General features: G+C 40.2%; 2 protein-coding genes across 4 annotated transcripts; one reads left to right on the top strand and one right to left on the bottom strand.

Annotated features, from left to right (window-relative positions):
* The first annotated feature begins 18,477 nt into the window (after positions 1–18,477).
* Crebl2 (cAMP responsive element binding protein like 2) lies at positions 18,478–39,148 on the top strand. Its single transcript, XM_004845863.4, has 4 exons — positions 18,478–18,782; positions 32,031–32,228; positions 33,394–33,538; positions 36,113–39,148. The coding sequence occupies exons 1-4, from the start codon at positions 18,768–18,770 to the stop codon at positions 36,115–36,117; spliced, it is 363 nt and encodes a 120-aa protein (XP_004845920.1). The 5' UTR covers positions 18,478–18,767; the 3' UTR covers positions 36,118–39,148.
* Positions 39,149–51,572: 12,424 nt separating this feature from the next.
* Positions 51,573–94,691, bottom strand: Gpr19 (G protein-coupled receptor 19). Of its 3 annotated transcripts, none has more exons than XM_087214085.1 (3): positions 93,812–94,691; positions 93,446–93,497; positions 51,573–53,932 (listed from the first exon to the last, which is right to left on the bottom strand). In XM_087214085.1, exon 3 carries the CDS (start codon positions 53,908–53,910, stop codon positions 52,663–52,665), a length of 1,248 nt encoding a protein of 415 aa, XP_087070211.1. In that variant the 5' UTR covers positions 53,911–53,932; positions 93,446–93,497; positions 93,812–94,691; the 3' UTR covers positions 51,573–52,662. The 3 variants fall into 3 exon arrangements, with proteins under 3 accessions (XP_087070211.1, XP_012927889.1, XP_004845918.1); XM_013072435.3 differs by having other exon boundaries at positions 93,852–94,691; XM_004845861.3 differs by lacking the exons at positions 93,446–93,497; positions 93,812–94,691 and adding an exon at positions 80,408–81,307.
* Positions 94,692–110,367: the final 15,676 nt, after the last annotated feature.

Raw genomic sequence — 110,367 nt, 5'->3', positions numbered from 1 at the left:
CGGTAAAAAAAAAAAAAAAAAGCCATAGTATTTTTCATGCAAACCACTGCTCAGCTAGGTTTTCCCCATCCCATGTCTGTATAATAAATTTTTTGAAATTTTGTTCAGAAATTTACATTTTGGCTTTCATTTCGCAAGCTTTAATTCCAGATTTCAGTCTATAATTTGAATTTTTGTCTATCTTAATTTTACAGGTGTGTTTGAAGAAGTGGAAGATTATTTGTAAAGTGTGTACTTTACAGTATGTCCGGAATCTCATATTGGAGAGTTAAACTGTTCCAAACAAAATTCTGTGAGAGGAATTTAACTTAGAATTCCCTAACTTCATTTTTTAGGTCCTCAAGGAGGCTGGGTAATTTTCTCCCTTGCTTATATGATGAAGCTCTAAAAATGGGTCTTTCCTCTGAAGGGCAGAAGAATATTCCTATATCTTATCACTTACATGTAGCAGGACAGCTGGAAAAAATGTGGTAAGAGGCCACACTCTAAACTCCAGAGTCTAGAAAAAAATTTTTTGAGTCAGGGTCTCACTATGTCATTTAGGCTGGCCTTGAACTCACTGTGCAGCCCAGGCTGGCCTCGAATTCACAGTGGTTCTCCTGCCTCAGCTTCCCAAGTGCTAGGATTACAGGCATGCGCCACCAGGCCTGACTCTACAGGATTGATTTTTATGTCTATTTTGATATATAAGTTAATAGTTTACCTCCCATTATCCATAAAAACTGGAGAAGTCAGGAGTAGGAAAGAAAGAAAGGATTTTCTAGTATCTTTTATACTTAAAAGAATATCTGCTATTTGCAAAAGGAGAATATTGTAAGTACCCAGACCCTTAAAAATCATTCCTGATTTCTTCTTTTCCTTCACTTCCCGTATCTAATAATAAGAATGGCTAACATTTATCAAGCACTTACTACGTGCTACATATTGTGCTCAACACTTTATAAACCTGACTGATTTAATCATTGCAATTTTCATGATTTTAAAATGAAAAGACTGGAACCGTGTGTGTGGGGGGGTGCTGTGGAATCAAACCCAGGGTCTTGGGCATGCTAGGCAAATGCTCTACCACTGTTACACCCCCAGCTCCAGAGTGGCACATTTAAGAGGTTAAATTACTTGCTTGAACTGGACTAGTGGAGCCAGATTCTCATTCAAGCTTAGCCACTATTGATATTAGTCTAGGTCCTCTAGGAGAGCCCCTGGGCCATGATGCAGGTCTAATGATTCTGAATTATAGAAGGAAGAAAGGAAAGAAGAAAGGGAGGAAGGGAGGAAGGCAGGGAGGGAGGGAGGGGAAAAGGGAGGTTGGCTGGTTGCATGGCAGTCTTAGACTGAAGTGCAGTACTAAGAAAGTTCTGCAAGGCCAGTGGAACATCTTGGGGCTACAACTGCCCACCAGAACAGTTCCACATTGCCCAGGAATGGGCCTGGTCTAGTGTCCCTGCCGCACTCATTCCTAAAGCCGACTTCAAGAAACGTGACCGCAGCAGGAGGCAGGGGTGGACGTCAGGCACAGAGGTTGGGGTCACCAGTCTGCTGTGAACCCTTCTGAGCATCTCACAGTCATCACTGCCACTTCCTATCACACTGCCTGTCAGGCACACCACTGGTCTGGTCTTCAAGAGATGTCTCTACTTACTGCCCTTGTTCAAGCTTCTGTTATTGCTCACTCCCCTAGACAATCCACTAACATTTCCCTACTTCCAGTCTCAGCACCCTTAAAGTGGTTTCCTGCAGTGCTGCTAGAGTGAGCTTCCGAAACATTATAAATCCAACTGTGTGATAGCCTAGTTTAAGAGCTGGGTGGGAACATCTTTGCTACATGCTTGTGAGAGGTCTGAGGATCCACTAACATATAAATGACAAGAATCTCACCAGCTTTCATTAACTAAGCTAATTTCAAAATTGCCTCATATTCTTTTTGGTAAAGCTATCATTGTGAAATTTCTATGTGGGGCTAGGCCACATCCCATATGTCATCCATCAACTGAAAAACCCATCCAGGGAACCAAGCAAGGTGGCACACGCCTGCAATCCCAGTACTCTGGGAGGCTGAGGCAGGAGGATCACAAATTCAGTCCCAGTCTGGGCAGTTTAGCAATTTAGTGAGACTCTGTCTCAAAAACAAAACAGATACAAACAAATAAAACACCCTGTATTTTTGATCATGGCATACCAGAACCCCAGGACCCAACTCCCTACTTCTTTGACATTATCCCTGTCATTCTTTACCTCAAATTTAATACTCCAAAAATACAATGCTCAATTATTTGTAGCTTCTACTATGGTGCATCACATCTACTTATACTCTGCCCTCCATCTGGAATGCCATTTGTTCTTCTCTTCCTCTCCCTTTGTGCGTATTTGAATCTCACTTTAGATTTAGCTCAATTACCAGAAGTTTTCTATATGTGCCCCAACTCAAAGATCATTTAGTCTAATCACTAGCTCAATTCAGGAATCCTAAGACCTCAGGGAGAAGGTCAGCTAGGGATGAGCTCATGAGTTCCCAAGACAACAGGCAATATCTTTGGATTGTGCTCATGGTCAATCATAGCCACTTATTCTACCAGGAGTCTATCAGTTCCTCTTCCTCTATCCCTTAACTGTGAGCCATTCCTGAAATGGACAGCAGTCACTTGGAGTGAGTTAAAATAAGAGTATTCTCCCAAATCTTCAAGGTGAATGGAGAGTTAGAGTTAAGAGTCTGGCTGAGAAATCTTCTTGGCATGTCTTATAGACAAGATCTCTAGTTTTGAACATTTAGCTTTGAATCTTGGGTGAGCTGAGCTGGGGAAAATAAAGATGAGGGAGGGTGGGGCTTGCTAACAAGTCATTGGTCATTTCCTTCTGGTTGTAATTTCTGAACTTTCTGGCTTTTCATTTCTGAACCCCCTACCTGTGATTCAGATTTTCAAGAGGCCTTCAGAATGGGAGGCCTGTGGTGAGGGAAGATGTAGCTGATGATAAACCACGTAAGGATTAGAATTTGGCCAGAGTGACTGCAGTTACTAAGGTTCCAAATTTTTCCTTAGTTCTTTCTGATAAACTTTCCTTTTTACAGGCTGAAAAATTGCATCTAGAACTGTCCATAGATCGGAGATTCTGTAGAGGGAAAAGTAGTGAACAAAAACTTGCTGGGATTATGAGCAAGTTGGGATGAGAAGCATGATGAACATAAGCTTTATTTATCCACATCTAGCAAAGACATAGTTTTCCGGGTTTTCAATAGGTGCTGCCCGCTCTTATGCATTTTGGTTGAATTGATACCAGGACATTTTCAAGGAGTCTTCAGTCAAAAGTTCATTTTGGAGAAGTACAAGAAAGACTACTTGTAATATAAATGAGAAAAATAGATATAACTAAAAACCTCACGATTAGCAATGCTGTTTACACTGTAATATTGGAAATGAAAACAACAATAAAAATTGTACTGGCCATTTAGTAACCCTGTACAAACACAGCATACAATTAGATTTTTTATTAGAGCTTGAGTATACACCAACCAGAAATAAACAAGAGGACAGAATGATTAAAAGAAATTAGTTCTATTAGATTTTAAAATGTATTATAAAGCTACACTAAGTTAAAAAGTCATTTTAGTGCAAAAATAGGCAGATAAATGGAAAAAGATAGTCCATAAATGAACCTACATGCAAACAAAATTAGTTTAGAATAAAAGGAGGCTTCCAAATCAGGAGGTAAAAATTCAATAAATGGTATTAGGAAAAATCAATTTTTAAGAAAAAATAAAAGTAAATCTATATTTTTATCTCCACATCAAAAATAATTCCTAGGTAAACAAAGACATATGTGAAAATGAAATCATAAAAGTACTGGAATAAAATAATGAATTTTTGTATAATCTTGGCATGTAGACGGCTTTTCCTATGTATGAAACAAAACCTAATAGCCATAAAAAAGATTAATAAATATGACTATTTAAAAATGGAAACTTTTAAATAGAAAAATACAATAAACAAAGTCAAAAACAATCAACAGTCTAGGATGAAAGTGGACAACACCTATGATATACAAGATCTAATTCCTATAGTACAGATAGAGCTTTTAAAAATCTATGAAGACCAATCATTCATGCAGAAATAAACAAAGAACATGAATTGGTAGTTCACAGAAAAAAAAATAAATGTACTCACCACAAGCACAAAAAGAATACCCAACTCCACTGCTAACTCAATACATACAAATTAAAATACCAGAGAGACTATAGAACTAACAGAAAGTTTTATAAATCAACAGAGTACAGTTTTAGCACTTAAATTTCACATGAGGAGTTCTTCTACTCTTCTGAAACCCAGTCTAGCAAAATTAGAGGAAAAGTCCTAAGGATATTTGAGAGAAAAAGTCAACATTTTCAGACTAAATAGTTGAATCTACTAAAGATAACAAATAATGTCAACTCTCCAATATTTGCTGTGTTAAAACTGTTCTTTGTACTTATTTGTAGGGTAGTCGAATAAAACTAGGCAGCCAAATTTCAGTTCTATGTGCCTCCTAAATAAACAAAAAATAAGTATTTATTATAAATAAATACAAACTTTGCAGACAAAGTAGAAACTGCCCTGCATGTTGTTTTTGTAAAGAAATGACATTCTCCAACCGAGCACATGCCATTTAATTTTCTGTCAATCACACCACTGTATATAGCAGAAAGGCTGCAGGGGAGAAATGATTCTTGTGCACACTGAATTGCTTTGCATGGTCTCATTTGAGATGATTGGTGTAAGCGTCTTGACTTCTTTTATATTTAGAAACAAAGTGGAAACAACAAAATAATATATCAGTGAGGTATCATTCTTAACCTACCAAATTGGCCAGTGTTACAATTTGGGTCAGGAGTGTCCCCCAAAGTCTCCTCTGTGGAAGGCTTGGTCCTGGGCTGGTAACAACACTGCCAGCTGATGGTGGAAAGTTTAAGAGGTATGGCCTAATTAGAAGAGGTGGGTCACTGGGGGTGTGCTTCTAAGGGTATATTTTGTCCTTGGACCCTCTCTCTTTGTTTCCTGGCAACTGTGAGGCATGTAGCTTTCCTCTACCACATGTTTCTGCCATGGTGGACTGCCTCACTATAACCCAAAAGCCACTAGGCCAAGCAACCATTGACTGAAATCTCTGAAATCATAAACCAAAAGAAATCTTGCCCTCTTTCAGTTAATTTCATTGGGTATTTTATCACAGTGATGGAAATCTGATAACACAGCAAAGCTATAAATGCCTAAACACATTGTATTAGTGAGCTTTCTGTCATTGTGACAAAAATACCTGAAATAAGTTATAAGGAAGAAAAGTTTATTTTGGCTCATGATTTCAAAGGTTTCAGTCCATGGTTTCCAGACTCTGTTGCTTTTGACCTATGGTGGCACAATACATCATGGCTAGAGCACTTGGTAGAAGTGGCCTGTTAACCTCATGGTGCTGGGAAACAGAGAGGAAGGAGCTAGGGTCTCAATATTCCCTTCAAGGGCAGGCCTTCAAAACCTAGCTTCCTTCCACTAGGCCCTACCCCTTGGAGGTTCCACTGCCTCCCAACTGTGCTATGTGCTGGAGCCCAAGCCAAACAATAGTACACTTGCCTAGCATGTGAGGAAATTGCAAATACTGGTGGAAGACTATATACTTGTAATGCTTTTGGGAGAAAACTTAACAATATTTGTCAAAATTTCAAATGTGTTTGTATGCTTAATCTGGAGCCTCCTTTCCTAGGAATATGTCTTACAGATTCATACATGATCAGAAAGACGTATAATAAAAGTTGTGTATTTCTGCATTATTTAATAAAATAAAAAGTAAAGCAAGAAGTAAATTCTGAAAGACAAATAGCCAAGGAGATTGCTTTTTATACAATGGTATGGAATAATATTCAATATTATTTTAATTTTAAAAATGTAGAACTGTCTATATATATCATTTATTAAAAAATGGAAGAGCGGGCCGGAGATTTAGCTCAGTGGTGCCACCTCCTGCCTCGCAAGCACAAGGTCCCGAGTTCGATCTCAGGTACCAAAAAAAAAAAAAAAAGGAAGAGAAATATGCCTTGAGGTGTGCAGAAACATTTTAGAAGAATATTCAGTAGAATATTCAGTAGAGTTAACTAAGGAGTGTGTCTGGGAGATGGAAAAGAGTTTTTATTTTTTACCTTGTTGTTTTCTTTAGCGTTTGAAAATTTTTCCACGAGCATGTATTACTTTTGAAATTAAAAAAAAAATCTTTTCTCACTTTTGCAAGTGAAATAGATAAATTCCATCAATTAAGGAAAGTTTCTGTAGAAAACATGGAATTTTTTTCATCTTACCCTTATTAAAAATATTTATTCATCTCTCTTGAATAAGTGGTAAGTGTCTAAATAAACCCTCCACGTGCACACCCATCAGCTTTTGGTAGTGTATGCTAACATGCATGACCTGGAAAAATGAGGTGGACAGGGAATATTTAGTCTACCATCTATGTATCTACTATAGCTCTCATTTACCTTACAAAATGGACATAATTCAGCGAAGCTGAAAGTTAAAAACTTTAGAGTGAATTCCATGTCTTACTAACTTTTAAAAGTTAATGTCCTTTCCCAGAGATATTACAATAGATTGAATTCAAAGTTTAGATGAATTAGGGATGAAGAAAATTTCTAGAACATATCTTGGGGATTGTTGCTTAGCTATACTGCATATCAATGGGATAGTCCAACAGTTCTTTTTTCATTTGTTGCTTAGGTATGACAGAAAGATCCTGGAGAAGAAGCGAGTCCTAACATTGGGTCTGTGGACCCCCAGGACCACCAACATCTGACCAAGGGTGAGAGACTTATGTCAGAGTTTTTGTTGTCATCAGATAATAAAAATGTTGAATGTATACCAGGCCCTTACACTATAATATTTAGTTCTGTATGCCATACCATCATAGAGTATATATTATGAATGCAACATAATCTAGTGTAATAAAATATTCCCAAGTAAAATAAGAGGTATTGAGGAGTTACCAATTGCATGTGAAAGAGCCAAGTTCCTCCAGATTTAATTGTTACTCTCCTGCTTCAACCCTCATTGACTACCATGCACATTCAAGTTAAGTTGATTCTCCTAAGTTTAGCATTCAAAATACTTCATCTAGGCTGGGGGTGGTGGCACATCCCTGTAATTCCAGCACTCAGGAGGCTGAAGCAGGGGGATCACTGTGAGTTTGAGGCCAGCCTGGACTACACAGTGAGTTCAAGGCCAGCCGGAACTACATAGTGAGACCCTGTCTCAAAAAAACAAAACAAAAACTAAAACCAAAACAAACAAAAAAACCCAACTTCATCACCTCCATCTACTTCTTTGGGTTAGCTCTTGACATTGCTGTCATCTCTTGGGATGCCCAGGTTATAGCCAAACCTAATGGTTTGCAGTTCTCCACTATTATTTCACACCATTATGTCTTTGCCTGCTTCAAAAACTTGACAATGCCCTTGCCTGCTTAAAAAAACTGGTACTCATCCTTTGATAACAGGTTCAGAAGTCAGCCTTTCAAAAGATTTGCCCTAGCTCTTCTCTCTGTGTCTGAAGTGTATCTCTACTGTCACACTTAAGGCTATCCTGCAGGTCCTCATTACATATTCATTTAGGAGAACATGGTGAATGTAAATAAATCCCTACTAACAGAGACACTGTCTAGCATATAGCACAGTGCCTAGTGAGAAGGAGCTACTCAATACATTTCATAAGTGAATGGATAGATCATAGAATGAATCATGCTACAGCCAAAGGACTTCTCTGTAGTATGACTTTTCTTGATAAAGTGGTAAGTCTGTTAAAATGTACATCTCTCTGGGATTCCACTGCTGTCCCTACTTGTCCCAACGCAGCAGGGACCATCCATGGTATCACAGAGAGATGCCTGTACCAACACGCTGTGTTTCAACTGTCAGTCGGTGCAGTCTTGCATGGTGAAAGATTAACCTTAGAACTCACCAAAATACTGAGTACATATCATTTCAATCCTGATGTGTTCTTTTAAGCAGATGCTTGAGTTTTTCTTTCTCCACATAGCTAGCATCTCTCCAAACATGCTTAGATGGCAAACTGTTTTCTTTGGCAAATTGATTAATGGGGACAATTACTCATATGCCTGGTTGTATGACATTTCCAGTAACATTGTCATTTTGTTTATGGAGTCCTCAGTAAAAATACGCAGGAATTCGCCACCAGGGGAGGGACCACCTGTCTGCTAGAAATACTAAAAAGGAAAGGCCAAGAAGAATACTGAAAAGGACCCAAACCTGTCATCAGCCTCCCCCCACAACTTCCTCCAAACTTAGCAATAGCACTTGTGGAAACAGAGCAGCTTTGCTGGGTACCTTAGCACTTTAGCTGGCTGGGGATAGAGCTGCCCTGTAGGTACCTGGTCACACTGCCCAAGGAGGGCAGAGCCAAGCCGCTGGGGTGGCAGGGAGGAGGAGGTCTGGATTGAGGAATAAAACAAGGGAGGCACACATGAGAAAAGGCTGGGAAGCAGGGAGCAGCAGGAAACACAACTGTGTGGCTGGAAATGGGTAAAGGTAGCTAGCCCACAATTCTACGTGGGGGACTTCAGTGTGGGTGGGGAAGGACAAGGAGGACAGTGGCCATGAAAAGTGCTATGCCCTTGTTCTCCAGGCAACAAGCACTTGTTTGGGCCTCACCTGCAGCAGCAAGACAGAAGATCCATAAATCCATGCCTGCTGGAGAAGAGAAGCTACCTGAGGGAAAGACGTGAGAAGGCCTGAGGTTTTCCAAGACAAAGCAAAACAAACTGGGGGAAATCTTTAAGGGTTGGGGTGAAGATAACGCCCCCACAACCCGCTGTCTTGAAAATAACAAAACACAACAATGAAAAAAATTGCAGGGAAAGAGGGCAAGGGAGAAGCTGCACTGGACAGGGTAAGAAAGCCTGGCAGAAGAGACCAAGCCAAGTGCCAACCCTGCAGGAAAAGACCAACACCTCTTGCACAGTTCCTAATCATGCGTGCGTCAGCAAGCACAAGGCCATCTTGGACCCGAAACAAATGCCGTGTGAGGAGCTGATTTGAGGAAGGCCACATTCTGAGGGACTAAACAACTTTCTCTTCTAGTTTAGAAAAATGCCTAGAAACCAGAGCTCATGCGTAAAATGCACAATGATACTATATCCTCCTGGTAAAAAGAAGAAGGGGACTGTCACTACTTTTGTGTTTTGAATCTTATAATGGTGAGGGCAGCAGCGATGTCAGGAAAGGCTCTTAGAACTTTAAAATTCCTACACATTATTAAATGAATCCAAGAAGAGCTAAACTGTAAAAAGTCTCCATTCTGATAATACTACCTTATTAGGGAAACAAGGTGTCTAAAGAGCTAAAGAAAAAAATTAAAGGAACAAAGCCTTAGTATTGTGTGGGAAACAGCCACTTGCCTATGGCCCACTATGTCACACGCCCAGAAAGTTCCAGCAAAAGGGCTCAGAAAGCCTGGACCAGAAATGCAAATGGAACACTGTTTTGCTCAGATTAAAAAACCAAGCAAACAAAGAACACAACCAAGGTTCACCCACCCCACAGAAGAAGCTGCTGAAGCCACTCTGGTGACTCCCCCGAGAGAGAGAGGACTGGGTCAGAAGGATGAGAATCTACACAGGCTTGCTTACAAAATAAGGATAAAAGGGTGCCTTTTGAAACTTGTCTGAGATAAGATTAGAGTACAAACTTTTAAAGGGGTATTTCACATAGCAAACAAACAAACAAACGATTGGGCACATTTATGTATGACAGAGACAAAACTGGCTACTTAAGTGAAATTACGCTAGTTAACTTTGTGTGTGTGTGTGTGTGTGTGTATGTGTGAACCCGGGGCCTGCTCACTGAGCTATATTCCCAGGCCCTTTTATTATTTTTTACTTTTGAGATTAAGGTCTTGCTAGGTTGCCCAGGCTTCGCTTGAAATTGTGACCCTCCTGCCTCAGGCTCCCAGAGTGCTGGCATTAGAGCCATGTGACACCGTGTCCTGGTGCTGATTAACTTTTAGGAATCATGTGAGCCAGACCAACTATGACCTCTCACAAAGGACTATCTTTGGTGACAGAAACCGTGATTCCAACTGGCAATGTCTTTATTCCAAAGAGAAAATAGTCACACATTTTTGAGAACTATTAGGTGGTATTACTACTAATAATTTTATGATTTGTCACACAAAATATTAAGTGCTATGCTGTTCTGATAACATTGAATTAACCAAAGAAGACTAACATTAACCAATTCAGATTTAAACAAATATTTCTGAAAACAATTCTATACAAAAGCAGAAAGATTTAAAGATGTATCTCAGAATGGAAATCTTCAGACATAGACCAGAGATGCTTTTTAGAGCCTTTAAAATTAAAGGAACTAAAAATATGATTTAAAAAGATTCTTGAGGCTGAAGGTGTGGCTCAGTAAAGCCCATGCTTAGCATTCACACAGCCCTGGGTTCAGTCCCTATCAGAAGAAAAACAAAAATAACACAAGGAGGTAAATGAATCAAAAGAGTAAGTAAAAATATGTAACCATGTTCCCAAATAGAAAAATCAGAATGTCCAAAATATCACACAGCAATGCCAGAAAGAGTCGAAGGATTTATACCTAGCATTAGAGAGCACCTAACTAAAGGCAAGAGACACTGTTATGACTCAAACTTTTGTAAATATTGTTTGTGGCCCTTTGAAAGTATCTTTTTTTTTTTGGCACTGGGGATTGAACTCGGGACCTTGCACTTTCGAGGCAGGCAGCAGCACCATTGAGCTAAATCCCTGGCCCTCTTTGAGAGTATCTTTATGAACATAAGTATGTGTGATGGGATCCCAATAGTAAATTTTAGTTTCCATTTCTTCCCCGCAGGAATGGAGAAGATTGAAACAAAAAATTGGAACCCTTAAGGCTGCTTATAAAGTAAGAAATGGTTCTCTGCTGCTCTTATGAAATTTTCAGGTACCAAAGTACACTTTCTCCTGAATGGCCCAGGATTCCTGTCTTTCGGCCCTTCAAAATGTAAGATCTGAGAGAACAGCCCTATCAGATTTCTATTCAGCAAAGTATTCTGGGTTTATCCAAACTGATGAGGGAAGCAACCACCTCAGTAGTGAATTTTAATGGAAGAAGCTGCTTTTCTAAAACAAACTCTTCAAGCTACAGATGCACGTTGAGGTTTCTGACTGACTCTATAATGTGAAGCAGTAACTTCAAACCTCTTCAGATCTGATTGAGTAGAATAAAATATGCCAGGCCCATGGGTGTCTTTGGTTAGGCCCTCAGAGAACTGTGAATGAAGATACCTAACCACCTGTTCTTTCTTAAGCAATCTCCTATCCCCCTACCCTGGTCCCAGCGATTATCCAGGGTCTACTTGCTGATCGTCAAATGCTCAAAGATCCACCACTGCAATCCGATCTACAAAACTGTACAGTCCTCTTTTCTCCTCCACATAAGCCTCATATTAAAATGGGTAGTAGGCAAGACAAAAAAAAGAAGCACATTCATACTAAAGTGTAAATGACTAATATTGGTGCTTGGCCAGCTGTCTTGAACAAGAGCAGTTCAGTTTGAAGCCTCTACTTATTAGCTAAATAAATTTCCTATAATTTCCTCAAATATGGTCACACCTTATTTCTTCTCTACTGGGTAAAGTATATGTATGGGTTAGGAATAGCAGCACTATTTCAAGTAATAAAGGGTAGTTGGAACAGCTGTTGTTGAATTTGAGTAGCAGCGTTTAGTATGGTGGTGAAGAGGAAGAGGTGGGGAAAAGTTAGAACATAGAAGGTTTTAGTTCCTTGAGCTTCATTTTCTCTTCCTTATTTTTATGCTGACTGGGTCCGTTTTTTCTTCCCTGTCAACAGACTGTTTCATACTTCGTGGCTTTATTGACTTATTTTGCTGCTGCCGACCAAGCTGGAGGCTGAGTTATGCTCTCACTCCGAAAATGCTGCTTCAGAATCTTGCCTCTGAACTTTCTAAGCAAGGCAGAGAGTAAGTAGGTACTGTACTGCATGCAAATATACACATATTTCTCTGTGTAGGCCAAAAGGAGGGAGGCATTTTGCCAAATGCCTTTAGAACAGAAACAAACTTTTGAGATGGAATGGTTCATAGCGTCATTGAAAATAAGCTTTTGGAAAACAAAAAAGTACAGAGGAATAGTTATCTATAAAGTAAGTTGAGAAAAAAAAAAACCCACACACAAAACAAAACATGCCTAATACTTCAACAGTGAATTCACCTCAAGCATTTCATGAATTTCACATGACCCACCCACTTTTTCTCTGTACCTCTGAAGATTACCACGTCAGCCACAATAATACGCTGTTGTTCAAGGGCCAGATTTACATATCAACGTAGCCATGGCATTCCCGAATGTAGAATATCGTACTGTTTGCTGCCTCCTTTCTGATTTCTATTATAAGGTTCATTTGTGTTCCTTTGCCCTCCTCTCTTAATCTCCTGCCACCCCTTACCTCTCTCTAGCCAGTGATTTTTTTCCTTTAGGTAGTTTTTTCCTTTCCTTTCTCTTCTGTCATGAGGTGACCTATCTGCAAATTCATTCTGCAAACATTGCTACATTTTAATGTCTTTATCACCCCGCACAGATGATCTCTTTGAAAAGACAAGCCAAAAAAAGAAAAGAAAAGACAAACCAGGGACAAAGAAGTAATGAAGGGTCTTTTCTGGGATGACTCTCAGATACTTTCTTCCCCAGGTTTATGTTGTAAACTTAACAGAAGGTGGTCACGGCTAGGGATTTAGCTCAGTGGTTCCGTCACCTGCCTTGAAAGTGTAAGGACCCAAGTTTGATCCCCGGTACCAAAATATAAAAAATAAGGTGGTCAAGAGTTAGGGATTTCATGACTACTTTTGTCTCTTTCTTGGTAGGCCTTTAAAGAAAAGAAAAAAAAAAGAGGATTTGCTAATTTTATTATAGACAGCTAAGTTAGGTAGAAATATTATAGGCAGTCGGATAGGGATAAGACCCCAAGGCAGTCAGGACAAAGGTAAAACAATATTACAACCATGGCCAGAGACACATCCGTTGGATACCAGGCCTCAGGATAAAGACGAAATGACCAGGCCTGCATACTTCCCCAAAGGACAAGGCAAGTGATGACACCTGGCCTAATAAAGTCTAGATAGACATCAGTCACCCCAATGGGTGATCAAGACCTCCAGACCCAGCCTTTCCTAGAAAAAGTCTTTGTTCTTTCCATGCACACTTGTTATGTGACTTGTTCGCCTACTGGATCACAGTTACCTAAGTGACTATACTTGTAACTTTACTGGTTATTCATAGCTTTAACCCACATTGTACCCAAGTGGTTTTTGCTTTATAAAACTTCCCCTGAAAAGTGGGATCCCCAGCTACCCACTCGGGACCCCTCCTGCCTCTCAGGAGCTATCCTCTCAATAAACATTTCCTACTCTTAACCTCCGTTCTTCCTAAAATTCATTCTTTGATTTTTAAAAAAACACAAACTTGGCATGTCAGACATCTATCAGGTTGGGAGATAGATTTTCATATTTCATTCCCTGTATCAATTTGAGATTGTATTGGAGATGGGTTTAGCAAAACTTTCCATGCCAGAATTGCATCAGAAAATTTTCATTTCCAATGGAAGTGTGGGAATGGGTGGGGCAATTTTTAAAGTTTTGTACTCATATGTGTCAGATTTAATGGAAAGTCAGCCAGAGCCTAACAAGATATGGAGGGGTTGAAGGGAGGGCTGGGCAAGGGTGAAAAATAAGAACCAAGAGAGATTATGTAAAGGTGCAAATTTCCAATGATGAATGTCATTATATTGTATACCTAAAATGTACCAATGATTAGAATGAATAATGGAAAATGTAAAATAGGAAGAAAAGGTCCAAAGGGGTAGGGGTAGGGGTAGTGGGAGGGGCAGGGGAAAGGAAAGAAGGGAAAGGAAAAATGATGAGAAATGGAAAAAATGGAAATAAAGTCTTTGTAAATAGGGAAGGGTGGAGGGGGTGAAGGGAGGGCTAGGAATGGGGAAAAAATAAGAACCAAGATGCATTATGTAAAGGTACAATTCCCAATGAGAAATGTAATTGTGTCATGTACCTAAAATGTACCAATAAAAGAATTTAGTAAAATAAATAAATAAAGGAGCTTTCTTTCTCTCTGATGTTCTTCTGAGGGTATGTGCCCCAGCAGACCCATGAGGTTCAGGGTGTAACATGATCATGTTGGTTCTGTTTATATATCTGTGCTCCTCTCTCTCTTTCTTTGCAGTACTGAACCCAGGGCCTTCTCACTGAACTATATCCCCAGCTCTTTTAAAAAAAATGTTCAGCCAGGGTCTTGCTAAATTGTTCACTTGCCCATGCTAGACTCAAGCTCGAAATTCTCCTGCCCCTGCCTCCCACACCGCTGGGATTACAGACATGTGCTAATGATCTAGGGATGATATAGGGGAAATAGATGTAACTCTTAACCTGTTAGATGTCTCATATTCCCAGTTCATGTTCTCTAAAATCGAAAAATGAATTTTAGGAACAATGGAAATTAAGAGTAGGAAATATTTATTGAGGGATAGACAGCTCCTGCCTAAGAAGGACAAGAAGGGACCCAAGCTCACTTCTCAAAGAAGCAAAATCAAGAGGTGGACATAAGGTGGGATAAAACTATGGTCAACCAATAAGGTTACATGTATAGTTGCTTATAATAGTGATCCAATGGGGAAGCAAGTCATGTAGCAAGTGTGCATGGAAAGAACAAGGGCCTTTCCTGGAAGGGATGGGTCAGCAGGTTCCCCACCCAAGGTGACTGATGCTTATTTAAAATATCAGTCATTATTGTTCATCCTTTGGAGAAGTATGTAGGTGTAGTCATTCTGTCTTTATCTTGAGGGATGGCCTTCAGCGAATGAGGCTTCAGCCACAGTTGTAATGTGTTCTTATCTTCTGCCCTAACTTCTCTGGGGCCTAGCTCTGTCTGACTGCCTATAATATTTCTAACTATCTTAGCTGTCTATAATACTACCAAGACCAGCTGACACCTGTGCTGTTAGCCTAGAAGTGAGATGAATACAGGGAGAGAGAAATGACGGCACTGAAGGTATGCAGACAAAGTAGGAGTGCATACACACCGTGTTGTTTGGGATGTTACTACTAGAAACTGCGGCAGCGGAAGGAAGCACAGTGCACCATGGGTCAACAGTGCCTCTGTGTGGGTGTCTGGGAGTACTCAAGATGTGACTGTGTGTGTTGGGAGGGAGTGAAGGAAGGAGAAATGTATGCATTTTTCAGCAGGAATCGCATGCGTTGAAGGTTTCTTTTGAGAAGACGATATAGAAAGGAAGAATCGAGAGCCATGGATATAGAGTATGCCCAGGATCCTGACCACACATCCTTCTAAATTTCCCCCAGTCCACTAAAACAAATGTTTGCGTTGTTCATCTTCCCTTTGGCCCCAGTCTGCCCAATGCTTGGCTCCCCTACCCGCTAGAAACACCCCAACTTCATCCACACAGAGGTTGCACATTTGATCTGTATTATTTTCCCCCAAGTGTACTGTTTAGAGAGTGATCTTAGTCTCGAATGTGTATTTCCCTTTCCTGGATTACAGAGATTTTGAGCATTTAATTTATAAAGCTAAAGTTCTCTCTTCCCCTTGTTCTCTCTTCATTTTTTTTTTGTTACCAATTCTGAGCACGTCAACAAATGTTTAGCGTATATTGTATAGTACATCTTCATAAGATTTTCTTCCCTTTACAAAGTCTTTCATGACACGATTAGGATTTTTAATTGCAGTGTTGAGGATGGAATCTAGGCTTCAGCCATGCTAGGTGGGTGCTATACCACTGAGCTACATCCCTGGCCCAGAATTTTTAAATTAAAATTTGTCTAAGTTAAAACATTTCTCTCTCTCTCTCTCTCTCTCTCTCTCTCTCTCTCTCTCTCTCTCTCTCTCTCTCTCTCTCTCTCTCCTCTCTCCTCTCTCTCAGTGGTATACTTGGGATTGAACCACTGAGCTTCACTGTAGCCCTTGCACTGAGCTACATCTCAGCCCTTTTAAATTTTTTTAAATTTTGAGACAGGTTCTCACTAAGTTGCCCAGGCTGGCCTTGAACTTGCCATCCTCCTGCCTCAGCCTCCTAGAGTGCTGGGATTACAGGTGTGTGCCACCATACCTATACCTCCGCCTTTGGTTCTGGGGATAGAAGTCAGTTGGTTCTATCACTGAGCAAGACCCTCAGCCCTATGCTTTTTACATTAGGCAGATTTATTGTTTTTAAAATTATTAAATTCTATTCTATGTAAAATTCCAAATGTGCAGAAATAAAGAAAATGATAAAATGTATACCCCATACCCATCACCACCAGATTTAATACATTTGCTTCACATCTTTGAAAGTCAAGCGTACAGCTAACTGCCTAGGGCCCTCCTCATCCCATTCCTCTCTTTCCCTTCCCTAGAGATGTCCACTTTCTCAAAGCAAGGCGGGGAGGTGCAGGGTGTGTGTGTGAGTGTGTGTGTGTGTATGTGCGTGTGTGTTACACAATTCCTCTGCACGATTTCAGAGTTTTAGAGTCCACTGTATCGTCCAAAAGGTCTTAGTTCTCCCTTGGGGGGGGGGGGGGCGCGGCATGGGCATTGCTGGTGATCGAGCCCAGATAAGCACCGCCTATTTGCAGGTCTCCTGAAGGCCAAAGAACGGAATAGATGAGCACTTTTTTGGTCTTTGCAAAGGTGTGAGCCCAGGGCTTGCAGAGGGCTGAATCCCTGTCAGCTGAGACACTTCCTACAGGTTGGGTGAGATGCAGGAAGAGAGAGCAGCACAGGAACAGTGGGCTGACCTGGGGAAAGGAAGAAACTTCCACTCTGAGGAAGTGGGTTTAGTAGTGGCAAGGGGGTGTGAATTGAAGACCCCAGAGGAGGAGGCGCCCTGAGGTGGAAACTGACTTCACACAGCTTTTGCTCCCCTGATCTTCAGAAAGGACAGGGCTGGGCGTCTCTCACACCGTCATGAATGCGGGCTGGGGTTTGGTGGTGTGCCCTGTCTGGGCCTGAAAACCATCCCCAGCTTGCCAGACGTACTGCCAACCCCACGACCTGCCTGGGTGGCATTCATATGAGAAACTGCTTTTTAGCTCCCTAGAAGCACTGTGAATCTGACAGAAACCATTCACCTTGTCTGTTATTTGATTTTTAGGCAAAAAACAAATAATATTTTAAGTAAAACTATGTCTCAAATATTTCATTAGAATATACTTATTATGGGGCCGGGGATTTAGCTCAGTGGTTCTGGCACCTGCCTCACAAGCCCAAGGTCCTCAGTTCAATCCCCAGTACCAAAAAAAAAAAAAAAAAGAATATACTTATTATACTAAAAGGGTATTTATTGTTTGTTTTAAATATAAATGTAACTGAATACCCTGTATATTTATTACTAAATCTGGGAGCTCTATCTCAGCTGAACTTTAGAAAAGTTAGCAGAACACATTAAGAATCTTTGAAACTGTGAGCTAGGCTTCTCAGGAGTAACATCAATAACTGCTTTTCAGTTGTGCAACCATCACCCAAATCAATTTTAGAACATTTTCACCACCTCAAGACCAGTATCCATTAACAATCATGCTCACCCACCCACCCCAATTCTGCAACCTCAGACCTTGTTAAGGACTAATGGACTTTGACTCTATGAATGTGCCTTCTTTGAACATTGCTTTATAAATTGGATCGTACAGTATGTGGCCTTCTGTGTTTGGCTTCTTTAACTTAACACACTGTTTTCAGGGGTTATTGTAATGTGTATCTGTACTTTCTATTTTTTGAGACATGGCCTTCCTATGCCACCCAGGCTTGTTTTTAACTCCTAGACCCACCTCAGCCTCCTGACTGTACTTTATTCTTTCCAACACTCAAATAGTCCTTTACAGTATACATATAGTCCACAACTGGCCCCATTGCCCACTGATGACATTTGGGTTATTTCCACTTTCTGTCCATTACGAATCATACCACTAGGAGAGAATATTTGTGTACAAGTTTTTGCGTAATTATAATTTCATTTCTCTTGGATATAGACCTAGGAATGGTCATATGGTAAACCTTTAATAGTCTGAGGAACTCCAAAATTATTCCCCAAAACAGCTTAACATTCTTATTTTTTTTAAAAAAAAAATCTGGATTTAGCGTTTCCGCAGCATCCCACAGGAGGGGCTGCGGCCAGGGTCCTAGACTCTTTCCCGTGGCCGAAGGCCCTCTGAAGCAAAACGTCAGACCCGGCGCTCTAAGGAAAGCGCAGCTTTGGCCTCCCGCCTGGCCCCCGCCTCCAGGCGCTTGACGAACACAGGAAAACCGACGCCCCCAGCAGAGGCCATATGGACGTTGTAGTTCTCTTTCCGCCCACCTGCGCAGAAACTGCGGAAGAAAAACTACAATTCCCAGAATGCCCCTGCCCTACGGCGGCCGACGGGAGCCATTTCCGCATGCTGTACTCCCGCCTTCCCCGGTCTCGGCCGTTCTCCAGGGCGTCTGTAAACATCCCAGAGACTGTCATGGAGAGGGAGGCGGCGGCGGCGGCGGCACAGGGAGGCATTTTGGGCCACTTCCAGGGCCCGCGCTGCCATTCCTGAACCGGTCCCCGGACCCCGTGACTGTGGCATCAGAAAGCGAATTGTTAGGCAAGAAGAGGCGCAGTCAGAACCCTCTCCCCTTCTTCCCGGGGCGGGGGCCGGGGCGGGGGCCGGGCCGGGCCGGGCCGGCCTGACTGCCGAGATGGATGACAGTAAGGTAAGTCCCGAGGTTTGCACGCGCAGCTGCAGCCGCCGCCGCCGCCGCCGCCACCGCCGCCTGCTTGTCGCTAAGTGCTAGTCCCACCGCTGAGCCTCAGCGCTGAAGTCCATGCCAACACCCAAGAAACACCTGCCTTAGCCATCCCTGCGCCTCCCTAGTTACTGCCCGATGGTACCCAACCCGAACTCTGGGAACACCGGGGCTGCGTTTTCCCTGGAAGGGGCTTCTCTGGAAAATTCTCACACCCAAGACAACCCTGTTTGCCAGCTTTCCCAGGGAGTACAAACCCTCGTCCTTGACCTGCCTATCGAGATAAGTTAAGAAACTACACTTCCTTTTCTTTGGGCCCTCTCTTCTCCCTTCCCAGGCCGTCTCCACTTTTGCAGACCTGAACTAGCGCACCTTTAAACCAGACCAGTTCCCCTTGACGACTTCCCTTTCTCTCAGGATTCCTTGCTCAATGCCCCATTCATATAAGCTGTTCACTCCCCTTCTGAGCTATTTTCCTGTGGTTGGTTGGAACATTGCTAAGCTCCTGTTGCTATTTGGCCAGAGGCTGGATCTAAACTTCCTCTAGAAAGCCTTCTGTAAGGAAAATGGTGAATTTCTTCTTGAGAATGTACCTTAATATTCATCTCTATCCCACTTTTCCTATCCAGTGCATCTAGATAATAGATAATGTGCGTTACTGGCTAATTTAATAACTGATCTTTGTATAGTCTATTCTTACTGTATTTATACCTACCTACATAGTGTTTAGTTTTATTCCATGAAGATAAGGATAGTTAGATATTTGCTTATTGATGTTTAAGAGTTGGGGTTTTTTAAGGAATCAAACTTTTAAAATTTGCCAGTTTTTAAAGTAGAAATCATACCTTCCCCCTGCTTTTCAAAGTCTACTTTTCCACAGTTTCTGGAATACTCCTTGGGAGAGCCTTTTCCTTCGTTTGGGTGCCTTTTTTCTTCTACCTACCCAATAAAATTTTGCTACTGCCAGATTTCTGCAGATTCTGCTTCCTCAGATCTGAAAATTTTCCAATTTCTCCTTGCTGCTTGTTTTAGTCTACATTATCTCCTCTTCTTCATGCAAAAGGCTCTGGGAAGAGTGATAGAAGGGAAAGCCCGGCCCACTATTCTGGAATTGGGCACTGATTGCTTGTAAAGTAGTAAACCCCTTGGTATTTCTAAGATGGAAAGGGAGAGTTCTGGAAGTTTCCTAGAAAATAATTTTCCATAAAATCTCTGCTAGCTAGATCTCTCAGGTTGTTTGTTTGTTTGTTTTGAGACAGGGTCTGGCTATATAGCTCAGGCTGGCCTTGAACTCACTATGTAGCCCAGGGTGGCCTTGAACTCATGGCAATCCTCCTGCCTCAGCCTCCCAAGTGCTGGGATTACCAGCATGCCCCACCATGCCTGGCTAAACCTAAATATTGAACCCACTATCCTTCCCAGAAAATAGTAATTTGTGGCTGTTTAAGGATGCTGAACGAACATTCTGTTCCTTAATTTCTCAATTTGAGACTACCTAATTTTCAGTTGTATCCTTTTCAGACCTTTGAAGCATTTTAACAGCTTTCTAAAAGTCTCCAATAATCTCAAACTCAGTCTAAGAAAAGCACATGGGATTTTGAAATAGTTACTTACCTTTAAGATCACAGAGGGGTTATTTCTAAAATTAGCAAATGGTATTGGGAGGGTTACCATTTCATCTAGCAGTGTACCTCATGGAGCATAAGATACCAGTTAATTATGACTGATTGGAACAGAGCAGTGACTTTAAGGAGATTGCCCTGATGTATCTGGGCTTTAATAATCAGTGTGCTCCAGTTGAACAAACCTGCCAGAGAAGATATACAATAGCAAACAGGAAAAAAGACTGAGGGAAGATAGAGTGCACAGCTAAAAAGAAAGGCTTGGGAAATACTGACCTACTAGAGTAAATGTCTCTTAGGCTAATTAGGAAGGGAAATTCCTGGCTGTTTACCCTTTCTGACCTTCTGCTTCCTTATCTTTTTGTTTTGTTCTTTCAAGATGGGGTCTCACTATAATTGAGGCTAGCCTTAAATTCCCTATGCAGCCCAGGCCAGCCTTATACTTGGAGCAATGCTCCTGCCTCAGTCTCCCCAGTGCTGAGATTATAGGGGTGCACTACCACACCCAGCATCTACTTCCATATCTTTTAAATGAGGCCAGTACCTTCTTTGCAGGCTTTGGTGAGGATGAGAAATGAGCATATTGCAACAGAAAATAAGTAATTTTTTACAGTTAAAGGAAACTTTCTATAGAAGTCCAGATAGTAAATATCTGTGGGTCTCTGTTGCAATTATTCAACTTCCATTATTCCCGTTGTGTCATGAGATCAACCACAATGAATGGAGATGGCTGTGTTCCCATAAAACTATTTATAAAAACAGAAAGTAGTTTATATTTGGATTTCCAGCAGGACAATGATTTACTGACCTCTGAGCCTCCAGTAGAAGTGTGGTCAGAGACAAGGATAGAAAGATAGATAATCAGGCACCAGATTAAGATGCTCTTGGTGAGGTTGGCTACAAATTTGGGGTCAGTCTGTGTCAAGGTGTAGAAGACTCTTACCTGCTGAATCAGAATATCTGAGGATGCAGCCCAGGAACTTGAGTTTAACAGCTCCCCTGTGAGTGACTCATGTTCCTAATGAGGTTTGAAAACCAAGGCGATAGATGTTGGGGAACCATTGAAAGGTTTTAAAGCAGAGTCAACAAAACAGATTTGTGTTTTTGAGACAATATTTGGGTGAACTTAGAGGAACTGGGACAAGACTAGAAGTAGATGGTCCAGTTATGAAGAAAACATTTGGCATTTTGGCATATGAGCAGAGTTCAAATCTCATTTCTACCCTTTCCTTTGATTCGGGACATTATTTAATCTCTGCATAATTTCCTTTCTTTACATGTAGGTTGAAGGCCTTACTGAATTATTGTGATAAAACACATCTATATCTATCTATCTATATGTATATCTTCATTTCAGAAGAATTGGTTACACAGTGAATTCTCAATATGAGACTTTTCTGAGTCCTTCACCACCTTTCTTAGATTGCTCAGTAAAAAGGCCTGGACTTTAGACCATGTTAGAGACTATTACAATGTAGGTTATACTTGATGCAATGTGCATAAATTCTCAAGGACAAAGAATGTAGAGAAAAGAGAGAGTGTAAAACTAAAATGTCCAAAGGAGGCTGAGGACTAGAACCCAGCAAAATAAACTGAAAAGGAGAGAGAAAAGAGCTGTGGTTATAGTATCTCTAAGGGGAGAGAGATGCAATGTGAGATGCAACCGAAAAGGTCAAGTAAAATAAGTAGTGAAAATGTATCCACTGGATTTGGAAAAGAAGAAATAGCTTATTGAATACAGCGGCACATGGTTATAGCTCCAGCTACTCAAGCTGAATGAGGAGGACTACCTGAGCCCAGGAATTCAAGGCCAGGCTGAGTAACGTACTAAGACCCTTGTCAAATACTTACATAGTATGTGCTTACCTACCTAGCTAGCTAGCTAGCAGGGGCAGTTTCAGCAGAGATGGGACAGTAGGCAGAATGTGTCAGTTGTGGAAGGCTCGGGTGAGAAAGAAGCAGAGACAGTGTAGGTCATCTAACTGACTTTGTACCATTCCAGGCATTGCTAAAGTCTATGTAATGTTATGTGAGATGAAATTATACTGAGCTCCAGCTTCAAAAAACAACAGCCATGGCTGTTAGATGCTTAGATGCTTTCTGAAGATCTGATAAATAAAAGAAGAGAAAGGGCCTAACCTGTATCTGTGAGGGAAGCCGTGGGAGCCATAACACCCTAGGAAGGTGTAAAGAGCAGGGGGAAGGTACACTGCTCTGCTCTTTAATCAGTGGGAGCTCTCTTTTCACTCTGTGTTTATAAGAGAAAGGTGAAACAAGCCCTTCTGCTTTTTCTCCCGGTTTAGCTGCAGCTGCTGGTACTACTTACTTCATGTAAATATGGTAATTTCCTTAGACTTGACAACTCGAAACTTATGAATTGCCCTAAGAATTAGCGCATTAGGATGTACATATGTACAAAGACATGGTAAACTAATTAGAGTTCTTAATTTATTTTTCAGATTTTATACCGCCTAGGAAGGAGCATTTTTAAAAGCAATTTATGTACATTGTTGTGGGTTGTGATACCAATTTAAATCAATTTCAAAATACGGCTAATTTTTCTCTTTATTACTTATTCAATTGCCAGTCTATTCGTGTATTCTGCAATGCTGGGAATCAGACCTAGGGGCTTGCATCTGGTAAGCCTGTGCTCGACTTCTGCCCTCAGGTATTACTTTTTTACAGTGAAGAAAAACATACTAAAGCGACCAGGGAGGTGGAGGTAGGAAAAGTGATTGTAGAGACATCCATTTGTGCATGGCCCTCACTTGTTTGGAGGCAGTAGGGATGGAAAGGAAGAGAGAAATCAGAGATTTGACCAAGGAATGCACCAGCATGACGTCAGTGGGTGGGCATGGAGGTCACAGTAGCAGAGGGAGAGTCCAGAGAAGCGGAAGTATCTGTCAGTGAACCTTCTCACCTCTCCACTTGAGTGGGTGCCTGACGTCAAAGTGACCTGGAGGAATGAGTGACTCGATAGCATCAGTACAGCAGCACATGGCAAGCACCTGTTGATTTTAAGTCTTCTCCAGGACTTACGTGTTCATGTGAGAACGTGGAGGGGAGTAAGATGCTGGGGACTAGCGAGTCACCTTTGGGCCAGTGTTGCTGTGGTGCAAACCTGAGGACTTCGGTCCTAGTCCCTCCTCTGTCATTCAAAGTCTCTGGACTAAAGTGTCATCAACCAAATGATCACATATGAAATGTACATGTGTGCACATGCATGCACACATCCCTCCCCACCAGCACTCCTTTAAATGCCCATAGCCTACTCTGCAACGTTACTGTTTGTTCCACGTCTGCCCTTTTCACTAGTCTAAATGCATTAAGGCCAGTGATCCTATCCTCTTATGTTTATATTCCTGGAGTTTTACTGTATTTAGGTCAAATTAGGTATTTAACAAACGGTGGTTGAATAAAGGCATGATTTTTCCTCTCCCTGAAAAAGATGAGGATCATAGCACCTACCTTATGAGGTGGGGTGGGATAAGGAGATCCTCAGAGACTCCCTCGCCCTCGCGAGGGCCTTGTTCATAGCGAGTGCTTTCCTACAGCACAGCCTGACTTGGCCCTGAGTCTAAGTTTTTATTCTGCTCTCCTTAAACTGTATGTAAAGTCTTTAGAATAGGATTTAATCTGGACAGTGCGGCTTCCTCATTTTATGTAGCCTCAGTTAGGGCCGGGGATGAAGCTCAGTGGTGCCCCCCCTGGCTGGCAAGCACAATGTCCTGAGTTCATCTCTGGTACCCCTCCCCCACCCCCACACGTGCGCGTGCACACAAAGCCTCAGTTAATTCTTAACGAGTAGGCAATTACAATCATGTCTTCTCTTGCTGTGAAAGTTAAACCTGTTCGCTGTGAAGCCTGAGCCACCTGTGATAGGATGTTCTCAGGCTTTTGCAGACTGGTTTCTTTCTTTTGCTGTAACAGTTGAACTTAACAATGATCGGGGAGCCCCTTCTTGGCTAAGTCCAGTAATTTCATCTTAATTCTCAGCCTTTTGAGACTCGTAATTAGAATTCTTGTGCTTATCCCCTCCATAATTCTTTTTGTTCTCCTAAGCTTCTGTGCCATCTTTTTGGGATTTTTGTTTTGGTTTGTGGGCTTAGGGTGGAACCCAGGGACTCTACCACTGAGCTACACCCTCAGCCCATGTTATGTTGTGTTATGTGATATTAAGTCAGGGTGTCCCTGACTTGCTTAGGCTGGCCGCAGCTTTCTGATCTCCTGCCTTAGCCTCCTGAATAGCTGGAATTACAAGCTCATCTGCAGTCTTCCATTTTTCTGTTCTTTTGGCGTTAAAAAAAATATTTTACAGAGATGAAGTCTTGTTTGTAGTCCTCGCTGGCCTCAGACTTGCTGTTTAGCCCAGGCTGATCTTGAACTCACAATCACCCTGCCTCAGTTCTCCCAAGTGCTGGGAATATAGCCATGTGCCAACATGGCTGGCTCTTTCGGCTTTTTAAGGTTCACTAGGCACTCATTTAAAAAAAAGAACAACGTTCCTAAAAGATAATTCACATATCATAAAATTTACTCTCATAATGTATACAATGCTGTGGTTTTTAGTATACTCACAGAGTTGTACAGTAGTCATCAGAAACTAACATTTTCATTACCCTAAGAAGAGATAAACAGTAAAACACCCATACAACCGAATACCATTCAGCAATAAAGAGAATGAATACCACACAGAAAGAAATGGAGGAGCCTTCAGTGCATAGTGCCAAGTGAAAGAAGCTAGCTTGAAAAGGCCACATATTAAATGAGTCTATCTATATGACATTCTAGAAAAGGAAGAATTATAGAGATAGTAAAAAGATCAGTGGTTGCCATGATTCCAAGGGAGGGAAGAATACATAGCACAGGACCTTTTATTTTGTTGGTTTGTTTTTGTTTTTTGAGACAGGGTCTCTAAGTAGTTCAGGTTGGCCTTGAACTCACTATGTAGCCCAGGCTGGCATCAGATTTGTGGTGCTCCTCCTGCCTCAGCCTCCCAAGTGTTGGGATTATAGGCTTGAGCTACCATGCCTGGCAAAGAGCACAGGATTTTAAGGGGAGTGAAACTATTCTGTATAATACTGCAGCGGTGGACACATGACTGTGTGTTTGGCAAAACTCATAGAATGAACACCAAGAGTGAACCCTAATATAAGCTATGGACTTCAGTTATTAAGAGTGCATCAGTTTAGTTCATCAGTTCTAACACTGCTGGGTAATCAAGATGTTTGGGGAAAACAGGGTGGGGAGAGGCGGACGATATGGGAGCTGTAGTTTCTGCCAAATTTTCCTGTAAACCCAAAATGCCTCTATAAAAAAAGTCTATTAAAGAAGAAAAAACCCCAAACCCATGAGGCACTTTCTGTTTAGTTTTTTGAGGTGAATATGCAGTTTTGTTCCCTTTTTTCTGTTCATATTAGCACTGATTTCTAGATGTTAAATCAAACTTTATTCATACAATTCCCTCTTATGAGTACAACACTGTCTGTATGATGCTAAATTCAGTCTTCTAGTGTTTTACTGAGGATTTTTGCATATATATTCATAAAGCATATTGGCCTGTAGTTTTCTTTGTTTGGTTCTCTTTCATTTCTTGGAAGAATTTGTGAAGTATTAATGTTAATTCTTTAACTGTTTGGTTGAATTCATCAGTGAAGTCATCTGAACCTGGATTTTAATTCAATCTCTTTGTTATATGTCTATTCAGATTTTGTATTTCTTCTTGAAGTCCCCCCACCCAGTACTGGGGATTGAATTGAACCAAGGGCCTTTGCACTGAGCTACATGCCCAGACTTTTTTAAGTTTTTTGAGACAAAGTCTTGTTAACTCACTGATTGCCCAGGCTGGGGGGCTTGAACTTGCGACTCTCCTGGCTCACCCTGCCAGAGTACTGGCATTTTTCTACTCTGGAAAGGAATTTGCCCACTTCATCTAGGTTATCTAATTTTTTGACATGTAATAATTTCATCACATTTCCTTTGTAACCCTTTTTATTTCTGTATGGTTGGTAGTAATGTCCTCTGTTTTGGTTCTGATTTTAGAGCTTTTGAGTTTTCTCAAGGTTGGCCAATTTTGTTGCTTTTCTTTTCTTTCTTTTTTTTTTTTTTTTTTTGAGACAGGGTCTTGCTATGTGGTCCAGGCTGGCCTTGAATGCATGGAAATCTTCCTGCTTCTGAGTGTTGGGATTACAGGCATGTGCCACCATGTTTGGCTCATGATTATTTTGAAGAACTTTTGGTTTCACTGATTTTCTCTGTTGCTTTTCCATTCCCTAGTTTATCTCTGCTCTCATATTTATTATTACCTTCATTCTGCTTGCTCTGTGCTTAATTCACTCTTTCTAGTTTCTGAAGTTTAGGTTGTTGATTTTAAAACTTTCTTTTCCTTTTTTTTCTCCTGCCTTCACACTAGCCTTTTATTTTTTATTTAGAGACAGGCTCTGACCACGTTATTAAGCTGCCCAGACTGGGCTCAAACTTGCAGTCCTCCTGCCTCAGGCTTCCAGAGTGCTGGGATTATAAGTATGTGCCACCATGCCCAGCTTCTTCTTTTTTAATATCAGTGTGCGCTGCTCACTCTGAGCAGTGCTTTTGTTGTATCCTAAGTTTTGGTATGTTGTCTTTTGCTTATATGTCTCAAAATACTTTCTAATTTTCCTTGTGATTGCAATCACAATACAATCTGTTTATTTAAAGTAGTTTTCTGATTGGCCTTGTAATTGCAGTCTTCTCTAATCCAATGATTATTAACAAATGAAGTTTCTTACCTGTTATTTTCACTCAGTACTTTTTACTATGTACCAAGAATTACATAACACTCTTCCAGGGATTTACTTTCTAAAAGTCATGACATTTAGTTTTAGCTTGTCCTAGAAAAATGTTGTAAACTGGTACTTAACAGATTGCTTATAATCAGTGGCTTCTAACATTTTTAACATAGTAATGAAGGTATTATTGCAGAAGCTCTGCTGAAATCCAAGCTTTCTTTTTTTTTTTTTGCTTAAATTCTTTTATTTGTACATTTTAGGTATACAGTACATTTACATTTATCATTGGGTGCTTGTACCTGATGTATCTTGGTTCTTATTTTTTCCCCATTCCCTGTGCTCCCTTCACCCCCTCCACCCTTCCCTATTTACACAGACTTTGTTTCCATTTTTTTCTTTTCTCATAATTTTCCTTTCCCTTCTTTCCTTTCCCCTTCCCCTCCCACCACCCCTACTCCTTTGGACCTTTTCTTCCTATTTCAAATTATCAATTATTCATTTTAATCGTTTTCATCCTTATTTACACTTTCAGTTTCTCCCACTAGAGAAACTATTCGGTATTTACACATGTGTGTCCTATTTATTTCACTTAAGAATATGGCTTCAGTATGCATCCATTTAGCTATAAATGTGTCTAGTTTGTTGTTCTTTATGGCTGAGTAGTACTCCATTTTATAAAAAAACCCACATCTTCTTTATCCAGTTTCCAGTTGGTGGGCATTTGGGCTGTTTCCAAGCTTTAGCTATTACAAACTGTGCTGCTGTAAACATGGGTCCACATATATCGCTGTGGTATGATTCTTTTAATTCTTTTGGGAAGATACCCAGCAGGGGAATACCTGGGTTAAATGGGACCTCTAGCCCTAGTTCTTTGAGGTATCTCCATACTGATTTCCACAGTGGTTGCACCAGTCTGCACTCCCACCAACAATGGAGAAGGGTTCCTTTCTCCCCACACCCCTGCCAGCAATTGTTATTGGTTGATGAAATCCAAGCTCTTCAATGTTTTTCTTTATGCAAGTTGTTCTCTGGAAGGTAAGAAAAAGTCAATGGCTGCTAAGTTTTCTTTCCTTAGTGGTAGCAGTAGGTCCCCTGAGAGTTTCCCATAGGGCCTGCTGTCCTCAGCTCACAAACGTGTTCTGGGGTGGAGAAAGAGGTGAAATGAATAGTGGGGAAAGAGGTACACTGTTTTAAAGCCAGCTGTTTACATTTTCATGTGGCTCTGTGTCAATAGAAATAAAATTAGAACAAGAAAAATCTCAGTATTTGAGTTAACTTTCCTAGTTTTCTTTAGAGTTTATATTGATACATAAAAGTCAGTACTGTCACTTAGCCATATTAAAATACTTCCTCACAAAATAAATATGAGGAGAAAGCAGGGAAACAATGCAGTTACATACGAGTTTGTGAAAATTTTGTGAATCAGGAAAAATGTTTTTTGGCCCAGGTATTTAAGGAATTTTGGGGGCTGATTTCAGGTTTGGCTTCTGGTTCTTGGTTCTCCTGTCCATTCCTTATCTCTGATGTTTTCTGAAGTACATAAAGTTCAGGTGTTCAGGCATCTAGTATACTAACATTTGTATAATAATTTTTTCTTAATAGAGTGCGCTTTTAGAATTTGTACACTCAAGATTTACAATAATCCTGTGATACACATGACTCTCTTAAAAGCTGGTACACTTATCAGACTTTAACTGGCACCAAAGCAAAAAATCCAACCTATTACTAAAGAAAAGTTCAGCTACAGAAGTGTGGTTATGTGTTTTTTAATATAATTTTATAGGAGTTGATGCATAGGAATCCTGGATTCATTTACTTTGCCTTTCTAATTAAAAAAAGGAGTAAAGTAGTTCCAATTCAAATATTTTGCTACCATAAAAACTAAACAAAGGGTTATAACTTTTGTTTGATTTTTATGACTCTGCTAGATTTGTTTCAAAAATCAAGGAAGTCTGTGAAGTACATTGTGTTCTTTTGCTGACTTCTCAAAGGCAGTCACTCCTGAATTAATTAAAAACAGCAATACATGAGATATTGGATTACAGTGTTGTAATGTAGTAATGTAGTAAAATGATGACTAATTTTACTACACAGAGAATAGCTGTCATTGTCCTATCCATTTATTTCTTTATAGATAGGAGTTTATATTATATTGATTTTTTTTTTGTAGGGTTAGGTATTAAACACAGGGTCTCATGCAGTCTAGGTCAAGTTCTCTACTGCTAGCCATATTCCCAGCACCATGTAATACATTGCTTTGCAGAACTGTAGCAATAGTAAATAATAGTAATGCAGGGTAACTTGAAAATACTCTGATGCCATTTACGCGATGTAAGCATAATTTTAAATTTTTCCATTAGTAAGATCTGGGTAAATAAGGCCACTCTGCAATTGCTATCAAATATTTGAATCTGAAAAGTTTCCTGAAGAATATATTGTTATGTTGGAATAAAAACATGATGATGCATAATGGAAAAGCTTTTTGAAAAGTTGAAACTTACTTGCCAATAGTACTGAAGCAGCTAGGTTTTATGATGCTGGTGGAAAGGACACTCCTGTCTTGCCACCCCCCAAAACCGTAATCTTTCTCATCCCGGAGCCCCTACAACATGTAGATGCAGTGGTTGCCATCCTGATAGGAATGAGTGGGTTTAGTGAATGGCTGGTTCATATTGAAAGTTTGGCTTCTCTACTGTAGAGTACTTATCTATCCTGTGTGCGCTTGGGGTTCAGTCCCTGGCAGGGGAGGGAAAGGATGAAGGGAGGAAGGAAAAGTTTGGCTTTTTTTGACCTAACCATTATACTTAGTAATGATTTTATCTTTAAGGGTGTACTTGGCATTGTTAGTCTAAACTAATAATTATTAAACAAACAAGTGCAAGTCAGTTTTTAGATCCAAATGAAATTGACCTGTTGAGTTTTGATACCTGAGAAGACTTTTATGTTTATTTCAGTGATTTGCCCACATTTGAGTTTTGCATTTTCTCTTTAAAAAAATTATTTTTTACTACAAACCAGTGCACCACAATTTATTCAAACAGCTCTCTTATTTGGATATTTTCAGTCTTTTGGTATCACAAGTTATGCAGCAGTGGTTAAGTACACATGTCATCTTACCAGGGTATCTGTGGAATAAATCCTTAGTCTTAGAATAAATAATCTTAGAATAAATCCTTTAATTCTGTTAAAGGAGACAATATGGGCTTTTGTCATTTTGAAAGCTATGGCCAAAGTACTGCCCAGAGATGACTGATTATAACAGTTTATATTCCACCAGCAATGTTTGGAATGTTATCACTTTTTTTTTTTTTTTTGGTGCCGGGGATCGAACTAGGGAGGCGCTGGAACCACTGAGCTAAATCCCTGGCCCCATGTTGTCACTTTTTAATGTCTTTGCCACTTTACATGTGAAAATGTAATCTTTGCATGACTAATTTGGTTTTTTGTTTTTTTTTGTTTTTTTTTTGAGACAAGGTCTTGCTGCATAGTTCAGGCGGGCCTTGAACTCACCACATAGCTCAGGCTGGCCTTGAACTCAGAACTCACAGTGATCCTTCTGACTCAGCCTCCTGAGTTCTGGGATTACAGGCAAGCACCACCACCCCTGGCTGTATTTTTGTTTTTTGGTATGATTTTTAAAAATTTATTAGTACAAGTTTGTAGTACATAATGTGTAGATTCGTCTTAAGGAATTGTATCTTCTTTATAATTGCTTTTAAATCTTAGCAGTATTCCTGTTGGTAGACTGGAGATATAAAACTTGTATTCTCTGAAGGTTTTAGTTTAGTTTAGTTTTGGTTTGGTTTTGATACAGGATTTCTCTATGTAGTTCAGGCCAGCCTTGGATTCACTGTGTAGCCCAGGCTGGTCTTGAACTCATGATCCTCTTGCCTCAGCCTCTCAAGTGCTAGGATTACTTAAGTTTCATTAGTTCAGCCTCCTGCTTTTAATTCTTTTTTGATTTTTTTTTTCAGTGCTGGAGATTGAATCTTGGGCCTCATATGTGCTAGGCAAGTGCTCTACCACTGAGCTACACCCTTGCCCCCTGACTTTTGTTGTTGTTCTGGGGATGGAATGCAGGGCCTCATAAATACTAAGCATGTGCTAACTGTAAACATTTAAAGATCATAAGCAATATAGCTAGTCACAATGGTATATGCCTGTAATCCTAGCTATGAGGGAGGCTGAGGCAGGAAGCCTCATCAATATAGTGAAGCCTCCATCAGTTAATCAAGAAGCTATTTATTTATTTTATTTTTCAGTGCTAGGGAATCAGCCGTTGAGGCTAGGCTAATGCTGTACCATCAAACTAGATCTCCAAAGCCTGCCAAAAGCTGTTTATAATTACACCTATCAGAGAACTCTTCATTGACCTGGTTAACTTCCTTTCTTCTATGTATTGCTTTATTACATTGAGACTGTGATGAACTTACAATTTTGAATATTAATTTTTAATGTTGTTTATTGTAATTAGTTTCTCAAGGCAATAAAAGATTCTTCATGACTAAATATTTCGTGGTGATCCTTTAGTTTTTATTACCCATCTCCATATGGTTTCTAAAGTTTACTGTTAAACTTCAAACTTTATTATTGAATATATGACAGAAATTTTATTATATCTTCTCTCATATTGGTAGTATTGAAAGAATCAGGAGAAAAAGTGACACAAACATCAGAAGGCATTTGATGGGATTATGTTTTCTTAGTTCCAGAAGCTTTGCTTATTTATAATTTGTAAACGTTTTCTTTGCTAACATGTAGTAATAGTCACTTTACTATCTAGCAATCTAAGAGAAAAAAAGTATTCCTTTTCTCTCCTACTGAAGATGGGTGGAGGCAAAGTAAAGAAGCCTGGCAAACGTGGTCGGAAGCCAGCCAAAATTGATTTGAAAGCGAAACTTGAGAGGAGCCGACAAAGTGCAAGAGAATGCCGAGCCAGAAAAAAGCTGAGATATCAGTATTTGGAAGAGTTGGTATCCAGTCGGGAAAGAGCCATATGTGCCCTCAGAGAGGAACTGGAAATGGTAAATTCTTTCAGTAAATGCATGAAAAAAATCAATCTCCATTTAGCAAAGAAATGCACATTAAAACATAAAGAATATCAATTTTCAGCTATCTAGTTGGCAAACAATGGAAAGAATATTAATCTGTTAGCCAGGATGTAGGCAAATAGACATTTTCATATGTAGCAGAATGTGGGAGGAGAGTAGACATGACTGTTTCATTGAGAGAAGTCTAAGATAGAAGAAATGGAAAATAACCCAGATGGCGCAACAACAGGAGGTGACTAAATAATTGTACTCTTCATATAATTCACTTCTTTGTAGTCAGTAAGAGCACAGTGCACATATGCATAGTATCTACCGATAGAGAACAATGTTCGTGCTATATTGCCAAGTGAATAAAGCAGCATAACAGTACTGTAACTGTGCATAGTATGAGGCCATTTGCTTTAAGTGAACTTATTTATTTTCCATGTTTTACTAATTTGTTCATTTATTCAGACTTTGGGTAGTAGCTGTAGAAATATAAAAAAGAGTAGATAAAACAGAATTGAAACCCTATTATTTATTATAGCCTCGGGAAGGAGGTGAGAGATAGAATATAAAGAGATGGCATTACCATGACCATTACAAATGATTTCAAAACCAGTTACCTCAAATTTTTAGAAAGTAAGAAAATACGGAGAGGTGACATAAAGAAGGATGTGAATAGTATATATACTGTCTAGCTATATGCTATACAAATGATTTTTTTGTTTGTTTCTGGTACCAGGAATCAAACTCAGGACCTTGTGCTTGCCAGGCAGGCATGGCACCACTGAGCTATACCCCTGGCCCTGCAGCTAGATGCTTAGTGAATGTTTGTGAAAGAGAAAATGGAAATTACTAAAATTTCTTTATTTTGGAAGTAGAAATAAAACTGTGACAGTTATAAAAATGAGATAAATTCTTAATGGGGCCTCTTTAATCTGAGCAAAAGTACTACATCACAAAAAGATTCAGCAGCAGTTTTCTCCAGCCTTCTGAAAGAGAACAGATCTCATGCAAGTCCTAGGTGATAAATAGGTCACACCATGGAGTGTGCAATTCTCAGAAGCCCACTGGACTCTATTCATGTCTAGGATTTCTTCAAGTGTTTCCTGATCTATATTACCATTTTTACTTACATATATTTTGTATATCTCAGTACAAGCAGTGGTGCATGGCAATGGACCAAGGAAAAATCCCTTCTGAAATTAAGGCCCTCCTTACTGGAGAAGAGCAGAACAAATCTCAGCAGAATTCAACCAGGCACAGCAAACCTGGGAAGCCAGATGCTAACGGCAACTCCTGTGAGTACAGTCTGTGGGAGGCTATGCTTAAGAGATGTCTCCAGGTAGGGTTTCTACTGACCATTTTCTTGGTGTGTCTTTAAATAAAATTAGCTGTTGATGTTGTTTGTAATACACTTATTAGCAAGTGAAATGCTATTAGATTCCAAATACTGAAATGCATTGTATATGGGTCCTGTAAAGAGCAACAGATAAATTTATGGAAATTTTAAAAGTAGAGAGTGGGAATGGTACTAATCTAATTATTGTTAATAATATTAGCTTTTATTTGAACTTTATTTACAGCCTACAAAGTACTTTCACTTACATTTATCTTAAATATTTACTCCCAATAGTTGTGTTAAAGAACTGCACTTCTTGGGCTGGGGGTGTAGCTCAGTGATAAAGCATAATTTGCACATGTGAGGCCCTGGCTTCAATCCCCTGCACAAAAAAAAAAAAGGAAAATTCTGATTTTTTAGTTGAAAAGTAGCAGAAGGGACGGGAAAGGTGCCCAGAGTCACACAGCTGCAGTGGCAGAACTTGGTCCTCACCAGTCCAGGCTCTCTAGTACAGTAGTCCATCTCTGTAAGTTGGTCATTTTGTTCTGTGTTTGTGTGTGTGTGTGTGTGTGTGTGTGTGTGTGTGTGTGTGTGTGTGTGTGTGTTTTGGGTGGTACTGGGGATCAATCCCAAGACTTTGTTTTTGGTTTGTTTTTTTTCGTACTGGAGATCGAACTCGGGTCCTTGCACTTGCTCAGCAGGTGGTGAAACCACTGAGCTAAATCCTCGGCCCAATCCCAAGACTTTGAGCAAATGCTGTCCCACTAAGCCATATCCCCAGCCTAGGATTTTTTTTTATTGAGATGAAATTCATATTACGTAAAATTAACCATTTAAAAAAACTTTTTAAAGTAACAGTTCAGAAGCATTTAGTATATTCACAACGTTGTACAACTATTAGCTTTGTCTAGTTATATGATAGTCATCTCAAAAGAGAACCCTAAACCTATTAAGCAGATACACCTTTTACTCCCTCTTCCCTGGATTTACCTACTCTAGGTATTTCATATAAATGCAGTCATGTTATGTGACTTTTCATGTCTGGCTTTTATCTAGCACAATGTTTTCAAGGTTCAATCACATTATAGCATGTATCATTACTTCCTTTCTCTTTATGGTCAAATAATATTTTTACGTGTATGTATACCACAGTTACCACAGTTGTTTATTCATTCATTCATTGATGGACATTTGTTTCTACCTTTTGACTATTGTGAACACTACTACTGTGAACATGTGTGTTTTCAATTCTTTTGAGTATATACCTAGAAGTTTAATTTCTGGGACATATGGACATTCTATGTGAAACTTTTTGAAGAACTGCCAAACTGTTTTCCACTGTGACTGAAACATTTTCATGTTCCTACCAGCAGTGTATGACTGTTCCAATTTCTCCAGATCTCATTGGCATTTGTTATATTCTGTTTTATTTATTTATTTTTAAGAGAAAGTCTCCCTATGTGGCACATGCTGACCCTGAGCTCCTGGGCTCAAGTGACCCTTCTACCTCATTTTCTGGGGTAGCTGAGACTCCAGCTCACCACACTTGGCCACATTTTTTTTTTTTAAACTATAGCCAAATTAGTGTGTGTGAAGTATTATTTTATTGTGGTTTTTTTGACTTGCATTTCCCTAATGACTAACGATTATGGGCATCTTTCCATGTGTTTATTGGCCATTTGTATATCTTTTCTTTTTTCTTTTCTTTTTTTTTTTTAGAAATGTCTGTCAATGTGTTAACTGGGTTGTTTTTGGTTTTGTTGATTTCTAAGAATTCTTTACTTACTCTGGATATTAGACTTTATTAGACACATGATTTGCAGTTTTTCCCATTCCTTAAGCTGTCTTTCCATTTTCTTGATAGAGTCCTTTAATGCACAAAATATTTTAATTCTGATGAGGTTGTTGATCTCTTTTTCCTTTGTTGCTTATGCTTTTGCTGTTATATCTCAGACTGTACTGCCAATTCCAAAGTTGTGAAGATTTAACCCTACTTTTTTGTTTAAGAATTTTATGGCTTTTTTGTTTAGACTGTTAACCCACTTGGAGTATATTTTCTTTATAGTGTGAGGTCAGGATCCATGTGTTACACATGTGGGTATTGTTGTTCCAGCACCATTTGTTGAAGAAACTGTAAAGATTTTAGAATGAAGATGTCAGGTGTTTTCTTCAAGGCTGTGATTACTCTGGAGCAGGTGAAATAATTTGAAGGAAATATCTGTTCTTTTTTGGAGGGATGATGGGGATCAAACCCAGGATATCTACATGCTAGGCAAACACTACCACTGAGCTACATCCCCAGCCTTAATTCTAAGAAAATATTAGCAAGGTTTTGTCTTTTAAAAATTTTATGTAACTGAAGGGCTTAGCTTTTTTGATAACTTTTATTAGATGAGGTAACATTGGAACTTAATCTAAAAATAACCTTCCTATAGATACAAAATCCTTCCCCAAATTCATGCATTTAAAAACAGATTAACCAAACTTTGTTGACTTCCAAAACATTCTTACAATGGTGAATTTATTTTTTCAGGGTGAAGATCATATAAAATGATGAAACAGAGATTGAAGCCAATATTCTAATTTCCATGGAGGACGAATAGGCACTATTATGCTTGGCACGATATACTACCTACTGCTCAGTAGCCATCTCCATAATCTGGAGTTTCTACCAAAATGTGTGATCATAGGTCACGAAAGATCTTGCTTTAACTTTCAGCACTTAGAAACTTTACAATCAGACCTATTCTGTATTACTATCCATGACATATAACATGTGGTGAGGCTTGAAAACACAGTAGAGAAAAATAGGTAAAGATTGTATTTTTGCACCTTAATTCCACATCACTTTATTGGTTAATTTATATTCTTAACATATAATTCCTGTAATTGTATGTGTATATATGTTTAGTTGTCTCTTCCTTTCATGTTTTTGATTGCCCTGCAAAGAGAAACCAAATGGGCTGATTACTGACTGTAAATTCTCAGCCTTTATGGACCTAATATTATTTCTTTGTATTTACTTGAGTAATGTTTATTTTCTGCATGAACCATAATTTCTCCTGTGAGCCATTCCAGCATAAGCTGTGAATCTGTATTAACAAATATGTACATTTCTATTTTTATAGTCCATAGTGAAATGCCTGTTTTAAATAATGTACATGTTACCAAAATGCATCAAGCAAACCCTCAAGACAGCCTCTGTTTAAAACTTTTGTTGCTGTCTTATTATTAAATTGTATTTATAAAGTTTGCTAGGGCCAAATCCATACATGGAAAATAATTAGTCAAATTTTGTTTTTAAGCAAGAAGTAACCTTTCAGGTATTTCAACAGCATACATCACATTGACAACCTAGGGTATGTGTGTACGTATGTGTGTTTCTATTGTATATTTATATATGTATGTGGGGAGGACAGGAGTGAATGTTCACATGCATTGTCTTGTGTATTCTACTATATTGGAGGACTTTTCTGAAGAAAATAGGATGAAACTAGCTGCTGAGATTGAGTTTCTGCCTTGAGATCTAGAGCAAAACAAGAGGCAAAGAAAGCAATGGACGAATCTAGTGGCTTTAGCTGTTAGCTGAATACCTGATGTCTTCCCTGACTCGGATTTCCTTGTGAATGTGTCCTAAGCCTGAAAGAAACACACTGTGGGTGTGCATCTGGTTCAGCCCATGCCTCTACTGTGGAGCTAAGCATTGGCGCTGGAGTTGTACACAGCACTGCAGCCAGCAGGCCTCAGGGAGGTGTCGAAGGGCAAAGTAGTTCTTTGCAGTTCTTATCACAGCTGCATTTGCTGTCTACCTGACCACCAGGTAGACTGATGGTTGAGGAACAAAGCTCATAATATGATATACGCAGATAGACCTAGGAATATTTTTATTTCCCCAGTGAGACACTTTATCACTCTCTCTTCCCATTCCCATAGTTAAATAGAGTTGTGTTCCTCGTTGCTGCTAAATTATCATTGTTCTTCACTCTAGTGAAGCAAATATTTAGCTTCCAAACAAGGTATGTTTTGTCACAGACTGGCAGTTTAAGAAGAAGCCCTGTAGTACAGCTTGTCTGTGAGGTGGAACACGCGACGGACCACATAGTTTAGGATCAGAAGGGACTTTTCCCCCTTCTCTCGGGCCATGCCTTTGAATTAGGTGCCTCCCCATAGCCTGAATTCCTGAAGACCTCTTGTACCTCGGCTGCAAACTCAGATCTGCAGGCTGGTTGAGGGTGACTACTGACATGCCACTAGCCCAGCTTGTTGAATTTCTCTGAATTTTGGAAGATTGGAAGTTTAAGGGTATTTAATTAATGTCTTCTTAGGACCATAATGTAGGTAAAGGACCGCTGCTGTTCAGACATTTGGAATTTAAATGTTTTAAATGTAGCTGTCCAGATTGTAATTGGGCATGTTTTTGCCCCCTAGTCTACTCAATTGTGTATTTTTATTTTACAAAACAACCCAAGACTGACTGTTGCTTTGGTTCAGTCCCTTTAGAATTCCCCAGAAGAGTTTTCAAAGCAAACATTCCAAAATGCATGTGGCTCTTCAATAGAATGTCTCCATTGTGCTTGAAGGATTTCTTCTCTGGTTATAATTCTAAATTACAGGGTCATTTGAGCTTCCCCTCTCTCCTAGTATCCTTACAAGAGCAGTGACTTTGTCCTCAGGTAAAGGATATGTAATTTTGGGTGAAAATAAGTTACAGTTTATTTGAGGTTATTCCTGAACCTATCTGGTATTTTGGAGTAGATCAAACCAAGAGAATGTTTGCTGGGCTTTATAAGAAATGTTTTGATTGCTTTGAGTACTGTACTGACTAAACGCTTTGGCCACTTTGAAGCATGTTAATATCACTAAGACAACTGGAGCTTCCTTCCCACCCAGTGAAGACACAGCACACTGGAGTCCCTCGCTTACCTGTGATGACAGCAAGGCTAAGAGAGGACAGGGGTGATGAAGGAACTTAGGCTCTCAGGAGAAGGGGCTGCCCTCTGAGTCATGTTTTCTTTTCCTTTTTTCCCCAAAGAAAGAAGGGTAAGGGGGGGATATGTTTGTGTATTCGGATCATATTCTGTTACTGTTTCAGCATCAACTTCTCATGTTTTAGAGAAACTGAATGTAATAAATCTGACCAGGTCAAGTTTTAGGATATAGTTGGAAGTTCTTAAATTTTTTTCTATTTTATCTAAAATCTTTCTGCTCTATCTAAATCAGAACTATCTTACTACAGCAAATTCATATCACTTTTGCCAGCTGACAGGACTTAGCACCAACATTTAGCATTTTATTTTATCATCACTGAATTATGATAAATCTGATTTGGTTAATTACAGAAAGTACAAGTTTAAACTGGATTTATCTTTAGTAAAAGACAAAACTTAAAAAACGTAAATGCTGTATTTCACAAGAAATCAGTTGCATATTATTAATTATATATTTTGTTTTTTTTAAGGAGGATTATTAAACCACATGGTATTTGGGGGCATTGAAAGAATTTTTCTTTCTCCGAAGAGCATTGTACAATTATATTTTTATGAAAAATAAAATGTCATCACCAGAGGCATCTCAAATTGTCTGTTTTGCAGTACTGCAATATATATGTATAAGCCTACTCTAGTGAAAAAGGAGGTAGGATATAGACAGAAAAATTGCTTCTGGGTCCATTTTCTGAGTCATCTTGAATTATTTTAATCTTCAGCCTGTTTCTTCATCTGTGAAAAAGGAGGAAAATAACTTCCATAGAGTAATTGGTAAGCTACATAGGAGTTATGAGAAATTGCTTGTTAAATAGTACCAAACTACATTAAATTTAAATATTCACATTACACTTTACTATAAGTGAGGATTTAAATCATTAGAGATAAATATTTATTTAATGAATGGGAATCTGTATTGTTGCAAGTATATATCCCAAGGTTTTTAAGCTGTATTATTATATCTGTCCTTGGGATGGTATAGTTGGAGGCTCTTTTTAGCAGTAATGGCCTTTTGTTAATTAAGCTAATTTTAAGAACTAATGGTCCAACTAGCAATATTATCCTGTAATTATCTGCATAAAGTAGGTTTTCAGGCTGCTATGTAAGTTGGGTGTTTTCCTCTATTTTATCCATTTTACTGACCTACAGAGTGGCTATGAATCAGAGCAAGGACTGCCATGTAAGGCTGTGCTGATTGTGCACTGTAGAAAGGCGGCCAGTTAAGGAGGTAAATGGGCCTGAAATCTATCTTGTGTACTTTCACCTCAGCAAGTCATGTGTGGAGGAAGAGGTAAGTGCCCCTGCTCATCAATGTGCAAGTGTGGCGCAGCTCTGCCCAGAAGAGGTGACTTTTTGTAATTTTCCCAAAGAGGGTACCTTGCTTAATTCTTCCATCTACCCAGGAGGTACCTTTTTAAAAAAGAGTAGGAACAGTTTATTGGGGAATAAGAATAGCTCCTGAGAGACAGGAGGGGTCCAAGTAGGCGGCCACCGAAGCCCTCTGTCAGGGATAATTCACAGAGCAAAGTCACAATGTGAGTACAATGTGGGTCAAACTACAATCAACCTATAGGATTACAAGTATAGCTGCTTAGCTAATATGGGCCCAGTAGGGAAGTGGGGCACGTAGCAAGGGCCTATGGCTGACATCATTAGGTACCCCTAGGGGGTACCTTTTTGAAAAAACGTACAAAACAATAGTGTACTGCAGCTGGCTGTTGCTGGTTTCTTAAAGAAGAGCCAATGACGTACATCTCCCAGTTCCATGTTCAGTGATGGTAGGTTGGTAGCTTTAGCCAGCAATGGCATAGGAGTACTTACACTATAGAAATCAATAAATGCTATAAAATATGGGTCCCACCCACCAGAGTCAGTTTCCAACACACCACTGGTTTTCAGTTTAGGCTAGCATGGCCCTTGCCAGGACTGGCACATTAGGGGGCCCAAAAGTATATGACTGAAGGTCACACACAGCTGGAAGAACTCAGAGCTATAAGCAGCTTGCCAGTGTCTATAGCAAATCAGATTATTTCATAAGACAGTAGTTGTGATTACAAACTTATGGCTCACAGAGAAACACCTGGTCCCACTCTAGAGAGGATGAGGAGGTAAATGAGCTGTTGGCCATGGAACAGAGCAGGCTGGACACAGCAGCTCCTTGCCCTAAGCAAAGTGGGCCAGAATAGCCCAGAACCAGATAGGCCAAAGGCCATCCCAAGTCCACACTACGTTGTAGCCCTTAACAGTTAAATAGAATGAAGACCTGACCTGTCAGTGCCACAGGAAAAGAAGGTAAAATGTTAGTAATCCCCTTAGAGCTGCCCCTTTCCAAGCCAGAACGACCTCCACTGAGTCCCCTCTGCCACATAGGAAGAAGTTCATGTAGGAGCCACAGACAGATGTGAACAAAGCCACCTCCCTTGTTAGAGGAGCCCCACCTTTCTACCTGTCCAGGCCAAAAAAAAAAGAAAAACCTATGTGTCCGTGAGTGTTTTTCAAGCAGTCAGAAAAAGAATTCTACCCAGAATAGGCAAGAAAATGCTTTGAAACTCAATTCTAGTAAATCACTCCTCTTTCCAGAGTGGGCTAATGTGAAGGAGCCCAGGCATCGTGGGGTGCAGGGGCCTTGAATACAGATCAGAAGCACACAAATTAGTGTAAGAAATAAACCACAACATCTTGGAGCTCAGGGGATGATGACTCAGTAGAAGGGTAGCCAGCTAGATGTACATGAAGCACAAAATAAGGGTCTCAGCACATGCTTCCTATTAATTATCACTCTAGTGAAATTACGGTTTTACAGATCATTGAGCCCATTGTTATGTGCCTGGGGGGTGACACAAAAAGCTAAAACTCACTACTTGTTATCAATTAAAGTGAGAATGGATTATCCCCACAAGTCTAATATGTAAAATGGCATTTTGAATATGCATGGCCTTTTGGGAACACTTTTTCAGTTTAAAAAAACAAAAACAAGATGTAACCAGTTTGTGATTAGTAGATGTTTAATTAGCTCTTGGTTAGGGAATACCTGGTTGGTAGTTTTTGCTGATTTCTGGGAATATTGCCACTATGGTTGATTTGAAGCTACTGTGTTGGCAACCAGCTCCCAACGTTTTTGAAAATTTAGGAATTGGCTCCTGCAAGCATGTATGAGCCTATTTCCCAACAGTGGATAAACTATATGGTCTGAGGATGAGGTACCAGTCGGAGGCTCGGCAGCAACTAAGTTATACCCAACTAAAATTGACACGAACAATACAGGCATGTATTATCTCACATCGCAAACCGGAAGTGCCCCAGTATCATCATTGGGGGCCCCGGATCTTTCCTTCCTTCTGTTCTTCCATCCTCAGCAGACTGGCTTTCACCCTCAGGTTGTGCTCCATGGTCATGGGATGACTGCCACAGCTGCGGGCATCATTCTCTCACAACCATGGTCCAAGGAGGAAAAGGTTTGCATTGCCTGATTCATTTTATCAGGGAAAAAAATCTGCCCTAAACCCCCCTCAACGGATTTATTTTTACATCTCAATTGTAAAATAGATAGCCATCTCTATATCTACCCCTATCTCTAATGCAGTCACTGGCAAGAGGGAATAGAATTACTATGATTGATTCAGACAAAACAAAATGCCCTAAACCATTGGTGCTGAATCCCACAAGTGTGCTGCAACCAGCTGTTATCATTGAAAGCTCTAAAGCGTTCACTATCACTGCCCTAAATTTACTTTCCCTATCCTCACTGTCATTTCACACTTGAATGAAATCAGTATTCTATTAGCAGGGAAGGAGAAGAAACGGCTGTTAAGAAGCTATAGTTTGGGGCCGGGTTTTTAGCTCAGTGGTTCCAGTGCAAGCACACGGTCCCAAGTTCTATCCCCAGTACCAAGAAAAAGAAGCCAAAATTTTAAATATGAAGCATCTATGAAGTCTAGTAGTCAGAGAATATATGAAAGTATTGCACAGGGATAGTTTATTAGGTTCTTCCGTGGACTGTACGAAGTATATTTTTGAATAATTCAATATTATAGAGACTGATTCTAAAGTGTTTTGTTTCTGTTTTTATTTTTGTTTTTTGAGACAGGATCTTACTATGTAGTTCAGGCTGGCCTTGAACTCACTCTGTGTCCCAAGCTAGCCTCGAACTCATGGCAGTCCTTTTGTCTCAGCCTCCTGAGTGCTGGGATTACAGGTATGCACCACCACACCTGGCTTCTAAAATTTATATGGAAAGCATTACAAAACTGTTGTAGATAAGATGGGTAGGTCCTGATACATGAATTAGATGGACCGATGAAACAGAGTCCACAAGTTGCTGCAGATACTCTCAGTATGATTTAAGATTATGCTTTAAGTCAATGGAGATGCGAGGCTGAGCCAGGAGGATCACTTAAGCCCAGTGGTGGCAAACCTATGGCACGTGTGCTGCAGCAGGCTGTTTGTTATCACTGAGAGCTCTAAAAGATTCACTATCACTGGCCTAGGAGTTTAAGTTTGGCCTGGGAAAAATAGCAAGACCCTGTCTCAAAAAAATAAAAAGTAATACATATTTTATTTCTTATTTATGTTTTATTTTTCATTTATTTACTGTGGTACTAGGGATTAAACCAGGACCTTTGTACTGAGCTGCATCCCTAGTCCCCTTTTTTATTTTTAAATTTTGAAACAGGGTCTCACTAAGTTGTCCAAACTGGGCTTAAGTTTGTGATCCTCCTGTCTCAGCCTCCTAGAGTGCTAGGATTATAGGAATGTGCCACCATGCCCAACTGGTTTTATTTTTTTCTTACTTGCTTGCTTGCTTGCTTTTTTTTGAGACAGGGTCTCACTATGTTGGTTGCTCAGACTGGTCTTGAACTTTTGGGCTCAGGTAATCTTGACTCAACCTCCTAAGTAGCTGGGACTACAGGCCCATGCTGTAGATACTGGAGAGAAGGGCCCAATCTTCTTTCTATTAGTCAGCTTTTCATCACTAGTACAAAATACCTGGCACCTGCAACTTAAAGGAGAAGTTTGATTTGGCTCACAGATTCACAGGATTCAGTCCATGGTTAGCTGTCTCCAAGGCAGAAATAGTATACCAGAAGGGCCTGGCCCAAGTAAGCTGCTCAACTCATGACAGCCAGGAAGCAGAGCAGGGGAACAGTGCCAGAGAAGAAGGGACCAGCGACCAGATAGAGACCAGAGCCCAAAGTCATGCCTCCATGGCCCACCCAGACACACCCAGAAATGTGCTTCATTAATCCCCTAGGCAGCTCCTAATCCAATCAAGTAGACAATTTTGCTTGCCAGTACATGCCCCAAGAGGTACATTTTACCCCTTTCCACAGTTGCCCCGGACACCTCCCAGGCAGCCACAGTTACATCATACACATCATGGTTGCTCTGGGAGACATTTGCTTGGCTGGTACAAGCTTTGGTCACAAGTCCATCCCAAATGACTCCACCCCACAGCTCTTCAGATACTGCCTCTCTGCAGCCCTCCTCAATCAGGTCTGTGAGGAAACCCACTAACATGACTAAACAGAAAGGCTACCATTGTACACACACAGGCCTGCCTTTTATCCCGACATAAGCAAACTCTCCACACCCTTAGCAGGTCGCCCATGGACTTTCCCTCCTCATGCTACCGCACAAGACCTGACATATTTTTTCCTTATTTGATTATCTTTTCATCTTTTCTTCTCCTCCTCCTCCTCCTCCTCTCTTGCTCTCTTTGTTTTTTGTTGTTGTTGTTATTGCTGTTTTGTTTTTTGAGACAGGGTCTCACTTTGTAGTTCAGGCTGGCCTCAAATTTGCAGCAATACTCCTGCCTCAGCCTCCCAACTGCTGGGATTACAGGTAAGCACCACCATGTCCAGCCTAAAAAACTAAAAATTCCTTACCTCTAAAGAGGTGTACTGGGAAACAAGACATTCAGGACAATTGAGAGATTTACTTTTTAGGACGTGTCATTCTGTTGCTGTGGTAGACAGCTTCTGAAATGAACCCCAGTGACCACCCCTACCCTCCTGGTACTCACACTGTTGAGTAATCCCTTTCCCAAGAGTACAGGCAGGATCTGTAACTTGCTTCTGACTAACGGAACACAGTGAAGGAGATGGGATGTCGCTTCTGCCATTACAGAAGACAGTGGCTTCTGCCTTGTTAGTAGTGTCTCTCTTTTGATGGCCTTGAAACAATCTGCCATACTATACAGGTCCATGTGCAAGGGGCTGAGGACAGCTGCCAGCCAAAACCCATCAAAGAACTGAGACCCACAGTCCAACAGCTGCTGAGGAACTGAATTCCCATAACCATATGAGTTTAAAGGCAGGCCCTGCTTCAGCCGAGCCTTCAGATGAGACCTCTACGCTGGCTGATCCCTTGACTGCTGCCTTGTAAACCAGAGAATGCATTTAAGCCCATATCCAGGTTCCTGACCCACAGAAACTCTGAGGTAATAAATGTGTTATTGTAAGCTGCCAAACTTTGGGATAATTTGTTATGCAAACAACAGATGACTAATACAACTGTTTAATTTTCTCTTAAATTTATACTGCATATTTAATTTCAAAATAAATTAGTTAAAAACATCCTCTAAAATAACAACACAAACAACACTGGCCCATCTTCCTTTTTTCAGATTCCATATTCATTAAGCAACTTCCAGATTATATTTCAAGGTTTCCAGTTGTTCCCAAACTGGTAAGAGTGTGCCCCAAATAAGTCATCTAAACATTCTGGTCATTAGAAAGGAAACAGTATAGTGGTCCCCTGGTTAATGTACTCAAGTCTCCTTTGAGGATAACTAGGGAGAAGAGAGTCAACCTCCGTGTAGAGCTGATCAGCTCTGGGGCAGATGAGGCCACTTGGGGTGATCCTGCTAAGATCATCAGCAGTACTAAGGCCTTTGATGAATTCACTCATCCTGCTGCAGCCTCCCTTTGACATTCCAAAGTGCTAACAGCTTATACAAACCAACAACAAAAATGAATGGAACAGGTGCTATTACGGAGCTCTACCTCATCTATTGAAGTTAATCGAGTTTTAGTGTGTGAACTTAATTTTAAATTGCATGTTTCATGCTCAGCCACCTCATCTTTGACAAAGGAGCCAACCACCCTCACTGGAGGAAAGATAGCCTCTTTAATAAATGGTGTTGGAAAAACTGGATTTCAACCTGCCAAAGATTAAAATTAGACCCATACCCATCACCATGCACTAAACTGAGATCTAAGTGGATTAAAGATCTAAATATTAAGATAAAAACACTAAACTTGCTGGAAGATAAGTTAGGTAGAACTCTTGAAGACATTGGCATAGGAAAAGACTTTATGAACAAAACCTCAGTAGCACGGGAACTAGCACAAAGAATCAACAACTGGGATCTCATCTTATTAAAAAGCTTCTGCACTGCAAGAGAAACCACCAACAGGGCTAACAGACAACCTACAATATGGGAAAAAAAATTTTAGCAGCTGTACCTTAGATAAAGGACTATTATCTAGAATATATAAGGAACTGAAAAAAATCAGACCCCCCCAAATTCAAAGACCCAATTTAAAAAATGGGCATCTGAAATGAACAGACATTTCTCAGACAAAGAAGTAAAAGCAGCAAACAAATATATGAAAAAATGTTCAACATCACTGGTAATTCGAGAGACGCAGATGAAAACAACACTGAGATTCCACCTCACCCCAGAAAGAATGGCTGCTATCAAGAAATCAATCAAAACAAATGCTGGCGGGGCTGTGGAGAGAAAGGAACCCTTCTGCATTGTTGGTGGGAGCGCAGACTGGTGCAACCACTGTGGAAGTCAGTATGGAGATAACTCAAAGAACTAGGACTAGAGGTCCCATTTGACCCAGCTATTCCCCTGCTGGGTATCTTCCCAAAAGAATTAAAAGAATCATACCACAGCGATATATATGCACCCAGGTTTACAGCAGCACAGTTTGTAATAGCTAAAGCTTGGAAACAGCCCAAGTGCCCATCAACTGGAGACTGGATAAAGAAGATGTGGGTTTTTTTTTTTAATAAAATGGAGTACTACTCAGCCACAAAGAATGACAAACTACAGACATTTATAGCTAAATGGATGTATATTGAGGCTATACTCTTAAGTGAAATAAATAGGACACACGTGTAGATACTGAATAGTTTCTCTAGTGTGAGAAACTGAAAGTGTAAATAAGGGTTAAAATGATTAAAATGAATAATTGATAATTTGAAACAGGAAGAAAAGGTCCAAAGGGGTAAGGGAAGTGGGAGGAGAAGGGGAAAAGGAAAAAATGGAAATGAAGTCTATGTAAATAGGGAAAGGTGGAGGGGGTGAACGAGTGCAGGAAATGGGAAAAAATAAGAATCAAGATACATCAGGTACAGGTACAAGCACCCAATGATGAATGTAAACATATTGTATGCCTAAAATGTACCAATAAAAGAATTTAAGGATAAAAAAAATAAATTACATGTTTCTTTTTCTTTTGCGGGGAGGGCTTCACACTGAGCTGCATTCATAACAGGGTCTTGCTAAGTCACTAAGTTGCCTAGGCTGGACTCAAATTTGAGATGCTCCTGCCTCAGCCTTCCAGAGTGCTGGGATTGCAGGTGTGTGCCACATACCTGCCTGGCTAGTTGCAAGTTTCTTTAAAGTATAAAGCTGATAATCTTCTTACATATAAGTAGCATTTTCTCCCTTTGACCCCCAAATATGTAGTAGGCTCATACATCATTTTAAAAACCCATAAAACATTCTGCAAGTTTTAAATTCTTTGACAATATAAAAGTTCTTTACTATATGTGCTTGTGTTCATCAGTTTAAGCCTGTGTTTGGAGTTTTCACTGTTTCTTTCTCTTTTGACTCCAATTACCAAGTAGCTTTATATTTTTTTAACTTTTAACACCTTGTCTTCACTTTCATAGTGGCATAATTTGCTTATGGTTTAAGTGAAAATATACAATCATTCCTCCTTTTTGCTACAATGGTGGCCTGTAACTACCTCTGACCAAGAGATTTAAGTTACATTTCACTCATTTTTCATATTCTACTAGAATGAATAGTCAGACTATCAGTTAAACCTGATTTTCCCCATTAGCACTGTTCTCCAAGTGCAATGCCAACCAAAGAGCGCCGATAAGAGTCTACATTCTTATGCATTCTGTGCATCCTGACTTTACCATTCCTTCTTTAAAAGTGTTGGGGGTTCCTTTGGAGTGGGGGACAGAAGCAGATCCACCACCTACCTCCCTTCCATGAAAGTTCCTGCTCCCAATTTTTCCTTCCACCTCAAGTCTTCAGGATCTTAGCAGAGCTAAAAAAGCTACAGAAGGAAAGCAAGGCTGTAATTTGATGGTGATATTAAAAACCTATTTCTCCTAGAGGTAGCACATGTCAACATGGTGCTAAGTAACTGTTCGTAACAACTAAATTACAACAATAGATAATTTTAATTGAGGGCTCACCTCAAAGTCTCCCAAAAGGAGTTCTACATTCCTATATCTAACTGTTGTGGGAAAACTGCCTTATTGATGGTCTGCCTGCTGAAAACCAGATTATGTTCTCAAACCCCCAGACCTGCCCTGTTATCCTAAAACCGGAAACACAGGCACTGTAGCACCCAGCACTTATGAGAGGTCATTCTACTACAGAACTAAAATCACATGTTCTTCAAAATACAAATGAATCCAAATTGTATAATACAATCATGTAATTCAATTAGAGTTGATGGAGAGTCAGATTATATATATATATATATGCCTGGCTATAAAGCAATACTTTAAAAGAGCCTTTTGAGAAAGGATAAACAGAGCTCTTGAAGTATTCAGTTGTATATAAAGTCCAAAACGGTCTAGAACAGTGGTGGCGAACCTATGGGACGTGTCCCGCAGCAGGCTGTTTGTGTATCATTGAAAGCTCTAAAACATTCACCATCACTGGTCTACAATGTAGAAGCCCCCAAAATATTAAAAAGCCAGGTGTGGTGGTGCACCCCTGTAATCTCAGCTACGTGGAAGGCTGAGGCAGGAGGATCACAAGTTCAAGGCCAGTTGGGGCACTTAGCAAGACCTTGTCTCAAAAAATAAAAAGTTTGGGATGTAATTCAGTGGTAGAGTGCTTGCTTACAATGTGTGAGGCCCTGGGTTCAATCCCTAGTATCAGAAAAATCAATAAGTAGTCTGAGATAAATGAGATGAGCTTAAAATGAGTTCACCTAAAATAAACCTAACTCCCTGCATCCCAGCGGCATATAAACTTCTACATGAAGAAGTAGATTGAATTCTCAGTCAAATGAAAAAAGGAGCAGCCTCAGTAAGTGCAGGTGGTACTACTGCCAATTTGGTGGTCTGATGGGGCTTTTAAAAAATGATCACACTTATAGAATGGGCTGAAAAACAATATTTTGACTAGTGATTTCATGTTTGTAAAGGACATTGTTTGGGAATTTCCTCCAATGTTTAGAAGCTTTGTGTTTTGAACACACTGATTGATTAGTTAATCAACAGCTGCTTCTGGGTGCGCAGCAATTGTCAGTCTTGTTGCTATGAGACAAGGACTGCTCTGAATTCGCCAATGTGACAGGCATGTGTGAAGAGCGGGTGGGCTCTGCGCACTCACCACAGTGCCCTCAAGTGGTCATTCTCAAAACTGCTAGAGAAAATACGCTTTCCCCACTGTTCTCTAAACTGCCCTCCTTCCCAGGTGAATTAGCAGGTTAAGTAAACAGTGAGGGACTGTGTATTCTTTTCATGTTCTGCACACAGTGAGGATTTCTTCCTGTGACAAATGAACCATGCTATAGCAAGGAGAAGGGCAAAGCCGAAAGGATGATAACTGAAAGGATGGTGGAAAACATTTTAGTTGGCCCCTCAAACCTCTTGATCTGGATTTCCTCTTCTAAATGAGGAATATGGGTAGGTCTCCCAGTCTCTTCTGCTAGAAAAGGCTCTAATTCTTTGTTTCTTTTACATATGGTCCTTAGAGGAGCATAACCTCAAAGCTAATCTTGTTCAAGTTTTTCCCCCTGAATTCAGTTATGTTGCTTCAAAGTGAATTTGAGCAAATGGCAGCAAGGATGGAGGGGCACTGGACGGCTGCACCCACTGAGATGGGCAACAGCACCAAACTAACAAAGGGCTCTGCCCTGCATGTGCTTGGTGAAAGTGGACACTGTCCTTTCTGAGCAAAAAGACTGGCCCAGGTAAGCATATCTGAGCACCACATGCTCGCCTCTCAGTACCAGGCTGGTGGGATTAATGATTTCACTGAGGTTTAAAAAAAAGCGGGAAATAGAAATACCACAAGGATGCATTCTTGTCTCTTCCCCTGGAGCTTTGAAGAACCTGGTGCCTGGTAGAGAGCCGCTTCTACTCTGAACCCTGCTCCTCCTGTTACCCTCATTTGGAGGCTCCAGGAACCCATATGTAGGGTGTGCCTCACGTTGTGCTTAGAAGACTGGGGGTCTCCCTGTGGCTTAATTCTGGTTCTTGCTAAGTAAACACTGACTTGTGAATGCTGGACTTAAGATTCTCACTTTTGGGGGGGGGGGTACCAAGGATCGAACTTGGGACCTTGTGTTTGCGAGGCAGGCAGCGGAACCACTGAGCTAAATCCCTGGCCCAAGATTCTCACTCTTAATTGGTCATTATTTGAGAAATTTAAAAAGAAAATGTCTACAATAGTAAGCTGTGTGAAATTGTCATCCTGAGTTTCCACCTACTAAGGTAAACTCAGAACATTAAAGACAGCATGGAGTTTAGTAATCATCTAGTATGTCTCCTTTAGTGTAAGCTAAGACCTAAAAATAAATAAAAATAAACTGAAACAAAATTTTTACAATCTAATTTTTAAAAATGAGTACTCTGTTTAAAAAGACAAAAAATAAAACTACTGCAGGGGTCTTTTCTATGTTCTAACAAGTAGATAAATATCTGGTTCAGTTTGCCAAGAAGAATGTGAGGACACAAAGAAAGAAAAGTACGCAATATTCTTTTCATCTCTTGGATTTGATTATAGATGTTTTGTACATTAAATGTTCCAATTTTAGGGCCAGGGATTTAGCCCACTGCGCCTGCCTAGCAAGCCCAAGGTCCTGAGTTTGATCCTCTGTACCAAAAAAAAAAGTTCCAATCTTAACATATGTGCTGCCGAAGCGAGCACTTGTACATACATTAAATGTTTTGTTGTTCTTTGCCCCGATCTCAAACCCAACCTTATTTCCTGGTGTCTGTGAGGCTTCTTTTTATATCTTAAACATTCAGCACTACAACTCCAAGAACTAATTCACAGCCAGGGGAAAGAAAAAGGTCAGCTAATTAAATTTCATCTAGTAGGAGGGTGTGGTGATAAATGCCTGTAACCCCAGTGCTGGGAGCTGAAGTAGGAGGATTACAAATTCAAGCCCAGCCTGGGCAAACAGTGACTCAATGTCTCAAAATAAAAAATAAAAGAAAGGCTGGGGATGTAGCTCAGTCTGAAGACCTGAGTTCAATCTCTAGTCCAAAATATAATATATAATATATATAATATATTATATATATGTATTTTTTTAAAATCTAGAGTTCAATTTTTTTTTTTTTTGAGACAGGGTCTTGCCATGTAGTTCAGGCTGGCCTTGAACTCAGGGCAATCCTCCTGGCTCAGCCTCCCAAGTGCTGAGATTACAGGCACGCAACACTACACCAGGCTCAGTTCTACATTTCTTTAGAGAATGGCAAGGTTCTTGTCCACCTTACAGTTCCACCATGGTAGTGGTCAGGAGGCCCAAAGAGATATGGCTGGATGTAACCACTCTTTCTTTACAAGAACAAGAAATTTGAAATGTCGAGGAAAGAGTACAAATGCCAGCTCTGTCACATTCAAATTTGGGCTAGTCGCATTACTTTTGAGTTCATTTCCTCATCTATAAAACAAATGACAATAAATATATCACAGAATTATTGAGGCTAAATGAGCTAATGCATGTGAAATTGATGAACAACTTTTTGCAGCTCTTGTTAACTAGGGCATGAAAATGCACACCAGTCTTGTTTTTAAGCCCTTTATTATTTAATAGAAAACATTTTCTAAATGCATTGGTCCTAGAATTGAAATAATGGAGACCTGAGAAGCAGAAAAAAGTCTTAAGTTATCATAGGCAATGAAGAGATTGAGTTTGGCTGGGGTACAATGCTGTAACTTGGAGAGAGATGAGGGGAAGGAAGCCCTGGCTGGAGAAATGGACTTGTGTCTGAGTTTCTAGGAGAAAGGAGAAGATACTCCTTGTCCTTTCTGCCCTGGTGGATGGTGACAGGGCTGGGCAGCTGAAGATCACTGGACTGCAGAGCAGAAAGAAATGCCATCTGCCACTTCTCCCTTTGACATTTTCTGGGTGTGCCTAGCAAGGACACTTGCTCATTTGCTTATGTATAGCTCAGAGGGGGAAGATGAGGCAGCCTAGATGGGACCCAGGTGTGAGGAACACATCACATCAAATTCAGAATTTTCAAGACCTCATCAGTAGCTTGGATTAAGTAGGAAGAAATCAAGAGAGAGACAAAAGTTTCAACAACACCATAAGCATTTTTTCACTAAGAATTCTATTTAAACCCAATTATAGGAGACTTCCCAGTAAGCTCCAATATATTCAAATACATGAATTGTTTTCCACATATCTGGCCAGTGATTACTTGGAAGAAGGTAATGTGAAAATATAGAGAGTATTAACTACTCCTAAATGCTTAAAGAAATATATGTTTCAGAAATGTAGGACATGGAGGCTTTCACTGAAACAGAAGCCCATAGTTATAAAAATTCAATAGAGAGAAGAAAAAGAAAACAGAATAAAATAGAGTGGAATCATTAACCAAAAACTGTGCCCTAATGCTTAATAAAAAGTAGAAAAGAATTTTTTATGCATCTTAGCTAATATAGTAAAATAATGACCATAGTTAAGGTGAATGCTTTTCCTAAAACAAAAAGCAACTAGCATAAAAGTCACAAAAACTATAATCAACAAATGAATGCATTTTACAAAATAACTCAGAAAGTTTAGTGAAAAAATATGTAAATAACTTGTTTTATAATTAAAGATTTTAATCTCCAGTGCATTACAATAAGTGAATGAATTCTGAGAAATTAAACAAAAGTATTTGGTGGATTTGAGTTAATGGGCCAAGCAAGCTTCTTTTCCTTGGCTTCTCTGTCAAATGAATCATAGATTGAGTCTTTAGTTATAGTTATGGCCATGGGAGGGATTTCTGAAATGCCAACATAGTTTTTTTTGGCCATCCTTGAACTTGTTGTGATAGTATAGGCATTGCTTCGATAACATTTCATCGAGGACATGCAAAAAGTCTCTTTCATCCCCCTCCTAAAATTGGCATTATAAATTGAGTAAAGAGTAGGTTTAGAGGCTGAAGAACTAAAGGATATCCATGTGATCGCTGTGAAAACAAGGGAACTTTTCTTATAATCTTGTTCATGGGGGTGCCAGAGCTGAGCTACATGAAAAGGCAGCCAGGAGAACAAAAACAAGAGATTTAAAATGAGGAACATCTTGACCGTTTTCACTTTTGTCCTTGGGACAATGTTCATTGTTCTCCTCACTGTTCGACCGTCAGAGCCTATTCTCCAAATATACTTTATGACCTTCTGGTAAAACAGGATTATGAGCACAGATGGAATCACAAAGCCCACTAAGAAGTGGATGACAGTATAGGCAGTCCCTTCCCAGGAGGAAGGGAAGAAATAGTTACAATGACTGTCCCAGTTGGAGCCGTAGAAAAAGAGGACTGGGGTCACAAAGGCTGCATCAAAGATCCAGGACGCTGCGATCATTTTCTTGGCCTTTTCTCTGGACACCTTGAAGCTCAGCGGGTAAACAATGGTGTAGAACCGGTCTATGCAGATGGAGAGAAGAACATAGATCTGGACACCTGGAGTGAGATACTGAAAATAGCGTACAACCTTGCACATTGCACTCCCAAGTGTCCACCTTCCAGTGGTGACCTGGAGCAGGACAAATGGAGTGCTGGCCACACTGATGAGAAGATCAGCACATGCCATGGAGACCACAAAGTAGTTGGTGGTGGACTGAGTCCTTCTACTCCTATGGATGACCAAGCAAACCAAGGAATTGCCAAAGATAGAGAACAACCACAGAGTCCCAAAGAAAATGCTGGCTGTGGCCACTTCACCGGGTTTCAGTCCGTATCGAAGGTCTGTTCTGTTGCCCATCCTCCTGTGCTCATCACATAATTCCATCAGGTCATGGCTTGGCAGAGGTGCGGCTGTTTCAGTGCAGCTGTGGTTCTGGAGGGGCACCAGAAGCGAAGGAACAACCAAAGGTGGCTTGATGTTATCCATTCTGTGAGCAAAAACCATATTCACTTTTTTTCTCTTAGTTCTGGATAAGAAAAGAAGAACGAGGCCTCCTGTTAAAATGGTATCATATAGGCAGACTACTAAGACTAACAATCTCATCTGACACTTAGATTGGTTGCCATTTGTCAATGAGAAGGACTTGTGGATTGGGTGGAAAACATAACTACTATCCAGAAAACGTTCTGGCCCCATTTCTTTTTCATTTTAGAATGAGCTCAGCCTCTCTCTGGCCTCATCATCTCCTGATCCTTTGTCAGCTATAGTAGAACCCATACCAAGCCCCATTCCTATACATGTCATCATTTCTTCCCCAACTGGGGAAATCACAGAGGGCAGGAAGCCCAAATCTGGCTTACGGTAAAGGCATTACCACCAGCTGAAAAACTACTGGATTTCTGGGCAAGTATGAGAGAAGTTCCTAAATGTTGTAACAGTAATGTAATAAGGCTGCAAGAGAGAAAAGCTTGAGCAGTGGAAAACACACAAAGGTTGACTATGGGAACAGCTACGAAACAGGAGTCTGTGAGTACAGACTGGCTGGCTCCTGGGAAGAACTCTGCCGGACCGACTGCAGATTTTCTATTACTGGAGCATTATGGTAACACACAGAGCAAGCACACCACTGCCACATAAGGCAAAGGTAGCTCCCAATTTAATGACACATACAAATAGCCTGCTTTTTACAAAAAGTGATGCAGTCCATGTACTAATAGTGTGCCACCTATCTATCAATGACGTATGTTTTGATGCCATTGTGTTGTTCCTGTTTCATAAAATAACACTGACTGAAGAATATAAAGATGTCCTCTCAGGGATGTAAGCAGATTACTACAGACCTTAGAACAGTGAGGTGATTAAATACAACAAAATGTAACTGTTAACATTACTCAGCAACTTTAAAAAGCTTTTGATGCTTAGATATAAAATATTATCAACATAAATTTAATCTTTGATACTTTTTGTACTGCTCAGTGAGAAAAAAAATTACTTTTTAATAGGAAAAAATATTGCATAATTGTGGTTCATTCAATTAAAACTGAGGTGATTTTGGTTACAGTTGGATTATAAAGGTTTAACTTGGTCTGAATCCATTAAGTAGAAAGAGAAACCATAACAATTGGATCCATAATAACTATAGCTACTATGATTATTAAGTTAAGAGATAAACATGGGAATTTTTGAAATTTTATCCAATAAAAGTAAAGAGCCCTGGTGGGGTTACAGCCACTAAGTTGTTAAGAGTCCGCCTGGCCTGAGGCACAAGCCGATGTTGCTCCATCACAGGCTTCATCTTTTCTTTTGTTACTAGGGTTCGAACTTGGGACCTTGTGCTTGCAAGGCAGGTGGTGGAACCACTAAGCTAAATCCCGGGCCCATCACAGGCTTTAGTAGGAGCTCTCTTGGTGCGTTTCTATGACTGCACCTTACTTAAAAAACATTTCTGGTGTGACAGGCAGAATTAAAGAAAGATTCTTAATGAAAGAATAGTTCTTACTGATGCATTTTTTCCTTAAAAGATTTTTTTCCCCCTTCATTTCTGGGAGTGTTTATAGTGTCTTCACCAAGAAACTAAATTCAACAGAAGTCTGGTGTGCAGGGCAATGTACTAAATACCAGATCCATATTATCTTCAGGCTTCTTTTGCCCGTGTAGCAGCCTTATTTGACCTCTCAAAGAGAAATGTAAACTAATTTGATGTTTCGACAACTAAAGGACTTTTTGAAGCATGCTGCCAAATGATAGGCAATTGTAAAAAAGCAACCATACTTTCCTTATTTAAAAATAAATAGGGCTGGTGATTTAGCTCACCGGTTCCAGCGCCTGCCTTGGCAAGCGCAAGGTCCAGAGTTCAATCCCCGGTACCAAAAAAAAAAAATTTTTTTTAATAAATAAATAAATAAATGTGAAAACATGGGTAAAAAAAAAAAACAAGCAGGGAACAAGCTCTAAGATTAGGATTGCCCTAGAAAGCCTGGAATGCAGGACTCTCACTTATAATAATCTTTTCACCTTCATCTGTGCAAAACCTGAAAAATTCCAAAGAACAAAACTACTTTTTTAAAAAAAAGAAGACTTAAGGGCCAGAGGATTTAGCCTGCCTCCAAAGCACAAGGTTCTGACTTCAATCTCTGTACCAAAAAAAAAAAAAAAAAAAACCAGACAAGCAATTTTCCCACACAGAAAGCTGCTCTCTAAACTTTTTTTGATGCCAGGGCCTAAATAAAACAGGAGTCGGTGGCACTGGCGCTTTTCCTTCGTCAATACACTTTACACCTGCTAACTTTCATTTCTGCTTCCTCTCCCTGCGCAACATTGTGAAGGAAACAAGCTCACAGCTACAGGTAAACCCTGCTAGGCCTCCTTCCCTCCTTCCCTCCTTCCCTTCAGCCACTTTACACCCGTGAACGTGCTGGCTCTCGAGGTCGAGAGCCGAGGGAGGAAGCCCGAGAAGTCAGAGACCGGGCCTCCGGGCGCTGCGTGACTTTCTGATTGCCGCTCTGCCTATGACTCAATAAACCAAGACGCTGTGCTAGTACTAGGGAAACACAGATTAGTAAGGCCTATAAAATAAAAAATCAGCAGTCTACCATATTATAACTAAATTTGATAATAATTATAATTAACTGCTGAAAACAGACGTATTTACAAGGAGCTAAGGAACGAAGGAAAATAGGGACCCAGTTTTAACTGGGGTAGGGAAGATTTTACAAAGCTGAGGTTTGAGCTGCGGTTGGAGGAATACTTATTCAGAAAGGTAGGAACAACAATATTCCAGGAAGGAACTAGCGTGGAGAATGAACTTGGGGGTCATCTTTCTGGGCTGATCTTTTGGGGGGCCCTTTTCCCACTTAGAGACAATTCCCTTCAGACCACACGTCACAGAGTATATAGTTTCTAAATGCTCTACAGTCAAACTGACCTCAATTTCCCCATGTTTACAGGGAGAGGCTATATTTTCCACATTCATGGGCTGAAATGTGGTCAGATGGTGGATAAAGAATATTAACATATCCACACTGGTGGTGCCCTTGTTCATACAGGACCCTGTCGGTCGTTTGCTGCAGCATTTTCCAAGCTTGTTTTGCGCTAGCTTAGCAATGCACTGGAATTTCCTAGGGAGCTTTAAAAAAATACCCATGCCCAGGTCCCACCCTCTGTGGTTCTACTTTAATCAGTCTAGTGTGCAGCCTGGGCACTGGGATGTGCTGAAGCTCCCCAGATGACCCTAACGTGTGGCCAAGATTAAGGATCACTGCTTTAGAATTACACCCATGCTTCTGCCTTTGCCACTGAATTATGGGCTCCCTTGGGGGCAGGCGCTTTTCTCCATGCTCTAAAGCTTCCACTGAGTTTCTTTACATTGATAATTGCTGATTAAATATTGACTAAATTGGATCCATAAGGACAAAGAACTACAATGATTCCTATTCTCTGTGGCTCTACTAGAACTAAAAGCAAGGATAGGAAATCATTGTGTGTTTCGGGGAGCTAAAAAATTGGCGACCATGGTGATAGGGCAAAAAACATAATTCCTGGTAAGAGCAGAATAGGTAAAATTGAAGTCACTCAGGTCAGCTGCTACATGAAGCAGAAGCCCCACCTAAGGGAGAGGTAAGGTAGTTTGAGTGTCCCCAGGCAGGTCCTGTACTCCTGACCCCCCAAAATAGTCTGCCATATATACTATAATCCTAGGGTCCCAAAGTAAAATTTCACAAAGGCCTCTTCTGCTCCATTATTTTTGAAATAAACATCTTCCATAGAGTGTTTATGAAATATAAAGGCTATTTCATTAGTAATTATATCCAGAGCCACCTGTATACAGTAAGTGTAGGAATGACAAGAAAGAAGTCACCTTTTTCTTGCTCTACCTGTCTCTTCACAGACAGTTTTGAGACTGCCATGTGATAGACTCATTGGGTAGAATATTGAAGGCCCTTATTTCACTCTCTATATTATCTAAAAGAGGAGTAATTTGCCTATCAAATTATCTATCTGGGCTCTAAGAGATGTGTTTTAATATGTGGGTGGAGAAAATGGTGATAGGTAAAAACACTAGGGCCTGGGAAGGCCTCTCTAATGAGGGAACCTAGTATTTGGTATTGTCGCTTGGTTTTGTCATTTTTATTCTGCATGTTTGTCTTCTCTACTAGGTTATGAATTCCTTGAGGATAGGGACTATGTCTTTATCTCTACATCCCTGGGGGATATAGTCAGTAATAAAGGTGTATTGAATATATGAATGGATAGATATGTTAATAAAAATTATCTAATACTTGAAAATAGGCAAAATGTTGGAACATTTAACTGCCCTGGTGCTGGGGATGGAATGGGGCCTCAATATGGCAAGTAAGTGCTCTACACTCCCAGCCCCATAGAATTTTTTTTCATATAATTTTTATTAGTACATATGTATAGTATACAATAATTATACTCATTGTGGGGAGTAGGTATATGTACATAACTTATCATAATTCTTTTTATTCCACTTCTCCTCTCTTCCCTCCCCTGTCCCTCCATCTCAAGATCCTTATCCCATTTACCAAAGATCCATCTTCCTGTTTCCTATTATCTGTCTTTTCTTTTGTTCTTTAAATTATTTCTACTTTGGGTTTTTCATATAAGAGAAGTTATGCAATATTTAATCTTGTGTGTCTGATTTATTTTATTTAATATTATGGTTTCACCATCAACATTCTTAAATGGGCCTCCCCAAGGATTATTAATTCTCTAGAAAATTAATTTGTACTTGATTTTGCTATTTACTACTCAACTAGCACCAGACGCTGTGAAGTTACATGTTAACTTGTAGATTTCTGTTTAGCAGAAAAAAATAACCCCAAAGGTTAGGTTATGGACATACTGGCTTGTAGGACATTAACCAGTCTCATGTCTACTTAGCTGAAATTTTTAATGATTTTTTTTTTTTACTTTTATTAGTACACATTTGTAGTATATAATGATTACATTCATTGTAAGTACTTAGTACATGTACACAACACATGCTGATTTTTTTAAATGCCTATAAATTCTTCAAAGGCTCTTGGAACTAGCTTTATTACCTCATTGGTTCCTTTGGTAATAATAAATTTGACATGTTCATTCTTTATTTGATTTACAATCTAAGTTAATGATTTTAACTTTTTGAAAAATCACATTTTGATGGATGGGTTGCTGGATGAACGAGTGACTGGAAGCTAATGAGAGGGAGAGGAGGACCACAAAGAGGAAGGAAAGGGCACAGATGGCGAGCTCTGTCCTGCCAAGGGCTGCTCCTGGCTAAGTATATATCAACTGCTGCTTCGGTTTTCTGTGAGACTCAAAAAACCCTAACTGATGTTTTTCCTCTCCTGAAATTATAATGATTCATTCCCAAACATTCTCACAATGTTGGAAGACCATTCCTATTTCTGAGATTTATTTATAAATTTAACATCAAATTCAAATTTTATAATTTTTATATAATGTAGTTAAAAATAATAAAACAGAAACATTTTCTGTACAATGGGATGTATCTGCTGGACTTAAACCATGGAGATAAGGCCCTTTACTAAATAGTAGTAAGATTAATTACAGTGATGACAATAGTTAGCATAAACACTACCTAGAGTTAATACTCATTATGATGAAGTACATCATACCCCTTCAAGGCAGGTAACGTTATTGCGCAGCTTTACAATTGAAAACACCTTAACTTCATCCCCCAGATCATACAGTGGAAAGAAGTCGCTTCAGGACTACTTCCCTCCAATGCCTCTGGCTCTTAATTGACTACCACTGGGGCTTCGTGCACAGTGAGACCACAAAGGGCTTGATCTGAACCAAGAGGGTCAAACTGGCTGGACACAGACAGGTCTTTCTTGACTGCTCATCCAAATATAGGAATATAAACTCATTCCCCTTGTCTACCCACAGATACATCTGTTCAATACACCAGCTCAGAAATATGTGACACAGTGAACATTAAAAAAAAAAAAATCACGCCTACGATATACTGCATGGAGGCTTAGCATCAAAAGTGCAGGAGACACACTGGTCTGGAGACAGCTTTTCTTCAGAGTAAGTGTGTGGGAGTGTTGGGAATTCAATAGGATGGACAGATGATGATAAACTTGCCTTTTAAACACAGATGGAGAGCAGAACATTAGACTTTAGTTTGAATGGAGTCAATGGTATTACCCACATAGGAAACTGTCTTTTAAAGTTTTCATTATTTTATTTTAGAAAATACCATGGCAGTAGCTATTTTTCTTAAGCCTTTTGTTGTTATGTAGGCTTGAGTTGCCTATGCATAAAAAAAGAGAAATGCCTGTAACAGTGGCAGGCTGGAACTGACGTGCATAGGCTTCCCCAAACCAACTGTACACATTTCTTCCTAACTTCAGGTTAAATGACATCAGGTTCAATTTCATGAGTCAGATATGTAGGAGTAGTCACACCACAGAAAAAGACATACACCACAAACCAGTTTGTTTTATTTCTGCTACAGGGCCAGTTATTAAACATTTGCCAATATACCACTTCCAGGAAAGAAGGGTGTACAGGGCAACCTATCCTGAAGTCCCGAACGTACACACATTCCTGAACTTACAGAGGCCATGTAGGCTCTTCAGACGCTTCCTGATGCGGCCTTACTTTGGGGCCCTGAGCTAAGGCTCTGGTGTGGAAAACACTGAGCTAAATGCATTCCTAAACTACTTAAAGCCATGGTAGTCACCAGTATGACTATAGAGGGCAAATGGGAAAACTACCAAGGATAAGATATGTTCTCAGTATGCACCACCCAGATAGGACTGACAGATCAAATATGGGCTCCCCAGTTAAATGTGAATTTCATAAATGTTTTAGCTAATTATGTCCCATATAATATCCCATTCAATATTTAACAGATGTCTTATATCTTTATTTACTAAATTTGGCAACTCTACACCCAGAACATAATATTCTGCTAAAAAAATAATAATTTTTCATTTTGCAACATAGGCATATTGCAAACATATTGCTTTGAAATCAAGATAGCTCACGTATAAACCCTTATTTTGTCATTCACTGTGTGACTTTGGGCATGTTACCTAGCCCTTTGGAACTTTAATTTTCTTACCCCTAAGATGAGGATAACTATTTCTCATCTCATTTGCTTCTTTTCAGAACTAAAGGACATACACTGGAGATAAATGGGTTAATATATATATAAATCTACCTGGTGCAAGGAAAATAAGTGTTATCCTTGTATATAGTTATATAAATCACCTAGCTCTGTATCTGGCACAAAGCTAGTTCTTTTTTTTGGTACTGGGGATCGAACTCAAGTCCTTAGACTTGCACAGCAGGCAGCAAAATCACTGAGCTAAATCCCTAGCCCCTACAAAGCTAGCTCTTAAAAAATAACACTCTTAGTACTGTCAGCGCATAAGAATCATTTAAACCATATGACAAGCATATTTTTGTAACAATATCACATACTATAATGATAATACTAACATTAATCACATCCTTTAAATTTGTTGAGGGCAAATGACTTTTTTTGTGAAAGGCCCTGGGTACCTAATCATCATTTACAACAGTGTTTCTAAAGGCAAAATTATTGAGGCCCAAATAAATAAACACTACCTTTCTCCAAGTTGGGAATGATTTTATAGTAACATTCTTACCAAATCACTTTATCCTATACTATACACCAAAATATGTAATATAACTAGATTAAATGTCTTTCTTACAAGTATACAGAATCCATTCTGCTTAAATTGTTTCCATTAGATAACTGAATAATTACGAAAGAGCCTCACACTGCCAATGAAAACAGCTTCCCTGCATTCACCTGGCATGTTCTCTAATGCTCTACCCTCCTCTCATGATGCATGTGTATATACACGTGAGAGAGAAAGAGAAGACTGGTACATCTTCTCGTTTGGATACTGGTTATGTGTTCAAGGGGAAAATGACTTTTGAAACAAGGGTTTTCAAAACAGCTTTTTCTTTTTGTACTGGGAATCAAACTCACAGCCTCGAGCTTACCAGGCAGGTGCTATGCCACTGAGCTACGTCCCCAGCTCAAAACAGCTCTTTCTGTACTCATAAGATAGTCACAACAACCAATGAACATTTATGGATAAAAAATTCTGAATGTCTAGATTTAAGGAACTGTTATTCTATCACCTTTACCTTCACACAAATTCTAAAATATCAGAAATAAAATGGGTCAGCATCCTTGGTATGATTTCAGTTACCCAGGAAGGCTTCTATACCTCTAACCTCTCTCATAATTACATAATTCTTTTAAAATGAAGGTCCTCATTAAAATACTCCACACACACCCTCATGTGGCACTGGGGATTTAACCCAGGGCCTTTGGGCTGAGCTATACCCCTGCCCTTTTTTATTTTGAGATAAGGTCTCATTAGGTTGCTAAATTACCCAGGCTAGGCTTAAACTTGTGATCAGCCTACTTCTATACCAGAGTGCTGGGATCATAGGCATGCACCATTATGCCTATGATGTAGCCTAAAATGTAAATATTTCTAAAAAATATTTTTCTTTTTTACATTTTATCAGTAGTAATCTGAGACCAGTTTGACCTCAGAAATCTACAGTCTCAGTAAAATGAACAAGGGGCTTGGTCCTAACCAATGCTGTACTGGTCCTAGTGGGCTGTGGCCTGAGGGTGTGACAGAGTTAAGGTGTTCATGGCCACAGCTGTGGCTTCAGAGACTGAGGCTGGACCCTCCACAGTGATTCTGCTGAACAGAGCTGAGCAGAATGCTATAGGTCCTGACCACAGATGGTGATTGCAGGTAAGGCCTTTGGGCCTACCTTGGCCCCAAAGAAAGGCAAAAGAGATATCCTTTTTAGGTGTTCCCCCAATTCTTGCTGAATAACAAACCAACTGCTGCAGATTTGGCACAAACCTGGGCTTGCATTGCCCTCTAGTGCTGAATCAGTGACAACACACCAAGAGCAGCCTTGGCAGTCACCCTGGACTTAGGATGTTATCTAGTGCCAAGTGGACTCAGAGAAAATTCAAGAAATCTGCATAAATTTCTAGAAAGACAGGTTAAAACAAAGGCAGACTATAAAGATTGGAATAAATACCTAATCCTTCAATGTGTAGACCACATTGCAAAACCAAGCATCAAGAGGGGCCGGGGATTTAGCTCAGTGGTGCTGCCACCTGCCTCATAAGCACAAGGTCCTGAGTTTGACCCCTGGTACCAAAAAACAAAAACAAAAAACAAGCATCAACAGCCAGGGATTTAGCTCAGTGGTTCTGGCATCTGCCTCGCAAGCACAAGGTCCCGAGTTTGATCCCCAGTACCAAAAAAAGAAAGAAAGAAAGAAAGAAAGAAAGAAAGAAAGAAAGAAAGAAAGAAAGAAAGAAAGAAAGAAAGAAAACAAACAAACAAACAAAAAAAACAAGCATCAAGAATTTTCAGGGAACTGAGATATCACCTCATAGTGAAAATAAGGCACCAGAAACTAACTGAATAGTAACTAACATGGCTAATCTCTTAAATGGAGAATTTGAATTGCTGATTTAAGGAAACTCAATGAGCTTCAAGAGAGCACAGGGAAGTGAATCAATCATCTAACAGAGACGTGGAAGTCATTTAAAAAATCAAACAAGGGCCAGGGATTTAGCTCAGTGGTTTCCCCGCCTGCTGGGCAAGCGCCAAGGACCAGAGTTCGATCCCTGGTACCAAAAAAAAAAAAAAAAAAAAAAAAAAATCAAACAAATTTTGGGTCTAGATTGAGCAAGATGGTACATGCCTATAATCCCAGCCACTTGGCTAAGGGAGGAAGATTTCTAAATTCAAGGTCAGCCTCAGTAACTTAGTGAGAAAGACAAGGAGGGAGGGAAGAAGCAAGGGAGGAGGAGGAAGGGAAGAAGGAGGAGGAGAAGGAGAGGAGGAAGGAGGAAGAAGAGGGGGGAGGAGGAAGAAGAAGGAAAGAGGGAAGGCAGGCAGGCATACCCAAAAAAAAGGAGAGAAAAGAAAGAAAAGGCTTGGGATGTAACATAGTGGTAAATACTTGCTTAGCATACATGAGGCCCTTGGTTTGATTCTCAGCAATGGAAAAAAAATGTTGCAAATGGCTGTAGTAAGACCCTTACCTACTGATAATTACCTGAAATGTAACAGGTTAATTCTCCAAGTAAAAGACATAAATTTTCTAAATAGATTTAAAAAACAAGACCAAATTATATGCTGCTTACAATAAACCCATTTCCCCTTTAATGACATGCATAGACTGACAGTAAAGGAATGGAATGAGATATTCCATGCAAAATGAAAAAAAGGAAAGGGTAACCATATTTATATCGGATAATATAGACTTTAAATAAAAAGCAGTAAAAAGAGACAAGGGGCAAATTAAGCAAGAAGAATTAACAATTCTAAGTGTATATGCATCTGATATCAGAGTACTCAAATATATAGAGCAAGTATTAGCAGACCTAAAGGGAGAAATAGTCTGCAAAACAAAATATAGTACATCTTATCACCTCACTATCAACAATAGATGGATTGTCCAGACAGAAAACCAACAAAGAAACAGCAGAGTTAAACTGCACCCTAGCCCAAATGGACCTAATCGATTCTACATAACATTTTATCCAGCAACTGAAGAGTAAACATTCTTCTCAACAGCACACTGAACATTCTCCAGGAAAAAGCACGTGATAGGCCACAAAACAAGTCTCAACAAATTTTTCAAAATGGAAATGATATTGAGTATCTTTTTCAACCACAAATGCACTAAAACTAGAAATCAACAAGAAAAACTTAGGAAACTTTACAAATACCTGAAAATTATTTGAACAACTAATGGATGAAGGAGAAATCAAGAAGGAAATTTTAAAATTTCTTGAACTAAATGAAAATGGAAAACACAACATACCAAAACCTGTTGTATATACCAGAAGCAGTACTAAGAGGGATGTTTAGAGCAATCAACACCTACATCAAAGAAGTAGAAAGCTCACAAATAGGCAACCCATCGCTACACCTCAAGGAACTAGAAAAATAACAAACTGAACCTAAAATTAGAGAAAGAAAAAAATAACAAGGATCAGAGCAGAAATAAATGAAACAGAGACTAAAAACAATACAAAAGATCAATAAAATGAAGGTTTGGTTATTTGAAAATATAAACAAAATTAGCCAGGCATGATGGCACACACCTGTAATCCTACCATGCTGAGAGGCTGATGCAGGACGATCATAATTCCAGCCCATCCTGGGCAATTTAGTGTGACCTTTTCTCAAAATTTAAAAACAACAACAAAAAAATCTGGGGATGTAGCTCAGGGTGAAGGTCCTGGGTTCAGTTCTTAATATTACAAAACAAACAACAAACAAACAAAATTTTGACAATAACCTTAGCAAAGCAAAAGACAGAAAAGACTCAAACAAAAGTTAGAGACGAAAAGGGAGACAATAAAACTGATACCACAGAAATACAAAGGGTCATTAGGGTTTATTGTGAACAACTAACCACACACTAACAAATCATAACCAGGAAGAAATGGACAAACTCCTGGATACACACACAAGACTGAGTCAGGAAAAAACAGTAAAACTGAATTTACAAAAAAAAAGAAAAAACTTGAACAGACCAATAACAACCAATAAAACTGAATCAACAGTAAAAAGAAAAGCAAAGCCCAGGATCAGATGGCTTCACTGCTCAGTTCTACCAAACACTTAAAGAATAAGAACTAATACCAGTTTAAAGAACTAATACCAGTTCTTTTTAAATTATTCAAAAATAATTAAAGAGAAGCGAATTATTCCAAACTCATTCCATGAAGCCAGGCTTACCCTGATACCAAAACCAAGTAAGGCCTCAACAAGAAAAGAAAGCTACATTGAGGTCAACATCCTCAATGAACAGATGCAAAAATTCTCAAAAAAATACTGGCAAACCAAATCCAATTCCATATTAAAAAGATTACCATAATCAAGTGGGATTCATCACAGGGATGCAAGAATGTTTTAACAATTACAAATCAATAAACATTACATACCACCATCAACCAATGAAGGACAAAAGTCATATGATCACCTCAACAAATGTAGAAAAGGCATTTCATAAAACTGAACATTCTTTCATAATAAAAACTGAGTGATTTAGTTATAGAAGGAACATACTTCAATGTACTGAAGGCCATAAATAATAACCCAATAGCTAAATGGGGAAAAGGTGAAAGCTTTCTCTTTAAGATCTGGAACACAAGAATGCCCACTTTCACCACTTTTCTTTTTGAGATGGTGTCATGCTATGTTGCCCAGGCTGGTTTTCAGCTTCCTGGCTCACCATCCAGAGTACCTGAGATGACTGGCATGCATCACCATGCTCAGATTTCACCACTTTTATTCAACATAGTACCGAAAGTCCTAGACAGAAGAGTCAGGCAAGACAAAGAAACAAAGGGCATCTAAATTGGAAAGAGGAAGTCAAATTGTCACTGTTTGTAGATGACATAATTTTATATAGAGATAATCCCAAAGACCACCAAAATACTATTCTAACTAATAAAAAAATTTAGCAAACTTGCAGGACACAAATCAACATACAAAGTCACTGGCATTTTGATACACCAATAATGAATTATCTGAATTAGAAATCAAGAAAGCAATCCTTGGGATATATTATCAACATTTAAAAAATCAATTGCTTTATTACACTCCAATAATGGACTAGCTGAGAAAAAAAAAATCAGAAAAACAATTCCATTAACAATCACTTCAAAGAAACAAACACCCTAGGGATCAGTCTACCTAAGAAGGTAAAAGACCTCTATAATGAAAATTTTGTAACACTGAAGAGAAAAATTAAAGAAAACACCAGGAAATAGAGAGAACTTCCATGTCACGAAGTAATAATTAATTTTGTTAAAATGGCCATATTACCAAAAGTGGTCTGCGAATCCAACACAATCCCCATCAAAATATCAATGACATTCCTTGCAGAACTAGAAAACACATTTCTAAAATTCGTGTGGAAACACAAAAGACTCAGAATAGCCAAGGCAATCCTAAGCAAAAAGCTAAACTGGAGGCAGCACAACGTCCAATTTCAAATTATGCTACAAAGCCATAGTGACAAAAACAGCATGATACTGGCACTAAAACAGACACATAGACCAATGGAACAGAACAGAAACAAACCAAATATAACTACAAATATCTATTTCTGAATAAAGGAGCTGAAAACATACAGTAGAGAAAAAAGTCTCTTTAACAAATGGTGCTAGGAAGACTGGGTATTTACTTGTAGAATACTGAAACTAGATACTTATCTCTCACCCAAGATAAAAATCAATTCAAAATGGATCAAAGACCTAAGGTGTTAGACCTGAATCTTTCGAAACTGTTAAAGGAAAACATAGGGGACAAATTGTGGCCATAGATAAAGCCAAAGACCTGCTGAACAGAAGAACTCCAGTAGCATAGAAAATAATAGCAAAATTCAACAAATGGGACATCACATTAAAGTTTCTGCACAGCAAGGGAAACTAATAGAGTGAAGAAACAGCCTACAGAACGGAGAAAAATCTTTGCTAACTACTCTTCTTACAAGGGATTAATATCTGTAATATTTAAAGAGCTCAAAAAACACCCCCCAAAATCAAATAGCCCAATCAATAAATGAGCAAATGAACTGAACAGATAATTCTCAAAAGAAGTACAAATGGCCAATTAATACATGAAAAAAATTTCAACATCATTAGTCATTAAGGAAATGCAAATCCAAACTATACCGACATTCTGTCTCACCCCAGTCAAAATGGCTATCATCAACAATACAAAAAAATAATAACTGCTGGTGAGTATGCAAGGGGGGAAAAAGAATCTTTCTACACTCAGGTGGGAATGTAAATGACTACAGCCACTATGGAAATCAGTATGGAGGTTTCTCAAAAAATTAAAAACAGAGCTACCATTTGATCCAGGTATACCATTCTTTGGTAAAAACTTGAAGCAATTAAAGTCAACATAGTATAAGGATACCTATGTATCTATGTTATTGCAGCACAATTTCCATAACAGAGACACAGAACCAACCTAGGTAGCCATCAATAGATGAATGGCTAGCTGGACATAGTGAGGCACACCTGTAATCCCAGCATTTGGAAGACTGAAGCAAGAGGAGGATCGCTGTGAGTTTAAGGCCAGCCTGGGCTACACAGTGAGTTCAAAAGCAGACTAAATTACACAGAAAGACCCTTCTCAAAAACAAATAAACAATGGGCGGGGGATTTAGCTCAGTGACAGCCTGCCTGCCTCTCAAGGTCCTGAGTTTGATCCCTGGTACCAAAACAAACAAATAAATAACAAATAAACAGCAAAGAATAGATTTTTTAAATGTGGTAATATACACAACAGGGTATTATCCAACCATTCAGTCATTTGCAGGAAAGTGGATGGATGTGGAAACCATCATGTTGAGCAAAGCCCAACTCAGAAAGACAAGTATCACATTTTCTCTTTACTATGTGAAATTTTAAAAAGATGACAGACTTTTATTAGAAAAGAGGAAGGGAATAAAGAAGAGGGGGCCAGGAGTATATAAGGGTGGGTAATGGGGGGGGGGACGGATACAATCAAAATATATTACATGCATTGGAAACCAAAAAAGTGAGACTAAGGGAAAGGTGGTAACGGGGGCTGAAAATGATCAAAGAATGTCATGTGCACGTATGAGTTTGCCACAATGAAACCCATTGATCTGCATAACCAATAAAAGAGGGGAAAAAGGGCCAGGGATTTAGCTCAGTGGTTTCGCCTTCTGCTTCACAAGCGCAAGGACCCAAGTTCAATCCCCGGTACCAAAAAAAAAAAAGAGGGAAAAAAGGCAACTTCACTTAAAATAGCTACTAAAAATAAGTGAATAAATAAAATACAGAGGAATAAATTTAATCAAAGAGTTGAAAGAGCTCTATAATGGTATCTATAAAAAACTGATGTAAAATATTAAAGAGGAGACCAAAAAATGGAAATACATCCCCTATTCACTGGTTGGAAGAATCAGTATTGTTAAAATGTCCATGCGACCCAAAATAATTTCCAGATCCAATGTAATCCCTATCAAAATACCAATGGCATTCTTCACAGTAACCCCCCACCAAATCCTAAAATTTGTGTGGAACCATACACACACACACACACACACACACACACACACACACACACACAGTCACGGTCCCTCTCTCTCTCTCTCTCTCTCTCTCTCTCTCTCCCCCTCTCTCTCCCTGCATGTCTTCTTTTGAGAAATGCTTATTTAGGTCTGTTGCCTTTTTTGTCTTGTTTTGTTTTTCTGTTATCTTCCTGTTTTTCCCTCCCTTCCCCTTCCCTTCCTTCTTCCTTCAGATTGAGTGCCCAGATAGAAGGGCACTGTACCTATAATCCCAGCATTCTGGGAGGCTGAGGTAGGAGTGCATGTTCGAGCCCACCCTGAGCAACTTGGCAAGATCTTGGCTCAAAATTTTAAAAAGGAGAGAGGTATGGGGATCTGCTCAGTGTGAAGAACCTGGGTTTAAAGTAGACTATCTAGGGGAGTATCGTACTACTGAGTTACATCCCCAGCCCGTTCAAAAATTTGAGGCAGGCTTTTTTTTTTTTTGATATGGGGGGGGGCAGGGTCTTACTGTATTGCCCAGGATAGCCTCAAACTTGCAATCCTCTCTCAACCTGCCAGGAACCTAGGATTACAGGCTTGCACCCTGGACCTGGCTTAGTTTCTTTCTTTTGTATGTGGATATTCAGTTTTCCCAGGACCATTTATTAAAAAGACTGTCCTTGGGCCGAGGATTTAGCTCAGTGGTTTCACTGCCTGCTGCACAAGCTCAAGGACCTGAGTTCGATCCCTGGTACCAAAAAAAAAAAAAAAAATCAGTTGATGGTAGATGTGATTTATCAAGTCAGTGGGTTTACCTGCAGGTTCTCTAATCTGTTCCAATGATCTATGTACCTGTTTCTATGGCAATACATGATGTCTTGATTACTATAGTTTCGTAATATATTTTAAAGCCAAATAGTGTAATGTGTCCTGCTTTGTTGTTTTTACCCAAGATGGTTTGGGGTATTTGGAGAGAGAGAGAGACAGAGAGAGAGAGACAGACAGAGAGAGAGAGAGAGAGAGGGAGAGAGAGGGAGAGAGAGGGAGAGAGAGGGAGAGAGGGAGAGAGAGATGGAGAGAGAGAGACAGAGAGAGAGAGAGAGAGAGGGAGAGAGAGAGAAGAAAAGAAAGACAGCAGACAGACAAAAGGAAGGACAGACCTTTGCAGAGTACTAATAGGAAATCAGTAGTTCTACTTTGAGCCAGCTGTGGTAATGCACACCTGTCATCCCAGCTACTCTGGAGGCTGAAGGCAGGAATATTCCAAGTTCAAAGCCAGCCTAAGGCCACTTAGCAAAGTCCTGTCCAAAATAGAAAGGGCTGGGAATGTAGCTCAGTGGTAGACCACCTAGCAGGCAAGAGGCCCTGGATTCAATTTCTAATATTGAAAAACAAAATCCAAAATTCTATTTTGAATAAGTTAAACTCTTATTAAATATGTCCAAATAGATATGTCAGTTATTAGTCACAGACATAAGTTTGGAGAAATGACTATTCAGAGCCATTGTGCATTTTCATCAGCTCATTCATCACTTCATACACACATATTAAGCATACTATGTGCCAGAATGTGCAGTGCTCAGAACTGGATAAACAATGGCAAACAAAACTGTGTTTCTACCCCTCATGAAGATCATCATCTAGTTAGTAATAGAAGGGGGAGAGAACAGTAATAGATAAGAAGCGATAGCTACGATGTAATAAGTTGTACAAAAGAAAAGAGCAGAAAGCAGGGAGCACGACAGGAGACCCTTCCCTTCAGCTGGGCAGTCAGGGAAATAATAGAAGTAGAAGCAGATGGAGAGGAATGGGCACATTTATGGTACATTTTCTAGGACCCAGCTCCTGACAGACGACAAGAGAATCAGCAAGTTGTCCTGGACCCTTCAGCACCTTCTAGATCCTGAACAGTACTTCAGGCCTGGCCTTAGGACTGTTTTTGTGATAGTCCATTGTCCTTGAGGTAATTCAGAATCCTTTCAGGCCAAAGAGCCTAAATATACCCAGGAGCAGGAAGAATACAGACAGGTGGGGCCTCGAAATGCAAAATAACTCCGAGAATCCCCTTACCCTTGCTGCAGTTTGTCCTCCTATTCTCCCAACCCTTCCCAAACTTTGTCCCCCTTAGGTCATTCAAGTGAAAGAGGACACTTCAGGGGAAGGGGAGGAAGTGTGATTCTCTCATCTACAGATCAGTGCTAGGTGGAGTCAGTGGTTTCCTGCTAGGTATACTTTGAAGACTATCCTTCAGGGCCCGGATAAATCACTGAGATATTGATGTGAGCTATGTTCCTTGCTGCTCCACTCCCACCCAATCCCATTCTGAGAATCAACCCAAACTAAGCGCTGTCTTGCTTTACAGGAAAGTTGTATCACTGGGTTTGAGACAAATCCTCAGCTCTTGTTTTCTGGAAGCCGAGTTCTCTGAGGGAGTTTTTCTAGAGGAGAGGAAGATGAAATGAGGACCTCTGAACAAGGAATATGGCCTTGGGGCCGGGCAAAAAGGCCTGAATGGACACAGTGGATCTTGTGGGGACAATGGAGATGTTCTGATATTGGATTACAGTGATGGTTATACAATTCTGTAAGTTTAGCAAACATCACAGAATTGTACACTTAAAATGGGTGAATTCATGGGATATAAATCCTTAATGAAGCTGATAGAAAAGGGGGAGGCTTGGGGGCTTTCCCTTCACTTCCTTATTCCAGGTCAGTGCAGGAGAAGGTAATGGAGTAGAGCTTCTGAGGCTGATCCAAGGCAGGGAGTTCCCTAGCTTGGAAGAGTCCATCCGTCCCGAAGGCCGTAAGAGCAGCCTATGCACCAGCTCAGCCCACAGTGACTTCACGGCCATAATCAGAGGAGAGGGGATCCAAGACACCACCACCTACATTTGGTCCTGTGTAAGGACTCCAGGACCTGGGCAGAGGAAAGGAGGCCCAGTAATGTTTGCTGTTGACCTTCCATTGTTGATGGAGCCTTGCTATTATTTAAAGGAAATAATGTGTGTAATAGAAAGAATGGTCCTTCAAAGATACCCATACCCTAATCCTTGGAATCGGCAAATTTGCTGTAACATAATAAAGGGTACTCTGCATATATAATTAAGGTTATAGACCTTACACTGGGGAGGGTATCTGGGATCATGCAGATAAATCCAAGCTAGTCACTAAATCCTTAACCCATTTATGCAGAAGATTGAAATTTTTTGAATTTTTGCATGAAATTCATGTTACCTAGAAAAAGTCAAGAACAAGAATTTGAAGAGAAAAAATTTTATTACATTCTGTTCCTATGGGCGTTCCAAAAATGGAACAATAGGCTTTGAAGGGTTAAATACAGAGAACTTTCTCTGGCTTGTAGCAGAGAGATGCAGGAGGAGAAGTCAGAAAGAGTTCCAAGAAAGAGAAGTAACTGACACCACACTGCTGGCTCTAAGATGTAAGGAGTCACATGTAAGACCAGGGAAAGATCCCCAGGGGCTGTGAGTGGCTCCCAACTGATAACTATCAAGAAAATGGGGCCAAGCATGCTAGTGCACACCTGTTATCCTAGCATGCTAGAAGGCTGAAGCTGAGGCAGGAAGACTGCAAGTTCAAGTCGGGGTGGGGGTGGGGGTGGTGTGTGTGTTAGTCTTAAATCAAGTCATTACATTCTGCCAAAAATCTGAATGAACCTGGAAGAAACATCCCCAGAGCATCTGAAAAGAATCACAGTCCTGCCAACATCTTGATTTCAATCATGTAAACTCTAAACAAAGAAATTAGCCCAGCCCACCCAGATTACTGACCTACATAACTATGAAACAATAAAGCGGTGTTATTCTGATCCACCAAACTTGTGTTAATTTATTACAGCAGCAATAGAAACCAATTCAAAGTAGCATTTCTTATATAATTGAATGTGAGAACTAAAATTCATACAGGCCATTCTGTTGCTTTCAATACCCAACCAGCATCTGGAATGATACAAGAAACCCTGAAATCCTTAAAGAGTACAGTGCAAACCGGAAGGACCTGAGTTTGATCCCCAGTACCAAAAAAAAAAAAAGAGTACAGTGCTTCTAATTCTGACTGTAAGCACTCAACAAGTCAAGAGACCCTGTTCCTATTTTTGTTAGTATAAACATTAAGTCAATAGATTTCTTTATCTAAATCTCTACTGATATGTCTATAATATGAATGGAGTTAGCATAGATATCTTTTTAGCTCTACATACCAAAAATGATAGATACCGTTACCATGGATGAGCAACATACAATCATTTAATTTCTAACCTACCACTTTCATGGAGCAGAAAGCTCATCCCAAGAAAGCATTTTGATTTGAAGACAGGGAAGTTCTTTAGGGCTGCTGGGGCCCAGCACTGGGAGTCTCTAACATCCAAGATCAGGAGTGTGGGTTTCAAAAGGAAAGATGATTTTACCCATGGTGCAGATGGCCTTCCTGAACAATTACCCAGATGTGTTAACAATCTCTTATTAAAGATTCCTGAAAGACACAGTCTAGTCAAAGAGGACCTACCACCTGTGTTTGCCTCTCTTCCATCTAATACCAAATCTCAGAGAAAGAAATAGTTACTAGACCTCTTGACTATCCTCTACTAATAGTTTGTACTTTCCTTCCCAGTATGGAGTCTTTCAAATTCTGAGGGAAATAATCTGAACAAGAAATTTGTACCTCACTAAACTCAATTTAAATCATTACATGTTTTGAATACGTGCAGTGTGCTCATTCAGTTAAAGAAGAGGCAATCAATTGTTTGAAGGTAAATGTTCAGTTTCATTTCCAAGTTGTGATTTCAGCATCAGCATTTCTACTATAGTGACTTAAATATGAAAGAGGTGGGGAGCCAAAGACCATATTCATTAATTATACTCAAAGTGAAAAGCTGTTTGTAGGTGTGGTTAACAGCTGTTCTTTAGTATTTGGAAGGGGCACAGCCACCCTGCAGATACCAAAATCTGTGGATGCTCATGTTCCTTATACATAAAATGGTGTAGTGCTTGCATAAAACCTATGCACATATTCCTGTATACTTTAAATCATCTCTAGATGATTATATGATTGTCCTAGGTACTCATATACCTAATATAGTACAATGTAAATGTTATGTAAGTAGTTGTTATATTGTTTAGGGAATAATGACAAGAAAGGAATTATTTTTGCAGTGCTAGAGACTGAATATAAGGCCCTGTGTATAGTAGGTAGGCAGGCTATCTACCCCTGAGCTATAGTCCCAACCCAGGGTACCGATGGTGGGAGTATTTTTAATCTGTAGTTGGTTGAATCCAAAAATCCAGAAACTGAGGATATGGAAGGTTGATTATTTTTTGAAATAAGGTAAAGGATTTACTAAAATGCAAGTATAAGCACTGGACAAAGAGCTAATAAAAACTGCTTTTCAGGAGCATTTACCTGTCCATGTCATACTAAACTCAACACTCTGGGTAGATCTTTATATGCACCACTGATCTCAGTTTCCCAGAAAGCTATCTCGTAGTTCAGAAAACAGAAATTAGATTTTTTTCCCCTAGTACTAAGAACTGAATCGACCTTTTTATTTGTTTTATATTGAGAGAGTGTCTTGCTAAGTTTCCCAAGATGGCCTTGAACTTGTGATCCTCCTGACTCAGGCTCTAGAGTAGCTGAGATTACAAGTGTACACCACTGTAACCACTGTACCTGGCTAGATTTGATATTGTATATTTTTCATGGACAAATTATACAACTATATGCAATCAGATGTCATGGAAAATATGGTTGAACACAACACGTATTTACATATATTTCACATGGACAATACATATTTCAGTGTCATCCACTTTTAGCAGTGTAAATTAATGTTACTGTTATCATTTCTCTATATTTCTTATTTCAATCATCTATATATCAGCAATAGTTGACCCAAATCATCCACCCCTGCAATTTCCAAACTTTCTTCCTCAGAAAACGTGTTCACAAGAGTGATAAACTAAGGCTCGTGGCCCAGGCCTATAATCCCAGCACTCTAGGAAGTTAAGGCAGGAGAAGCACAAGTTTAAACCCACCCTGGGCAATTTAGCAGCTTAGTGAGATCCTGTCTCAAAATAAAGTATTTTTTTAAAAGGGCTGAGGATGTAGCTCAGTATGAAGACCCTGAGTTCAGTCCCCAGTACCACACACACACACAAAAAGGTAATATACCATCATAGATGATATTCAGAATTACATGCAACTCTGAGTTTGACCTATAAATCTAACCTTTTAAGCCAGGCATGTTGGATCACACTTGTAATCCCAGCACTCGGAAGGCTGAGGCAGGAAGATTACCCTGAGTTCAAGGCTCACCTGGGCCACACAATGAGTTCAAGGCTATCCCGAACTACACAGCAAAACCTTGTCTCAAAAAAAAAAAAAAAAACACCTTTTAATCATCCACCTAAGCAATTATGTTGAAAACTGGTATGTAGAGAGCCTTAAATTTATTTCAATTAATTTCTGAAAACAAATTATTAGCAGACTTTGGCTTCAGGTATTAGTAAGCAATTACTTGCAACAGACATTTGTTTGAGGAACCTTAGCTGATGAATACTGCCCTGCTGTAACACAAGTGCACCCCTGAAATTTAAACTCCCAAAGGCCAAGTAAGGAGCTTGGCACAGAGATCCAGGGAAAAGTAATAAGAGGAGAATCCAGTTATTCTCCCTACTGGGAAACTGGGATTTTATAAACCAGCTCTCTGTTGTTGAGTCTACCAACAAGCATCACCCTGGAGAAAGCTCATCTCCTACCTATGCCCTTTAAAGCCACTGACATTCCAGCAAAGTTTCATAGCCCACACACAAATGGAAAGATTTATTCTCTCTTTAAATGTAGAAACAAATAACATTATGTGTACTTTAAATAAGAGCCTGTATAGTATAGTGGCTGAGATCAGTGGCTCTCAAATGGAAATAATTTCACTTTCCAGGAGGCATTTGGCAATGTCTGGAGATATTGTGGTAGGAAGGAAGGCATTACTGACATCTGGTAGGTAAAGACTAGGGATCCTGCTAAACATTTTTAAATGAGCAAGATGGCCCCCCATTAACACAGCCCAAAATACCAACAGTGCTGAGGCTGAGAAACTGCTCTAGAACCACTCTGTCTAGGTTTCAAATTACTTATTTATAATCTATGTAGCCTCTGTTACTTAACATCTTTGTGCCGAGTGTCTTCACCAATATAATTACAGTACTGTAGCTACCTTAATGATGTGCAAACAAATTATACAAGGAAGGAGTTGAGAATAATACCTGAAATCTCAATACTCAGGGTGGCTGAGGCAGGATGACTGCAAGTTCAAGCCCAGTCTGGGCAATTTAGCAACTTAATGTAGACACTGTCTTGAAATAAAAAATTTAAAATGGCTGGGGATGTAGCTTAGGGCAAAGGCCCTGGGTTTGGCTAGTACCACCAAAAACAAGACAAAAAAGACCATAACAAAGCAAGAATTCACCAAATGTTTGCTTTTGTTATCATTATATGTGCTGTAAAAGACTGAGAACTATATTTGTATTAATCTCATATTTTAAAACGTATTCTATCAAAGGATGCAGAGGAAAGAACTTTACTTGTAATATAGTAGATGAAGCATAGACTTAGAACTAGATTGAGATCCTGGCTGTTTATGACTTTGGGCAAGTCAGTTAATCCCTGACCTTCAGTTTCTTTATCAGAAATCAGGCTAATAATCCACACCATAGACAGTTGCTACAAGGATTAAACATGACAGACATCAAGTGTCTGGGAGAGTTTTCTGAATGAACAGCACCAGAAGATGACTGCTGTAGTCAAGGGAAAATGACTCTACAAATCGGGAGACATATGATGGTAACTCCCCCTTTGCTTTTTAAACTTTCCTCCTGGAGAGGACAGCTCCCACTTCATTTCATTTTTTGCTGCAGCTCACAGAGAAGAAACTGTGCCCATACTCTGGTCCTTCTCTACCCCTTCCCTTCCCTACAGACACACTTGAGGAAGGGATTTGATCATTCCACTGGCAGGATGGGCCTCATCTGGCAGGGTGTGCTAGCTGGCAAGTGACTGCCTCTGAAAAGCAGGACCCAGTCATCACTTTGTCACATCCTTCACCCAGATTTAATGTCCCCTTTCTCATCTCCTTTCCCACTCCTAGCCTCTAAGTCAAGAGCATATTTAGTAGGGCCTCTTAAGGAAAGGCCTTGCTACTCTCTCAATCTGTTCAGCTGGTTAAGTGGGCTCCCTCCTTTAAGATTCAAGAATGATGAGTAGGAAGCCCAGCTAGGCCTCTTGTGTGCACTAATCCTGCTGACCTGAGAAGCCCTGTGTGCAGTGGGCATGCAGCACACTTGCTCTGTGCTCCCAGCAGGGCTGTGTTTCCTTTGTGCAGTAAACCCAGCAGGTAGAATGGAGGTGAGGAAGAATGATCACACTTTACCCACAACCCAGAAAAAAAACAGAATAAAGGCTATTTGGTGGATATTGTCAGGAGGGTGACTATTTTAATCTTAATCAGCTTGCTAATTTAAATTCAAATTGTAAGCCAGTTTCCAAAATGCCCTAAGACAGTATCTTCCACTGAGGTCCTAACCGCCATGGTTTGGGAATGGGAGTTGGGCCCTAACCCCACTGACATTCAAGATCCTGAGATCCTCAGGCGAGGAGTCTTGCAGTTCTGTGAGTTCCCTGGCAAAGTTCTAGGGGCTGGGAGCCAGCGTAGATGAGGAAAGGACTGTAGGGGCAGGACCTCTCAAGACATCCACTCTCAACCCACGGTGAACTGCTTTAATGTTGGGAAATGCTGCCAGGTAAAACATAAGAGAAAAACAAGACTTTTGGTGGTGTCTCCATCAAAATATTAATAAAAATGTCGGGAAAACTTTATTCTAAGTGTGAATAAAAACTTCAGGGAGGCCAGGCACAGTGGCACACAGCTGTAATCCCAGCTACTCAAAAGACTAAAGCAGGAGGAACTCAAGTTTGAGATCAGCCTGGGCAACTTAGGGAAATTCTGTCTCAAAATAAAATTGTGAAAAAGGGCTGGGGATATAGCTCAGCATTAGAGCACTTGCCTCGCATGTGCAAGGCCCTGGGTTCAGTGTTTAGAATCCAGGAAAAAATAAAAGGTCAGATACAGGAAGATCAGTGATTTCCAGGAAAGAATTTATGGAACTTACTGAACTCTAGTTTGCTAGTGCTCTAGGACCAGCCTAAAATATAAAAACCTCAAGCATAATTTTGACTCTTGGCAAGTTCTTATGGTATATGCGCCTCTTTACTATGCTTCCCATAAACCTCAAACTGGCTCTAGCAGAAACTTGCTCTGATTCTGTCGGTGTCCTGAGTCTTCCCATTCTCATTCAAAGGGCTTACCACACACCAGGCCACATTTTGGGTGATTTTAATAATGGAAATTGTTATTTGTCCCAGGAAAATGTGTATTTCAGCAAAATCGTTGTAGCTAAAAGACCAAAGTGCAATATTGAGTACACAATTACTCTTCAAGGTATAGTGCAATGAAACACCGGAGGGAAAAGTTTCTTTTAATAAAGAATTTTGCAGGGCTGGGGATTTAGCTCAGTGGTTTTGTTGCCTGCTGCACAAGTGCAAGGACCCGAGTTCAATCCCTGGTACCAAAAAAAATTAAAAAATAAAGAATTTTGAAAATTTGAGATTTCTGTCCTTTTTCTTCCCCTGTGTATCTTAGACCTAGCAACTTCTTTTAGTTTTGCCACAGATTATAGCAATGAGGTCAGTTATTTTTTATTATCAAGGGCCAGAAAGAAAGCTACATAGATCAAAGGATGAAAATCTTGTATCTTGGATATTTCTATTTTTAAAAATTACTAACAAACTTCTTTTACCCTTAAAAACCCAAAATAATTTGCAGAGAGATCTATCCCCTTATTTTAAAGTATGGTAATATTATTTTAAAGCAATAAATCTAGTCAGTTTGATATCGCAATTTATGTGCATAATTTTAGAAGTTTTAACCTTATTATTTATTATTTTGAGAATCAGGTGAGTGCTTTTAAAGACAAAATGCTTAGGCTGGGCTTGTTAGTAGATTCTAAGGATGGAAGAGTGTTTCTAGGTTCAATTTTTAAAAGTCAAGCATGATGTAATTCCAGATTTCTTTTTTTTTCCATTAGACATCATTTGGTCTCCATAGTAACATAGTGTTTTACTATCAGATATCTGTACAGCACAAGGGAAAGAAAATAGGCAATTACTTACTGGGTTAGTTGGGGGTACACAATGTGACTATTGGGATAATTCAAGATTAAATACAGATTTCACTGGAGATCTATTTTAGCCAGCCAAGCTGATTCAATATTCTAGTAATATCAGCTGAACAAAATTCATAGCCAAATACACCGTTGAAATCACTTGAGATAATACAAAGCAGCATAACTCAGTGGTTAAGATCACAGTCTTTGGGGTCAAAATTCTTAGGTCCAAATTCTGGTTCTATTTGCTAGCTGTGTGGCCTTGGGAAAATTCCCTAACTTCTCTGTGCCTCAGTTTCATCTCTAAAATGTGTGCTGTAATGATTAATGGCTGATTATTTGCACATAGCAAGGACTTTATAAGTATTTGTTACATAAATAAAATAGAATTTAAATTTGCTAGCTCTTCTCTTGGTTGTGGATAAAAATAAGCAAAGATACCAAGATTTGAGTTCACAGCAGATTATTTCACCCTGTAACTTTGGTAGATTCCTTTGAGAACTTCCCCAGGGCCTTTCGGTAGCAATTTTGTAAGATACAGAATTCAATGACAGTCTACTGGCCTAAATCAGAGCTGGGAACAATCGTAAGTGTTCCTGGTACTGGCAGTATCAGAAGAAAGATGATAGAACAGCACAAAGAAGCAGCATGACTGCCCGCTCAGGCTCCCTGAGCTATTGCCAATAACCTCTGGGAACATGGGCACAGAATAAGCAGCTGAAAAGGGATGAGACAGGATTCTATTGTAGTGTCAGTGAAATCTAGTTGGTTTCAGTAATATTTTTTCTCTTCCCAGGATTCAAGGGAAAAAATTCTTTTCATCAATAAATGTTTTGTTTTATTATCAATTACTATACACAATTTCCATCCAATTTTTTTTCAACAGGCACTTACTCTGGAGAATTACTCATTTTACAGACCTAGGTAGGCATCTTTCCTGGACTTGTAATAAATCTAAAGCCCCTAACGAGCATCTAAGGTAGGATAAAAATCTCCAAATTGCCTGGAGAGAGAGGGAGAGAGAGAGAGAGGGAGAGAGAGAGAGGGGGGGAGAGAGAGAGAGAGAGGGAGAGAGAGACAGAGAGACAGAGAGAGACAGAGAGAATATGAATGATGTCCTCTGAGCGTGATACCAAGCGATTTCTATCACATACCTTCATCTGGACATGATTTCAGAGACGGTCTTCTTGGGTCTTCTTGGTTAAGAATGCCCCTTGCATAGGACTTTGGAGAATGCCATAAACCACCAGTAAATCTTGGGAACACATTCATTTCGGTCCTCTGTCTTCCCCTTGGCTCATAGCCTGCTTCCTGGTAGGAAGATGACGCTGCGCAGGGTTGACTGTTAAATCCTCTTCCTGCCCCCAGCCCCACACTCTGTATGTCCCTCCCTTATCCTCTCCAAGGCTCTGGAATGTGTCACATGGGAGATGGATCATGTGGCTCAAGGGAAGAATGTGGCCATCTTTTTTCTCCCCACCTCCACTTTTCCTTGCTGGAGCAAAGCAGCAGAAATCTCTGACCTGATTGGCTCTGATCAAAAATCTCCATATGAAAAGGGGAAGAATCAGCCACCCAAATCTCCAGCCTTTTCTACTTTCTTTGTTTTTTGTTTTTAATCGGATGATTTTATCCTGAGGACTCAGAGTTGCTTGAAGTGGGAGGAAATGATCCTTTCTCCCCAATCCTTATTTTTTTTCTTTCTCATCATTAGTATTCTGACATAGCAAGGTGTTCCTTGACCTCTCCCCGAAGCCCCCTCTGGGCCAATCAAGTGTTCAGCACCACGGACAGCATTATGTCCTCTTCCGAGCTTGTTAAATTAAAAGCCATTTGCTTTTCACTCTCGGGTAAAAATATTTTTAAAATATTTCCCTAGGTTCTTGTCCCTAAATAGAAGTCACACCATATATTTTGAGTTTTTATTTCTCCTACTGCCAACCTATTTATAAGCTTAGCTTATGAACACAAATAATTTTTATATTGTATTAAACCCAAAACACCATCCCACATCTAGATCCTTTTCTCCATCCCATCACTCCTACCTTTAAATACACTCCATGTTTTTTTTAAGGGGGGGTGGAGTGAGTGGATTTTTATAACAGTTGGCTATATACTCACACATCTATGCTTATGGGGAAAACCATAGCAACACATAGGAATTCTTGGGTGTACAGCCTAGATGTCACCAGCCCCTCCCTAGGCCTCAGGCAGGATCAAATCAGAGGGAGGATAGAAGCCTGGTTGGAACTGTTTTATGTGGGTCTGTCCTGCTTTGTTGATGTCCTGGTTGCCATGGTGCTAGGTAACTGCTGAAGGGGATGATTTTTTTCAAAACCAGTCACCATGGGACCCTGTTCACTAAAGGGGGAAAAGAACTGAATTGCTGAGGAGGGTTTTCAATTAGCATTTTCAGAACCAAATTTAACTAATGGGCCCTTTCCTTACTGGACTGTTGCTGACTCTAAATATTGAAAGGATTCTAGGAATTAGTACGGACACTGAGATGGTAATTCCACCCACCCACCACTGCTGCTTTCCTTAAAAATCTCTTTAGTTTCAACTGAATGAAAATGCCAGCTTCATAGAATAATCACAGAACGCTATCAGAGTACTGAAAAGAATAAAGAAAGGTATCTCTACTCAAGTTGGCACTTCTGACTTTTGGGAAGTTATTCATCTATAAGTCCTAACATCCTTAATTGAGAGATACATTAAAATCTCACCTGGATGGGGATTAGCTCAGTGGTGCCACACCTGCCTTGTAAATGCAAGGTCTTGAGTTTGATCCTCAGGACCAAAAAACAGAAAACAAACAAACAAAAAAACTCACCTGATTGTTGACACCAGGAGAATTTTGCAAATGTTCTATGATTTTATGGGAGAAATGAGAAATTTTTTTTTTTTTTTGGTACTGGGGATCAAATTCGGGACCTTGAGCTTTCGAGGCAGGCAGTGGAACCACTGAGCTAAATCCCTGGACCTGAGAAATATTTTAAAATGTGAGTTGTTAAATTATTTTAAATAAATATAAATTGGGGAGTGACCTTGTAGGTTGTATCTCCCTTCCTGGCTCCTTTTTTCTCTCTCTGCTTCCTAGCTGCCAGGAAATGAGCAGCTTTCCTCTGCCTAGCCCCTTCTACTATGTCACCATGCAAGGACTGAAACTTCCAAAGTGTGAGTCACAGTAAACCTCTCCCTAAATTCTGGGTGTCACAGCAACCAAAAAATGACTAAGACACCACCCTCCCAATCTCTCCATTAAAAAATAATACAATTCTCCTCTTAGAGTTAGCATGCCAATAACTCAGATATCATCTCCTCATTTAGTCAATAAAGACAACAAATAAAGTAACATATAACATATGCCAGGTATTTACATACATGGTGTCACTTAATTCTATCAACTTAGTGAGACAGGTATTATTAACACTTGTTTTAGAGATGAGGAAGCTGAGGTTCAGTGAGGTTTAATAGCTGTGTAGCCTGTTAGTGTAGGAGCTAGGGTTTGGAAACAGTTAATCTGACTACAAAGAAGGCTCAGTACATTCTACTATTGTGACCTTGTTTTTGTTTTTGTTTTCCATACCCGGGATTGAACTCAGGACATTGCACTTGCCAGGCAGGCTGCAGCACTGCTGATCTACATCCCTGTTCCCTTACTCTACTACTGTGTATCATGAATGATGAGTGAGACTAAAATAGCTCCTCAGATTAATGCCACATGATTCACTATTATGAGCCTTTGACAGGAAAAATCTCAAAGATCTTTTAAATTTATATGAGGTCAAAAAAAAGTTCAAATTATTCAACCCTTTTAGGATGATTACATGCATATTTCATGGCTTAATGATAAAATAATAATAAAAATAATTTATAAGAAGTCATAATCTTAAATGTTATTAAGGGTAGTTATAAAACATGACATATAATATATTAATTCTGTTTTTAAAATGTTAAATTTGTAATCACCAAATTTATTCCTGACCATTGGAAGATAAAGAGACAGTGATCTTCCATCCAAACCCATAAAACCCTACAACACATATGTAACAGAGGTAATTTTTTTAAATGAATAATGTGATTTTTTTTTTTCCCTCCTCGATGAGGAATCCATTTGGCCTTTGGATAATGTTGCATTGTCTGGAAGTTACCAAAGGAATGGGAAAGAAAAAGAAAGAATTAATATTTGGCCTCTGAAATTCAAAATAGAAGCAAAATAGGCTTGAAATCTAGGCTACTGCCTCAAAAGCCATTCTCTAAATTCCTTTATTTCTGTCCTTCATTTGTCATCAACCAAATCCAGATTTTGCTCAGAGTATTTGATACTATAAAGCTGTATCTTCATACAAAAACTTTCCAAGGGATCCCAGAGCTTGCAGACAGTTTTATGGGAACTAACTACTAGATCCTCAGTGCCCACAAGTGAGGTTTCTGAAACTGCTCCTCCTGAGAGCTGGTGCAGTAAAGAAGCCATGCTTGGTTCCCACCCAGTAGCTGTTCTTCCATTTTGCCACAGGACATCAAATTCTCACCCTCAGTCAAATCCTACAATGGTGCATTCTCTGAACTTAACCTCCAGGAGAATCAACAAGGGAAAAACTGGGGATAGCACTGAGAGAGTGAATGGCTCCAAAAATTGAGTAACAAATCCTTTTAAAAGTCAGTTTTCCAATTACTTTATTCTTTTTTTTTTGGTACTGGGGATCAAACTCGGGACCTTGTGCTTGCAAGGCAGGCGGCGGAACCACTGAGTTAAATCCCTGGCCCCATCCAATTGCTTTAAACAAAATTTGAAAGCAAACCACTATCCAATTGCCCACTGAGAAATTTTTTGAAAAAAAATTTTTTAAAGAACTTTTTTACGAGGAATGCCAACTAATAAATGTATAGTATTATAGTTAGGATACCATTTTTGTAGCTACCAATGAAATAACCAGTTCAGGCAAAGATCACAGTAAGTGTTCAAGGGTGTTCAAATCATCAGATAAGAAGTAATTGGTCCAGGGCCGGGGATTTAGCTCAGTGGTTCGAGTGCCTACTGCACAAGCACAAGGTCCAAAGTTCAATCCCCAGTACCAAAAAAAAAAAAAAAAGTAATTAGTCCAAAGCTTCTAGCAAAGAAACGGTAAATATTTAAGGAGATAGAAATGCTAATATTCCTCATTTGATCATTACCTGTTGTATACATGTATCAAATTATTGCACTGCACCCCATAAATATGTATAAATGTTATGGTCAATTTAAAAAGCTTTTGGTAAACAGGTTACTTATAGATTATTTACAAACTACAAAAGGAAATGTATTTTTCAATGGAGAGATTGGGAGAGTGATCACCATTTTGACCAAGTGACCAAATTTAGTATCATCAACAATGGTACAACTTGAAATATGTGCTTAAGATGAAGTAATGTGATCTACTCAATGTCCCTGATGAAATATCTTCTAAAAATGTTTAACCTGAATCTAATCAAATCTTTAAGTATAATGTCTAGTTTAAAAAAGAGCTGGATGTGGTGGTGCATGTCTATAATCCCAGTTGAGGAGGATCACTAATAATTCAAGGCCAGCCTGAACTACATAGCATACCCTGCCTCGATAAAAACCCAAATCAAACAAAACAAAATAAGTGAAACATTAAAAAGTAAAAAATGAACTGGGGATGTAGCCCAGGGCAAAGGCCCTGGGTTCAATCCCTAGTATTAAAAGGGGGGTAGGGGGAAGAGATATAAATTAAAAGACATCATGAGGAAATAATCAGCCAAATCAAGAATATAGAGTATTCAATAAAAGAAAGAATATAGAGTATTCTGTAAGAGAACTAGCTTGGACTCATCAAAAAGTCAATGTCAAAAAAAAAAAAAAGGGCCAGGGATTACCTCAGTGGTTCCACCACCTGCCTCACAAGCACAAGGACCCAAGTTCGACGATCCCCAGTTGATGTCAGCCAAGTATAGAGGCACATGCCCTACAATCTCAGCTACTCAGGAGCCTGATGCAAGAGGACTATAAATTTCAGCCTAGCCTGGACAACTTAGCAAGATCTTGTTTTTTTTTCAAAAGTCACCTTCATACTGAAAGGAGTGCTCAAGGCAAGGAATTACCATCTTGGCTCTCCTTTGGGGACCACTGCCCAAGTCCCTCATACTTCACTCCCTACATTTTTTATGGCTATCTGAGCCTATGGTACATCTACAACAGCACAGACAGAAACAGGGCAGTCAACTAGCCCAAGCCTTTCCTGTTCCTTGGGAATATGTATGCTCCAGGAAGAGCTCATGGGCCTGCCAAAGCCAAGACCTGGTGACTGCACAGTAGGGACCAAGGGGAAGCTGAGCCTGAAAGGGGAGATGCCCAATACTCCTTGGGAGATCCGCCTGATGCCAAAGATGGGCCATGAATTCACTACCTGCAGGCTTCAGCTTCACAGGCTGGCAATTTCCCCAGTAACAAAGCAGGTAAGTTTCTCCAATGATGAAGCAGACAAGGGGCATCATGCTAGAAATCTGAAGGCACAAGCTAGGAAACTCTAGTTCCAGAATGAGGCCAGCAGGTACCATGTCTCTTAATTTATATCACTTTCTCCTGGAAGCTAACAGATTGTGATGATATTTAAATGTGTCCACAAATTCTCTGATATGCCTCCCTTCAAATGGTGAAATCTAATGGCTCCCCTTGAATATGAGCCACACTTAAGTTTCTAATAAATACAATATGTTAGAAGTGATTCTATGTGACTTTTGAGGCAAGATCATAATAAAGACAGTATCTACCTGGCTTTCTCCTTGAATTACTTACCCTGGAGCAAGCTAGCCATTGTATCATAAAGACACCCATGTTGCCTCATGAAGTGGCCCATATATGAAAAACCAAGGCTTTTTACTAACCAGCACCAATTAGCAACCATGTGAGTGAGCTGCTTTAGAAGATCCTCCAGCCCGTCAAGTGGCTGTGGCCCTAGACAATTTGACTATAGGTTTGTGAGACCACAAGCCAGACTGCCCAGCTAAGCTGCTCCTAAATTCCCAATCCACAGAAACTATGAGATAATATTTATTATTGTTTTAAGATACTAAATTATGGGGCATTTTTATGCAGTAATAGATGACTAATATACAGATGACTAATACACTAATAGGCAAAATTAGAGACCTAAGTTTTGCGAGACATAGGTCTATAGTGGGTTAAATAAGCGCTCTTGCTCCATATGTGTATGGCCCTGATGGGGAAGGTACTATATGTGCTTTTATTTGCCCAAGAACATTATGGGGGAAACAAAAAGGATAAAAAGAAAGCCACTCGGGTGAAGATGAACTTACAAGGACTCAGACGAACTGCAGAGAAACAAGAACTGGTACCCAGATCTAAGATGGAACTGCAAAAGGGACTCAGAGACCTGTCAGAACCAAGGGGAGCCTTAGATCTGAAATTTTTATCTCCCTATAAAGTCAACACTCTTATCTAAATAACCCAGTCTCTCAATGTTCCGATTCTAAGTTCTCAGGAGGCAGGGTCTGTTTGACCCACGCCAGTCAGACATCAGCTGTGGGCACTGGGATAGAAAGAATTCTTGTACCATCTGCTCAGTGCTCTTTAAAAAGGGCTGTTGGCAAGTTCTATAAAAGGCAAGGGCAAGGAATCAGAAGTGATTGCTGGATGAAATGAACAGCATCCTAGTGTGTGTTCAGTTTTCAAATTCCTGTCAGCTCTCCACGGTGAGGCTAACAGCCCCAGTCTAAAAACCTCAACACCTCCAACCTCCACTTCAACCCCATTTTAATCACCCATTAAACCTGGATATCCTTCACACTTCTTACAGTGCTCCCCCACATACACCACACTGGGTATTTTATGCCTGAGACTTGACAGTTTCTTTGTCTTGCCTCCCTGTGAATATCTACTCCTATCTCAAACTCTGCTGGGTTTAATCTTCTATATGGCTCTATGTTTCTCCCTGTCCCTCTGAATTTAATTCATATTCTCATATTCATCACACACACACACACACACACACACACACACACACACACGAGACTGAACCAAGGACCTTGCCCTTTACCACTGATCTATACCCCAGTCATATCTTCCTTTTTACTATATTACTTCTTTAATTTTCACACTTACTTTTTCTACTGCTAAATGTATCACATTTTCTTATGTTCATAGATTTTTTGTACCAGGAATCGAACTCAGGACCTTGCACTTTCAAGGCAGGTGGCAGCACCACTGAACTAAATCTGCATCCCATGTTCATAGATTCTTGAATCCACCTGGATACCTTTATGATCTAAAAAAAATGAAGTAGGTACTCAACATTAGTATCTGCACAGATTGAGCAAGCATTTTGGGATTAACCTAAAGCAATTTAACTTTGATTTCCCACTGTCTCTTTGAAAGCATGTTGTAGGAGTTGGTTCTTCTATTCCTGAATTAACACTTTGGTAGTCCCATTACTTTTTATGGTCATTTTTAATTAAGAGAAGTTAATAATCAAGATATTCAGTCGTATAGAATAGTCAAAACTTGTCACCTGGTTTAAATCTTAGGCTTTTCTTCCTCCTCCACATTTATATCTGCTGTAGATAGGGAAGCATAAATTTAGGGAAAGAGTTTGCTCTCCCCGCCCTTTCCCTAACTCTCAGATATATGTCAGACCTTCAGATCTTGCCCACCCCAGTCTGTGACCCCTTCGGGATTAGAATAGGATGAGCAACATCTGACTTTGTTGGTACTATCATGAGCTACCATCATCACTTTCTCTGCTGTACTTCACAGATATTAAAAATTAACACCTTGGTTTTGGTTTTTGTTTTTGGTACCAGGGATCAAACTTGGGTCCTTGTGCTTTCAAGGCAACCGGTGGAACCACTGAGCTAAATCCCCAGCCCAACACCTTGTTTTATAGGCAGTTTTGTATGGTTTTGAGAACAAACGTCTGTTTCTGAGCATGTCTCAACTAAAGTCCCCTTTGTCCAGCTGGCTATTTACATTAACTCCAGAAAGATGTTTAGCTTTTCCCTGCTCTACAGGTGGTCATCTTGATCAGGTCCAGGGAAGACCCTTGTTGACTGTCTTTTCTGAATGATACATCTCTGGTTTGTAGGAAACAGACATGCCTTCTTTTTGCCCTGATAGACTCTAGGAATATAAGCCCATCCCAACAAAGTAGCAACATTTCTTTTGGCCTGTAAGAATTTCCAGGCAAGGGCCGGGGATTTAGCTCAGTGGTTCTGCCGCCTGCCCCGCAAGCGCAAGGACCCAAGTTAGATCCCCGGTACCAAAAAAAAAAAAAGAATTTCCAGGAGAAAGACATTAGTGTATCTAGTCTCCTAAATTCCAGGAAACTCTCCAAGTGGTCCCACAAAATGCTCCTTTCTCTGGCCTTTGGTGAAGGGCAGCCCCCTTCTCTTTCTCAGCCTTCCTGTGATGTCCTCACAATCCTTCAAAAATGCCTTTCAAAATCCTCTTCAAAAGCCTTTCCTTGGGCTAAGAATGTAGCTCAGTGGTAGAATGCTTGCATAGCATGTGTGAGGTCCTGGGTTTTATAGTCAGCACCACAAAAAAAACAAAACACAACAAAACACAAGTGCAAGGACCTGAGTTCGAGCCCTGGTACCAAAAAAAAAATACTGCAGTAAAAACACAACAAAACAAAAACTCTTGGACTGTATCTAAGGAAGCTACTGTCATTACTGAACAATAAAAAATTTTATAGAATTTTATTTCTAGATCCCAAAAAGAGGCAGAAAGAAAGATGGATGAATATCTTTATATGTAGAACCAGGTACAATATAAAACTTTTAAACAAAGTATAATGGGCATCTGACATCCACAAAGCAAAAAAGACCTAACTACATTTTTGGATTTTGTTTTTTGGCTTGTTTTGGTACTGGGCGTTGAACTCAGGATCCTGTGTACGCTGAGCCCATCCTCTACCACAAAGCTACACCCCCAGCCCAGTAACTACAATTTTTTTTCCAGTTGAGTCTAAAGTTTTTCCTGCTTTGCTTCCTGTGCAAAAGTTCTAGCCCCCTCCAGTAGCAAAAATCCTAGAGCATTACTTGTCTTTGGCTCACTCCACAACCATGTGAGACAGGGATCAATCTGTCTAGCATGCCTATCTGTCCCACAAGGACCCTGTCTCTCACTCACGTGTGCTTGCTTCTTAAGAAAAGAGACCCAGGGCTGGAGATTTAGCTCAGTGGTTCTGCTGCTTGCCTCAAAAGTGCAAGGTCCTGAGTTTGATCCCCGTTACCCACCCCCCAAAAAAAAGAAAAAAGAAAAGAAACCCAGTTAAAAAGACATGTGGCAAAGGTTATTCTTGGCCATTACCACCACATTTGGGTCTTGGAATCCAATGACTAAAGTACTATGGTGGTTTCAACATCTGAAGTACTTATAATTCATCTGTAGTAATAAATATATAAGCTATCCCTAGAAACCAGAGTTGTTCTACTAGACAGTTAAGTTGTCTCTTGGAAGAAGAAATTTGTCTCCCCAGACATGGCACCTCTTCTTTTCCAAGTGATTCTCTATTCAATGAAGGACTACAAGACAGGCTTGAACCTCACTTTTCTCATCTGGCTGTACCAACAAAATCACTTGTGTGGTCTGAGCAGTCACAACAACTGACAGGGTACAGAAGAGGCTTCATCATCAATGCCCTGCTGCACAAGCATTCCCACCTGCACTTGTACTATGAGGACACCCAGGGGCATACACTTCAATCATGCCAGCAGAGCAGGTTGTAAAACTTCACTCCACCCCACTACCCAAGACTCACCATGTATTAAAGCAATAAAGACATTACAGTGGACCCTCAAGTTATGACCAGCCTAACATACAAACAACTTGAGTTAATTAGGTTAATGGAAGATTCATCTGCTTCTTATTATCTATAGCATGTACACAGATAAACATCCAGATCTCAGCTGTATTGACTTACAGCCAACTTGACTTACAACCAGCCCTCGGGAACAGATAGAGTTCATAAGTTGTTGTAGTCAGGGTTTACAAGGAAATAGACTTAATACATGATATATAATTTATAGGATTATTTTATAATATTTACCAAAAAAGTTAAATGCAGAGGAGTGTAAGAGATCCATCGGCACCCTGGAGACCCAAAGAATCCAGCCAAGATCCTGGGTCCCACCACAAGGTCCCGCACAAGTCCTTCTAAGCTGAAGGCCTAGAGCCCAAGGCAATGTCCTCCATGAGTCCAGCCAGAGGCCTAGAGCCCATGGCAATGCCTCCTGCTTGTCCATGGGAAGGCCCAAAGGCCAGTGGTAGAAGCCTGCACCGTGGGGTGAGGGATCTGTGCCACCAGGCTGAGGGATCTACACTGGAGCCAGGAAGTGACGCTCACAGCGAAGATCAAAGCTCCCCTGACGAGAACAGCAGCCATTCTCAATGACAAGAACCTGAGACCCTCCTCCAAGAACAAGAGCAGCCAAGTTCACATCAGGAAAACCAGCCGCAGAAGGCTTTTCCAAAGAAATCAACAACAAATGATCTTCCCCTCCAGGTCTCTCTCTCTCTTTTTTTTTTTTGGTACCAGGGATCGAACTCCAGACCTTGCCCTTGCAAGGCAGGCGGTGGAACCACTGAACTAAATCCTCAGCCCTCCAGGTCTCTTTTTATGCCACTGGCAACAATCCTCAGGTGGGTCTTCCATGCCCAGAACCACACTAATTCAGTTCAGCTGGGCGTTACAAGTTGCCCATTAGTTAATTCACCACATAAGTGAAGGGTCCACTGTACCTGTGTTGCCTGTGTTAGATCAAAGGACTATCTTGGGAGGCTCAAAGTCTTCCATATAGCAAATCCTACATATTCTCTCATCTTCACCACTGATGTTGCCCAATTGGTGCACTTACCTCTCTTACCACAATGGACTTCCTCCAGAATATAGCTCAACATGCCCACTCATCTGCCCATTTCAAGCTTTAGTCTTTATTCTTTCTGAAAATTTTCAAATATATAGCCATCCAGATCAGGAGGCCCAATTTGTTTTCTCCTTCTAGAGGGTAGTCTTTTTTTTTTTTTTGGTACCAGGGATCGAACTCAGGACCTTGCGCCTGCGAGGCGGCAGAACCACTGAGCTAAATCCCCGGCCTCTAGAGGGTACTCTTAAAGCAATGATTCTCAACTTTAGTTGGAAAATGAAGAGCTTGAAAGAAATGTCTAGGCTACACTCCCAGATTCTGATTTAACTGGGGTGAAGTCTGGGCATTAGGATTGTAAAGCTCCCCAGGTTGAGGGAGGGAAATGAGAGAAAGGGGATAAAAAAGAGAATTAAGATGTGTTATGTACATGTACCAGTTTCCCACAAGGAATGTGATCATTATGTACTACAAGCATGTAAAAAAAAACAAAAACAAAACAAAAACCTCCTCGGGTGATTCTAATGTGCAGACAAGGCATTCTAAAACCAGATGGATATATGCTCCACAGAGAATCCACAATTCAGTAGGTAGCATGCACAAATGACAGGCGGCTCAGGGAAGAAAGTCATTTACTGGGCATATACTACAGAGCAGGTTCTATATACCCATGTCGCCTTTCTAACGGTACCCCATTTTGCCTTTATAATGATATGTAAAATAACATTTTATAAATAGGGAAGCCAAGGCTCTGAGAAGTCATACAGTGACTAGCTTACATAAAAGTCAAACTCCAGGTCTGGCTCTCAATTCTGAATTTCTATGACCTCATACTTTAGTATCATGCCTCTTACAGATAGATGATCCCACTTCCTAAAACAAGGCATCCAGAAATCCTACTCTAATGCATCCATGGGTTTTTCTTGCAGCATTTTCCTATGAATTCCACACACACAGTCCAGCTACCAAGGCATAGTTTAGGTTGCCAAATTAAAGGGAAGCATTCAAGAGAAAACTTCTTGGTAGAGGACTACCATTCCTGGCTTTCTTTTTTTATTTTGCTCTGAGGCAAGGTTTCATTATGCTGCCCAGACTGGTTCAAACTTCTGGGCTCAAGTGATCTTCCTGACTCAGAATCCTGAATAGCTGGGAATATAGGCACACACCACTATGCCTAGATTCTCTGTCTGGCTTTTACTAAACTACCTCCTTTCTAAATATTAATACCTAGATCTTTCTCTGTCCCTGCTAGTTTCAATCCTGTGGCTTTCCATATTTAGTTGTTCTTACAGATGAAGCCATCTTACTTTATCTATCAGGAATTCCTTTGTTGGGTCTAGTGAAATTATGTAGTCCATCAGCATTTCTCTGCCTTATACTCCAGGCAGTGCATAAAGGATCAAAACATAGATAGACTCAGGTGTGGTGGCACATGCTCATAGTCCCAGTTCCTCAGAAGTCTGAGGCAAAAGGACTGCTTGAGCTCAGGAGTTTGAGGCCCAGCCAAGGCAACATAAACAACACATCTCAAAATATATATACATAGATAGTCAACCCTCCATTTCCATGGATTCTACATCCTCAGATTCAACCAACAGTAGATTGAAAATATTCTTTTAAACTGCATCCATATTGAACACCTAGACTTTTTCGTCATTATTGCCTAAGCAATACAGTACAGAAACTTTTTTTTTTTTAGTACCAGGGATCGAACTCGGGACCTTGCACTTTCCAGGCAGGCGCCGGAACCACTGAGCTAAATCCCTGGCCCCAGAAACTTTTGACATACCATTTACATTTTTTTTTTTTTTTTTTTTTGGTACCGGGGATTGAACTCAGGACCTTGCGCTTGCAAGGCAAAAGCTGAAACCACTAAGCTAAATCCCCGACCCCTACATTTTTTATTAGAAGTAATCTAGGGATGAGTTAAAGTTTATAGGAAGATGTACATAGGTTAAATGAAAATATTACTCCATGTTATGCAAGGATTTGAGCATCATGGATTTCATATTCCTGAGTGGTCCCAGAAATAGTTCCTTGGGATACTGAGGGGTAACTGTATACTGGCTAGGCTGCAGAGGACTGCTCCCAGTATCACAGGGGACTCTAATACCTACAGAACTGGGAGGCTCCGTGTATGTGCCAGTGACACATCTGAGTAATTTAGCCAAATGTCACTATTCATTTCACTAAGTCAGCATTTCATTCTGGCTTAATGATGGGGTCACTGAGAGGTGGTAAGGCTCAGGGGACCCTATTGGAATGTGTCCAGCAAAAAGAGGACACCTGGGGGGGTCGGGTGGTACCTTTAGATGTTGCAGAGCAAAATCCAGTGCTTGTGCAGCTGTTCCATGTATCCTGAGAGACAAAGAGGCCACATTAGTCAGTCTTCAAAACACTTTCTAAATTCCTGACTCCTGTTTGTTGCCTCAACTGTTCTACCTAGTCCCAACTTTGGCCCTTGCTAAGCACTTCTGGCTTTTCAAACCTTGGTTTCACTCACTTAGGGACATTCCAATTTCCACTTTACGCATCATGGACTAAATGTGGGACGGCTCTGCCTTCCTGTTTATAAACAGGCTTAGGTATTTTAAGAGAAACTTCCTGTGATATCAAAAGTTCTTTCTAGCCTCACCTCTCAGGTATGCTCTATAGCTACTGTTTTCATTTACCTGTCAGTGAATGTTCCCACCTTCTGACTGTAAGCATTACCTTAGTTCATCACATCCTCTCAAGGTCTTCGGGAAGAAAAAAAAAATCCTATCACCCCTCAGCTTTATTCCCTTATGCTGTCCCAGAGTTATCTTTTCAAACACTTAAAACTCTCTTATTTTTAAAGCGGGTTCTCCCAACTTCTGCTCCTTTGCCACTTAATTCGCTGAAATTTCTCAGAGTTCATAGTCAATATACAAATAATCGGAGTTTTAAGTGAAAATCTCGAAGAAAGTGGTGTTGTGTACTTGAATCCAGAGTATCGACGTGACGAACTTCTTAACCCAAACTTGGTTGCCTATTATCGTCAGGCAGAAAGCTTCGAAATGTTTGCGCGCTAAAAACCACACGCATGCGCACACGGCAGGGGATGGAGTCCCGCTTCCCCGCCGGCAGATCTCGCGATGTCTGGAGGAGGCCTGCTCGCAGACGAGTTTCTGTGGCGCTGCGAAGCCCACCCCACCCTGATCCCCCATTTTTTTGTAACCCCACTGCGTGAGTGCAGCTCTCGGAAGGGAAAACCAGGATTCCGCAGCGGAACAAATTAGGCTGCTGTAACTTGCTGGGAGGCTAGCGGCAGTTCTCTGGGGCCGAGAAATTCTGTGGAGAACTTTCTGAGGCTGAGACTGCAAAACTAGTTCTTCAGTCACAAAAACAAAAAGTACAGAAAGTCCAGTCGTTCATCACCTTAGGACAGAATGTTTTAGTTTGCTTTTTTTTTTTTTTGCAATACGAAAGGACTCGTTGGCTGCTGACCCGCATAGCTTTCCGCGGCCTCGGCGCCTGCGCCGCTGCGTGTTTACCGAGCCCGCGCCGCGCTGTCCGGCTTCCCGCCGCCCGGGGCGCCTCCCTCGGCTGCCCCGACCTGGACCTCCTGAAAATCGCCTTTGCACCCAGGGACACGGATCGGAGGCTTCAGATAGGACACTTTCAGTGCAAACTTGAGACAAGAGAAAAGAAACGGTACCAAAAAGTATACACTCAGAAATCAGCTGTGACGGAAGATGTTTAAAATGACCCAACAAAGATGACAGCCTTCCAAGCCATTTCTGAGGAGTAAGCGGCAGCCGCAAACCGAACGTATAGGCAACATTTAGGACCTATTTTAAAAAATGTAGACTCTGCCATGTAAAAATGCAAATGAGCCTAAAGCTAAGGCCAGCTTATTCAAGCAAACCTCGAACAAGTCCTGCATGATTAAGACTGACTTTTGAGGCAAAATCAAAAAGGCAGCCATGCAAATTTCAAAACTAAAAAGAGATGACTCTAGAAGCGTTAGCCAGAAAAAGCACACACCATCAAGCCAGTGTTTTAAATGGCTTGAAGTTCCCATCAAAATCAGTTTCAGATGGCTTAGAAGCCAATGATGTTTATGAGATCTTATGAAACTTGGGTGTTTTAGATATGACTAGATCTATCTGAAAACAAAAAGAGGAAGGCAAGCTGATTTTTAAAGTAGCAATATGAAAGGATTTCCAAGGATACATTTTAGCATGCCCCAAAAAACATTCGGTGGTATAAACCTAGATCTTTATCTTAGCGTCGGATAAAAACATAAATGTTAAATTGGGCGATTTTATCGGGCTCTTGTCATGTTTTTGAATGGTGAACTTGTAGACTAATTTGTAACAAGAAATTTCCTCCAAGGAAAGTGAGATTTTTCAGTAGCATGAAATTAAGTAGAGAAAATGTATGTGTAAGCAGATGGGACCAAATTTTAAAGGTTCTTTATGCTTGCAGCATCCACCACAGAGAAGCCATCACTTAAAAGAGCTAGCTAGCCTCTGGATTTTTGTTTGTGTTTTTTGGTCTTTTGTTTTCTGAGACAAGGTCTTGCCTGTGCGGTGGCCTTGAATTTACTATCCAGCCCAGGTTGGCCTCTAACCTGCCCCAGTCCTCCTGCCTCAGCCTCCAGAGTGCCAGGATTACAGGCCTGCACTACACACCAAGCCTGGATTTTCTTATTATGGTCAATCTGAGTAAAATTTAGCAAATTTAGTAATTTGAATAATTACCTAATAACAAAAATTTGTATCAAAGTGAGAAATAACCTTAAAATTCTGTTCATTATCTAGAGAAATGCTGACTTGATTGACATAAATTGACTGAATCATTTCAGACTCTTAGTTCATTTATATGTGATAAAAATTGCAGGATAACACTGGTAAGTGACAAAATAAAACATCTTTCTTGTTGGGCACATGCCTCTAATCCCAGCTATGTGGGAGGCTGAGGCACAAAGATCCCAAGTTTGAGGCCAGCCTGGGCAACTTAATGAGACCCTGTATAAAAATTTAAAAAACAAAACAACAACAACAACAAAAAACCCTGGGAGTGTAGCTCTGTACAAGGTTTGGGTTCAATCCTTAATACCACACACACATACAAAGCTAATAGTGGATTAGTTACCCATTTAGTCTACTGTATGAATCAGGAAATACACTTACCAAAATTTCCACAATCAGTAGCTGTAAACATTGATCATGCTATTTCCTTAGCCAACATTCTTTGCTTATTCCCCTGTGATTACTGTAACATTATAAAGCAGAGAGAGAGAAAAAAAAAACTGCTCCTATTTGTAACTATGTATTTAGGTGAATCTGGGTTCTTGAATTATTGTGACCCTACAGCAAATAAGAAAAATTGCTGAACAATGAACCTGATATGTATTCCTAATTATCCAAGCTTGGTTGAATCAACGCAATATAACCTCACTTTTTTAAAATTTATTTTATTTATTTTATTTATTTTTTTGGAACTGGGGATTGAACTCAGGTCCTTTCAAAACCACTGAGCTAAATCCCCGACCCTAACCTCACTTATTAACTGAGTAATAGAATGTTTTTTTCAAAATAGATAAGGCACTTTAAAAAATTTTTTATGCAGATTAGGGCTAACTTGTAGTGTTTGTGTATGCACAGCTAATGATAAACAAGAAACTTCAAAGAAATTTTGCTATTCTAGCTCTATAGTCTCTTAAGTATTAGGGGTAATTTGGTACTCTTGTCACAACTAAAGAAAGAATCTTTGTGTCAGAGGAAAGAGAATCTTCCAAAGAAGGGAAATGGGAAAAAGAAGGGCAAACTTTGGTTGTGACTCTCCAAGCCAAGCCCATTGAGGACAGCTCTGCTAGGGAATTCTGCCCTTGCCTGATATGGATGATAGTAAAAGATATCTTTCTGTTCCGTTATCTTGAGCATATTAAAAAGTTTTTATCATAATACCAAGATGGGTACCATAGCTATTATGAGGACAAGAAATTTTCCCATGTGACTTAACATATTTCACTTTACATCTCTCTACCTAGACTGTATCATATGACAACCCTTAGCTGTAGAGGATGGAGAAAATTAGAAAGTATGTCTGGGAAAAACAAGTACATTCTTTAAAATGATGCAATAAAAATAATAGAAAGCAAGACCACCCGAACTTTACTTAAGGATCATAAAAATTACTAAGTTAATGAAAATCATGAACATAATTAAATCTCCTTTGGCATTTGCACTCAATACCACTGTCCTCTTTTAAGGTTGTGCTGTCCAGTGTGATGTTGACTGACCCTGTGTGGCTATTGAGCACTTAAATGTGCTACTCCAATTAAGATGTTGTAATTGTAAAACATAAACTAGACGTCAAGAAAGGAGTATGAAAAAGAAATGTAAATGCGTTGATAATTTTTATGTTGGTTACATGTTAAAATGGCATTTCATCTGTTTCTTTTTACTTTTACTTTTCAAAAAATGTGGCTACTAGGAAACCTAAATTTCACATGCATCCATATTTCTATGGGACAGTGTTGCTTTAGAACATTTAATCCTGGGGCATGTGCTTCTGGCTTGGACATGTATCAAGGGCATTTGGTCCAATTAAAAACAGTTTCATGAAAATTTAAAATCAGATCCAGGATTTTACTTTCTTTATCAGTCACTCTCCCCTCCCCCAGGAGAAAATGGTTTCACACCTTCATTTACACTTTGCAGCTTTACCACATAACTGAATGTTGTGAAAAAGTGTAAAGGATTTTTTTTTTCTGGTACTGAGGACTGAAGTCAAGGTCTTCACACTGAGCTATACATCCTCAACCCTTTTTAAATTTTTTATTTTGAGACAAGTTCTCACTTAGTAGCTAAACTGCCCAAGCCGGGCTTCTGTTTGCAAATCCTTCTGCCTTAGCCTTCCAGAGTGCTGGGATTACAAGCCTGCACCACCATTCCTAGTCGTGGAAAGTTTTGTTGTTATGGTTGTTTTGTCACTGGGGATTAAACCCAGGACCTTGTGTGCCTACTCTACCATTGAGCTATACCCCCAACCCCATGAGTTGGTATTTGACTTATATCACCAATACTTTAAAAAAAAAAAAAAAGTACAACAGAACTTTCAGACTAGAATAGCATTAGAAAGTCAGGCTAACCATGTTAGAGTAGACACTGGTGGGTTTTAAACTTTTTATTTTAAGTGATTATGACTCCATGGTAAATGTAGATCTGTGATAGATCTCTATCTACAAATAAATAATGATGACTCATAGTTTAAGACTGGTTTTCTAGATCTTTCTTCTCTCTTTATTTAATGCCTTCTCCTTTTCCTCCTTTATTTTAAAACCAGTTTTGTTGTTGTTGTTGTTGTTGTTGTTGTTGTTGTTTTGCAGTATCAGGGATCAAACTCAGGACCTTTTGCTTGCAAGGCAGGCACGGCACCACTGAGCTAAATCCCTGGCCCCCTCCTTTATTTTAAACTTATGTTTTCTTTACTTCTACAAGATATGATCAAAAAATGTGATACATGTTTAAATTTTTTTAAAAATTACTACAGTAAAATATATTAGCCAGGTGTGGTGGCGCATACCTGTAATCCCAGCACTCAGGAGACTGAGGCAGGAAGATTGTTGAGTTTGAGGGCAGGCTGGGCTCATAGTGAGTTGAAGGGCAGCCTGAACTTCACCGCAAAACCCTGTTTCAAAAACAAAATACAAAAACAAGGGCTGGGGATTTAGCTCAGTGGTTTTGCCACCTGCTGCGCAAGCACAAGGACCTGAGTTCGATCCCCGGTACAAAAAAAAAAAAAAAAGGCAAAACACATATTGCCATTAATCTTCCTCAAACTACACACACACACACATACACACACACACACACACACGCGCGCGCTCAAACACACTTAGCCCATCATTCTTGCTCTTTTAGGGGGAGCTGAGACAGAGTCTCACTATGTTCAGGCTGGGCTTGAACTCACTGTGTAGTATAGAGTGACCTCAAACGTATGGAGATCCCTCTGCCTCAGCTTCCCAGGTGCTGGGATTACAGGCGTCTGCCACCATCCCTGCCTCATTCTTTCACTTTCTGAAGCAGTTCTGGAAGTCCTCTTTTAGGTCTTCAGTTGCACTCTCCTAGCTGCCTTGATGTCCTGAATTAATTCAAAACATTAACTTTTCATGGCATTTTGACTTTGGAAAAGAACCAGTAGTCACATTTTGCCTTACCCTGTGAATAAGGTGGATAGGACACACTGTAAAGTTTTTTACAAGCCTGCCTTCCTGTTAGATGGCAGTTGGCAGCAGCATTCACTATATGTTGTATCACACCTTGTAAAGACACTCATGAAAGAGGACTTCCAGAACTGCTTCAGAAACTGACAAGAACAATGTGATAAGTGTGTTCGAGATGAGGGCAAGTATTTTGAAGGTGATTAATGGCAATCTGTCTTACACTGTAATAAATTTTAAACACACTGTATTTTTCAAATCATTCCTTGTATGCCTTCATTATCACTCAAAACAAAAAAAAATCAGTAAAGGATTGTCTAACTTTTAACTCTTAAACATCATAACTGCATTTAAAATTCAGAGAAATTTGCACTTTTGTTAAAATATGAGCATGTTGAACTTAGTAGTTATTAACCCTGGCCATCTAATTATGCCATTCCACATTCCAGTGATCAAGGCACTGATATAATTGATATAAGGCAATGATATAATTCCCTTCTTGTCTTTTTTCTTGGTTAAACAATATACTGATACGAATCTCACCATGACAGATAAGTTAGACTTGGATAGAAGAGCTGTAACAGAATGACTCAGCTGCAGAAGAGAACCTACCATTTAAGCCATTGGAACTATACACAGTTTCACTAATTTTTCTATAATTTATTTTCCTTTTTTAAATGATGAGTTTTTTAAAATAAGTGATATTTTGGAGTCTTTCCCACTGATCTAGTAGCCACTCAAATAGAGAGATTTTTTCTTATTTGTTTTTCTTGCTTATTTGTGTGTATGACTTTAGTACCCAGCCTAACACTTGACACAGTACAGGTAATGAACAGATACATAAAGAATAAATGAAATACATCCTTGATCAAACTGTCACCTGTTCCCTGGGAGGACCTTGGTTGGGTTAACTATGTTGGATTGAACTGGCCAGGTGTGGTGCCACATGCCTGTGGTCTTAGCACTTTGGTAAGCTAAAGCAGAAAGATGGAAAGTTCAAGCCCAGCCTGAGAAACTTAGTGAGACCCTGTCTCAAAATAAAAAGCAAACAAAGGACTGGAGATATAGCTTGGTAGAAAGGTCCTAGGTTCAATCTCTGGTACAAAAAAAGAAAGAAAGAAAGTTGAACCTATCTCTGACTACATGCAGAGTATCTGTTACATAATTTGGACCTCCTCTGTGAGGAGGTATAGGAAGGTGGTATAGGAAGTCTCATTTGTTTCTCTAAGTCATACATGGCGTATGTGTGTTCATGCATGTAACAGGAATCTTAGCCATACTGCCAAGTCCTTAGAGCGTGAAAAACCACACTTTGAAAACGGCTTTGAAAAATTCGTTGGAAATGTGGGCAATCTGGACAGCTTTGCTATGGAAGTCCATGGTTAATTGTGACAGCACATAGTGCCTGCAGGTCTGGACTGGTCCTAGGTTTGCAGCTGTCTGTGCCCTTCTTCCTAGGGTTCCCTAGTTATTTCTGAACTTCCCAGTTCTAATTCTTAAGGGAAAGTGTAAGATCAACTTAGCAAGTAGCCATTTTCCTTCCTTTAGGTAAAGGTGCCTGGCCTAGGCCCTGTTGTAAACTACAGCTCTGGGTCAGGAGCCCAGGCCGTGACCTGAGGCCAGGGTACTTTCCCCTGGAAGGGGCTTGATAGGTCCCATGATGTCTTGTAGTGAGACTTGTCCTCTGGACCCCCGCCAAAGTAACTCCATCTCGTGGGGGCCCCTATGTAGCCAGCCCATCTCCCCCACCCACCTCAGTCATTGAGGCTCTGTGCCAGGCTGCAACAGAACAAGGTCATCATCACTGCAGCTTGACGGTGCTTGCTGAGTCCAGAGGAGTTCCTGATGGGGATGGGAACAGAGTACACACAATTTTTCCCAAGGACCATTCTTGCTTTTGATCCTGCTTTTGCTGTTCTAATTAGTAGCATAGCAAAGAGGGGTTGGTGGCTTTCACAGTGCTGCAGCGTGTAAGTCAGCTGCTGCTCTTTAAGCAACCCCTAATAAACTCGTTTACTGGCCAAGCTAGACTTGTCCGAGCTGCTCTTCAGACTGTCAGCCTCCTTGCAATTCAGAGACAGGTTTTTATTCTGTCCAGGAAATTCATGCAACACTGCCATATCTAAGACTTCCAGGAGGCTGCCCTGGAAGCTATCTCTGGGATCTGCATCGGAATCATGTGTACTTGCCATATCTACTGGGTACTAGCTGCCAACTTTGCATTTATTTTACTTAGAGCATTGGAATTGGCCTCATTGGAGGATACAAACAAGGTTAGACTATAGATTTATATCTTAAATTATGTCATGGAGACAATGTATGTATTAGGGTGGGGAGCTATTGATTGATTGAGACAGGGTTTCACTATGTAGTTCAGGCCAGCCTTGAACTCACTAGTAACCCAGGGTGGCCTCAAACTCAGGGCAATCCTCCTGCCTCAGCCTCCTGAGTGCTGGGATTATAGGCATGTGCCACGATGCCTGGCTGGGGGGTTTCTTAAAGAAGTACATTTAGTGGAAAACTAAATGTAGGTTTAGATTGTTATCCTGACTTTGCAACTAATTGTGTATGACTATAAAAAAGTCACCTTGTATCTTCAGTTCTACCTCATTTATTAAGGATTTTAATACTGACTCCACAACTATTAAAATACAATCTGGTTATTACATGGGCAATGTATAAAAATGGCTAGGATGTAGACTCTTTGCAAATTTGGAGTTAAATTAAATTTCTAGGATTAAAACTCTTGTATATTTAGAAAAGTAGATTATAAATATGGTTATGGTTTAGAGTATTTGCAGGATTGGAGCTGACAGTTCTGGCCTCCTGCTGCCTCCTGTGCTGTTCAAACAGTGCAGCAGGTCCATTACATCCCTGCTTCTGGAAAGTTATGGGGCAAGAGGGGGGATTCTATCTTATTCCTAACCCTCTTCTGTCCTCGTGTGGCCACAGAGGGCCTAACTGTTTGCGATATTTCTGTTTCTTCAGTAAAGGAACCAAAAGGAAACTACTTTGAAACATTCTAGGTCAGAACAGTCTGATTCCGCATTAAGAAAAAAGGCAGTAAATTGCAAACTACATTTGACATGGGCAATATAACAGATCCATTGAAATAGAGAGGTCTTAAGCAGATTTTTGGAGTTGAAAAAACCATCACTGCAATACTGGGAAATAGAAATGTAACTTACTGCCCTTTTAATATGCTAAGAATTTATAATAGAGCCTTCTGCTGGGCTTTATTACACTGGGTCTACTACACTGGGTACAGAAGATGCTGTTCTGCAGTGATTTTGCTGAGCAGAACAGTAACTGGTTGAAATGTGAGACTCGCAAGCCAAGCTACTTCTGTGCTAATTCTCTTAGCATATTCTCTCAAAGTGATTGCTCTCAAAGAGGTGTAAGGTCATTTGTTGGCATGACAATTTTGTATGAAAGTTAAGAAAAGATATTGAAGGAAGCAGTATAAACCAAGATAATGAAACAGAGAAGGCAGTCGATGCGGGTGCCATTTTTGTTGTTGCTAGGGATTGAATCCAGGGCCCTGCATCTTTGAGCTGCATCTCCAGCCCTAGGTGCCCCAGTGTTAGTATCCTTGCTCCCCAATCGGCCACCCTGGCCCAAGCTGTTTTCCTGATATTAGAACCTAGCTATCATCTGCTTAGTCTAAGTATGTGTGTGAGTGTTTTATTCATATAGGTGGACAGCCTGGATATATATGACTTTCTCCCTTTCTAGCCCATCCCAGTCAAGCTATGGCACCTTCCATTCTACCAAATGAGCTCTACTAAGCTCACCTATGATTTCAATGGCCAAACACAGTGGTCAGTTTCAGTCTCTTCTAACTTTACCTATCCGCCACATTTGGCCAACTGATCTCACTTTCTCTTCCTACAAACACATTTACCTGTTTACTTGTTCTCTCTCGTTCACTGCTAAAAGGCATGTCCCTTGAGGCTTACTGCTTAGGCTTCTTCTCTAGCTAGTCCTGTAGCTTTCACACCACCAACATGTTGGAAATTTTCAAATTTGTATCCCCAACACAGACTTAGCCCCTGAATCCCACCAACGATTCACTCAGTGTCCACGAACATCTCCAATTTAACACGTTCAAAGTAAAATTTGCTCATCCTTTTGTCAACCCCATCTCAGCAAATTACCATATTTTTCTTTAGTTGCTTAGGATGGGAAGCCTTGGCCATTACTCTCTGTTCTCTCTCACAGAGACCATTTCCAAATCCTCAGGGAATCCCACTGGTTTTATCTTCAAACATCACATGTAGCACCGGGCATGGTGGCACACTCTTGTTATCCCAGCACTTGTGAGGCTGAGGCAGGAGGATCACTGCCAGAATGAGGCCATCCTGGGCTACATAATGAGTTCAAGGCTGGCCTGAACTACACAGTGAGACCCTGTCTCAAAAACAGTAACAGCAGCAACAACAACAACAACAAAATCCCCAAACAAAAACAAAAGAAAACCTCATTTATCAGCTGGGGCCTTTGACACAGGCCTAGGTATAATCCCAGCACTCCAGGCAACTGAGCAAGGAGAATCACAAATTTGAGCCCAGTCAGGGTAACTGAGCAACTTAGGGAGACCCTGTCTCAAAATAAAAAATAAAAAAAGGCTGGGGATGTAGTTCAGTGTGAAGGCCCTGGGTTCAGTCCCTAGTGCCACAAACAAACAAAACAACAAGAACAACAAAAACATTTCTCAACTCTACCCTTTCTTTTCACAACACTGTTGTCACCCTGACCTGAGGGATCATGACTCTCCCCACTTCCCTCTGGCCCCTTCGAAGTACTTCCTACTTGGCAAAGCGATTGAAATCGGCCAAAATCAGATCAAAACTCTGCTCAAAGATGACTTACTTTGATTGGAATTGAATTCATTCTTTACCATGGTTGATAAAGTTTACATCATCTGGCTCCCTCCTTCCTCTCTGATTTCACCTCCTACCCCCAGCCCCTACTCACCACGTTTCTAGCGCACTAGTTCCCTAATTGTCCCTCATCTATCCCAGGCATATTCTTACCTCTGAGCTTTGGGATTAGCTATTTCCGCTGCCTGGAAATCAGAAAATTACATGGGCCATGCCTTCATTTCATTCAGGTTTCTACTCAGATGACATTTTATCCAAAGAATCCTTTTCTGTTAAAATAGCATCTGCCTTCATTACTGTCTCTATGCTTAATGAGTTTATTTGTCCTTTTTTGGCACTTCTAACAACATGACGTATTATGCTTATTTATTTGTGTATTGTGTGCCCTCCATACTTGTGTGTAAACGCCACTCCATGACAGCAGGGACCTTGGTATCTTTTTTTCTGCTCTGTCCCCAGAGAGTCTGGCATCTGCCAAGGGCTCATTAAAAATTTAATGAATGAAGAAATGGACAAATATTCATGGGAATGATTGTTCAGAGTGAGTGATCAGGAGCAGAAAGTGGAAAGTTTCCAGGTTTTTTTTTTTTTTTTAGGTGTGTGTTTGCATAAATTCAGGACTGAGATCAGAATCAAGATTTTTTTTTTCTTCATGTTTTCTCAGTGTGTAGAATAGAATGTGGTTGAAAGTGGTGGCTTGGTGGCAAACATGTTTCATGCTCCAAATTCCGCATCTTAGTTGCAGAAGTTGCCCACTTATGTTTTAGTTGTGGAAATTAAATTATAAGTGGTTATGAATTTGGGTTTTGCAATTTCCTATTCTTATGACACTAGCAATAATGGTAAACTTGCATTTGTTGACTATGTTTTCCTGAAATTAATTTTTTTCTCTAGCGCTTTTTTCTTCAAGTCCTGTGCTTACCAGATTTAAACACTTCTGGAATCTAGAGGGTTTTTTTTAATTCAAAAATGCTAAATTCTCTGTCTAGGGCTTTGAATCCCATTCTCTCCCAGAACCATCTCCTCCTCCTCCTCTTTCTTCTTCTCTTTTGTTTTGTTTTGAGGGTCTCACTATGTAATTCAGGCTGGTCTTAAACTCACTGCAATCCTCCTGCCTCAGCCTCCCGAGTGCTGGGCTCAAAGGTGTGCACCACCCTGCCTGGCCAGAACCTTCTTTTTGTGAATAGTTCTTGTAAGTAAATTAAACCAGTGACCTCAGGAATAGGATTTGGAAACCCAGAGAGCCATTGCATCTTCCACACATGGACTCTAGAGGGAACACTATTCCTAGTGCCTCCTCTGCTCTTTTTTGTGGCTTCTGGAACATTCAGTTCTCTATCTCAGGGCTTCATCTGCAAAAGAAGATAACAGCATTTGTTTTAGGAGGATCAAATGTGACATCACCAGAGGAAGCTGCTTTCAAATATGTAAAGCATTTCTTAATCAACCCATAACAAACTAGCTAGAGAAAAAAGTGGGAATTAAACATAAGGCCATCTTGCCAAACTTCAGGGCAGGGAGTAGGACCCCATGAGCTGCAGGATGCACAAAGTGAGGACCTTTGGTCACAAAGGGTTGTCTGTCCTTCCAAAATCTTGTGGTCTCTGTTCTGTGGCCTCCTTGCCTTTATTTCTCTCTTGACACTTTGTAAACAGACTTTATCTACATCTTCTTCACACTTGGGCTGAAGGTAATGTTCTTAAAAGGGCACTTTCCACCTCAAGTCCACATTGCCTTATTAGTCTCTAACTGCTGAGACCTAATTCCAGATTTTCAGGAGAAAGAATGTCGTTAGCCAAGTTTAGGTCAGAGAGTCACCTCCTCTCTCCTTGTCTGGTGAACTTCAGGAAAGGAGTGGGAACGGAATTGCATTATCTGATGATTCTGAGAAGGGAGCATGGGACAGTCAAGTATCAAGGGTGTCTACCTCCAATGTGACATGAAAGACCTGAAAATACCACATGCATCCCATGCATCCCTAGTCCCATAGCTTTGTCATTTAATCTACTTAGGATCTCACCTGTCCATACACATTTGAAACATGGATGGGCATGGTGGCACACGCCTGTAATCCTAGCACTCCAGAGGCTGAGGCAAGAGGATCACCACAAGTTCGAGTTCAAGGCCACCCTGAACTACATAATGAGACCCTGTCTCAAAAACAAACAAATAAGCCAAAAAAACAAAAAAAAAAACCAAAAAAAAAAACCATGGATGGCCTCAGAGAGCTCTACCAACCGCAGCATCCCTTCACATTTTGTGTGAGATTAACCTTGTCTCAGTTGTCCTTTTAAGGAACATACGTTTTTATTCTTTCTTTTCTCTGGGGATCCAATTAATTTCACTACACATAATGACCGTAATAAACCAAATTCTTAACCTTTCCTATTCCCTACCTCCTGAATGTTTTCCTCTATATTAGAATTGACTGTAAAATAATATAACAAATGAAATCAAGATGTAATGGTTCTTGGATAGGGTTGGGGACCTGGGTTCATGGTACTCTGTCATATTCCAAGGTTTCTCGAATTTCACCAGTCCAGCCCATGGGGCAGGGAGAGTGCAGAATCAGAGGGCTCATTTGTCAGGTTTTATGTGTAGGATTGGAAGGCAAATTTCATTTCTGTTTTGTTTTGTTTTTTGAGACAGGGTCCTTTTATATGGTCCAGGCTGGCCTTGAATTCATGATCCTCCTGTCTCAGCCTCCCAAGTGGTGGGATTACAGGTGTGCACTACAATGTGCAGTGGACACATTTTTTTGTTTTTGCTTATATTCTATTGCCACATACTACATCAAAAGAAGGCTACACTTACTGCAAAGGAAAGTGGGAAGTTTCAGGCAGCTGGGTAGCTGCTTGCCTAGTTACAACTGTGTTACTAAGAAGGAAAGCAAGAATTGATTTTTTTTTTTTAAACCAGGGATCGAACTCAGGACTTTGTGATTTTGAGGGAGGCCCTGGAACCACTGAGCTAAGTCCCCAGCCCACAAGAATGGATTTTGATGGACTGTGAGAAGTCTTGCCTACATTCTCCCTCTATAATACTGGTATTATTCTCTCAAATACCCAAATTGAATCTTTAAATCCATCGTCACTTTCTCCATCTCTCCCAGTCTTCCTCTCTCTTCCAATTACCAAAACAATCTGCATTTGTTCTTTGCTTTCTAGTCCTTCCTCCGTAGTATCACTTTGGGATGTCATGTCTGTTGCCTGAATATGCAGGAGCCTCCCAAATTATCTCCCTGCATAGCCTTGCCTGCTCATCCTCTACTTTGCTGTCAGACTCTACTTCTACACACAGAGATCTGCTTGTCCAAGATGTGGGCCCCTAACAGTCACCTTCCCACTCGTGGTCACAGCTCAGAGCACCAAAGAGCATTTGCAGCTTCATTTTTGTAGCTCAAGGGATGACACCAGATTGCCTCCTATTCTGTTCCAGGCCAACTCCTCCCCATTCTGCGGTCCTTCTGCCTCCTGTCTGTATTGTGCCTGTTTCCCAGTTGCCTTTGGATTAATACCCCAGGAGGATGTCTATCCACTCATCCTCATCTCACTCCACTGTCTCTAGTCACCCTCAGCCCCGCCTTCTGCAGGTTGTTCCGAACTCACAAATCCAAACCCCAGAACTCGCACATTGCCAGCTTGCTGTGACTCAGGGGACAAGTTTGAGTAGTCATGTCATTCTCTTTATCATAAACTCCATCGGTTCCCACAGCTGCCTAGGTTACAGACTTTTGTTGTTTTTTCAAGTGTGCCTCCTATGACCATTTGGTCTCATTCCACGCATTACCACCCCTACAATACATCCTTATAATTTTTTTTTTTTTGTATTGGGGATTGAACTCAGAATTTTGCACTTGCCAGGCAGGTGTGTCTTATACTCTTCTTTACTGTAATAAACCAAATTTTTAGCCTTCCCTACTCTCTAGAATGATTTCGTCTGTATTGTTTATGATTGACTAAAATACTATAACAAAAGAATTGAAAATATAATGAATTTATTTTTTCTCTTGGATAGCAAGAGAAATAGCATCATGTTCTTCCACATATTGCTTTCTACCTCTACTGTGTGTGTTTCTGTTTGTGGTACTGGGGGTCAAACTCAAGGCACCCCACTACTAAGCTACAGCTTTTAAAAATTTTATCTTGAAACAGACTCTAAGTTGCACAGGCTGGCCTTGAACTTGCATCCTCCTGCCTCAGTCTCCTGAGTACTCCTGTACAGGGGAGCACCACCACACTCAGCTCTGTCTCTAGTTTTTGTGCACACGGCAGGCTCCCTCTCTAGGGGGTATTTGCCCCACAAGCAGGGATTATGACTTATTCATCTCTTCACTGCCCTGCTATGAGAATAATACCCTGGAAAACACCTTACACATGGTAAGAGAGCATCAATTCACGGTTTAAAATTTCCTAATATCTCAATATCATCACTATTAAAAAAGAAAAAGCCCTACAGAGAGGCTGGGGCCAGCTCAGTGGGAGGCCACTTGGTTCAAGGCATTGGGTTCAACCCCCAGTACTGTAAAAATGAACAAGAAGCCCTCAGAGGCCTACTCGGTCCATGAAATCTGACATCCCTGTCACCACTGTCCCCTTGCTCTACCCTGTTTACTATATGGGCCTCCCTCAACACACTAGGCAAGAGCCCGCCTCAGAGTCCTTGCATTTGCTGTCCCCTTTATTGAGACACTACCCGGCATCTGCATGTCCGTTGCTTCTTGCAAAGGCTGTCTTCTCCAGGTGGCCTTCCCCGACCTCCTTCACATTGAGACCCTTGAAATTCTCTCTCCCCAGCAGTACTGAAGATTGAACCCAGGGCCTGCACACTGAGCTACATTCCCAGCCATTGCACCGAACTACATCCCCTACCCCCTTGTATTTTTAAATTTGAGATAGGGTTTTGTTAAGTCTTTAAATTGCCCAGGCTGGGCTCAAACTTTGCATCTTCCTGCCTCAGCCTCCCAGAGTGTTGGCATCACAGGCATGTACTATCACACCCAGCTTGCAATATTCTCTTTCCTTCTCCTCTGCTTATTTCCATCTCCACAGCATGCATCCCCAGCTTAGTTACTATATACAGTATTTCACTCATTTATTATTTTCTGTCCTCCTTCCCTTACTAAAATGAAAGCCTCCCTCGCTTTCACTTCTGTATCCCCAGAGCTTAGGATAACGCCTGGTATATAGGAGGCACTTAGCAAATATATGTTGAAAGGAAGAAATAATAAGCAAATTAATGGAAGGTGCTCAGTAAACATTTGTTACAACGAATTAAGCGTCACAAACAGATGACTGAAATTTTCAAACACTAAAAATGTCAGTTTAGGGAAATGATGCAATTTAGGGAAAGCCGCCTGGTTACACACAGTCTCAGAAAAGGATTAAAATGGTGTATTTGGGGTGGGAGGGGCAGCTGGACTTCGAGAACCGCCTCTTCCAAGGAAGCTTTTGGGCCGCACCTTGTCCTCCCTCTTCTCGGGACGCTTGCCTGCCGCACAGGTGTTTTATTTTAAGTTGTTTTGGTCTTTGTCTCTCTCTTCAGTTTGTGAAAGACACACAAACCCGGGGTGGCCTACGTGACACTTCTTGGCTGTACATAGGAAACCACCAGGGGTGAAAATGACAACAGAAACGTCACCCAGCACTAGGGGGTTGAGGGAGCAGAACCCATTTTAAAGCCGCGCAGGGTGGAACTTTCTTCTCTCTGGGCTCCGCCTTTCCACTGTTTGTGTGAAACTTTTCGCCCTGCCTTGCTCTTTCACAGCTGCCTATTTTTGCAGGAGGATGGCGCCCTGGTCCCCGTGTTTCCTCTTCCTTCGGGGACTCCAGAGGTTTTTGGGTTTTTTCACGCTTCGTCGCTACAACAGCAGACGCCTGCCTTCTCATTATACGCCCTACAGATCTCTAGGTGCCTCGGTGCCTCGACTGTAAACAAAACACTTTAGATCGCAGCAAGGTGGGTGTAAGCACAGCCTTTCGCTGGCAGCCAGACTTCTTAAGGTGGCGTGACTGTGACTCGTTTACTTTTAAGATGATCAGAGCAACAAAATCGTGTTGCTATACATTAGGTCAGAGACTCCGTGTGTGTGTGTGTGTGTGTGTGTGTGTGTGTGTGTGTGTGTGTGAGAGAGAGAGAGAGAGAGAGAGAG

This window comes from Heterocephalus glaber, unplaced genomic scaffold, assembly GCF_053883595.1.
Source record: "Heterocephalus glaber isolate CG9 unplaced genomic scaffold, H.glaber_assembly_v1.0 deba00001444, whole genome shotgun sequence".
Taxonomy (NCBI): Eukaryota; Metazoa; Chordata; class Mammalia; order Rodentia; family Bathyergidae; genus Heterocephalus; species Heterocephalus glaber.
This window is presented reverse-complemented; position numbering and strand designations above follow the sequence as displayed.

What these genes read in the sequence shown, in the direction of transcription:
- Crebl2 (XM_004845863.4), top strand. An exon ending in TCAGAGAGGAACTGGAAATG is followed by an intron (nt 32,229 to 33,393) that starts GTAAATTCTTTC and finishes TGTATATCTCAG; the next exon opens with TACAAGCAGTGGTGCATGGC.
- Gpr19 (XM_087214085.1), bottom strand. Translation starts at nt 53,910, where the DNA reads ATGGTTTTTGCTCACAGAATGGATAACATCAAGCCACCTTTGGTTGTT.